General features: G+C 39.9%; 1 protein-coding gene across 1 annotated transcript; it reads left to right on the top strand.

Moving 5' to 3' along the window:
- The first annotated feature begins 1,563 nt into the window (after positions 1-1,563).
- On the top strand, positions 1,564-106,850 carry LOC138742136 (transcription factor AP-2-beta-like). Its single transcript, XM_069896318.1, has 7 exons — positions 1,564-1,671; positions 5,357-5,818; positions 12,828-12,888; positions 74,342-74,567; positions 76,369-76,487; positions 92,970-93,111; positions 105,918-106,850. The coding sequence occupies exons 1-7, from the start codon at positions 1,564-1,566 to the stop codon at positions 106,207-106,209; spliced, it is 1,410 nt and encodes a 469-aa protein (XP_069752419.1). The 3' UTR covers positions 106,210-106,850.
- The last annotated feature ends 15,046 nt before the right edge of the window (positions 106,851-121,896 follow it).

The raw sequence follows: 121,896 nt of genomic DNA, 5'->3' as shown, positions 1-121,896 counted from the left end.
TCTTTGAACAGAAGATGACTTTTATAAGTGCCTTAAATCTGATTTTCGAAATTTTAATTTTACAGATTATTTTGAATTCATTTCGAATGCCCGTTTTACTTAACCGAGTGCTGATTTTCTCTCCACATTTATATGTGTCCTGACGTGTGCGCACGTTGGAGGCGGAGGGGAGCGGACGGGTTAGTTGGAATGAGTGTTGTTATCGGAGACATACCTGACCAGAAAAATAATTCATGTTTGGTAAGAGGCTAATGAATGCAACAGCACCAATTCGATACTTAGCGCAGAAATATCCAAGAATATTGGTGAACGTGTGACAGTGAAAATGGAGTTGATAACCAAAATCATTTAATGTTAATGTTAAAAGAATGAATTCTAGCTTTCCAAAGGCGATAAGATTCTTCCACAACCTATTCTCCCCTCCTTCTGTCCAACAACAAAACAAAAAGCAGGGGATTGCTGCAGGCGACAACGGGAGAATTCAATTGATTTTAATATGAGATCTTCAATCTGTGAATGTCCCTCAAAGCTGCCACTGAGAACCGAGGGCTCCATTTAATACGTATTATGCAAAGACAGGCAGGGTGGAAATCAAATCACGTACACATCATAAAACACAACAACAATCGGCGCTGAAAGTTAGTTAAAGAAGCCAGTAATATTTTAAACAGATAATAGGAATAACAAACAAATCGTTGTACGAGAAGAAAAATAAACTAACGTTAACAGCACCGAAACAGTAAGGAGAGCAAAAAATTAAAATAACTGATAGCAAATATCAAAAATTGAAATCTGTTTACAGATCTCTCTTCAGGTGATTAGTAATCAATTTTAAAAAATCATTTGTAAGGATGCAATGATTTCAAAACTACAGAACCCCATTGTATTCGAAGAATACAGAAATATTGAGAATAAACATTATTTTGAATGTATTATTTCCTGGGGTTCGTCTCAAGAAGACCTTGCAAATGTTACTACTTTTGAGTAACTCAAGTCTTAACAGTTTGCGAAACTACGTAAGTATTCAGCGGACTAGTGACTGGAAAGCGGCGCGTTTCGTCAATTGATGAATTGGGTTAAATCTAATAAAAGACATCCGAATCTATTCTAATTTTAAAACCTTATACATGACAATGTTTTTTTTTGACAAAAATATTTTAAATGTTTGATTTAAAACAAAGAGAATCACTGCTTTAATTGTATAAACAATCCATAATTCTTCAACTCCCTCACCAAACCTCCCCTAACTCCCCCACCCATCATCCAAATAGTAGAACTAGGAATGGAGGAAGTGGGAATTGTGTCCTTATTTTTCTAAATTGGAGTTTCCTTTGGTCTCACCCGGGTGCTGCAATGTGAAAACACTGTTATATTCTGCTTTTTAAATAGCCGCTGACTTACTTTTGTAGACCACAGCCTTTTGTTGTGGAGACATTTCTATTCTCCCTTCGCATAGTGTTTATATACTATTACTGAAAAATTCTGACCATTCCCCCTTCCCCTTATTTATTAATACCAGTTTTATATCTGCTGTCAAAACCTGTTACTTTCAATTAAAATGGAATGACGAGTTACATGGAGGTTACAATTAAACTAAATATTATTTCTCAATCCAAGTACATGCTTGTGTTTGTACACTCTTTAACATCTCTTGGACGCATTGATGTGGATGTGAACATTCAAATTTGATACAGTATCTGCTGATAAACGTTTTCCTCAGGAGTTTTCCAGGATTGTCTATTCTTAAGTAGGAGAGGGGAGAGAGATGTGATTTGGGAAGGGCAAGTTCTCGTTATCCAATGTAATGTTCTGAAACAATGATTTTGGAAACTACTTATTTCAGACTAATAGCTTAAAAATCAAGGAGTAAGCTCTTTGCTGAATCCCAACCATGATCAAATTGTGCAGCTGTAAGGAAGACATTGAAACATGTATAGACACCAATATATAAGACAGTGGTAAACGTTCCCAGTACCATTTCTTCATAAACATATTCTGATTGCTTGCACCTGACAAATTCTAAACATATATTCTTCGTGCAATTTATTTTCAACGCTCTGATCACCTGACTTTCATCGTGAAGCTGTTTTAAAGATCAGAAAGTTTTGTTTTTAAAGATGCAGTCCTTGGCTAAGAGGACAATGTTGAGCACTCGAGCAGACGGTAGAAAGCCTGCAGTATTCTTATCATTATTTGGCATATGGTCACAATGGGTGATTTTCGCAACCCCAATTGCAAAGTGGTGTTTTTTTTTCCTCTTGCATCATCCAAAATGTGATTTATATCCTTACAGCAGTGAGATGCGCTAATATCTGTACAATTCATTATTATGGACCACCTTTTCATCCCACCGCTTTCACACACTGTATTTTAAAGATGTATATTGTTTTTAAAAATTAGGACTCACAAATATTAATCTGTCATAAACCAGGACACGCCTACATACAAGTGTATGATTACACTGCCCGATTAAGTCCCTCCTCCACACAGAACCATTTCTGATACAGATGTTAAAATGGACAATTAATTCTGATAGGAGTCAAGGAAATAGCTCTTGTCAATAGCAAAAGATTGAAACAGCATTCTCTTTAAATCGTGGGAGTGTAAATTGCGATATTCGCAGATGCGCTTGACAAGACGAGCCCAGTTTCTAGTATCTAAAATTTGTATTGCCCTGTACCTGATTTATATCCTTGATGCCATAAAGGCCGTGTTCTTTTATCCCATTTAATACTTATCGTACACAGCTCAAAACGTTCAGGTAATTTGTTTCAGAAAGTTTTCTAATATTATTCGAGCTTTAACATCTCAACTTTAAAACACTCTAGAACATCACATTGGGGATTTGAAATGTAAATGAGCTACCCCTTGTGGCAATACCGTTACGAAATGGTCACTTCGACTGACCCAAACTTTATTATTAACATTGCGGCTAACCATACGTTAGGGTGAAGATGAGATATTTTGAACACCGCCGAGAATACAGGTAATGCTGACGTTTAATTACTGTCCCGAGATGATTGTTTATTGTTTCGATCCACATCCCTGTTAATTAAACCGGAGACAGTATCAACTCCCCAGCACACCTCACCGCCTGTTTCACCTGCACTGAGTCCGTGTAAACGGCTATTTATAAAAGTTCTAAAAGCTTTCCCTAGTACACTGTAAAAGAACGCAGACAAAATTCTCACAAATGAATATTTCTACAATATACAACTAATTATCGAGCAAGAAAGAAAACAAAAATTGCTCCGTAGCTAAAAAGTAACGCAGTATCTTATTAGTTCCACCTGTTAATTTACAATTTAATGTTACTGTCATGTACTTTGAAATGTAAGTAACATTTTGTAATTCCGCATTTAATGGTCAGAATGGGATTTACAAATTTACAGATACTGTTGGAATTTAAACATTTTCTTGTTGCAGATCACTTGGTTTGGAGAGCATTTCTACCTGTAGAAGTTAAATGAGACGATGGACAGAGAAAAATACAAAGGAGCCGGTTCCAGAAAGGACGCTAGCCTTTCATAGTACCTTGAACGGAGTACCGTCGAAGATTCAAATAAGTAGACCAAGAGAAGGAACCCTCTTTACTGTTGAAGTAATTTGTTAAATATCTCCGCTTTACAGTTACCCGTTGCTAAATTACTGATGTGCCGACGATAGCGCAGAATCTTAAGTTTACTGTCACCGGTACCATCACATATTCTCCAGAAGTAAGTGCCTCCGAATATTTTTTTAAAATTCATTCATTTTTCTCTATGTCATCTGAACAACAATTAACTGCAACATTTTGTTTCGTTGGGGGAGTCGACGAGTTTCATTAGGGCTTGGACAGACCTGGAGACTCGGGCAAGCAGTCCGCCTTTTAAGCTGGCATCATTTTTTCCGAATAGTTTTCATGCAAAGGAGCCGCAAGCAAACGCCAACTGCTCAAATGCATTCAGATTTAAAACAGGCCCTCCGGCAACATCCCGCTCGGTAGAAAAAGGTAGATAAACGCCTATTGCCGCCGCGATTGCCCACTTCCATTGTCCCGGCCACTTACAAACTTTAAACGACTTGTCTCCATTCAGGGTTTGAACAGATCCCCCAAAAGAAGTATGTGTCTTTTAGGTTTTTTTTAAAATATCTAGAATGTATTTTTAAAATGTGTTCGTTTTCTGTGAAATGCTAACGATTAATCTGCTAAATGAAAGAGTTGCCTCGCACACTATTCTTGGGCTTTGGATCATTTGTTCACTGGGCGGCAGTTGCGTGCAAAGCGCACACACAGACAAGGCTTAATAGATAAAATAGCCAAATGGCATGACATCGTCTCTTGGTTTTCTATGAAATGTTTCATTCGATTCCACTAGTTCCCTGACCCATCTCTCCCCGACCAGGAGTTGTTCATTTTGATACAGGAAGTGCGCGTCCCCGGAGCCGAGCGTCGGGGACGCGCGGCGCTCGTTCACGCCTGGCTGATTAAAGATTTGCTGATATTTAATAGAAGAGAAAGCCCGGACTCAGTGGGAGAGACACACAGCAAGAGAGAGAGAGAGAAAGAAACTCTGATGCGATCTTAGGTCTCTTGGTTTCTCTTCCAAATAAACCCACAGCACGCGGATCTTTATATGGATTTTGGGCTAATTTTCTCCTAATTTCTTTGGAGTTGTTCCGATTGAAACAAAATACACATATACATAAAAAGACTGGGATTGTTTGGGATTTGGTGTCCTCAGATCGCACAGATGTTGGTGCACACATATGCTGCAATGGTGAGTACGGAAGAGGGGGAAAAAAACGGCGCTGTTTATATCGAATCAAAGCTATAAACACGTTTATTTTCTGATCAAGTAAAATACAACAGATGGTTTAGACGCCGCACGTTGTTTTTATTCGCCGTTTTCGTTATTTTGGCGAACTTTTTGAGTCTCACAATGGAGAAATGAACGAGTCCAAACTCCAACTTCCACAAAGGACAACTTTACCCACAGCGTTAAAGAAAAACAGATCTGTCTGCGGGGCAGAGGGGTGTGTGGGGAGTGGTAGTAGTGTGGAGGGAGGGGGTCTTTTCTCCTGAGGGCTAGCGGTGGGGGTGGTTGATTTTATTTCCGGATTTGCGCCCGATATATTTCCGCACAGTAATTTGTCGGGGAAAATGTCCAATTTTACCTACCGGCAGAAAATTACATTTAAAATAGTCCTACGGAGAGTTGGAAATTAAAAACTAAAACTCCAAGGATCAGCTCGTTAAATCTTCGAGGGGGGGGGGTGAATGGAGCGGGGAGGGTTGTGTTCTTTCGCCTTGCCCGGTGCTACGTGCATGCAACGAGTTTGGCTCCAGTAATCGCAACTCTTTTTCCTCTCGCAGGATCGGCACGATGGAATGAACGGCAGTCATAGCGCCCGCCTCGCCCAGCTCGGCTCGATGAGCCAAGCGCCTTACTCCACTGCCCCGCCGCTTTCTCATACCCCTTCTTCGGATTTCCAGCCGCCGTATTTCCCGCCGCCCTACCAGCCCCTGCCCTATCCTCAGAGCCAGGAACCCTACGCTCACGTCAACGATCCTTACTCCCTGACTAGCCCCCTGCATCAGCCACAGCAGCACCCGTGGCAACAGAGGCAACGCCAGGAGGTGGCGGCCGAGCAGGGTATTCTGCATCAACCCCGGGGTCTGTCTCAGTTGTCAAGTCTTGACCACCGTCGGGATTACCATGGGATCCGGCGGCCTGACGTGCTTCTCCACTCCGGCCACGGTCTTGACTCCAACCATGGGCTGGTTGACACGCTCGCTCTCCACGCTCTCAATCACCACGGGCTCGACGATGTACAGGTACGGGATTCTCTCTGACACAGAGATGAAGCGCGCGCGACCGGACCGACTCGTTCCAGGAAAATCGTGGTAGTTTTTTGAATGAAAGAAACCGACTTTAAGGAATAGAAATAGAAAATTAACGTAATTTCCAACGTTTCTAGGGTCTATTTTACGCTCAGAAATAACGGCAGCTCACTTATGTGAGAAGTTTTCAATGAACTGATTAGTTTCGTACTCGCTGTCGGTCTCCCTGTGGCAACCTCACATTGGACATGGGAAGAGACGGCGACGCGGTATTTAAGACCAACTCGCCAATCGGAAAAGATGTCATGTTTCTCCCACAGCGAATCCTTTCAATTATTATGAAATGGGAAACAGTGCATTCGGTTTAAATTTGTGTTTTAACTCAACCTACTGGAACCTGAATATTTTGTCAATTGATTTTGAAATCGACCATTTTGGTGGAGGATTAAATACATTTGTATTATTAAATGATACATATTTGCAAATAAAGTCTGCATAACCGAGATGCTATTTGAAGGATAAGGTCAGAGTGGTGTATTGTACGATGATGGGAATCCTACCCTGCTGACCAAATTTAGTTTGGTCAGAAATAAAACTTAGTTAACTTAAACCAAGCGATTTATTAACAGTGCCGGTTTATCATTTTCACACGCTGTTTGGTCCACTCCCCACGTCCTTTGTTCTTATCTGTTCAGTATAAAGGATTTGTACGAGTTATTGATTCCTATTTTAACTATGGCTGGGCGATCTTGGCAGAAGGTGATAAGTTTCACTAAATAGCGTTGGGCTTGGATGCCGCAAACGGACAAATGCAGCTCCTATACCTGAGACTACGGGCAAGCAGTCCGTATTCACTTGGCCGGGTGAATGGAAAATCCATGCTGTGCAGTTGCAGATCCGTTTATTTATTGTATTGGCTGCTTCTTTCGATAAATCAAAATGAAAGCGACAACCTTCACGGCGCGTCATACAGTATATGCTTTAAACATTGGATATATACACAATAGTGCACTCCTGGTCATTACAACCTTATGGAATTTTTCAGTTTCAATTTCACTGATAAAAAACAAAAAACTCAGAATTAAAAATAAATCCATTATTCGGTTTCCGCCTTTACTCGAGTTAACCATGAGCACTACATTATTTTATTAATATAACACATTAAAGGTTTAAAGGCAGAGCTCGCCGTTTGAATTCGTTCCGCGCGGATGAGTTTCCTCAAATAAAATCAAGAACGATTTAAGCTGAACGTATCACCGAGTACTCCCTGGGCTCCAAGACCGAAGAGATCTGTTCTGCTTGGTCTCGGCGGATTGTTCCACTGAAAGCTTTTTAAAAAAATTATAGGCTTTGTAAACACAACTCCGCGCGTTGGAAGTTTGTGTAGTGTTTGAAGAAGAAAAAAAATTCAGAATAGTAAACAAAAAATCGAGAGGAATCGTTTGCCGCATATTCGGGCATTCGGCGAAATGAAAGTATTGGTCTCAAAAGTGGTCGCTTAACGTGGATTGTGTTGAGATGGAGGTGGGGGGGAGGGGGAACTTATTAGGACAACCTCTCTCTATTATTTACGCTACTTTTCGATAATATGCAATTCCTATTTTTCTTTGGTTGAATCTGTTCAATTTCCCTTTCTAGTTGCATACAGTGCGCCGAACTAGGTGGATTTTGTAACGCGATCTTCATTGTCAGTGCCAAAATTATTTTATTTCAACCAATCTAATGAAGTGAGCAAATGAACGAAATTATTTTAAAGTTTCAAACAATTGACATATAAATTTATGATCTCGAAATCTAACTTGTTGGTAATATTTTACATTTTGAAAAATATTCCTCCCCACCCCACCCCACTGTCACCGTTCCAACCAAATTTAAGTCAATTTTATTACAGGTGGGTGGCCAGGTGTCAGGCAAGTGGATTTCTAGGAAGGTATAAAATTAATAACCTTCCAAAACATAACGTGATGCTTTGCGCGATTGAGCACGTTTCTTGCAGATGTCAGTTTTAAATGTTTCCAGTATGTGTGCCATTTAGGGGAAAAAAAATCTATTTAACTAAATACAAATAAATTGTATCTGGATTCAACGAGGACGTTCCCAGGCTTTTACATTCGTAAATAGACAGAACGTTGGCAAAACGGCCAGTGAAGATATTATGATCTTACAAAAAGTTTTTCATTGAAAGGCGCAATTCTGCCGACAAGGCAACATGATAGCTTCATATAACAATCGGTCTTTTATACAAGATGAGTTTCACCGCTAACCTAGTTTAAGGGTGTTTGCTACCAGGCGTGTTCGTGCTGTCTCCGCAGGGTATTTGATGTGTAATCCATATTGCACGAGTTTCGATGCAAGTTAAGGCCAGGTGCACGAATCTTAACACGAAAGGAGATTTTAGCATCGTGCTTCCAATCCAGGTGTCAGTTTAATGAGAAACGGGCTGTCACTTGTGTGAAGTTTCTGCCCTAGTAAATAATTATTTCCAGAACAACACTTTTCTCATTTTCAGATACTGAAATTCCCATTGAAAGAATGCGTTTTAATTATAAAATTACCAGCTGCCGTTTTTCCATTTAACCATCACGCTGATCGCGACAGGTTACATTAGTAAGAATTTCCATCCATTTTAACATTAATATTAATGATGGTGGTTAAGTATTGTATCATCTGTGTTGAAATAACTTCCTCAATAAGCTTCAAATAATTTCCCAGAGCAAACATCAACTTCCATTTCACCTTCTTGGCGAATAAAATAAAGCCAAGAAGAACCGAAGTGAAAATACCAAGTAATCTGGTTATATTATGGGGGAGGTTTAATGACTTATTGCCTTCAGACATAAATTCTTGAAAGACAAGAGCATCCGGGACACATTGTAAATTCTCAGAACAGATAAAGAACACCTGAAAAATAGGTAATTGCAAAGAATCCGCGGAATGTTCGATTTAGCTTTGTTTTTCCTACTTTTATAGAAAGGCGTATATAGTACAAGTTGAAATTCCGTTGAAATATTTGTAGAAGACAAGGGACGAAATGTTCCCTTTGCTAAATTTTAATTTATCATCACCCAACCCTTTCCCCGCCCATGTGCCACTTGCCTACCAATGTCACTCTCCGCCAAAGTCACATGATCCTCAAATCTCAGATTTTCTTTCCATCGCGTTATTTAACCCTTGTCGCATCTAATCCTACTGGCAAATTTCTCGTCCTCAAATTTCCTAGTATAATGGCACCTCTCCCGAATGTATTCGATATCGCATATCCTCGATATCACGTTTCTCAATCCCCCAAAATCGCGTGCACTGACAGAAAAGGGGCATTCTTTGAAAATTCCGGGAAGGAGTTAGCTGTTCAGATGATGCTTGAAAACTGGGTGATCCTGGAGTTTTTATTTCGTCACTGTTTTGAAATATTGAAATTATTGTACAAGAGAGAGTAAAATCTTAAAAAGACGTGTCACAGGATTTAAATCAGCAAGCAAAGAAACCGCGAAAGACTAGTCCAATTGTAGCAATTTTCTAAACGGAGAGATTTAATCTGACTTGTATCATTGCGCTTTTCGGACCACGTACATTGCACCTGTTTAAAAAAAAACATTTATTATAATATGCAAAATTGGGAGGGCAAATAGGGTTTACATGGTCGGATAATTCGGTTATTTCCAGGTTTATTGGTAGTCCTTCCGTTCGAAGAAGACACGTTGTTGTGCAATTCATCAGCGTTTAAGGTTTAAATAGAGAGAGAAAACTAGCATAACTAGCATAAGTCTCCGAGTCCGAAGATAATAATTCCTATCCCTACCCGGTGAGAATTATACGAATATAAAAAGATTAAGTAATCACTGAGGAATGTTTATTGCTAACAATCGGACACAACTCCTTGAGGACATCAGTGATTTCAATTTAGCCAAAACCGTAACTCTCCCCTAATAATAATTTAAAGCGAGAATCCTTCCCAACTTGTACTTGAACGTGGCTTAGAAAGGATGTATTTCACTTGCAGTTATATAATTTTTTTTTCATTTATACTGAGATGAATTCAAATACCCAATCAATACAAATAGAAAAGCTCCGGGGAACAAAAAAAAGGTAAACTAACAAATTATTAATATGTATTTTGGAAAAGTTAAAATTAAATTTGAAATTTCATGTTCCTGATGGATGAGCATAGAGCAAAAAAATTAACAATATTGACAAAAATGTATTCGAGGAACTTTTCTCTTAATGTTGCAAATTCAATTATATTTTATCCCCTAACTTGTATAGTTTTGTCTGTCCCGAGCCTTTTGCTAGCTTGATCGACTGAAAAAAAAAACGATCTGAGCAGGAATTTGATGAACATTTGTGAGGCGTTTTCCTGATAGCGGTCTATCTGTTTAATCCGGTTCCAATCCCCATTTTTGTCTTGTACCATGAAATCCATTATGAAACGGTTATTTTTCGATTGTAAGTGTAAATAGCGAAGTTGACGCATTGAGGGCCCAGATCCATCAAAAGTGTTTCGAAGTAACATGCAAGCTGCAAAAGTAATTTTACCCGGGAGCTTTACCGAGATCTCTCACAGCAGATGAAAGCGGTAGTTGTTTTATATTAAAATGATAACTCAGAAAGTTCGTGTTTACAGCGCTGATCATCGCCCACAGAAAACGAACTTTCATTTCAAACTTATGTCCACGCCTGAAGCGATTAATATTCAAGCTATTTGCAATTCGTGTGCAGAAGATCAACCCTGAATTAGAATTAGTCCTAAAGAATGGATTCACAATGACGATCAATTTATACGACGCTGTAAAGTGGTGTGTTTGGTGTAGATAGCCTTGTCAAAGAACGCTTAAACGCCCCGAATAGTGCTGACTCACTATACCCAGCAAAGCAAACTACAACCAGATAGACTACTTCTGTCAACATATTTAGACGTAAATAGGATTTCCTGTTGATGATGACCATGTCGCATCACAGATGCTATAGCTTAAATCCCAAAGTGACCATAAACAACCAGGACATATGGAGTCAATTCTGGAGCTTTATAAGACAGATATGTTTGCATGATGGGCATTATAGGGAAAAATCTACTTTAACCCTTTAAGACACAGTGTCCTTTGAAGTTACAAATCTTACAATAATAAACAGGAGGATTGGGGATAACTGCTGCCTCGATCAGTCTCAGAATTCTAAAGGAGACGGGAAAAAACATTACATTCATTAGCAACAACAACAAAAAAACTTGCTGGATGAACTCAGGTGGTCAGGCCGTCGAGTGGCGGGAAATGGACAGTCGACGGTTTGGGTCGAAACCCTGCTTGAAGCCATCACATTTCCTGATAAATCACATAAGGTAGCTGCGTATGACACTTCGTCCTATGTATAAATAACAGGTTAGAATTTCGAGAACTACCACAAATATCCAAATTTTAATTCCACATCCATGATGAAAGTTTTCTCTGACATTGTCGGCCAAGGGTTTAACGTTAGGATTTGATAAGAAACATTGTTGTGGGGGAAAATACAGATTAAATAATAATTCGATCAAGTATATTTGATTTGTGGGTCAAATGTACTCTTATCTAATTAGAATGTGTAATTTGAAGCTTAATGGTCCGTTCGATTTCAATATTTAGGCCCTAAATATTTCAACCATATGAAAGTTCGATCCAATCGTTTTGCTAAGAATGAAAGTTGACCAGGTTTAAGGTTAGTCCAAATTCCACTTAAAACGTAAATCTTGCACTACTACTTAAATCTGCAAATTTAAATTTCAAATGCGTTTCATTTTTTTCAATTCGTTTAACAATTACTTGTTGCGTTGCAATTAAAAAGTATCCAATTTTACATTCTTACATCCCTGAAATACAGTTGGAACCAAAATCTATAATAATCAATTCAATCTGATCCAAATACCTGCTCTTTTATTCACAATCAATCATAAATTTTATTGTTTTTTTAAAAATGGGAAACAAATATGGAGAAGAAACCAAGAAACAAATTCCAAGTGGATGAGGGAGACACTACATTAAATAGAAAAGTGCAAATTATTAGAACAACGGTGTTTCCATGAAACAATCATCAGTGAGATCCATTAAAATCAATGAAACAGGACGTTAGACAAGATCCTCGTATGCCGTGACATTTTTTAAAAATTGACTCTCGTGTGTTCTATCTATTTTCAATATTTTGTTGCCACATCACATATCAGGATGTTAAAAACGACGAGTCCTTCATTAGTATCAAGCATTCTGAAACGTATTTAAAGTTGCCATTCAATGCGAATTCTTGTCCTAAGCAAGTATCAGTTTTGGCGCGTGCTCTTATTTAGAGGAGAACAGGAATATGTAGTTGCAAACTTAACCTTTGACCCGCGTCAAAGTATGCGACTGTCAAAATACTTTAATCTGTTTTCATGGCCACACAATAAGGAAGTAAAAACATTGGACGGATGAACAATGAACACAAGAAGAAGAAAAAAACAGGGAAATGCTTGTAGGTTTGTTGGAACATCCCTCTCAGAATATATCCAAAATGCCTTTCGATTTGTAATTACATTGAAATCACGCACAATTTTGGAGAGATTTACCCTGTGACTATGATTTGGGTGGGAGGGAGGTCGGCGAGAAATGACATTGACAGCCCTTGGCGGGAACGGACAAGAACTTTATTTGAAGTTGACGGGTCCGAGCACAGTGAAATTCTGGAAGAGAAAATTGACAAAAAGGAAAGAAGGAGACGCGCCATGATTACATGGATAATCTCTAGAGAGAACACAAAGTTGAGTCAATAAATAGAAAAAAAATGGGCAGTACGTACACCAATGCTCTCGGTGCTATCTTTCTCCTAGGTCTAGAATGGGTTAGTTTTTCATCAGTTCAGATGCAGAGGTGCTAACTGAATCCCATTGTGGATTGTAGTGTTATCAATAGCGAGGGGGAGGGGAGAAGAGAGAGAAAGAGAGGGAGGGGAGATTGTTACTGCATTAAAAAGTTAAATAAACAATTGGCTCTTTTCCCTTCAGGGTGTGGATGATAACGGAAGCCCTGGGATGAATTTATTGGACCAGTCTGTAATCAAAAAAGGTAAAAGACTTCGTCTGCTCTTGTTCAAACTGAAATAAATGGAACTGATTATTCGTGTACCAAACTTGTCTTATGAGGTATATTCTTACACGTGGAAATCTGTTACATTAGAACAGTTTTCCGCCATGTTCAGCAAACAAGAATCAACATAATAATGTTTCTATTTTTCTTGCTGGAAGTTTATGAAAGATGAAGGATACCCATATTAACGTCTTTTTTTAAATTATGTACGTGAGCGAACACCTGAATAGCTAATGTAGTTGAAACTTGTGATAATGCGGGCGAGTCACGTTCCGAGAGCTCCAGATATTTTATATAAAACCTGGTCTGATCAGAAATTATTTGCAATACTGATAATTACTTGGTTTGAATTGGTTTGCTCGTTTGTTATATAAAATACCATATCTTAACTAAAACGATCAGGGAAACAGTATAAAAATGCGTTTTTATGAATAATCTCCGAGGTTTGAGAGCATCATTTGGACTATGCCAATGGTTCGAAAAACAGTTGGAGAGGTTTAACCAAGGATTACATCGAATATGCAGGGCAGGTACAGGAAACTTGTCCTAATCAGATTAAACTGGTCCTTATACCACATACTCACCCCTTTCCCGTCTGTTGGCAATCCATTCTCTTCCTCCTTACTTACTTAGTTCCTCTACTCTTCTCAGTCTCCGAATTCAGAGCAGTTTTTCAAAATCTGGACCACCTTTTGACAACAAATTTAAACGGGCGGCTTTTAGCTTTCCACTCTTCCCGCACCTAGTCCACAGAAACTTTATATGTGTGTTTTAGATCTCTCATAGGCTATCTCTCGGGCCCATTCAAGAAAAAGGAAAACACAACTTTCCATTTGTGGTCCCATGCTTGTGTTTATTTTTTGCATCCTATCTTTTCTTTCTATGTTCATTTATCATCAGCTGTGGAGAATTGAAGGCAGCCTTGGAATGATGGCCTGACAAATGATTGGCACACATCAAGTTATCAATTCTAACACATTTAAAAAGAAATAAGTCCAGGCGCGAGTTCCGTTTCCGTTTATGCTGTGTTACTACCAATAACAATTTATATATTTGTACTTGAGATCCGTGGTTTTTCTATTACATTTAGATTCTTATTTTCTGAGTAATATTTATTACATTTATTCTCTTTATCAAATGAAATGCCTCGCACGCATCTCCTTATTCACCTCCCGATTCTCCATTCCATTATTTGTGTCTAGTAATTTGCTTTCGATCTCCATTCCACTAACTGTCCCCTATATTCAAAGTTGGTTTAATTTTCCAATTTAAAATGTGTTCTTAATTTCAAAGTATAAACATTTCATGGACACTGTGAACGGTAGTGGTCTCTGGTAGAACCAGAATTTTAGCTTTCTCCGACCTCATTCCCCTTTCTTGCCTTATTGACCAATCTATGACGTGCCATCTTGTCAACGGGAATCTAGAAACTCATAACATTTACTACATCGCCCTTTTCGACTCCCTCTGTCATCTGTTAAATCATTCCAGGAGAATGGTCTAGCAATTCTTGGGGAATCTGCTCTATGTTTTACCAAAATATTTTTGGTTTCACACAGGTTTGTTGCTTTCTCCTTCAGTCCATCTTACATTTTCTGCTTCCAATATTATGTGACATTAATAGTTCCCTGAATAATTTTTATCCTCCTATTTAAACATTGGTGTTCTGCTACCTTTTCATAGTCCTGTATAATCGAAACAATGTAATAAATGATTAAATGTTTTATGGTATGCTGGCGTATTCCGGAAAAGATGATATCCTCTGAGTTTCATTAGCTTATTTTACACTATTAAACGTGGTTATAGTCATTGCTAATCTCAGTTGAGCTCCCTGGTAAATATAATACTGACAAAAAGTGATTTCTAAACATTTCTTGTACCTCGGTTTTGCTGCCTGTGAATTTGTCACACCTTACTGATCATATCCAAAGCCCGACTTTTTCTTATTTCACCTGACTATTGGTTTATTCCCTTGATAATTAGTTTTATAGTTGATTTCCGCCTTCCCAATAGTTTTTCTCTTCTCCAATGCCTGTAATCCCTCGCGCCATGCTCACCTTGTCGCCCACCAATCTAGTTACTTTTCACTACTCATTAGAGCTTATTTTGTTTGTGCTTTTGTAGCGAGATGCATTCTTCCTTAACGCGCATGCAATGGTTCCTATAACTTTTTTACATCCTAAATTGCCAATTTTCTATTTTTGGAAGTTGGAAAGTTGGCGTAGACGCCAACTGGTCCGCACAGTTTTAAAACTAAATTCCTTTATAATTTGAATATGCATGTCTGTATTGATGCGCGCGCCCACACACACAGACCCATCGATGAGAGATCACGGATAATTTTTTTTAGGAAATAGGCCGTTATGAGCAGCCGAGAACCTTTGTACCACCAATTTTTTTTTGCTCGCGAAATGTCCTAGTCAAACGAGTGAAACTGGAATTTCTGATTATCTAAGAAACTCCGGGTTCAAAATTGATACTTCACGGGTCAAGTTGCAGGAGAAATGTACATGTCGGCTCAATAAATAGACATTCCTCACCAGAAAATGGTTGTTTTCTTGAAAAGGAGATAAAGTCGTTAAGTATGGTGACCAATATAATCTATTTTCTTCGGCTATGCTTAAAAGACTTACAAAATTGTTTCCAAAGATACAGAGGAGATATAGTGGACAGCTGGCAGTGAAGGGGAAGTGTTCCTCCAATTAATTTCTATCATGTAATCCGGAGTTTCAATACGCATAATTAAATGAGAGGGAACGAGAGAGAGAGAGAGAAACTTGCAGTCGGTATTCGCGCCACTGAATCTGCGTCAAAAGAAACAGGATTCTTTTTAAATGTTGTTGAACAAGCCACTAGTATAGATTCCCTGTAATTCCGAGCGTAACAGTGCTGGACAGAACCAGATAAACGTCTGGAGGAGAAGTTTGATGGGTATCTGGGTATCTTTAATGACTATCTTCATTAAAGTGCCACAACTGAACAGAAGTTAAACTCGAGACAATAACTCCAACACTGACTCGTCAAAGTTTTGGCCGACTTTTAAAAGAACAACTTCAAATTATTTCACATTCTCTGCAAACTGGTTTAAACTCGACGTGTTGCGTCTTATTTTCCTCAAAATAACATTTCGTGACGGCTTCATTGCTTTTTTTTCCACGGAGTTCTTGATAGTTCTGTGAAACTGAAAGTCGGCAAACTCTGTGATCGAGGTTAAAAACACAGAAATGCTGCGTTTCGCCTCATAATTCTTGAAACACATTTGGAACACTTCTAAAATATGGGCGGTAGCTCGAGCAAAGGCATGCAAATAAATATAAAACGAGTATTACCGGCGTCAGTCAGCTTTCAGCTGCCGTTGGACCTCGCCCACCCTTTCCTCCCCTCCCTCTTCAAGCCACCTGAGCGGAGTAGCTGGTTCCATCTCCGCCCATCTCCCTCTGAAATTCCCCTGGGCTTTGTACGGCGCTGGGCTGTCATCAGCTCTTGGGAAACATACGATCTTTGCAAAAATGACAGGAGGACGCGGAAACAGCTGAAACTTAAATAAAAGCCGAACAGAAGTCACCTGGGAGTAAGCGGTCACACAAATGGATGGAATGAATCATAAAATGCATTGAAAATGAAAAATAGAGATACGGGCGCAAAGGCAGCAATGATCAGCGGAAGAGCGGCGGCGGGTGAGAGATGGGTCTTCATTAACCCTCTCCTGGGCTCGTTTAGATCTCATTTCTACTATGAGCCCCTGCTGAGCTATGATTGCCTTCCACCGCCGTCCGCCGCACGAGACGCGAGCTCGCCCAGGACATTAAATCCCTTGAAATACTGGGCAGGGCTCACTCTCGGAGTGCGTTTAGTTTCATTCCTTGTGTCCACGTTTCTATCGTGGACCTCGATTCGCCTCCAGCAGAGCGGCCGAACGGCGGACTGCGTTTAGAGTTTGGCAACACTTTGCATAGTTTTCAAAGCACAGACGGTATTTACCCTCCCTAGTGATTAGGGCAATTTCGACGGTTTATCGCAAAAAGCTACATTTTTATGCCTCGATTTCCCGTTTGATAAAAGGCATGTAAGTTACTGAATTCTCTACTGAGAGACGGGAGCATCCGCCACTAAAACCATTTCAAGGACAATTCCGAACCGTGGCATTATTCAATTTCAAGATCTGCTTTAAAAATCTATTATGAACGAGTCCACGTAAATAGCAATTGTATTAATTTCGATTGGGGGTCTGCAGTGCAAGTAAACGGTTACCTTAAAGCCAACAAGTCATGGGGAACCTGACTCGGCTTAGTCTTTAAAGAAATGAGTTAAATTGTATCAGTGCATAGTTTCAACATTTACATTGACGAAGACAAGGCCGTGTAATTTCATGAATTTCAGTACTAAATCATGGAGGGTCGAGATTTTGACTTCAGGGCCGGCGTGCAATCTGAAATGGTTCTCAGAAGAGAAATGGGGGAGTTGCTTTCATGTTTAAACGGCCGGTTTTCCCTTCTCTTACTGCAAGAGTTCACAACCCTGCATCTGGAGTGGTTGCGAGAGATGAGATCCTTGGGCGTCCTGACCGTGACGGTGCTACAAATCGTACAAGACTCCCTAAATAGCACAATGAAGGTTCCTGATTTTAAGCTCTCGCAGCTCGGCTCCCATTCCTCCCCACGCTGAACGGTGCCGAGGTGGCCACGGTGGGAAGCCGACGTGGGAAAAAGGCCAGTGTTTAGTTCACACTTTTCAAGCAAGCCGATTGCCACTTGAGGAGAGTTGTGCACACGAGTTTTCCTTGCAAAATTGGACATTCTTAGGATTTCATGGGGTATCGAACTTGATCCCCAATAGTTGCTTCTCCGAAAACAAAAATGCATTTCATCGGCGCTAAAATGATTTATCATGACATTTAAAAAAACACATTCAATTCACCAAACTCTGATTCAATCAGCTTATACAATCAGCTGCCACGGATGTGACAAAGATTTCTTGCTCCATGTCTATCTGAACCAGAAGAGAATGGGAAAAAAAGGGGATCAATCTATTGCCCAAATAAACACTGACGCCAATTCTCTAAAGGACCTACAATTTTATGCCAAGGGAGAAGAGATCTGATTCTGTTAGCAAGGATCATTCATACATTCTGCAATTCCAGCTCACTTGTTGCATCTGGAAAGTGACGTTGAAAGGTTAGCAGCTCCAATGCATCACAACAAAAACTTGAAATGAAAATAAAATCTGAATGGGTTATAAAGATACACCAAAAATAGCAGAAAACAAGTCACAACAGTAAGAGAAAAACAATCATACTTGATTAAATTAAAGAAAATGAAGTTCTGCACAAATCATCTTGCCACATTTTCCCTTAATCATTGCAATAGTTTAATGTGAGAAAGTATCTGCTGAGATACTTTTAAAATCAAAATAAAATTGCAGATGCTAGAATTCTCCAATGAACACAGGCAGCATTCTAGGGGGAGAAATGGTTAATGTTTCATATTCATTACCCTTATTTGGAACGGAAAAATAGAAATAGAGTCAATCTCCTTTGCTGACCTCAATATTTTAAGAAATTTCTGTTTATGCAAAAGCTATTGTCAGTTTCCTTCAACTATCAGATAAACTGAACTACATATTTTCCCACCACATGAAGAATGTGGTGCAAGAGTTTCTTTACAAAGATTTTCAGATGGCTTCTTTAATTTGGGGCTCAAGGCATTTTATAGACAATTACAATTAAGTTTAAAAAATTAATTTTTAAGTAGAATCTATTATACATTCGTACAATAGAAAAAGACATGAATTAATATTTTATTGGGTAGATTTTTTTGCATTTATTACAGTGATATTTGCAAAACAAAAACATAGACACAAAATAATTCATACACCCAAGGCATTTCAAATATCAAAATAGTCCTTTTATCAAGCTATCTCCTGAAAATACAGTGAACCAGAGAATATGATTGTTAAAGAAGGAATATTTTCATAAAGCACGTGGTATTGTCAGACAATACGAGGTTAAATTGAAAAAAATTCCAAACTGGCATACAATCTTGATGGAATAAAAATTAAATTCTGCCAAGTGTATAAGGATAAGCACCAACTGTGATGGAATTCAGTTATATATTTCTTAGTAAAGGGATTTTGTGGGACACAGACACCACAGACCCATACACACAGAAACCATTTTGAAAGTCAAAATGTCTGCTATTCCATTGTTGGCTAAAGCTGTGTAAACAGCCATAAAAACTGAAGTCTCCTTCATTGAACCTATTGTTTGCTGAGAGGTGGCATCTGTTCAAACAAACAAGTTCTTGCTTCAATGACCTGTGCAGACAGGCCCAAGTCCTTTGTTCATGATTCATAATTTTGAAGTGGGTTGAAGAAACTCCAAAGGCAGCAATGAGGTCATGCCATGTGATTTTAACACTCCAGAAAAGCTGCATTTTAATATTGCACCAAGAACTATCTGAGGTCAGAAAGGCAGTAGTCTCCAGACAGAGAGTTACTGTATTCTCTTTATCATGGGAGATACACAAAATCAGTAGTAAGGAAAAGCCACTCACTTCAGCTGTCTCTTTGAAAAGTGAACAGTTTCACTGTGCCCATTTTAACTTCATGTAACCCTTGCCGGGGTTTGTGAAACCATTGTGGAAGAAAAGATAAGTTCTAAAAACTCATGAGAGAGAGGTAAATCATTCGTATGAAGAAACAATTCTCAGAAAACAACTCTACAAAAATTTCATGATTTTGAGATCTCACATCTATTCCACAATTACTTTTGAGCAACAATTTAAAGAATCTGAGTTTCAACACAAAACTGACTGAAGCTTAAAAATTGATTCTTTTTATAATTGTGCCCAAACTGTAATGGTTTTGGTTCTCCCCCCCCCCTCTCTCTCTCTCTCTCTCTCTCTCTCACACACACACACACACACACACACACACACACACACACACACACACACACACACACACTAACACACACACACACACACACACACGGTGGGATTAAGTAAGATTTTATATTATTAATGGTTAATAAAAAAATTGTTTTGAAGATGCCATTGTCTCAGTGAATTTCTATTGCTGCTGGTTTAGGCCATAACAACAACTTTTAGTAACAACTTGTTTGTGAAAATTCCTATTTCCCCCAAAAACTTTAAAATCTGTCTGAAAATTTCACATTTAGTTCAACTGTCAGATTGTGAGAAACAAGTTTTAACATGTTGAGAAGTTCTAGCACATTCAGTGCATCAAATAATCATCTCTATTCCCTGCCCAGAACAAAACAATTACTGACATACCAATATTTATTGTCCACTGCCAGGTGACATGGGAACTGGCAATTTTTAAGAGTTAATGACATTCATCAGTCTAAAGATGTGCAGGTCAGACTGGGGAAGGATGCCAATCATCCATGCCTGAAGGACAGCATAAGCAAAATGTTCTTTGCATTAAGCCAGTTTGCTGCTCATCAATACCAAAACTAGCTTTTTATTCCAGTTTTATATATAACTAGAGTTTAAATTGCTGTTATAATTTTATGTTTCTTGATCAATAGTCAACACCCTATATGCTAATATGGCAACTTAACCACTATTCTAATGTGCTCATTAATCAATGTTTTATATACTGTATTACAATAGATACAAACATCTTCAAATTATAATATTTAGGCTGTATTAAATCTTGCAAATGATATAATTCTAATTTTACTATCTGTACTTGTGAACAAATTTTGAGACAAACACAAATGGTTAAAACCTGGATTCAGATTTATCAAGTATAGTCAATCCCATATAATAGTTGATTTCCCCCATTTTTTGGCCCAGAAATTGCGAGTTTTCTAAATGATCCATGTAAAAGTCAATGCCCCTATTTTTGGCTCACGGTGCCCTAGGTACAGACTCTCTCCTAGGCCCTGGCCCCCTGCCCATCCAAGCTCCCATAGCTTTGACCGTGAATCCTGCCTGCCCAGGCCATCCAAGCTCCCTATGACCCGATCATGGATCCTTGGCTCACCCATTCAAGTTCCCACATGCAGACTTAGCACCTCGTTCTGGCCATCTAGACTCCCAACGCCTTGAATAACACAGGTACTTACTGCAGTCAAAAGTATGAGGATGTAAAATTTGACCAAAAATCTCAACTATTATATAAGCATATGCAACACGCACACACACACACACACACACACACACACACACACACACACACACACACACACGCACACGCGCACACACACACACACAGATGCACGCACACACACACGCGCACACGCACACACACACACGCACACACACACACGCACGCACACACACACGCGCACACACACACACACACACACCCTAACCCACATTAACGAAGCAAGTTTTTAAGTAATTAATTTCCTGTTATTCATTTGAAATAAGTGTAAAGAAAAAAAATCTTGAAAGTATTTTCTGAACTCAGTAATTAAAAAGAGAAACACTGTTACTGAATATAAAGGGTGAATGGTATTTGCTTGAACGCTGCGCCCTCAACTAACTTTGTACAGATGTTGGTAGTCCAATCATTCTGTCCATCCCAATTTAGGAGTTGATGGACAAGACATAATGAGGCCTCAATCATGACTTGGCCTTCACCAGTATGTTATTGAACCCCTGCTCATAGCATGGCCTGACAAGAGGCAAGCCAAGAGGTTCACCTCCTATAGATGCCATTGAGATTTTATGTGATTTTAGTTTTGTAAAAGTTTATGTGAGATTTTTGTTGCTTTGAATAATGAAAGAAAATCCCTAGCAAAACACAAGTGACAAATAATCCAAAATGTTAAAAGAAAGTAAAAAAAAACAACCTATCTTTTCCTTCCAAACTGCCAGGAGCTTAATTGCTATGCATTGGGATCTGATTCACAAATCTGGAGTGCTCTGTACCATTAGGCTTCTCCTCTGGACCATATGTGAAGCCCAGAAACAAGATTGAATGACAGAAAGACTGGCATTTGTCATTCATCCCATTCCATGTGGGCCACACAAATCTAGGAGATGCCTAACCCTTGGCTGCAGTCATGCTCATTCACATAACAGTGTGGAATGAGTGTACCCTCATAATAAAATAAAATTCAGATGGACACTTCAGTTCAACCACTCTTTATAAATGTTAAATATTCTTCCTACCTGGTCCTTCAGGAATTATAATGAAACAAAACCAGAAAATAAGAAAGGTGGAGCTGAACAATAATCTCTCAATTTTCATTAATTTTGTATTCATCAAATGAAAATGATACACTTCTAGTCACTGGGAGGAATCATCATTTAAAAGTAATTGTGGAAAATACATCAACGTTCTGTATTTACTTGGTTACACCATTAGATTAATTTTCTTTGAAATACACAAGACAACAGGAGAATGAGGAAGCCATGAAGCCCCTTTGAATTTGCCAAGCTATTCAATATCATCTTAGGTGATCTATGCTGGCCTCAATTCCTCTTCTGTGCCTGTTCCCCAGAACCTTCAATTCCCTGATCTTTCAAATATTTATTCATCTCCACATCAAATATATCTAATGGTCTGGCCTCCACCACCTTTGGGTGCAGAGAACTCCAGAGATTCACTTCAGTAAATGTTATGGAAAATTGCAGAGAAGATTTCTTCAAATAAATAATGTCTCCATTGTAAATAAATTTAAGTTGACAGACATAAATTTATCGGTAATGAAAGCGGTGCTGTTCAATCGGAGAATTGGTTGTCCGGGTATTTTCATATTTGTAAACATGTCATTTACTGAAAAGCAGTGCACTCTGCAAACAATTTATTCAATCAGAATGGAGGTCTGTAAACTTTGGTTCATCTGCCCATGAGATCAGTGATCCAATCTTCTCTTTTCCCTTGTGCTTTGATGCAGGCAGGGCAAAACTGGCCAGATGGGAAATGTAGGCCCCACTTTTAACTGCTCATTAAGTATTTTTGTAATCAAAACTAAATACATATGATTTATGTATGGAAATATACATGTATATGTAGTGTACATGATGCACTTACAAGTAACAGAACAGAAGAACTAGAACAATTTATAAAAAAGGTAATGGCAAGCAATTTTATTCCAAATCTATACAAGACAATACAAGACTGTAATAAGAAGCAGTAAACACAATAGTTCTTTCATGTTTATTATGTATTCGAAATTTCAGATCAGAAATGGTCATCACTTTTTCACATTCAGAAATGCTTTATCTGCTTTTCTTTGGGCAAGTTCATCAATTACACCAGAAAAATCAAGCAATTTTGCCTTGTCACTGTTGATGTTCAAAATTGCTAATCCTTTCAAACATTCTTGCACCATTGCGGACTGAAACTATGACTTAATTTGAATTAGAACATTGAAACTCCTCTCATTAGAGGTCACACTTGCTGGCAATGTCAGAAAAATGTGCAACGCAATGAGGACATTGGGAAAACATTGCTTAATCTCAAGTTCAATATTTGACCGTAAATTTTCTTCGGTAACACAGCAATGAGTTTGAAATTCACATTCAAAATTCTTTTAAGAAGAAGCTCTTCACTCTGAATGTCACTTGAAATATGATGGGTATTGCAGCTGAAATGAATTAACTATTTGTAACAACTCATTCTCATCTAAACTGCTTCAAGCGCCACAAAAAAAATCAAAAAGTTCACGAATGTCCCTGACTGCAGAAAAGCAACGTGAAAGGCCAGCAATAACAAAGTCAATTATGTTGAAGAACATATTGACCCTGAAGTAATTTTAGGCATCTTTTTGAGTTGGGTGCCCCCTTGCAAGCAGCAAAATCATCTGGCACACCAGTTTTGATCGACACACTCCTTGCTTCTTCAAGTATATCATTCCATTTCTCTCTCAGTTTCAGGATATCTGCCAATAGTTGATCAATGTTGTCCCTTTACTCATATAATGTGGCCTCAGGAGATTCTATTACCAAGTTAACTTTATGGATCATTATGAGAACTTTAATCCAAATGGCTGACATCAGTACATATACAAAGGTGTCCAAGTATTTTTTGATACCCTGAAGATCAGACTTAAAGTCCACTATAAAATTAGTAACTTCACTCAGCTCTGCCACTGCATTTCTAACATGATCTAAATGCTGTGCAATTGGTCTTGCACAGTCAATTCTCGCAGACCAACTTGTCTGACATTTTCATGACTTGGAATGCGATCCTTTAATTTTGAGTGATTATCTTTATCCTTGTGAACATCAGTTGGTACTTTAAAGTCCTGAACTTTTAGAAATGATTCAATGTCAATTATTCCTCTTATGAATAAGTCCAATGTTGATTTGTAATTGGAGGCTTTTCCAGCTGTGAACCCTTTTTCATTATTATCAGCATCAGCTTCATTTGGCAATTGTGGTTCCTCTGTTTGCTCTATCAGTTCATCATCAGGTTCTTTGGGAGTATTACCTTCTGTAGCTGGTCCTGGTCCAACAGTCTGGTTATCAAGATCAGCATGGTCATTCTCTGATTCACATTGATAATGATGTCTAGCTAGGAAGTCAGCAATTGATTTGGACTTCTTGACAGCTTCTTCTTGCAATTTGGCATGCTTTCTCTTTGCTGAATGACTTTCATATTTTTTCATTGTGAAAATATTCTCGGTCAGTAATAAAAACTAACAATGAAACAATTAATTTAAAATATAATGATGTATCTTTTATCAACAAACATTGGAAACTACTCACAGCCTGACTAAAAGTAATAGCATTTTTCTGCTGTCAAAGCCAAGTTTCATGAAATTTAATAAAGAGATATGTTGTGTCATGTATGTGTGTGGGTGCTGCACAGGCTCATTGCAGATATCTATTTATAAACCAATTACACAACACAACAAATATTTGAGCATGAAGAAACTGAAGGGGGAAGACAGGATCTACCAAGCTATAGCTTGATGGCAAGGCAGACACGATCACTCGTTCCCACATACGTGTACGGTGAGCATTGTGGCGGTCGTGAGAAGAGTGGGAAAAGATATATTTTTATTTGCATTTGTAGCCACCACAACATAAAATAAATTTGGAACATTGGTTGGTTTCAGTTATCTGCATTTATTTATCTGTATTTTATCTGTATGAATCTTCTTTAAAATATTATTATTTTTTTGCTAAAGGATCCCCCCCCTGACTCTTTACAATATCAATATTCTCTACCAAGGATTCCCCCTTTTGCCTCTACTGGAGGAGGAGGCCCTCTCAAAAATGCTTACTGGCATACAAAAATGGTCCACCTGCCTCTGTTGAGACCCTGGAATGTGGAATTCTTTACCATTCATGATAACATGTGTGTTATTGGAGTTGTTTTCTACACTTTGGAATTCCTTGGGTGATGCACTACTCAGAGCACACTACCAAGGAAAGAAAGAAGAACCAGAATGAAGTGTGTACCTATATTAAACTGATAAATTGCATATTGATATCAACATATCATATAGCAATATTTTACAGAATTGTTTTTGAATTTTGAAAGGAAATAGAGAGAAACGGGGATACATATGCACACAGTTAAAGATAATTTCTGTAGAACAAGTTTCCATTTGTTTGAAAAAATGTTCAGTATTTATTATAAATCTTCGATCACTTGACCTTCCTAATTTGGTATTAGAGTCAAATGGTTTCTTGAGATCTCTTCCAAAGATTTTCAGAATTTTTGTTGTAATACCCAGGTATAAAATTTAGGCAAGTTTTAGTATTTTGGATGCTAAGCTCATGACCAGATCTGACCTGTTCACCAACAGTACAGTCTTGGTAAATGGAACTTAATGGAACTTAAAGTTAAAAGTGATTGGCCCAGAGAAAGATGGTGGTGATTGTTGAATTGCCAATTCCACAGATGTCCACTCTCCTATGGAGCTTGGTATCTCCTGTTCTTACTGTCATTGTGAATCCACTGTGAAGTTTCCTCCATCTACCAATCAGTTGGGAGGGAATGATGAAAATGAGGGATTATAAATAAAGCAGAAAATACTAGAAATATTCAGCAGGTCAGGCATCAACTCTGGTAAAAGGAAGATGTTTAATGGTCAGGTCAAAAATATGGTGTAATATGATATGGTGATATGGTGCAAGAGTAACAACCTGAATCTCTACATGGAGAAGATGAAGGAGATGATAATGGACTTCAGGAGGACTAGGAACAACCACCCTCCACTACCATCAACAACTCTGTTGTGGAGAGAGTGGAGAGCACCAATTTCCCTGGTGGTGACTTATCTAGTGACCTATCATGGACACAAAACATCTCATCAGTTGTCCGGAAGGCGCAACAGTGACTGCACTTCCTGAAAAGACTGAAGCAGGCAAGGCTAGCGGCCACCATCATGTCAACCTTCTACAAGAGCTCTAATGAGAGTGTCCTGACCGGCTGCATCACAATGTACGGTTGCTGCAGATAAATGGATTGGTCTCCCTCCTGCCATTGATGTGATCTACCAGGATTGTTGTCTGAAGAGGGCGCGCAAAGCTCTTGTGGACCTTTACCATCCCACACACAGCATCTTTCAGCTGCTCTCATCGGGAAAGAGATACAGGCTTATTAGAGCCAGCAGCATCAGGTTGAGAGAAACACGAAAGTCTACAGACACGGTTATTATAGTAAAACACACTGAAATGGCTGAAGCAGCTCAGCTGGTCTTTTCAGCTCACTCTGCCAGTTGCTAATTCCTACCCAAGATCCACAAACCCAATTGTCCCAGCACCACTGAATTGGTATCCACTTACCTCGACTCTGTTTTGTCCCCCCTGTTCAGTCCCTCCCCACCTACATCCGGGACACCTCACTTGCCCTCCATCACTTCAACAACTTTCATTTCCCTGAATTCGATCACCTCATATTTACCATGGTTATCCAATCCCTATACACCTCCATTCCCCATTTGAAGGCCTCAAAGCCCTTCATTTCTTTATGGAGAATAGACCCAACTCCACTACCATCCTACACCAGCTGGCAGAACTTGTGTTTACCCTCAATAATTTCTCCTTTGACTCATCCCAATTTCTCCAGGTTAAAGGGGTCGCCATGGATACCTGCATGTATCCCAGATATACCTGCCTTTTTGTTGGCTACATGGAGCAATCCATGGTACAAGCCTACACAGACAGGGCCCCTCAACTCTTCCTCCGCTAAATTTGGTGCTGCCTCATGTACCCATGATGAGCTTATTGATTTCATCCACTTTGCTGCCAACTTCCACCCTGACTTCAAATTCACTTGGTCCATCTCTAGCAACACTCTTCCTTTCCTCAATCTCTTTGTCTCCACCTTGGAAGACAAACTCTAGTCAGAACATCTTCTATAAACCCACCAACTTTCACAGTTATCTCAACAACACATTTTCCCACCATGTCCCCATTCTATTCTTTCAATTCCTCCGTCTTCATCTGCACCCAAGTTGAGGACTTCCATGCCAGATCATCAGAGATGTCCTCCTTCTCCAAACAATGTGACTTTCCCTCTCCCACCATTAACTCGGCACTCACCTAAATATTCTCCATTTCTTGTACATCTTCCCTGGCCTCCTATGCCCCTATGCGCAACAAGGACAGGATTCCTCTTGTCTTTACTTATCACCCCACCAGCTTCTGCATCTAACACATCAATTTCCGCTATTTCTGTGACCTATTATGTGATTCCACCATGAGACACATATTCCCCTCACCTCCCCTCTCCACCTTCCACAGGGACTGCTCCCTCCATGATTCCCTTGTCCATTGCTCCCTCCCTACCATTTATCCCTTTGGGACTTACCCCTGTGACCACAGGAGATGCTCCACTTGTGCCCACACCTCCTCCCTCACTACCATCTGAGGCCCCAATCAGTCCTTCTGAGTGAAGCAACATTTCACTTGTGAATCTGCAGGGGTCATCTACTGGATCTGGTGCTCCTGTTGTGGTCTCCTCTACATCAGATTAAACCCCCTCCCCCCACAATTTCTTCACCCAACTCTTTCTCTCCTTTCCATCTCCTTTTGCACAAACATGATAAATTCTTACCTCATCCCTTATCATATCCAATTAACAGGTTATGTTGGTCTGAATTCTGAGATTTATTCCTTGAAGAAGGGCTCAGGCCTAAAATGTCAGCAATATATCTTTGTCTCCTATGGACACGGAAAAGACCAGCTGAGGTCCTCCAGCATTTTGGTGTGTTTTACCACCAGGGTGAGAAACAGCTTCTTCCCACGTGCAGTGAGAATGCTGAACGGCCAAAGGTACTAATATTCTGAGGCTCTCATATTCACAAAATATATTTATTTATTTGTTCTGCATATGTATTGTTTGTCGGTATGTGAGTTAGGTCTGGCTATGTGCCTGCATGTTTTGCACCGAAGATCGGAGATGACTGCTTCATCACGCAGTACTTGTGCAATCAGATGACAATAAACTTGACTCTTATTGGAACAACATTTGAATGTTGAGGAACAGGTTGCCTGGTGTTTCTTTGAGGCAAAAAGTGACAAAGAAAAGGTAAATGGTTTAGTGGTAGGTTGTTCATATGTCAGTGGCAGCCCTTTAGATCTAGTTTTCTGATGTGAATACAGGTCAGCCTGAATGTAGGTAATTTGCTGGGGCTTCTCCCGTCACTTAACATGCCTGTTATGAGCTGCAGCCTGGCTGGCTCCCTCATCACTTGGAGATATAGAGAGATTCAGAAAAAAACTGTGATTGTAAAACACATTAAAGTGAAATTTTAAGGGGAGGGAGAATAATTAAAATCACAAAATTCTGATAATCCATTAGAAAAACTCAAATCACTTAATCCCGATGCCAAAGCTGAAGGAACTAGTCACTGAAAAGTTGCATGCAAAACGGAAGGCAATTGTCATGTAAGCTGCTGGCATATGTTTGTAGGAGGGTGACAGAATAGGTGAAGACTTGACCCACAGCCATGTAATAGAGGTCATTGTGTCACAGGTGTTTGTGAGAATGTACCATCCCTTATGCATAAGGTGACAGAACTGATTTTCATGCATAGCCTGACCATTATTCTGCATGTGTTCCCTGCCAACTGCTTGATAACAGCATGTTAACAGCTCCCGCCTATGTACTGTTTTGACTCAGACTTTGTGAAGATGGTTTTGCATCTGTCATATCCAAATAGGTGTTTTCATATCATTTGATGGATGTGGTCAAGCAGGTCTTGCTGCAAGCTGATGCACACAAGTATATTTTGTATTATGTATTGTACACAGTGAATGGGGTTTTTTTTACGAGGAAGTATCCTACATTGTAGTTAGTCAAGCATTCATTTATCTTAAAAGTGCCAAGGGACCTGCTGTCCCAGCCCATGACTGAACTGGGAACCTTTCCATATACCAACCATCTGGCAAAGTGAGATCTGTTTCCTCAGCCTGAAGCACAGGGTTCTATGTATAATCACAAATGGAGCTGGTATGGAACAAAAAACTTCCTGTGCATTCCTGTACTTTTTAAACAAATCTAACAGACAGATCCCCATTGGGAACTGGAGGGACAAAATAAAATGAAACGTGCCCTAAAGTTTCAACAACAAAAACAAAAACCATAGTCATGAAAAAATGGTCAATATAGTGCAGCTTTAATTGATCCATGGCTTTTAAAATATGCACCAACAAAGGTAGCTCTATGAAACACTAGATACTTATTAAATTTGGCCATCTTTTTGAAATGATATTCTCAGACATTCGAACAAAAGAAAATAGCAGAAGGAGTAAGCCACTTAAGCCCGTTTCACCATTCAACATGATCATGGCTGATCTGCCCCAGGTCTCATCTATTTTTCTTGTCCAAATGTCAATATCAGTGGCACGGTTAGCGCAACTCCTTTACAGCACCAGCGATTGGGATCAGGGTTCAAATCCCATGCTGACTGTAAGGAATTTGTACATTCTCCCTGTGTATGTATGGGTTTCCCCGGGGGCTCTGGTTTCCTCCTACCATTTGAAAAGTACCAGGGGTGTAGGTAAATTGGGTGACATGGACTCTTGGGCTGAAATGGTCTGTTACCATGCTGTATGTCTAAATTTAAAAAAAATTATATATATATTGTATAAACATCTCCAATGATAGAGCCCCCACAACTTTCCAGGAGAGAGAATTACAGAGATTCATTTCCCCTCGATGAAGAAGTTCTGTGTATCGCAGTTATGCCTGTTCACACCCCTCCCCATGCCACGTCCTGTAACCATATCCCCCTACTCAAGATTCTCCCACTAGTGGAAACACATCAACATCTACCCTATAATGCTCTCTTTGAATCTTACATATTTTTATAAGATCATCCCTATTCTTCTAAACTCCAAAGAATATAGATCTAATTTCTTTAGGTGCTCATGATAGGACAGCCTTCTCATGCCAGGAAAGCTTAGAGAAATTTTATGCTCTGAGCTTTACATCTGCAGATGAGTTTTAAGCCAGAACTTTATGTGTGTTTATTTTCAATCCAAGATACAATGTTGTTATGGAGAATTGGCTGATTTATATGATAACAATGAGCATTAGATTTCTCAGATTTCATTTCCAATCACCCATATTGGTAGATAATATAAAAGAAAAATAAAATGGAAGTTAATTGTTAATTTGAATTATTCAAATTCTCTTTCATTACAAATATGAATTTTCTGTCTGACGTAAATCAATTATTTGTCAAAGATCTGCCCCTTAAATATAGCGCACTGGAGAATAATTGCATTTGATGTTCAAAATACAAATCACATTACTGTTTCTGGGTTCTAATATAATGAACTCAACATTTTTGTTGTCGACTCTATAATATAGTATCAGCTTTCATTTCAGAATTAATTTATCTTGCTTATTTTATTGTTTGAGTACATCTGACTTAAACTACAGACCCTAAACTGCAAGACAAAATTAATATCACACCGTCAGCACCTTGTTACATACCAGATAGCAGCAATAGAAATTAGCCCAGGCCGTGTTATATTTAAAATAATATTTTAAATTATTAATCAACAATGATATAACACTTAATCTAATTTATTTACACTTATCTAAACTTAACTAAACTTATCTACACTTATCTAACTTAACCCTCAATTATGTGTGAATGTACTGGTGTGGAACACCCAAAGCCACTACAGCTCAAGGCCCAATTCTCAAAAGGCAGTTCCAATTTCAGTTTTAGAAAATCCTAATGTTGACACATAGGCTTGAAATTGATGCAGCACACAGGATTCAGATGGATGAGAAACACAGGCTTTAAGTGGATGCGACACGCAGGCTTTAAATGAAATTAGCAGTTCATGTAGTGGGTGGAAGAGATCAGAGGGTGACAGAATATTTATAACACATGAAACTCTTGTCGAGGTGTTTCCAATGAAATATTTTTTTTAGACGAGTGCCAACCAAAACTCCCCCCTTTGGCGAAGGGGACACAAAACAGGTGATGCTCACAAAGCTTCCAGAACCTTTTTCATGAGTCAGCCAAACTCAAGTGACTCTCACTCAGGTCACTATCCAAGCGCGGTATTTCTTCTGTAAGTAGAACCCTTTTCGTTGGTCAGTCGAACAAAAGTGATCTCCACTCTTTGTGGTCATGAAGTGGTATTTCTCATTCCACTATAATAAACAGGAAGAAATCAGACAGATTGTCCATATACTCATTCATTTATAACCAACAGGAGGAAATCAGGCAGATTGTCTGTAACCATATATAAGGCCAATCCAATACAGTATTTCTTCTATGGAGAGCTGTTTGCTCCTGGCTGTCTCCTTAAAAATGCCCCTGAGCATTTAATCAGTTGGTCTTAATCAGTTGGTCACATGGTCTCTGCGCCTTGCCTCTCTTAACTGGACACTCCAAAGCCTGCAAGCTTTGTTAAATCTTAAAGTGGCACACGAATGAAAATTAACTGAAAAATGGGAGCACGTAACACCCTACATCAGGCACAGCATGTTGCTCTATTTCAATAATGGTAACTTTGGCCAGTGGGAGTCTATTCCACAGGACCTAGTGTGCATGGCTGATCCCAGTGGTTTCTCCTCAAGGTGATATACAGCTTACTGGGCAACTGTCATGGTTGCAACCACTCCATCAATGTAGACAAGAGAGACCTGAGTTGCTGAGAACTCTGAAGTATTATTCTGAAAGAGTAGTCACAGGAACAAGCAGAAGGACAAAATCTTTTGTGGTAAATTCCCTCTACATATCGATATAATAAGAGGCTGTAACTGCTTGGAATAACACTTTTCAAGGCAATGTCCATCTGTTACACTCACACAGTTTTGTCAGCTCCACTTAAGGGACCATCCAATTCCTTGCTAAGGCACTGAGGAACAAATATACTTTTGTGTTCCCTTGACAATCATTTCATTAACTCTTGGCAACTTTAACTGAAAGCTCATATTTACTAAACTTGGATGACACATTTTTCAGTTATGCTTACAGCTTGTCTAACACAATCTCTTCCAAAGCAACATCTCAGGTGGTTACTTCAACAAATCGTTCAAATTAAAGTGATACACTTGGTTACTTATAAAATCACAAATAAAAATACAAGTCCAGAACATGGAATTTGGACTCTAAATACATGTGAAACAAATAGCTCTGGTAAGACATAAATAATTTATATATCTGCTTTTGTTTATTGCCTTGTCTTTTTTGATCAGAACATCTTTGATTCATGCAATGGTATGGTCACTTGATTATGCTTATTTACTTTGTGCATTTCCCCAAAAGTGTGTGGACTTGTAAGCATAAATTATGCTCAGTGTAGCTGAAGTTTCCATGATCTTTTGTGCTAGTTAAAAAAAACATTGAGTTTGCTGCAGGCTCTGTTCTCAAAGCTGGCTACACCATCAGAGTGAATTAATTGCCGTTGAGAGTTTCTGCTAATTGCATTTTTTTGCAGGCCCTTTAGAAAACTCTAAAAATTAAGCTGGATCTTTTGGGCTCAAGGACACACTAATAGGTATGTTTCAAATGGTTTGAGTGTAATTTTTTCTTAATTCACTGTGAAGCCAACTATTGTATCTCAATCGAATTTAAATTTAAAAAAATATATTTTGAAAGATAATTTACAGTAATTTCAGACCTGGTTACGCACAATTATTGAATTGACACTGATTAAAATACTGACTTCTTGAGATAAATCCATTTCAGATGCACTAATCAGATTTTAAACAAATTAACATCCTTAAAAATAAATATTTTAAAGCAATAATACTGAAAGAAAATAGTTTTAGATGTTGTTGAATGGCACTCATTAATGACAGACTATGTTGAACAATAAGTGAAGGAATTTGACCAGAAATTCTGGGGAGAACCAAACTTCAAGGTTAGTTTAATTTTTGATGTAATTTTTGCCTGAAGTCTAATTGCAGTCAAGCTGGATGGGCTGGTTCATATGTTCATTACGTATTGACATAAGTATTATATCTTTTCCATGAGGTATCAAACTCAAAAAAAGTTTCATCTCTGGCAAATATTATCCAGGGCTTCCCAACTGCCTGACATCTATTAATTTGTACTGTCAAACAATTTAGGAGACATTCATCATTCTAATTAATCTCACGCTAAATATGCGTTTGTTATGCATTTATGAAAATGACTATTAATCTGTTCCTATGTTTAATTAAAGCACTGCACATGGATTAATTTCCTTAAACTCTCCACAGTGAAATGAACTGCATTACTTAATTATTTATCTTGTAGTCACATTGTTGAGATGTCAAACATGGCCTGTCACAGAACACAGTCAAAACCTGGGTAATAGTTTCTACTCAAGGAATGATGAAAACATAGAAAGAAGGACCTATAAGGCAGTACTTCAACTTTGAAATCACTGGTGTAGCGCAATGATTAATTTAAAGCTCAAATTATGCCAATAAATCTATATTGTAAATGATAATTAATTCCACAAAATAGGTAACATTTACTATCATTTTAATTACTTTTCAAAATATTCAGAAATAAAGAAATAAGCAATAAAACAAAATTATATGTAGCTTTATTCACTTGGACAACATTTGTATCAGAGAAATAGAAGAGAGCTGCTGGATAAATGAACTTCTTAAGACTGTAGAAAGGAGAACTAATTTGTAACTATATAAATGGGATCGAGTTAATTCGTCACTGCATTAATTAGAAAAGCCAATAAAGTTAAGTACAATTTGAAAAAAAGTATGTCATGCATAATCGTGCAAATGGAAATGAGCAAGTTTGGGTTTTATCTTTTTACTGCTGTATTTCAGTCTAAAATGGGCCATTAACATCTAGATTTGCTGTTTTCCTGATGATAGAAAGAGGAATGCAGAAAGGGTGGCTTTCTGACTCCTCAAAATGTTCAGTGATGCATCCAGCAGTTGTTTGTTGAGTACATTTCCATACCCCTAGATTGATTAACCTCGATTAGCCTCATTGGCGACATGGTTAGCGGTCAGCGCCATGCTATTACTGTGCCAGTAACCCGGGTTCGAATCTGGTGCTGTATGTAAAGAGTTTGTATGTTCCCCCCAAGATGTGTGTGGGTTTCCTCTGGGTGCTTGGGTTTCCTCCCACCCTCCAAAAAAATCGTACGGTGTTTGTAGACTAGGTATTTGGGTGGCACGGGCTTGTGGGCTGGAAGGGCTTGTTACTGTGCTGTATCTCTAAATTAAATAAAAAAATCAAAATGTTCCAGAAAAGATTGATTGTTGGGCAAAGGACCTGAAAATAATTTATAAATTCTGTTTTGCTATGAATATTAAAATGCATTTTATATATTGAATGAAATGATATTTTACACTGAATTCTCTTGTTTTAATATTGCAGTGTTTAACATTTTTATGGAAAATGTTTTAATTTAGAGAAAATATTGAACTACTTTTTTTTCATTTTAATGTAAGCAGAGCATTTTAGATTGTGAATATATGGTCTTGAAATGAATGAAAATAGATAAACAATCAAACTAAAACCAAAAGAAGTGTAATAAATATTGAGATCATAACATATCTTTGGTGATGAATGTCTTTCATTAAATCCATCTAACAGTAAAATGACAAAAATCATTATCCAGTTTTTTTCTACAAATATCATAAATGCCATATAGTTGTTAGCAATAGTTTCTGGGGAAGTTACATTAGAATTTGGAAATATTTATTCCAATGCAAATTTTCGGGTTTAGTTCCTGTCCCTATTTAGTTAACATGAATGTACAGCTACAAACATTCAATGAACTGGAAAAAAAACACTAGGTACATCTTTGGATTTTACATTTCAAACTTGAACAAATGGGGTTTGCGTTCAGTCTTCCTTCACTTATTAGTAATGTTGCTTGTAATTTTTCTTTTTAAAAATTGAGTTTTGTAGTCATTTGGACATGTAATTTTTCCTGAACATTGACATTTTACTTGCTGTAAGAAATTTTCATTGATCTAATGAATTATTAGTGTCTGCAAATCAATACAGATTGATAAATTAATTCATAAATTGATATGGATTTAAAATGTTGAAACTCTATGATTCTGATCAGCGTAGTGCCTGCAGTCCTAAGTGGATGTTATGTTGGTATATTGGGGAACCTGTACAGTTTGCAATAATTACTGATTCGTGACAAACAGTAGCAGATGGCTTTTATTCTCATTAAGAAAACAAGCAACATTTTTGTTGGAATTTATTCAAACACTTGCTTTGCTGTGAAACTAACATAGGCATAAATATTATACATAAATTCATTTTGATTTGTGTAAAAAATTATTTGAAAATTAAATAAAGAGCTATTTTTTCAATTCTCCTTGATATTAGTGAAACATTTATTTTAAAAGTGTTAGTGTCTCTGAGGGAGCCACAGCTCCCTTCAGAAAGAACATGCAATTGTTACTATCCAGAGTGGCTTCCTGTTCCTGTGTGCATCTTACATACCCCAGACTCCAGCAAACTCCAATCCAATTCACTGACAAACCTGGTTAATAAGCATTGGCTGTCATGTTACAATTGTAGCCAGGGAATTAGCAGCAAGGAAGGACCAATTTCCAGAGAAGGAAACGCCTTAGATTATGTTGTATGATTTGCTTCTTCTTCCCTGAAGTGATCACAATAATAAGATTTCTGTGACTTATAATTCACTGAGACCATCATTAAACAGCGTACAAGTTGAACTTTTGGAATAATTAGATAACATTTATTCAAATAATACATGCTAAGATAAGGATTATTATTAACTATTTTATGTCATAATGTATTTTCGGCCCCTTTATAAACAAAAGTAGTAAATCATACAAACTGCCAGGGTGAACCTAGTAGAAAATGTCTTCATATTGTGTTTTTAAAAAGATGTCTGAACTTATTGCTTTTAATATTCTTTCAATGCTGATTACCTCACAGGTTTTAAATACAGATTTAATAGATGTCTCATGCTATCAACTATGATGTAATTTTAGAGAAGAGAGATGATTTATCTTACAGCAAATTGTTCAGACATTTTGTTTTTTATTAATAAGATTTTACTGAAGATATTCAAGGCTTTAGACTCAGGAGGTGGATGTCTATGTAAACCAGTTTGACATTTCACATAGGACAGCATGAAGGTGTCATCCTCCATCAGATCACTGTCCTTGGGAGTAGGCTCTTTCTTTAATATAACTGAATTACTTGTGTCAGGGCATAAACACACTTTGAATGCTTGTCCTATTTAAGAGATCAAGACAAATATTCTATATGTTGTTTCATTAAGATAATGGTTAAAGTTTTATAAAATAATAGATCTGGAATAGAACTTCTCGATGCAACCATAAGAAAATTGTCTTTTATTATTGGCAGCCAATTGCATTTTAGATACATTTGGTAGTACAGGGATCAGAATGGGGCTTCCTCCTCATGTGAAATGAAATACTGGTTACTGTGAATTGCATAGCATTGTCATAGCTTATTTCAAGAACCTATGATCTGATCCAAAATAAAATAAAAAATGTGAAATCTTTGATGCTAGGGCCTAAACCTTGGAGAATTCTTGCAGACATCTATAGGCATTTCTTAATTTGTCTAATGGTTTCTAACAAAATACAGATTTGATCAAATAATAATTTAATTTAATGCTAGGTGCTTCACTTGTAATGTTGAATTGAACTCATAAAATTAAACTTAGATATTACAACTTCTTTTAGCCTACTGACTCCATTTAGACACTTCTTGATCAATACCAGGTATTTCAGGTTCAGAGAAGGAATGATTGAAAATAAATTGTGGAGGAGCCATCAATTTCATTTACATTAGATTTCTTTAATTTTAAATGAAAGTAAAGGTACTTACCTTTGTCTAATGTTACTTCATAACATATACATATAGGATAACATATACATATACATATAGGATAACAGATGGCCAGCCGTGATTTACAAAAGCAGTAATTCAATAAAGTGGTTCTGATGATGCCATTAATGGTATGACTGAAGCTTTAGCAGGCTTGGAAACATCAACAGAACGCCAAGCTTAAATTAATGCTTAAAACTCAATGCCAGCTGTTTGCTATCCTTCATAATATGAAACCTATAATTTTAGAATCGCGTTTTGGAATTTTAAGCCTTGATGTGGGAAAGGACATGAATGGTGTAGAAAGTGCATGAAGAGAGTTAAAACAACCTAATAATAATGCCAATGAACTTGAAAGTACATCACACCATATGACTGTCATTGATGTGCAATTTCAAATGTTCTTCAAATTAGTTTATTGGATAATTCTTATAATAGTCTTTATGTTTGACTAACACACTTTTGGCCATTGCACAGTCCTTGTGTTCATTTTCATCTTGTAGTGGGAAAAACCTGATGTTGAAAATCAGATTCTACATTAATGTAGAATGCTTTTTTTTGGCTGAGAGTTTTTTTTAATGAGTATTTACATAGGTGCAGGACATTAAGAAAAGATATCTGCTTATAAAGCAAAATCAATTGCCTGAGACTTGTCTAAAATATGAGGCTGGTTTTATAGTTATGTTTCTATGCATCTATTTTTGCAGAATAAGTGCAAATGAATGTCCCAACAGTCAATGGCTCATCAAATTCAGCATAAAGTTCTTGTAAAAAGGCACAATATAAAAAGTGAACTGCTCCAAGCATTTTCAGAATTTAAAAATGAAGAAATTAAAAAGTAAATGTTTAGAACAGTGGTTCTCAACCTTTTTCTTTCCACTCACTTCCCACTTTATGTATTCCCTATGCCATCGGTGCTCTGTGATTAGTAAGGGATCGCTTAAGGTGGTATGTGGGTGGAAAGAAAAAAACTCTAAACCACTGGTTTAGAGTTCATGCACATCAAGTTTGAACCTTTGATCTCCATTTTAGGGTTGTTGCAATACTGACCATGATCTCAGCCAGTATAGGGGATATTATGAGTAGAGTTTAAAAGATGAATTGTAGATTTTTATCACCAAATCATAGAATATAAAACTGCAGAAGTGTACGCCAGCATGGCCTTTTGGCTCACCTTGTCAACGCTGAATCTGATGCCTTTCTGCACTAATGCCATTTGCTCTCATTAGTCCTGCTTCCCTTTTATCCATCACTTGCCCAAACATGTTTTAAATAATGTAACTGTATCTGCCTCTACTACTTCCAGCATGTTCCAGATATTTACCATTTACTGTTTGAAAAACTTACCCACAGATCTCGTTTATTCCATTTCACCTTAAACTTGCATCTTTTTTTCCTAGGTACCCTTACTCCGAGGAAAAATAATGATTATATGTCCCTCATAATTTTATATTCCTCTAAGGTAACCCCTCAGCTTTCTATGTTGCAGGGAGTATAAATCCAGCCCATCCAATCCTTCTTCTAACTATAGCCTTCCATTCCAAATATGGTCTAATAAATGTTCTGTACAACTGTCTCAACTCTTAAACTCAATGTCTTGGTCCATGACGGCAAGTTTGCCAAATACCCTCCTCACTGCCCTATTAAGCTGGAAGCTATGCACCAGCACCTCTCTGTACACTGATGCTTCCAAGATCCCTGCTATTTACTCTACATATCTATCAGAATTTGACCTCCCAAAATACATTACCTAACACTTGACTGGTATATCTTATTCATAAAATGTGCTAATATGTAATAATATTCATTTGTTATCATTTGCAGTTATGGGGAGCATCATTCTATTTTCCCTACAAAATTCATATTATATCATAATGAATCTGTTCTTCTTCCACATACATCCCATGAACAATGTCCAAATGGTTTTCATACAATAACAGTGTTCCTTGAACATAAATTCCTTGCAGCAGATGTACCAAGATGTAACATATCCCACAGTACGTAGCACTGCCCCTTGAAATGTGCCAGTCTGCAGTATTAATTGGTGGACAGCTCCTTGCACAGGTACTTCAGACAGAACCAAATGTGATTATCGCTGAGCAGATAATCCCCTGCAGCAGTTGATGCTTACTTCAGTGTGCAACCTAAGGGGCATCCAGTAACTTGTACAAGATCAAGCTCGCCAAAGATGATTACATCTTTTTTCCAGTTCCGCTTGTCAAATGAATTCTAGAAGAGGGTCATTCTCAATGCCACTCAGCAACCTCAAAGACAGGATGCAGTGAATCAGAAACATCATTGGTTAAAGTGATAAATTGCAGAATATAAGCAATAGGAATATGACCTGATTCCAGTTCATTAGGCAGATTTCCTGACCTGAATACAAGGTAGTCTGTACTGGCCTGTTAGAGTCCAATGGGTCCACATGTGTGATGTAGGGGGTGGCTGGAAGTGCTGGTAACACTGTGCAAAAACACTGCTCCTATCTCAAGTTAGTAACAGCATTGGATTTTGAATCTTTTGTGAAGAAACTTGGGTATATATTGTGAAGTTCTGGTGACAAACAGAAAATTTGCCCTGATATGTTGATTCACAAGGCACATTTTCCTGCGTTATTCTGATATATAGTTGTATGTAAAAGTTTGGACACCCCGGTCAAAATTTCTGTTATTATGAATAGCTAAGTGAGTAAAAGAGGACCAGATTTCCAAAAGGCATAAAACTAAAGATTTCTTTAATATTTTAAGCAATATTACTTTTTTATTTCTATCTTTTATAGTTTCAAACTAACAAAAGAAAAAAGGGCTAGAAGCACTCTACATGGTCAGTACCTAGCAACACTCCCTTTGGCAAGTATCATAGCTTGTAAATGCTTTCTGTAGCCAGCTATGAATCTTTCAATTCTAGTTCTGTGAGATCTTGGGCCGTCTTGTAAGCAATAGTCTTTTGAGGTCTATCCCCAGATTTTCGATGATGTTTCAGTCAGGAGACCAAGAGGGCCATGGCAAAACCTTCAGCTCGTGCCACTTGAGGTATTCCATTGTGGATTTTGAGGTGTGGTCAGGATCATTATCCTGTTGTAGAAGCCGTCCTCTTTTCATCTTCAGCTTCTTTTTTGTTTCCAGAGAGTGTGATGTTTGCTTCCAGAATTTGCTGATACTTAAATGAATTCATCCCTCCCTTTACCAGTGAAATGTTCTCCATTGCACTGGCTGCAACACAAGGCCAAAGCATTATTGATCCACCCTTGTGCTTAACAGTTGGAGAGGTGTTCTTTCATGAAATTCTGCACCCTTTTTTCTCCAAACATACCTTTGCTCATTGCAGCCAAAAAGTTCTGTTTTAACTTCATCAGACCACAGGACTTGTTTCCAAAATGCATTGGCCTTGTTTCGATGTCCTTTGAATATTTCTGATGCTGAATTTTAAGGTGAGGATGCAGGAAAGGTTTTCTTCTGATGACTCTTCCAGGTATCACTGAACTGTGGAGCGGTGCACCACCACTCCAGATGTTCAATCTTCCTGAAGGTCTTTTGCAGTCAAACAGGGGTTTTGATGTCCTTTCTAGCAAAAGTTTTCTTGGTCTTCCAGGCCTCAACTTGACTTCCACCGTTACTATTAACTGCCATTTCTTAATGATATTACAAACTGAGGAAACTGTCACCTGAAAACCCTTTGCTGTCTTCTAGCCTTCTCCCGGTTTGTGGGCATCGTTTATTTTAATGTTCAGCTGCCTAGAGGAGCCCATGTCTGCTGATTGTTGGGACAAGGTTTGTGGAGTCAGGGTATTTATAAAGTTTTAAAATTTACGTCCCTTGACTTTTCCCAACGATGACTGTGAACAAGCTAACAAGCTAATGAAGGTCTGAGACCTTGGTAAAAGTTACTTGAGTGATGAAATCTCTTGGGGTGCCAAACTTTTGCATGGTGGTCTTTTCCTTTTTTTTCACTCGAAAACTGTACAAAACAAAAATAATGCACTAATCTTGCTTAAGATGTGGAAAAAAATGTGAATCATTGTGTTATTTACATTGCTGATCTCTGCTTGGGTACAAAGAACTTGCTTATTCATTTACATAAAGACAAATTGCCTCCAGTAAGTTATTTTTTAGTTCTGGGATTTATTCCACTACAACACACAAATGAACCAAATTTGTTAATTACTACACAAACTCATAACATTGTATGCTGTCTAATCTGGAAACAACACGAGTACAGGCTTTTCTGGTGTGTGCTGTCACAGTGAGCACCAGCTGCTTATTTTCCAAAACAACACACTGAGCTGATTAGGCACCTCCCACCACTTTTTTGTTTCTCTTAACATCCATATGTCCTACAACTCTATGAACTTCATTTTCTCACCCAGGAAAACATCTTCACCCATTTTAAGGGAAGTTAAATTTCCCCTTGGTAAGAACTTTCATTGACCCTGTGGATAATTTTGACTTGGAGAAGGTTTTTCTTCATTCAGTTTTCAATGTTTTCAACCCTTATCTCTTTAGCTCCCTTATCTCTTTAGCTCCTGAAGTCTAAAGGTTGCATTCATGAGTACATTCAGCAAATTTGGCTACTACATTCTCTTAGATTGTGCCAAGCTTGATTTCTTTCTGTTTTCAATTCAAATACTACAAATATTTTAAGGCCATCCTGGGTTAAAGGATGACACATAAGCTCTTGATACTCCATTCATAAAAGTAGGATCAAGACTTTGTTGCCTGTTTCCTATTTTTTATATGATCATAGGACATCTCTAACTACCATCCTCTGTCACTATGCAAGTATTAACATACCCTTTGCCTGTTCTAATTCATTGGTACATTGCAAGCAGCCTCCTTCTCCATTCTCTGCACACATTTTTTTGTGGCATTGTCCTCCTCTTAGTCACCCACCCATCAGTCAGAAAAGTTAGCCTAACAGCTCCTTGTCACCAATATCACAATCCTGACCAAAATCGTACTTTCCAGTTCAATGGCCATTTATCTTTCAAATCCTGGTCTGTTTCTTTTGAGTCCTGATGGCCTTGTTCACTGCATTATCTCCTGCCCTCTATCAACATCAGAGTTAACTAGCTGCATAACTGTGACAGTAGCGCCTTACTCCATCTTGATATTTTCAACTCCTTGGGGCCTTATCATCATGCCAGATGATTCCAGAGGAATATTGCAACATGGTTCCACTCCTAGAAATTCCAATACGAGTTAGTCACCAAGAATGCTTTCCACCTCTTCATTGGTCAGTCTGGAATTCTCAGTGATTTATTCCTGATATTTTTCCTCTCTTAAGGCTTTGTTCTCTGCTATCAGCGGGGAGTTGACGAAGATGTGGGGAGAATGAAAAAGACAGAATTAATGAAAGATCAGGGTAATGTGATGGTTAGCACAGTACAAGTGGATCTAGAAGCCAAATGCGCTAAATGCACTTGTACCTGCAATCATTAGACTTGCTGAAGTGCCCGTTTCCTTGCTATAACTCCACAATTTTGATGGCATGATTGCTATTTTCAAAGAAGGTGAAAAATGATCTTAATAAATGCTATTCAGAGCTGTAGGAGCTAAAGCAGCAAAATTCAGCGGAAGATTATCTTTGGATTTAAAATCAGTCAACAATTAATTCCTACCAAAGACATAGAAATGGATATTTGAATGACAGAAGAGAATGAAAGAGTTGTTACTGCACTTTTGGCCCATGGAATCTGGCAGAATATTAATGTCAATTCAGTTGCCCCAGTGGTGGGGAAAGGGATGGATCATTGCTTATTAACCACTAAACAGAGCTCACCACATAAATAGAAGAGCACGAGACAAATGGTGTCTTTTTGTTGAAACTCTTCAAACTATCCAAAACATCTCTAAGCAAGTCAGGGGTGTGATGGAATAATGTTAATGAGTGTAAATGAGTGCACTGCAGTTAAGAAGTTGATACCAGTCTGACGATCCACCATCTATTTGATCAGCACTTTATTTAACCAACTCAAATATCAATTCACTCCACCCACTGGCAAACTAGAGCAGCAATTTATAGAATATAAGCAGCAAGATGCTAAAGAATTTTTCTGATTCCACTTTACAAATTCACAAATTCTCTTCAGCTCATGGAATCCATTTTCTCTTCACTGTACGCTATTCTAACAAAAACAGTGGATCAAAATACTGGATCTCCCATTACCAAAACCCTGCTGGATCACCTTCATCAAATGGATTGCAGAATTTCAAGAAAATTGCCCACTGCCAGCTTTCCAAGGGCAACCTAGATTTGGTAGTGAACCCCAATATGAAATACTACATCTATTGGAAATCCGAATTTGTGGTATTTTTCCCCTTTCCTAACTTTTCCAGAGCAAATGCTGGTAATAGCCAGTCCCTTTTACAGGATAGCAGAACTCCAGACAAGGGCTTCCCTCCTCCTACCCTTTTATTCAGACACTTGCTGGCATTTTCTCATACTTTGATGAAAGCCACAAGCCCGAAACATCAGTTGTGTAACTTTGCCTTTGGTACATAAAGGACACCGTTTGACTTGCTGAGGTTCTCCAGCATCTTGTGTTTTTACTTCAGGCAAAGGCAGGTCAGAGGGCGAAGGAGAGCAGCACACAGGTTTTCAGTGATGAAGTCCAAGCTTTTTGAGTTGAGTGTTGATTCGTCTTCTCTACATTCATACCAATAACTTAAAGCCCAAGAGCAGTAGGATAATAAATGGCAGAACCCTGAGGCTATAGAAAACATGCCAAATTATAAATGGATAGATCCTCCTTTTGAAGTACAGTCAATATATACTGTAAAATATTCATTTAATTAATTGGATAAAGATATGGTTTGGTAATATGATAAGTCCTGTAAGTCAATAAAATTAGGCACTGACATAATTGATTTTAGATGAGGAAGTTACAATAAACTTTAATTACTGAGATTTTGTTGAACATTCTTATCTAAAGATGCATTCACTGTTTTTCTGATGAAAAGGGAGAAGAGTAATAATCAAGAAAAATTGTTAAAATTCATCCAAGTTAGAACCATTACACTCACAACAAAATAGCACTTAAATTCATTTTCTAGGCTTCATCTTGTTGGACTTGACCCTTGTCCCAAAGTTCTACACACAGACTCTCGTTTGCCAACACTTACTTGGTCTGGAAAGGCAGGGCTGATCTCTCCAATGCTCTGTGTTGAAAGGGTTGGGCAGCAAGGCATTGGAAGACCGTTGGTGGTGCGAAGGCTTCAAGTAGTGTAGCCTTGAGTTAATGCCCTGGAGCACCCTGACAGCCATTGGTAAGAGGAGAATCTCAGGGCAGTCTCCTTTACTTCCTTGGAAAAATAAAATAAATAGAACATTTAAATTGTTTTCACATTGTCAGAGATTTTTTAAATCTATTAAAATGAATGTAAAATTTATTTATACTTTTGAAAAACAAACCAAAACTAGAAACCTTAAAATAAAACAAGTAATGAATAAATAACTTAGCCTCATTCCCCTTGTCCAAGGCAAGTGTCCAGCTTCAAATGACCAAATTTATGCCAGGTCTGACTTAATGTATGTTACATTCTCAGCAGAATGTGGAATCCAGCAACACAGGGAATGATACATGCACTGGTATGGAGTTCAATATTGCATTTTGAATGCATGTAAACAATACTACTTGGGATTTAAACAGCTGAAAGCTCACCATTCCAACTGGAGCCAGTGACACCATTCAGCACGGTAATCCCACAGATAATTCTTTCCTTCAAAGTCAATGGAAATAAATTTTATGGCATTCCAACCTCAGTGTAAATGCATGGGTTTCTTCGGTCATTGAAAATGGATTGGCATGCATTGGAATCAGTTAGTATATGACTAAAATCTTGCACTTTTCCAGTGCCTTCTAAGTTATGGTGAAGACAGTGTTTTCAAAGCATGTAAACTGGTCTGGTGATGTTTGAGAAATGAACCTGCTTTATCTCTATATCATAAAAATACCTTGCCACATTCTGTCTACCTTTATCCACAACAAACTTTTATTATAACTGAATATCACATGTTCAAGTTGTATAAATTACACAAGGAATAATAAATTTACAACTGCATTATAAAATAAGTGTCTCAAACTGTGAAGTATATGCCTGTTAAAATGAATCCTCAAGGGATGAGCACATTTTGGTTTTGTCTAACCCAGATGTGATCTGGAAAACTGAAATGTTGTTCTTCCGGTTATATCACAAGAGTAGGAATTGCCTGCAGTAAATCATTTTCAGGCCTAGGGACTCTTTCTGTCACAGTGTGCAAATTAGCAAAATTCATTAATCAGTGCAGAAAAATCAACATTGTATGTGCATGGAAATTTGCTAGTGTGCTCTTAAAGAGAGCATCAGGTGTTTTTTCCTTCCACAGCAACAAGAGTGCTTGTTAATCCAACACATTTGCAACTTATGCTGCTAAAGACCTGTTTATATTTTTTCTGACGTGAATTCAATAAAATTACAATGAGAAAAGAAGCTGATGGCATAAGAATGAAACAAACCAAATTAAATTTGATGGGAATGCTTCATGAGAGACACTTTTAAAGCTCTTTAGAGTTACATGTAAATGGAAATGAGCACAATTCAAGAAGATTTGTTATTTAGTTAAATTTACAAAAGAAGAATTGTATCTGGGGAGAGAAACAAATGGAATATTACAAAATGATGACCAAAACCTATTGTAGCCATTTACTTTCCTAACTCTTTACCTTTCAAAAGGATGGTAATTCACATTGGGTTGTGACAAATAATGTTATATTTTATATTGTATATAGATATGTTTTATAGGAGATAAATTGTGGCAGGTTTTTTTTAGTGTAGGTCACAGACAAACACTTCAAAACAGATCTCATTTAAAATGCCAGAGCTCTGCTCAAGCCAGACAGTTCAGGCTCCGAGTGCCTTTGCTCAAACTTTGAAGAACGCCTATAAGAACTTCATAAGTAGGTGTTAATTGGACATGCTGTGGAGTAATGGATTAATGTTTTGGAAAGCAACAGATGAACAAACTCAGAAGACTCAGTTCAGAAACCATAGTCTAAGTGAAGTTGGCTGTTCTAAGAGGGTCATATGGTTTTCTCTGGGTGAGAGAGAGAGAGAGAGAGAGAGAGAGAATTCAGTTATACAGTTTAGCAGCAGCAGCTGGGACTGGAACAGGTCAAGCTGGCAATCTTGTGGAAAAACCCCATTTTGAAGACGGGTTGTGAGTTTATAGTTCAGCCTGCTGAAAGCCCTTGTGATCCATACAAGAGGAGATGGCTGGCTGTATAATGTTGCTCTTGAAATAAGGGAAACTAAAAGGAACTCTGTGGTGAGCTGAAAGAAAGAGATTATCATCCGGAAAACCCTGAGGGGGCAAGTTTCTTCAGCAAGACACTGAAGTTGCTGATCTAAAGGAATCAGTGTGGGTGTCCAACGAGCAACAAATCTCTCTCTGAAAACCGACAAGAACCTTCCAGAGCGGTAACCATTTAGCTTTCAAGCACCAAAGCCTGGTGAAATTCATAAATGTTAAATTCTGTGCACAGTCTAAGAATTGCCTGATTCTGGTGAACTTGGAGGAGTGAGAAGTGAGATTGGACTATGAATCAAATAACTTTTTTTTAGAACTTATATACAACTAAGAATTAGAAAGGGGTTGTTAGGTTAAGTTAAGTTAATAGTAGTAAGTAAAAGTTTGATCCTGTTTTCATGTTTAAAGATAATTAAAAGCAAGTTGATGAATTTTTATTGCTGCTGGGTTTTGGGATCCTCTGGGCTCGTAACAGGTGCAGTTACAGAATTACTGACACCTCTGATACCTCACTGGAGTGGAGATGCTAATTATGTAAACCTAGTTAGTGAAAAGTCTGTAACGAGCCCAGAGGACCCCAAAACCCAGCAGCAATAGATACTGTATTCATCAAGACTTAAACAAAAATTGCTTTGAATTATCTTTAAACATGAAAACAGAATCACACTTTATCTTATCTCTATTAACTTAACTAACCTCACTTAACCCCCTTCTAATTCTAAGTGTACTTGTATTTAATGTGCATGTAAGTTCAGAAGAGCTCTTTGGTTAACAGTCCAATCTCACTTCTCATTCCCCCAAGTTTACTGGTTGCAGGCAATTCTTATACTGTGCACAGAATTTAACATTGCTGGACAACTGATTCCTTTTGATCAGCCACTTCAGTGTCTTGCCAAAGAAACCTGCCCCCTCAGGGTTTTTCAGATGATAACCTCTTTCTTTCAGGTCACCACAGAGTTCCTTTTTGTTTCCCTTATTTCAAGTGAAACATTAGGCAGCCAGTCCTCTCCCCTTGTATGAACCACAAGGACTTTGACCAGGGTGAACTAAGGACTCACAACCTGTCTTCAAAATGGGGTTTTTCCACAAGCTTGCCAGCTTGTCCTGTTCCAGTCCCAGCTGTTGCTGCTAACTGTAAAACTGCAAAATGGATCTTCCCCCCCTCTCTCTCTCTCTCTCAGAGAAAAGTCTGTTTGACTCCCTGTACTACACGACTCTCTTAGAACAGCAAACAGCTCTCCCAGACAGCCTACCGCTTCAAACCTACTCCTCCGAGTTCTTTCATCTGTTGCTTTTCAAAACAACAATCCATTAGTGAAATCTCTTGTGCAGTCTTCAATGTTTTTGCAAAGGCAAACGGAGCCGGACTGTCTAGCTTGAGCAGGGCTCCTGTATTTTAAGTGAGATCTGTATTAAAATGTTTGTATGTGATGCACAGAAAAAACCTGCCCCAATTTATCTCCCAAAATCATATCTATAATTTGTCACAAGTAAAAAATTATCTTCTGGGAACACATAATGGAGGGGAATGATCTCCTGTTGAATACTCAGACTGATCTTCATTTACATTGACATCAACTGAATATTGGCAGCAGGTAAAATGTGCACTTGATTCAATCTACTTGTCTTCTGCTTGTGCCCAAGATGACTCAATACTTTGTTAATGTTAACAGACGACTTGTAGTTTTGGAGCTGGGGAAATCACTGTCAAGTCCTACCTATTTGCACATGAATTTTATAGAACAGAAATAAAAAGCAGGGACTGATTTATTTTAAATCCTTCCTTCCTCATCTGTCATATTATCTTTAAGAATTCTTGCTGCATTTTTTGGAGACATTGGAGCAAGAGTACCAAGAGAAGGATGTTCAGCCTTTTGAGTCATTCATGGCCGATTTGTACCTTCATTTGAATCAACTTATATATTATTAAAATTCTCTTTTTTACCCCAAGATCCATAATAGAAAACACAGAATGAACTTTTCTATTGTCTTTCTATTAGATATATTTTTTAGAGGCTTTCTGTGCCAGCAGGTCATTCCACACAGGGTGTGAAAGCCATTAATACGGACAGAGTTGGAAGAGGAGAAGTTTTAATCAGAACGGTTTCTAGGAAGGTGCATTGTGTAAGCATGTTAAACAGCACAAAGTAATTATGATAACTTTTTTTGATGAATATGTTTCGAGATATTCTATGTACAAGATACTGTATTAACTAGGACTGTTTGATAGTCATACTTCTCTTGGTGAAAAGTAGTACATGCATCTGAAATAGTTTGCCTAAGTTATGATTGAGTGTGCACATCTATTTTGTAAGGGCTCCATTTTATTGCTTCCTCCATTTTGATAAAATACAGCACTCACTTTGCAGTGACATTACAAATCTAACTCTTTGATCATGTTAAAGTGGAGGAAGTAAACTCAAATACACAGGTAGATGTGTAACCAAGTTCTACCTGAAGTTCCATGGAGGATATTGGATAATTAAGACTAGTCCTAACTGGCATTTTGTAATGTAATCTAAATTTTTAAGCAAAGCTGAAATGACATGGCTGATAGCCAGATGATACTGCACAACGTAAGAGATACTGCAAAGGACATCAAATCTTAAAGCAAACTTCAGGGCCGTGCTGCCATGCATAACAGGCACAATCACATTCTGTCTCAATTACCCTGAGTCAGACCTTCCATTTTCCTTGAGTAACAGCTGAAGTAGGCAGCTCAGCTTCTACCACTTTAACATTACATAACATAGAACATGGAACATTACTGCACAGTACAGGCCCTTTGGTCCTCGATGTTGTGCTGACCTCTAACAGCTGTGAATGGTTGCAGTCTGTACTAGAACTTGAAGTGATATTCACATTAAATGAAACAGGAGCTCCTAGCCCCTTCACTTGGACAGATGTCCTCTGGTGTTGGTACTCCTGCCCTGGGAAAAAAGTACTGGCTGCTTGCCTCTAATAATCTTGTAGACCTCTATTAAGTCACCTCTCATCCTTCTTCACTTCAAAGAGAAAAACCCTAGCTCTGCTAACCTTGCCTCTTAAGATATATTTTCCAATCCAGGCAACTTCCTGGTAAATCTCCTCCATAGCTTCCACATCCCTCCTGTAATGAGGTGACCAGAACTGAACACAATATTCCAAGTGTTCACTACTTTGGTGCCCTGAGGTTCATCATTGCTATGAATGGTGAGTCTCTGTCCTCTGTTCTCAGGGGCCATCAAAACTATCAGTGTCTGGAGCAATTCTTTCTGCTGGCACCAGATTTAAACCAGTACAAGCTCAGCAGACGGGGTGGCAATGTAGTTATTTTAGCTGCTTCCCCAGTGTAAGTCGTGAAGAATTGTTGTAGCTTCACACTTTGCTCCTTGAACTTCATGAAACAGAGTGATAAATATCTGCTTGAAAGCTTGGGATTTTCAGATATGTAAGAATTATAAATGCTAACAATTATGCAGGGAAATGCTGGATGTTCCCACAGAATTTGAGCCCAATGTTACTTTGCAATTTACTGCTTTCACCGACACTATGTGCAACAATTCCTTCTTTTCTGAGATGGCTTGCTTCCAATTCTGTGGGATTTGGGCCGCGGAGGCTTTACCCCCAAGTGTGGCAGGAGATGCTTTGTGGGCTAATGTGATTTATTTGTGATGTGTGTTCCTTCCACTGTTTGGTCCCCTCATGGATACTCCAGATGTTTAGTAATTTCTTCTTACTGAGCAGCCATTGGGCCATTAGCCCATGAAGATGTAACATGGATTGTTTGTGAATGCTCTTAAAGAAGTTTTTTTGTTTACCTGGAATTCTCTTGTCATGACAGAGCTTGACATAAAGAATGTGATTTACGAGCATATGTCAAAGCATACAGAGAACATTGCATGCCCTTTGAGTGCTAAATGCATTTGGTGATCAGACTTTTAATTTTTATTTACACTGCAGTAGAAGCCGATTCCAGCCATTTAAACCCATGCCACCCAATTACACCCAAATAAGATTTGGGAGGGTGGGAGGAAACCAGTGCACCCAGAAACAACTCATGCAGATATGGGAAATACAAACTCCTTACAGACAGCACCAGATTCACTGGTGCTGTAATAATGTCGCACTTATCACTAGGCTAATGTCGGGGGTGTTAGCCTGGGTGAGGATGATGACATTTGTTTTCCTATCTTGCCAACGCATTAGGAGGATTTTGAGGAGAAAATATTGATTGTTGCTCTCTGATAATTTGTGGTATATTCTCAATGTCATTTGTGCCTCTGAGATGTACAGGAAAGCAAGAATTACTGGTGTTTGGAAAACAAAGAGTTTGGTCCTGATCTTAAGGGTTTGGTCTTCAGACACACTTTTCTGCTACACTCAGGGAGGTGAATAATGCCATCGCTGTCTGAGAGATTCCAAGGAAAGGAAAAAGATTTGTGTATTCTTGGGTCTCTTCTTGATTATTAGAGCAGGTGTTATCAATTTGTAAGAGGATCGTCATTTAACTCATGTCTAGGGTAAGGCCCATCTTCTCATGGACTTCATGAAGAACTCAACAGAGCCAGAGCTCAATTTCTGGTTATGATAATTTTCTGCATAACTTTGACTTGATGAATAATGTTATGGTTCTGACATGGAAATAATGATGTTGACTAGTTTCCTGTTTATCTTATAGATTAACTCCATTCCACCAAATTAGAGATGGATTCTCCATAATCCCTTTTGCTTGATGTATGCATTTGTTAGTGTGGTGGTACACCACCAGCCTACTGCAGGGGGCAACTTCTGTACCTGCAGGAGTGTAAGGGGACAGGACAACACCTGGCCGGCTGTCAATCAGTCGGCCTGAATGGATCAAGCCCCACCCGGTCGGGTGTCAATCACCCTCCGGGATATAAGCCTGCGCCGGCCTCCCGAGGCCTCACTCAGAGTTGCTGCGGCCACAGCCAGCCTGGCTCTGTGGAAGTCTTTGTGGATTAAAGCCTGTTGTACAGTCTTACCTTGTGGGTGTCTGATTCTGGCTAACAGTGTACCACAGTTAGGTCCAAAAAAGTCTGGGTCAGGTGACTCTACATTTTCCCTGGATGTGTCACATGACTCTGGGAGGACGCGATTGATAATGGTCCTTTCAATTACTTACTTTTTGCTGACACTGAAGAGGATTCTCAACAATCTTGTGGTCAGACTTGTCTCCTTTCTCTGTGATACTCTAGCATGCCAAATGAGGAAGATGATGTCATAAATACACCCCAGAAGTGCCTCTCTACTCTATTTGAGGACTACATCATTTCTGGATCCATTTCTGGATTTCAACAAATGATGCCACAGATGGACTTAAAAGCACTGAGATTTATCCTAATTTGTTTTGGTTAATGACTAGTTGTCAGATCTTATCTGCTCTGGTCATAATATTTTTGTTGGAATTAGGCCTTCAAAACGCCTGTGAATGTGTTTTTCTAATCATGGGATGTGATGGTGTTTCCTTTTGTTTACAATTAAGCTCCTGGATCTCCTGGTCATTTTCCTCAAGCCTATCTCATTGTTTTGGGTAAAGAGGATGAAACATGTTTCATAGGGTCTGTTATCCTGGAGTTCAGGATACTTCAGATATTGGATATGTGTGAAGGTTTTTGCAAGATCCCTAAGTTCTTTGATGATGTTGATTTTTTTTTCTCTCTGTGCTTTAGCTGCTAGGATGTTTAAAATTACAACTTGAATTTAGTGGCAATAGTCCAGATGTCATTGTCACCAATGTTTGTGTATGAGTGGCAAATCATCCTCCGTCCCTCAGATGGATGATAATATAACTCATCAGGCACTGAGACTTGGTCAAGGGTTTTCCACGAGCTCTTGTATTTATTCTTCTGTTAATCATAACAAGACTGTGTTCCAAACATTATCTTAGAAGGAGTTGCCTTTCCCTCATTCATCTTAGCCAATTATACGTCTGCAGAGGTCTGTGGCCTTTTTGACTCTGGCACTGAAGTAGCCAAAGGAAATCCTCAGTAAAGAATTGTTCAAGAATTCCTCTTTGCCCTCATGCATGCTTTCACAGTTGGCATATACACTTGGATTACCATAGCACGTTAATTTTGTGTTCAAGTGATCTGGAGGATTATGAGCCATCTGCTTATCATACTGAGATGCCAGACTAGTTCAACCTTTATAGTCAAGAAGAAGAATATATGAATGGTTTGTTTTTCTTGTTTCTCTTTCTTGTTTCCTGAGTGAGCCTTCTGTGGCCCATTTTCTTTTCAGATAGACCAATGATGTCAGTATGGAAGTGAATGGATTCCTTGGCCATGATAATATTGTTGTTCTTGTTTGTTGCCGTTGGTATTGTCCAGGAACAATCTGATATTCTAGGATATGAATTGCATTTAGGAGGAGCGGAAAATATGTGTGCATTAATTCGCTTAACATGCCTGACCATCACATGCCATCTACCTACATGGAGTTAAACAAGAAAGTCTGCAGATACTAGGTTCGAGTGGAATACACAAATGTGCTGGAGAGACTTAGCAGGTCATGAATCATCCAAAGGAAGTGAAGAGTAACTAATGTTTCGGGCCTTTTCATTGATTATTTGTTGGTTACCCTTTACTTCCTATGGATGCTGTGTGTCCTGTTGAGTTTTTCCAGCATGTTTGTGTATTGCATCATCTACCACATTGTCTTGATGGAATGAAGTCTTGATCCAATGACAAGGAAATCTAACAAGATAAGATGCCAGGCTCAGCTGTATGAACTGCACAGACATAAAGAAAAGCTCTAGGCAGGTACAATTTGAGGACACATGCACAGATGTTTATAATCACTTGCTCTTGCCCACACCATCTTCTTCAATCTTTCCTTTAAACTCTCTCACTGTTCTCCAATTCCCAAACACCCTCCCACCCTCTTCCCAAATCCACTTCTTCTTTCCATTTGTCCCCTTCTCTCGCACATCTTCCCAGTCACCGCAATCCTTTCCCCTTCCTTCTAATCACCTGTTCTGCCTGTCTAATTCCCTATCATCTTCCCTCTCTTGCACACTCTCTGTGACACTTATCTCCTGCCACTGTCAATATCCTACTTCTTGAATCGAAGCAGTACCTTTCCCTCCACTCTGCCCATCAGTCAGCTGTGGCTGCTTTGAGAGCATCAGCCCCAATATCTGTGTTGTCAGAGATCTGTGGACTAGCCCAGGCTTTAGTCATTTCCCAGGCTTCCTTCCAGAAAATCTTCACTGAAGCTTGGGCTGCCTGCCAAAGGTCAGCAGCAATAGCATGCATTATGAGCAGGGTTGACCCTGATCTGTGGGCTTTGCCAAATGATTGGGATGGACCCCTGAGAGCAGGAACACCCCACTTGGCCACCACTATCTCTTTTTTCCCAGGGTCCTTTGAGGGAACCTTTGGGTTTTCCCTAATGTAAAGAATATAAGTGCTTTCAGTCTTCAGGTCATTGGAAAACTTGGATTATTGACCCTCTAGTCAATCACCAGTCATTAATAAATGGAGTACAGAAATCGCAACACATTGTACAACACACTTGTCCCAATTTGCCAATAAGGTTACATGGCTATTGTCCTTTCTCTCTATTCCCAAACATCCAACCAATTTCCTAACTAGGTCAATAATTTGGCTTCAGTTCCATGAGCTTCAGTTTCAGCCAACAAGAAAAACTTTACCAAATGGTTTCTGTAAGTTCATATAAATAAACCCTACTTTCTCAGATTTCCTGTTTCTGGCTTATTCTGCTTATTCCTTGAAGAAGGCATCAGGCCCAAAACATCAGCAATATATCTTTGTCTCTTTTAGATGCTGAAAAGACTGGCTGAGCATTTCGGTGTGTTTTTATGACTGACCATTCAAAACTGGCTCCTCTGACCAGCTGTAAAATCTCAGTGTATTCAATTATTATGTTCTTAACTATAGACTTTTTGACTATTGGTATTCATTTTGGCAAATAATCCATGAGTACAGTGTTTTTGCAATATGCTGGCTCAGACACTGATGGGATGCTGGCAGGTGACCATTTTCATAGGCCCTAATTGCTTCTTGCAAACCTCCTTTTCTTAATATAATTGCTAACATTTTTGCATTGATTTTATATTGCTTGAAAACTTGGTTTCAATCACTTTTTTTTACCCCAATGTGTTAACTTTGGTTATTCTTTGTATCTCCCCTAGCCAACAAAACCTAAGCTGTTTTATTTTCTGAACTTTCTGAGTTTTTTTTCAATTTCAAATTCATGCCTCTTCAGCTATTCGTATTTATATATCATATGTGGCACCTTTTAAGGCAGAGCTGCAAAGGAAAACACTGACTCACATTGTAATCAGCAAAGAACTGTTTTCTCTTTTTAGACCACTTTTTAAGTCACTTCCAGTTTAGGCATTCCAAAAATGGAAGTGACGCTATAACATTCCCAACGCGTCTCTCAGCCTGCAGGCTTCATCCCCAAGGTGGAGGGTGTCCAGCACCATCTCAACCCGGGCCCTCAGGACTTGTGGTCAGCTGGCATTATTGGGACAAATGTGAAACCCTGCCTCCTGGCTGCCGCTACATCACATTTCATTATTTTTTGTGTTTTCTTGCAGCAAACAGGAAGACCATTGGGAGCATCGAGTGATTATGGGATCTCAACGCAATCCCATCAATTCCATTCCCCCATTTACCTATTCTGTCTCATATGCCCACCAATTCCACCCCAATTTCCCTATCATGACCTAAAGTTGGAGTAATTTGCTACATACCAAACCTCCCCTCTGTGGGATGTGGGACACAATTAGAGGATGTGGGGGTGAAACTGCCCTGCTCTTATATTCTTCACCTTGGTTAGTAATGGAAAGCACCCTGCATATCAGTTTAACCAGCTGTTCTGTCATCTTTCAGAATCTGTGGACATTCTTTGTTCACAATCACCTTTCAGTATCCCATCAGTTAATGTATTCCCTTGTTTGCTGAATCCTCCCCAAGTGCAATTTCTCTGCACAGCTCAGTTTTTTTCGGCACCTGCAGCTTTTGCTCTTCACGAGTATTAACAGGTTCTGTAGCACTTTAAATAATTTTTTGAATGCCAACTGCACAGTTTGTTTTACATAGCAATAACTTGCCCAGGTTGTTGTCGCTGTCTTACTCTGTTAAAGGCAACTTTACCTAAACTTAGACCATTAGTAGTTGTTTGTGTTTCTTGCTTTCCAGCTGAATTGAACCCAGTCATGTTATGATTGATATGAGATAGACGTTGATCCTCCCTGAGGCTATTAACAAGATCTTTCACATGACTCATTCCTGCATCTAATGTGGACAACTCCCTGGTTGGATCCATCATAGACTGTGAACACAGTCAAGAAATTCATCCACTTTGTGACATGTGCTAGCTTGTGAAAGTTAAAATCCTACATGAAAGATGCACTGTTTTGCTTCACAGAGGGATTCACCTCTTCCAACTCTTTAAAATTGTTCTCACATGGATAATTCCCAGCTTAACCACAGTCATAAAATCCTTTCCTATTCTTTCTTCACGAGAGCTCTTTTCCCTATCTAATTCAGGGTGACATCCATGTGACAGTACATTTTCTTCCTGTCTCAGCATCTCATGAAATGGAACACCTCTTTCCCACACCACTCCATTGGACACATCATCTGTTTGTCTCTGCACTGGATTGTACCAGCCTGGATTTAAGGGTTCTACAGTATCCATATCTCCTCTGAATACAGTGTTTCCTCATTACGGGCACGAGGGAGAATTGACCTGGATTATGGAGCTCCAGCAGTAAAATATATCCAGTAACAGTACAATACTCCCTTATTACTGCATCTGTGAGTCTTGGCCTGCTTTATGGAACTTCATTCCTTAAGTATATACACATTGTGAGAGTACAACACCATGAGCTAAGGAAGGAGGATTTTTTCCCTGCAAATGAACCATGACAGACAAGATCTTCTGAACATCAAGCAAGCTTTTCAGTCCATTTTGTTCATGGCATGTCTTTGCAGATGCATCGTATTATAATTTACCGTGATGTTTCTGATTGCCTGATGGTGATTTGATAATGAGCTTATTGTCATACACATACAGTAAGTAAAATGTACATAGACACTGAAATTCTTACTTGCTGCCACCAAACAGGCACCTTTGTTAAAAAAAACAATTCTAATAGTATGCATTAAATTACCCCAGTTCAGAAAGAGCTCATAAAGATAAATAATAAAGTTAGATAGATATATTCACAGTTACAAAGTTATGCAGCAGTTATATTGGACATTAATGAAATTATATCTGAAGTTCTGAATATAATATTGCTCTCATTCAAAGAAGGGTGATATATTGAAAGAAGTTCAGAGGTTTACACGATTGATACTGGGAATGGGTGTGTTATCTCATGGAGAAATGTTGAACATGATAATCTTGTATCTGTCAAAGTTTAGAAGACTGCAGGGAGATTTAATTGAAGCATATAAGATCCTATCAGGAGAAGATGTTCTATCTTGTGAGAGAATTTAGAATTTGGGCACATGGTTTAAAAATTGGGGTTGGGCAGGGAGGTCAACTATCTAAGACAGAAATTAAGAACATTTTCTTCTCACAAAGGTCCATGAATCTTTGGAACTCTGTTCCTTAAGGGTGGAGCGGAGACTTTGTTAAGACATGGGTAGATAGATTCTTGATGAGCAAGTGGATAAAAGATTACTTGATAGAAGGTGGAAATGTGAAGTTAGTGCTATAATTAGATTAGCCATGATGGAGAAAGCTTAGAAGATTGAAATGACTCTGATTTGTATGCAAATACAAGCTGTTTTGTGTAACAATCCAGTCCTTATATCAGAGGCCCTGCGTATTTTAACTCCTTGCTCTTGGAACTCTTCAATCAGAACAAATTGCTTCCTTATTCCTCTAAAATATAGCTCGTTGGAAGGAATTACCTCTGTAGTACGGGTTCAAGCCAGTTGGAGATGACTTTCCCTGGGTACCATATAGGCAACATTTTATGTAGGACCCTAAACTCTACCCATCAACCTAATTTTGACCAAACTCTGAAACAAACAGTTCCAATACTTCCACACGATGTTCCCTTTAAGCTGTGTGCGTGTGCACATGCACACACGTTTTCACATTTTGCAACCAGTGCACAAAGGAAATTAATGTACACACAAAAGGTTAGTTATCTAAGATGATGTATTGTAGTAATATATAATTACTAATCTTTACTAAAAATGTTACTTTGTAGAATGCAATCATACTTGTATTGTATTAAAACTTGCCAATACGGTTTTATTAGGCATGAGAAATAGGCTGTGCCAAAATTATCTTGAAACAATTTCAAATTTACATTTGCATAAGCATTCAGTGCATATTTAGCAGCCCGCTACCTGGCAAGCGAACTGGCACTCAAAACAGCAGACTAATGCAGTGAGCGCGAAAAGCCCGCACACACTAATGGCCTTCACTGGCCAGAAGACTGCACGGCAGGAACCACAGCCAATCAAAGGCCAGCTTGCTGGTGACATCACATCCACCTGCAACGGCAGGAATACCGGGCCCAGTGGCAGGAAGCTAGGTCTATAAAAGCTGGGCTGGGGAGATAAATAAATCAGCTTTGCATTTACTTACACCTATGTATGTGTCGTTCTTCTCATGCTCTGCAGTAGTCCCATGCTACATATACATATTTTTGCACAACATAAGATTTTTGCACACACTGAATACTAAAAATTAGAGAGAACATTGTTTCCACACCTGTAATTGGGATGGGTTGTGGCTATCATGTGACAGCATTGGCCCCTACCTAATCGGAGGACACACCAGCTGCCCATCAAGATTTGGTTCTGCCCCACCTATTAGTGCACACCTTGCTGTTGCATCCATGTAAATTACCTGGACTGGACTCTCCAGGCTGCCTGTGCTTGGTCTCGGGCATTTGGGTGTTATAATTGGATTAAACTTCCTGGCACCAATCCATTTGTTCCTGCTAATGATCTGGGCTGGACCCTCCGGCACTATAAAGGTGCCATGCGTTCTTTGTTCTCTCTCTTTGCCAGCTTGGGACCATCCTGCTTCACGCCAGGCCTAGGAATGTGGAAGAATGCTGTAGAAACTGTTGGTAAGATGTGTCCCTTGTAGCATGGAACCATGCTTGCACTGAATCGAGGGGTGGGGGTGGGGCATCATAGTGAATTTTCCTTGGTCATTTTATGTACCAGTTCATTGTATGTGTATTTTGTTCCAATGGTATTTCTTTCCCACAGCTGCTGTAAACTGTGTGTGTGTGTGTGTGTGTGTGTGTGTGTGTGCTGCATCAGTTACCATCTTCCCACACTTGCCTTCTGTAAATAAAATCCTTCCCTACCAAAACGGTGTTTAGAGTCTTTGCCTTTGAGACCTACCAAACCTGTTTACTCACTCACAACAATACTTCATATGTATCAGGATGTCTCCAAAATGGAATCCCATCTCAGAGAGAGAGAGCCAAAGAAATTGACAGTAGGAAATTTGTAGCCACAATCATTTACTTGATACAGGATTGTTGATTAGAAATTCTCACATACAGTTGTCCAGACTTACACCCACTCTACATTATCATGGTTTATAATACTTAAATTGATACACTGTGATTTTATTTTATATTGTAGATGCTGGAACACCTGACAAAAATTTAAATACATATGACTTCAAACTTTCAGGGAATTTAAAGTATTGGAAAGAAAACACAATATCTCCTTCTCGACCTTCATTGAATTCTGAATTTTGATTGTCTGTATTTGTAATAATGGAGACCACAACACCCATGTGCTAATAAATTATTTCAATGATTTTATCGTCAGATCAGCAATAATTATTTATTAAATGACATCATGTTGAAGCCAATATTTTGAATGTGGTGGAACCACTGTTTAGCTGTTAGCACTGTCTGTATGAATGTATTGTATGGGCTGGCCCATCCCTGTACCGTGACTCCTCCCCTCAGAATCCCCATAAAGGTTATTACACCCAAACCCCTCCCTCAGTACCTGCACTGGATTTGGGCCAGAAACGTGAAATGTGCTAATAATTTATGGAGATTAAAGCCTATTAATTAATCACTACTTTCAGTCTAATGTGGTTAATTAATAGTGCATCAATTTAATCATCATAATTTCGTGCTATGGAGAAGGCAATATGGATGGATTAATTGGACACCAACCCTAAAGTTCTCCATCAAATTCGATCAATGTCTGCACTGCCTCAATGCATTGATGAGTGAGGAAGATAAATGAGACCTGCTCTTCTCACAGGTTGGTCACCGCGTTTTTCAAATGATCAGAGACTGCAATATTTACTCAGCTGCTAAGGAGCTCCTGCAGAGACAGTGTCAGACCCCGACAAATGTTATCTATGCCAGGTACCTTCTGGGTAATCGTAGACCTGATGAGTCGGTTGATGAATACACGTGGGTCTTGTGGCAGCTGGGGTGAGCCTACAGCTGCAGAGATGTCTCTGCTGCCGTCCACTTAGAAGAACTGATACAAAACGTGTGTATAGCTAGACTCGAGTCTGATCACATCTGATAGACTCCTGGAAAAGGGAGATTGAAGCCTGCAGGAAGTCACAGACCTGGCCAAATTGCTCAAGACAGTGCAGCTAAATGCAGAGGCCTTCACTTCTGGAAACATGACCACCACATGGGGAGCATGGGCATTGCCTTCTTGGGATGTGGGGTCCCAAGTCACTGCCACAGCCTTCGAGCACCCAAAGTGCAACTTCTGCAGCTACACTAAACATCTTTGTATGAACTGCCTGGCTCAAAAGGCAACATGTTCCACCTGAGGGAAGAATGGACACCTCAGGAAGCTATGTAGGTCCCGACCTTCCTCCAGCTGCACTGCATGTGGCTGGCTGCCACTGTCATCTTTGACCATGTCACTTCCAGCGCCACTTCCAGTCATGGGAAATGGTTCAGTGGGAGCATAGGGACAACAAACTGGGACAGCACCATTTCCGGTGGCGAGGAGCAGCACTCTGCATGGCATGGGGGTAGCCATCTTGGGGGACACTTCCAAACCAGTACTTCAGCAGTGAATCAGACAGTGACCAGACATTGGCCTTGATCACCCTAGACCAGATCAGCCTACATCAGCTAGCCAGGGCCATGATGGATATTGAGGTAAATGGTCATGTCAGAAATTGTCTACTTGATACTGGGAGCACAGGGAACTTCATACACCTGGGCACAGTACAGCGCTACTCCCTTGTGGTGACTCCGGCTAAGTGCAAGGTCACTCTGGCCTCCAAACCCACTCAGAAGAGGTTCACAGCAGCTGGACCATGACATTGACTGTGCATGGCACTAAGTACAAGAACTTTAAACTCCTTATTATGTCACAGCTCTATGCACCAGTCATACTGGGACTGGACTTTCAATGCCAACTCAAGAGCGTCCAAATGGAATATGATAGCCCCACCCCCCACTCAACTATCAATTTTTAAACCACCCGCCCTCCCCTTAGAACACAACTGTGGCCTGTCCATCCTCTGGATCCCACTCCCGCCTCTGTTCGAGAACCTCACCCCCGACTGTCACCACCAAGAGCAGGCGATGCAGCCCATGGATAGACCCTTCATTAAAGCAGAAGTTAAACAACTTCATAGAACCCAGCACCAGCCCCTGGAGGGTGCAGGTGGTGGTGGTAAAGAGCGGAGAGAAACACGCATGGTCATAGACTACAGTCAGACCATAAACCGATTTACATAATTGGATGCCTATCCCCTCCCTACATCGTTGACCTGGTGAACAAGATCGCCCAGTATTGGGTCTTCTCAACCATCGATCTTAAGTTGGCATACAACCAACACCTGGTATGCCCGGAGGACTGCCAATACACTGTGTTTGAGGCAGACGGCTGTCTCTACCACTTCCTCCGGGTCCCCTTCAGGGTCACCAATGGGGTCTCCAGAGGGAGATGGACCAGATAGTGGACAACTATGGGCTAAGGGCCACATTTCCCTCTCTGGACAACATGACCATCTGCGGCCTTGACCAGCAGGACCATGACACTTACCTACAAAAATTTCTCCAGATGGCCAAAAGTATCAGCCTCACATTTAACCAGAGAAATGCATGTGCAGCACTTCACATCTGGCTATCCTTGGATGAGTGGTAGGGAATGGTGTCATTGGGCCTGACCCTGACTTTATGTGCTCCTTGCTGGAACTCCTACTGCCCCACAGCCTCGAGGTAGGAAGGGAGAATGCCCTCGTTTGAAAGGCAATCCTCCTAGCCCTCAGATTGAAAGGCCTGCCCATTTCCCAGTGGCAAGAGATCCTCCCCGAGGTCCTTCCTGCTACCAGATCCCTCCTCTGTACCGCTACAAATGCTATCCTACCTGAAAGGCTGTTTTTCTTTCCCAGGAAGTTGGCGTCGGGAACCACACTATTGCCCTGGCTGATGATCTCTGGGCCCATTCTGCTCTGGAGGCATACCAAGAACCATAAGACTTATCCCCTGGTCTGCCTCCTACATGCAAACCCCCACTAAGCTTACTTAGAAAACATAGAAAACATAGAAGATGGAAATGTGGTTAGTGCTATAGTTAGTTAGATTAGCCTTTCGAGCCTGCTCCGCCATTCAACGAGATCATGGCTGATCTTAAAGTTCAGTACCCCATCCCCGCCTTCTCTCCATAACCTTTAATACCCTTATACTGAAGAAATATATCCAATTCCCTCTTAAATATATTTAATGAACCTGCCTCTACTGCCCTCTGTGGCAATGAATTCCTCAGATTCACCACCCTCTGGGTAAAGAAATTCCTCCTCATCTCGGTCCTAAATGGTTTGCCTATTATCCTCAAACCATGGCCCCGGGTTCTGGATTTTCCCATCATTGGAAACATCCCATCTGCATCCATTCTGTCCAGTCCTGCCAGAATTTTATATGTCTCTATGAGATCCCCTCTCAATCTTCTAAACTCCAGCGAGTACAATCCCAATTTGCGCAATCTTTCCTCATAAGTCATTCCTGCCATTCCAGGTATCAACCTGGTGAATCGCCTCTGCACTCCATCCATTGCAAGAACATCCTTCCTTAGATAAGGTGACCAAAACTGCACACAATACTCCAGGTGGGGTCTCACCAAGGCCCTGTACAGCTGCAGTAAGGTATCCTTATTCCTATACTCAAACCCTCTTGATATGAAGGCCAACATACTATTTGTCTTTTTAACCGCCTGCTGTACCTGCATGCTCGCCTTCAGAGACTGGTGTACAAGAACCCCTAGGTCTCTCTGCACTTCCCCATCTCTTAATCTATTGCCATTCAAATAGTAATCTGCCCTCCGGTTTGTATTACCAAAGTGGATAACCTCACATTTATCCACATTGTAGTGCATTTGCCATGTATCTGCCCAGTCCCTCAATTTATCCAAATCACACTGGAGCTTCCTGATCCCCTCTTCCGTGCACACAACCCCTCTTAGCTTATTGTCATCTGCAAATTTGGAGATATTACATCCAATCCCCTCATCCAGATCATTAATGTAAATTGTGAACAGCTGGGGTCCCAGTACAGATCCCTGTGGCACCCCACTGGTCACCGCCTGCCACTCAGAAAACGAGCCATTTATCCCAACTCTCTGTCTTCTACCTGCCAGCCAGTTCTCAATCTACATCAATACTTTGCCCCCAATCGCATGAGCCTTGATTTTGGAAGCCAGTCGTTTATGCGGGACCTTACTGGGCAGCAAGACACTGATTCCGTCCAGGACCTGGAGCATGCAGGGGACCCCTTAATTAACCAATCAGTATCCCCGTAGGACCACTGGTGATGTAACCGGGCACCTGGCCCCCACCCAGTGTCCTGCCCCAACCACAGACCAAACAACCCCATGGTCCTATTAACCTCTCTTAGCCACTGGAGATCTGGCCTATCGCACAAAACTTCAGGACTGACACTGTGACGGTCACAACAACAGACGAGACCACCAGACAGGCTGAACCTATAATAGACATTGATCCACTTCACTCAATTATCTCACCATCAAACTTAGGCACTCATCTATTCACTTCATCCACATTATAGAAGCTACAGAAGAAGGTTGAGTGTTGAATGATGAGGTGGAAATGCACAATTGTCTTATAAAAGGCCTCCTACAATGTCAATGTAACCATTTACAGAGCAGAAACAGGCCATGTCGGCCTTTCGAGTCCGCACCGATTCACCAGAACGACTCCAGTAGCTCAAACCTCCTGCCCATCGCCAATAACCCTCCAACCCCCCTCACCTCCATGTACACATCCAACCTTCTCTTAAGTGACAGAAGGGACCCTAACGCAATTCTCTCATTCGGAAGTTCATTCCATTCTGCCACCACTCGCTGAGTGAAAAAGATACCTCTAATATTTCTCCTAAAGTGTTGCTCCCTTACCCTTAACTCATGGCATCTTGTTCCAACCTCTCCTGCCCTCAGGGGAAAGAGTCTGTTTATGTCTATCTATTCCTTTCATCATTTTAAATACCTCTATTAAGTCCCCTCTCAGTCATCTACATTCCAATGAATAAAGTCCCAGTCTCCTTAATCTCTCCCTGTAATCCAGATGCTGTAAGCCAGGCAACATCCTTGTAAACCTTCTCTGCACCCTCTCCACCTTATCTATATCCTTTCTATAATTTGGAGACCAGAACTGAGCACAGTACTCCAAACCTGGCCTCACCAATGCCTTAAAACAGCTCCCAGCTCCTATACTCTATACTATGATTTATGAAGGCCAGCATACCATATGCCTTCTTAATCACCCTGTCTACATGGGAATCCACCTTCAGTGAACTCTGTACCATAACCCCCAGGTCCCTTTGCTCCTCTGCGTGCCTCAATGCCCTCCCCTTAACTGTATATGTCCTATTCTGGTTATTTTTACCGAAATGCAACACCTTACATTGAATTCCATCTGCCATCTGCCATCTGCCCACTCTTCCAAACAAACCAAATTCTTCTGTAATCCAAGAAAATCTACCTCACTATCAACCACTCCCCCTATTTTCGTATCATCTGCATATTTGCTTACCCAGTTAACCATACCCTCCTCTAAATCATTAATATAAATGATAAACAACAAGGGACACAGCACCGATCCCTGAGGCACCCCGCTTGTCACAGGCTTCCAACCTGACATACAATTGTCCACCATGACTCTCTGCTGTCTATCTCCCAGCCACCTCTGAACCCATGTCACAATCTCTCTACTAATTCCTAGTGACTGAACCTTCCTTATTAACCTTTCATGCAGAACCTTATCAAAAGCCTTACTAAAATCCAAATAGATCACATCCACCGTTCTACCTTCATCCACCTTTTTTGTCACTTCCTCAAAAAACTGAACAAGGTATATCAAACATGACTTTCCTTTTACAAACCCATGCTGGGTGCCCCTAATCAATCCCTGGCTATATGCATATATACTATCTTGAAGAATACCCTCCATAACCATCCCCACCACTGAAGTCAAACTTACTGGCCGATAATTACTTGGCCAACACCTACTGCCTGTTTTGAACAATGGAACAACATTTCCAACCCTCCAATCCTGTGGTACCACTCCCTTCTCCAGTGATCTTTGAAAAATCTCTGTCAGTGCCCCCGCTATTTGTTCCCTGACCTCCCTTAAAGTCCTGGGAAAATTCCCATCAGGACCAGGAGACTTATCCACCTTAATTGACCCTAGAAGCTCCAAAACTATCGCTTTACTAATTCCTATCCTTTCCATAACTAAGCCCTTTGCCTCTCTTATCTTATATAGCCCAATGTCCCTTTCCCTCGTGAATACAGACGAGAAAAAAATTGTTCAATATTTCTCCCATCTCATATGGTTCCTGACATAGTTCACCGGTCCCATCATCCAGTGGACCTATTCTATCCTTAACCCTCCTTTTACTGTTCACATATCTGTAAAAACCCTTAGGATTCACCTTCGCCTTACTATCTATGGACTCCTCATACCTTCTTTTTGCCTTTCTAATTTCCCTCTTAAGGTTCTTCCTGCAATCTAAGTAATGACTATACATCTCAATCCCTTGTTTTTTATATTTGGTATAGGCCTCCCTGTTGTCCCGAACCAACTTCTTAATTTCACCAGAAAACCAAGGCTCCCTCGAACCTTTAGTCTTCCCCTTCGGCCTGACTGGAATATAAACATCCTGTACTCTCAAAATCTCACCCCTAAATGCCCCCCAAATTTCCTCTACATCCTTTCTGGCAAAAAGATCAGCCCACACAACTGTCTGCAAATCCTTTCTCATTTCTCCAAATCTGGCCTTCCCCCACTCAAAGACCTTCAACCTCAGACCCGACCTATCCCTTTCCATCATTAAGCTAAAGCTAATGGACCCATGATCACTGGACCTGAAGTTCTCTCCAACACTTACCTCCGTCACCTGCCCCATTGCATTCCCAAACAACAGATCTAACACTGCTCCCCTTCTAGTTGGCATCTCAACATATTACTGCAAAAAGCAATCCTGACCACAATGCATAAATACTAAACCATCCTGCCCTTTTACTGACTGTCGAGAAATATAGGCATAATCTGATTGCAACTTGGCACAGGACTTTCCCTGTGGTCTTGAGCTCATCTTTCTAACTCAGTTGGCATAGCAGTTAGCACAACACAGTTACAGCACCAGTGACCGGGGTTTGAATCTGGCGCTCCCTGTAAGGAGTTTGTACATTCTCCCTGTGTTTGTGTGGGTTTCTTCTGGGTGATCCAGTTTCCTTCCACCCCTCAAAATGTACCATGGATGTAGGTCAATTGGGTGTAATTGGGCGGCACCGGCTCATGGTCCAAAAGGGCCTGTTACCGTGCTATATGACTATATATCCATATAACCCCATTGATACACATAATGCACCATCCAAGGCAATGGTTGTAGCTTCTATTGTAGCCAAGTAGCAGCTGTGGAATATTTGTGCTGTAGTGCCAACTTGATTTCGCATTATGGAAGGCCAGCTTGCCACCACCTAAGCTCAGTCTGCACCCATCAAGGCTATGGATCAAAGTGGCCTGCAGCATTTTACAAGAGTCCAGTAATTTGTAGTCAAGCAGAGTAGCTGAGGTCTGAAATAGAGGTCGAGCAGTGGATCCACAGATCCTTGAACTTGCTGCTGTCTCTTGGAGAAGTAACATTCCTCTTCCCACCACTGCTACTCAATAGGTGGCCTTGCTTTTTCCCCCCAAAAAATGCAATTTAAATCTATCTCATGTAGGCTGGAATTACACAAGGTCATTCTCACAAACCATTTGCAGTATCTTCCATCAAAAGCCAGTAGACTCCTACTGGCTTTGCTGCAGCCAAAGTGACAAGCAAAGGTCTTGGAAGCCATTTTTATGGTGCCATTTACCTTTGCGTTTGACCAAGTGTCCATTCTGATAGTGTGTTGTGGAGGCAAGGGAATGAGTAAATATGAAATTACGTATCACGCTTAGATCACCGATGGCCTGGGCAGAAGGGGGTTGTATAGTTTACTTCCTATGCCATTCTTTCTTCTTTTCCTCCAGCTCTTAAACTGCTTGGTAGATAGCTGGTGGTGAGGTTTCTCACCTATTGAAGGTATGGTGCAGCATGCTGCAAAATTCTATGAATCTTAAACCACTTCAGTGACTACTGCAGAACTCCTCTTGACTGGTCCAGCCAGTGAAAGCAATAGGCCCTTTCAAACTGCTGTGTAAAATGGGGTTAACCAGGCAATTTGTCCGGTTAGTGCCCCGGTTACATGCTAGTTAGAAAGGGTCTGACCTAGTCAATTCTGTCGGAACCCAACTGGGTCCCTGACCTACATCAGAGGTAGTCAGGGAACCCAGTTAAATTTACTTACGTCACGTCCACAGGCGATTTTAAAACTAAAATGGCCGACCCACTTATTCTGGTGACTTCAGCGCTTGCATGCATGTGTCATCAGGCAGACAGCATCCGAACATCCAGCGGTACATCCGGTGAGTACATGACGTGTCATTGTGGGGGGCGGAATACCCCTGCAATTTTAAAGGTGCTTCCAGCATCTTTTCCCCAGTAATCACACCTGGGTCCCAGGAGGACTACCCTGGTGCTGCAGTTTAAAAGAGGCAACTGGCAATTGCGTGCTCTATCCAACTTCCTGTGGCTGCATGGCTTTCACAGTAGGGATTATGCATATGACTGGTGAGACTGAGTATATAGATATGCTTTTGGGAGATAAATTGGGAAAGGTTTGTTAGAGTAGGTCATTTACAAACACTTTAAAACAGATCTTTTTTAAAATACTGGAGCTTTTCCCCATGCTAGACATGTCGGGGCCAACAGTCTTTGCATGAGCTTTGGAGAGTGCTCAAGAGACTTCACTAATGGATTGTTGTTTACAAAAAGCAACCGATGAAAGAGCTTGTCGGAGCTGCTTCTGTCTGGAAGAGAACTTGCTGTTCTAAGAGGGTCATGTGGTTTTGCAAGCAGAGAGAGTCAAAGAGGCTTTCTGAGAGAGAAAGACACAGAGATCATTTCTACATTGTTACAGCCAGCAACAGCAGCTGGGACTGGAACAGGACAAGCTGCCAAGCTTGTGGAAAGCCCCATTTGGAAGACGGGTTTGTAAGGGCTTTGTTCAGCCTGGTCAAAACCCTAGTGGTTCATGCAAGAGGAGACGACTGGCTGTCTAATGTTTCACTTGGAATAAGGGAAACAAAAAGGCACTCTGTGGTGACCTGAAAGAAAGAGGTTACCATCTGGAGAACCATGATGGAGCAAGTTTCGTCAGCAAGACACTGGAGTGGCTGATTAAAAAGGAATCAGTTGTGGATGTCCTGGAACAACAAATCTCTCTGAAAACTGACAAGAACCTTCCTGAGCAGTAACCATTTATCTTTCAAGCACCAAAACCTGGTGAACTTTATAAATGTTAAATTCTGTGCACAATATAAGAATTGTTTGCAGCCAGTGAACTTGGAGGAATGAGAAGTGAGATTGGATGGTGAACCAAAGAACTTTTCTGAACTTACACACACACACATTACATACATGTGCGCTTAGAATTAGAAGGGGGTTAAGTTGGGTTAAGTAAGTCAATAGTGATAAGTTAGAGTTTGATTCTATTTTCATGTTTAAAGATAATTAAAAGCAACTGTCTTGGTGAATATCTATTGGTACTGCATTTTGGGGTCCTCTGGGCTCGTAACATGGGAGGTAGTTTGGTAGGTGGTCAGGGTAGTAGACTACTGCAAAATGAATGAACTAATGAGGAGATGATTGTCAGATTCATGAATGCAAAGTAAAAATGCAAGAAAGTCTTACAGCAACCTTTCAGGGTCATAAAACACACTATCAAGAATTTAAATTTAATCAGTATATGAAATTCCAAGAAGAGTTAACAAAAAACTAAATATAAAAGGAAGAGAAAAAGTAAATAAATATTTACAGCTGCAAAACGTTAACAGTGTCAGTAGTTGCAGACAGATCTTTGGTCCTGGAGTAGGATTATGATAAATGTATCTTAGATTTTGTACTTTAAATGGATGGCGGGGGAGGTAGGGAGGGTGGCATGGGAGGAGGGAGGGGGGGGGGGAGAAAATGGCACTGTATATATTTGAAAAGGAAAATGTATGTATCATGGTCAATGTGGTTTATGGTGTGAAAAATAAAAAATTTAAAAAAAGAGTAGGATTATGATTAGGGTAGCATGGGAATGTCCTGGAATTTTATAGCTGTCAGAAAAAAACTGTTCTTAAATCTACAATTGCCAGACTTCAGGAATCTATATCTTCTGTTTGAAGATAGAAACGAGAATGAAACCTGGCCAGGGTAATGGGTCCTTTATGATGTGTGCAGTGCCTCATCCAGATATCTTCAATTTGCATATGAGGCACATATTGCAAAACAATGAGTATTATATGAAAAGGAGATACCAATCATTCAACATACAGAACAAAAAGGCAGATTATCTAACCATTATCAAGTGGCCAAGGCACTTGGAGATCATTACTTCATGAAAGATGGAGAACCTTGCAATGCTCTGAAGTTGTGGAATGTATTTTCCAACAAATCATGGGAATTTAGCAGAAGCTTCTGTGTAGTTTGAATGTTTAACTTAATGTGGCAGGGATTCATTGAAATAAAATTAATTGAAATTCATTAAAGAGGAAACAGGATTTGATTATGAGTGAACCATACATAGAAGGACATGTTTAGGTGCGAGATATCCAACTTGGAGCAAACACTAGCATTGATCTATTGAGATGAATGGCTTGTTTCTCTGATCTTAAATTCAATCTAATTCTGTGTGATATATGCGAGTAGCATTTTTTTTGTGGATAGTTGAAATGATTGAACCAAAAATGGAGATCATACCTAATCAACATGTATTCTGTATATTCCTTAGTTTCGTACCTATTCAAATATTCCATTTCAGATTTTAACTGTATAATCATTTAAAGCACAGAAACAGGCCAGTTTGGCCCTACTAGTTCGTGCCAAACATCTTCTCCCACTAGTCCCACTGACCCACATTTGGCCCATAACCCTCCACACATCTCTCATTCATATATCTATCCAACAGAATCCTGGAATATTTAACTGCCAAACATGCCCTTCCTGCAACTGAGTTTCACTGATGGCCACAATATCGTATTTCCACGTGGCCACCCATGCCTTAAGCTCATCCTCCTTTTTTACAATGCTTCTTGTATTAAAATATATGCACTTGAGAGACCGTCCTCCACATATACTCCTTTTGTAATTAACTACCTTTACCTTCTTTTTATTTATTTTTATGTTCTGTTCCCTCCATTCCTTCCAGTCCAAGTGTCATTCCTCCCTACTCGCTGTACCCTCATTCTGATTCCCATCCCCCCCGCCAAACTATTTTTAAACCCTCCCCGACAGCTCCAGCAAACCTGCTCAGCAGGATATTGGTTCCCCTCTAGTTCAAGAAGTGAAGCCCATTCCTTTTGTACAGGTCAGACTTGCCCCAGAAGAGATACCAATGATATTGTTTGGATATTTTAGATTTTGATATCATGTATCTTATTTCAACATTTCTTTTGCCAAGGCATGTCATACAATTTAATTTTAACTTCTATTCCTCCTCCTACTTTGACTTTTGTGAGTTATTGGCCACATAATATGAATACAAGGCATCTACACCAATGGTATTCTTCTATCAGTCATCATGAGTTATTTGAGAGAGACTGCTAAGGAACACCAGTTAAATTCTCAGTTTATTTGCTTGTCTCAGTAATATTTTGGCAATACACTGAGATAACACAAGGAATTAGAATGGATATCTCATCACACTCTCATAGGGCACATCTTTATTGCCAACACAGTCATTTTCAAATCTACCTGACATATCTGTGAGATAATTCCTCTGTTTCTTGGATAGTTAGATGTACAGTAAAATCTTGTTAATGAATCAGTACCAGTGGTGGATTAACCATTAGGCTGAAGCCTAGGGGCCTGGAAGATAAGTGGGCCCAACACATTATGGACTGATTAAACTGACTTTACAAAAACAGTGAGGTTCATTATTCTTCTTCATCCTTTGTGTTTGTTTGATTTCATTAAAAATTATAGGTAGCCTCCCAGCAGATGAAAAGTTCTGTGTGAGTGTTGAAACTATTTATAAAGTAGCAGAAATGAATCACATTGTTGCAGGTTGGAGAAGAGTGTGCAGGAGCTCTGGAGGAAGGGTGCGCCGTAGCCACAGTGCTGTAGGAACCCAGTGGGAGAACTGTCCCTTCCTCCCCGCATCTGCACCCAGGGCCATGGTAGCCCACTTGGTCTGAGCGGCACGGTGACCTCTCCCTGCCCAGGGGGATGGGGGCCAGCAGACGGCAACCTCTCCCTGCCCAGTGGGAGGCTGGATGGACCCACCGCTTTAACATTTTTTTTGAAATTGACATGGTCACCAAAAAAAGGTTGCACATTAAATTAATTATTGGATTTATTTAACATTATTTTTTTTCAACTAATACAACCAAATGTAATAGTCAATGTTTGAACTTTAATATGTCTACATTTTTAATCATCGTTGTACTGTGATTTTGCATAATCAAGTTTTATTAGTAAATGAAAGCTTAATTCATTCCTTAGCTGCAGGGATATTTGGTCTATTATTATTCGTGTGACAGTTGTAGAAAACGTGTAATGTGTAATGTATAAATTGTTTTGAATGAAATCTCAGCAAAATGAAAGGAACTCAGCAGGTTTCACAGTGTCTGTGTATTACCGATGTTTTGGGCCTGAGCCCTTCTTCAAGGTATCTTTACCTCCTGTGGATGCTACGTGACCGGCTGAGTTCCTCCAGCATTTCTGTGTTTTACCACAGTCACTTCGTCGGACGAACCATGGAGCGGGGGGGGGGGGGGCCAAACAAGGTCAAGAGGGCCTTACTAAAGGTCAGCTTAGGGCCGGGGTGGTACTGACCCGCCACTGATTCAGTACATGAAAAATAATTATTTAAAATCCTGTTGTGTGCAGTTACAAGTGATCAATATTATCTAGCATGCTCAGTAGGTGGTAGATATTTTGCTTGATACATGAACAGAATGTTCATTTTACAACTTACAATTGCAATTTGTTTCCATACAACATTAATTTTTCATGTACCAGTGCAGAAATAAAATGGTTTCTGTTCCGTGAGTGAGCTGAAGAAATCAAAGAAGTAAATTATATTAATCTTGAACAATTTAATCGAAGCGCAAATAATTTTATGTAAATAATAAATAGGATTGTGATTTAAAAGTAATTCTTTGTTAATAGACCTTGATATGCACAACCTACTCAATAACACAATGGTATATCAGTTGGTACATTGACTATAGCAGTTTGGTTTAGTGCTTGAATTTTGTAATGTTCAGTGGCTAAAGTATTTGACTGAAAATCATCCGTTACAATATTACAATGGAAAAGGCCACCATGTCTACATCCGTAATTAATTAAAAAGCTTCAACTTAAAGGAACCACACTATGGTTCAATGAGTATTCCAGTAAATAGAACAGAATCAGAATTTATTGTCATGAACATAATCCAAAATTTGTTGTTTTGTGGCACCTTTACAGGGGAAATATTCATTTTAGGTGCAAATATTAAAGCTTTAAATTACATTTAAAAATAAACATATTAATGCAAAAAGAAGAGAAAGTGAGGTAGTATCTATGGGTCATTGTCCATTCAGAAATCTGATGGCATAGGTAAAGAAGCTGTTTTTGAGCTGCTGGGTGTTCATCTTTAGGCTCCTGTACCTCCTTCCCTGTGGTTGCAGTGTGAAGAAGGCATGGCCTGGGTGGTAAGGGTCCTTGAGTATAGAGGCTGCTTTCTTAAAATACTACCTCTTGTAGATGTCTTTTATGGGGTGAAGACTAATGCCCATGATGGGGCTGGCCGAGTTCACAAGTCTCTGTATTCTTTTACTGTCCTGTGTATTGGCACCTCCACACCAAACTGTGATGCAACTAGTCAGAATGCTCTCTACGATACACCTGTAGAAATTTGCAAGAGTCTTTGGTGACAGACCAAATCTCAAGTATTGCTGCTGACGAGCCTTCTTCGTGATTGCATTGAACTGACCAGGAAATACTAGGTCCAATCTCCAGTAGTTCTGAGTTCATGGACTAGTCATGAAACACTGTGTTGTTCTCATTTGTCACTGGATTGCACAGAGAAAGTTAACTATAACTTCCTCAATAGCTCAAATTTTAACTTAGAAAATCACCAGTTTTAAAACACTTGAAGCCCCACGATGATTGTGAATAAAACACCCAAACATTGGAAAGGCAAATGCAATGCACACAGAAGGTGCACTGGAATTCTAATTTCAAATTCTCTTAGGAGTTAGTTTCTCTCCACTGGTGCTCTTATTTAATACTGTAAGTGAAAATGTTTGATCAAATAGAATTCTGATTCATAGACTAACCATCACATGTGCAAGTGTGTGTGGGGGTTTGCGCACGTGCAGGACAGGTGTTGAAGTGGGTGGAGGATGATGTGGGTTTAGTATTGGTCAGAAAGTTATCAGGAAATATAGTTAAAACAAATTCTTAAGCAATTGATTCTGTATGAATAGGATTTAGATTACAAGCAATGACACGATAAAGAATCTACCAAATTGGACTGGCCTTTCACATTTTCAGCAGGAATCAGGCCAACCAGCCCGTCAGAGCCTTAGTCAGAGCTATTACTCAGTGGTTTTTCACTGAATTAAATATTTATGATTTTTTTGTTCACTCTCTGGAGGTTTTAGGCATGCTTCTTTTAGGACTTAAGGTCTTCAGGTAATAGGTCTTCAGGTCTTAAGGACTTAAGGTAATCAATACACTGGTTACACCTTAAATCAAAAAAAATTGGTTGATGTTTTCAGGAAAGGCTGATGCCATTCTCTGCTGGATTTTGGAAATCAACATCTGTTTCTGGGAAAGTTTCAATTTTTTGAAAGATCATTATATTTTGTATCACGAAACTTTGTTTCGGAATGGAGCAAATTGGCATCATTACATTTATGTACTTTCCTGGAGAGTTCACCGGAATATAAATCCTGGTGTCCTCTGTTCTGACTCTCCCAGAAATACTGAGAGCATGATTAAAATGCCCTGTCTGCTTCAAAACATTTATTCAATGACCTTTGAGCCATATCCTGGTTGATATACAAAATGATGGGTGGCCAGTGACCAATTATTGAGGAATTTGGGGATATGATGACATTTTAGGACTTGATACGAGCTTGTGATTTACCAAAGAAGCAGAAATCTGGACTCAATGTTGATATTCAGTGAGATCCTTGTAGGACCATTGCCCTGCAAATGTAGTCAGTATCTGATCAAAATCTACATACTGATTGATTTTTAACTAACATTTTTCATATTGCTTCATCCATTAAATGTTAACTATTTTTTCTGTGAGGGTGCTTTCAAAGTTGTATGTACTACATTCTATAGTGACATTTTTTGCTTTGTTGCAGTTCCAATGCCGATTAAAGCCAATGGCAGTTCACTTTCTTTGAACTTTCAAAAGGATGGCTCTGTTGGAGGAGTTACAAACCCCAGTGAAGTGTTCTGCTCAGTACCAGGCCGGCTGTCGCTGCTCAGCTCCACTTCCAAGTACAAAGTGACTGTGGGAGAAGTTCAGAGGCGTCTATCACCCCCGGAGTGTCTGAATGCTTCACTGCTTGGAGGAGTGCTGAGGAGGTGAGCGAAGGAGGGTGTTAGTTAGGAAGTTAAAAGCTAAGATTAAATGAAGTCAAAGAAAAGGGTTGAGAATTATGCACTACATCAGAATGATAAATATAACCCGAGAGAGAGAGAGAGAGAGAGAGAGAGAGAGAGAGAGAGAGATTGAGCTTAAAAGTTGAAAGAGAAATAGGGAAGTAATTCAGGAGAGAACATTAAAAGAAAAGAAATAGAAAAAGTAACCAGATATGGAGCTTGAAAAGAAGATGCTCTACTTCCTCAGGAGCTTGTGGATGTTTGGTGTGTGACAGAATATTTAGAGGTCGTTTGGGAAGAATTGTTAGAGCAGGTTGCTCACACACATTTTAAAACACAGAATTTTTGCAGGACATTTGCAAAGTGCTATTTTGCAGAAAGCAACAAAGTAGCAACATATGGCAACAGCGGGCCTGGGAGAGCATGTGATCTTTGCAGGCAGAGGTGGAGAACAGCTTTGCTCTCAGAGAGGGAGGGAGCTGAGAAAGGAGAAACAGAGAAATCGGTTCCAGAGGGACAAGCTGGAAAACTTTGGAAAACTGCCTGGTCAAAGGAGAAGACCAGGTGTCTGAAAGGGTGACCTGAAAGAAAGAGGATCATCTGGAGAACCCTGAAGGGGGCAAGTTTTGTCAACAAGACTGATTGGAAAGGAATCAGGTGCGGATGTCCTGGAACAAAAGGAATCTCTGAAAACCAACAAGAAACCTCTTGAGTGGTAACCATTTGCCTGTTAAGCACCAAAGCCTGGTGAACTTTATTAATGCTAACTTTTGTGCACAGTACAGGAATTGCCTGCAACCAGTGAGATTGGACTGTGATCCAAATAACTTTTCTAAGCCTATATACACATTACACAGACCTGCGCTTAGTATTAGAGGGGGAATTAAGTAGGTTAAGTAAGTTGATAGTGATAATTTAAAGTTTAATTCTGTTTTCTTGTACAAATATAATTAAAAACTACTTTTGTTTAAGTAACCCTGTGTTGTGGTGCATATCTATTACTGCTGTTTTTTGGGGTCCTCTGGACTCCATAACATTGGTATGACATTGGAAACCCTGGCACATTTCTACAGATATGTGGTGGAAAGTGTACTGACTGGCTGAATCATGTTCTGGTATGGGGACACCAATACCCCCGAGGATAAAGCCTTGCAAAAGGTAATGGAAACAGCCCAGGACATCACAGGCAAAACCTTCCCCACCATCAAGAACATCTATGGGGAATGCTGCTGTCGGAGAGCAGCAGCAATCATCAAGGATCCACATAAACCAGAATACGCTCTGTTCTCGCTGCTACCATCAGGAAAGAGGTATAGGTACTAGAAGACCCATACCATCAGGTTCAGGAACAGCTGCTCCCCCTCTGCCTTCAGACTCCTAAACAACAAACTCCGTCAGGGACTCATTTAAGGACCCTTACTTGCGCAATTTATTGATTTTCTTTTTCTCTGTATTGCACAATAAGTTTGTTTACATTTCTTTATTTGTTTATATGTGTACATTGAGTACAGTTTTTTAGCACTACCAATCAGTAGTAATTCTGCCTTGCCTGCACGTAAAAGAATCTCAGGATTATATGTGATGTCATATATGTACTCGGTCAATAAATCTGAAATCTGCAACACTGACACTGGGATTTTTCTTAAGAACAATGAGCTTACTGACCATTTTACCTTCAATAAGATATAATGAACTCACAGAGATATCGAACTAAAAGATAAAAAGTTCATAAAATTGTTACTTTTCCATCTGCACACTGGACTTAAACACATGTCTTTCTTAGGGCAAAGTCAAAAAATGGTGGGAGATCCTTGAGAGAAAAGTTGGAAAAGATTGGACTGAATTTGCCTGCAGGAAGACGCAAAGCAGCCAATGTGACCTTACTCACTTCACTTGTCGAAGGTAGGAGATATTTCCATTGACCCTTGGAGGCAACACTATTCAAAAAGCATGCTTGTATATTTTAGATCAGTGTAGAATTAGAGAATTTTGGACTCCAGGATAGGCCTTTTGGCCCATCATGTGTATGTTAGTGGAAAATGAGCAACCCTGACAAAAAAATGAAAATTCTCAAGCTAAAAATTCCCGTTGGTGGTCTGGGAGGAGCTTGAGCTGCTCTAAATTAACTGGTGGCCCATGTGTTTGTTGTAGATGGTCTATGATAATCAAGGGAATACCAACATTAGTCTTTTGGAATATATACTTAGCTGGAGATTGAACAAGGGCACAAATATATTTAATATTACACTATTTGCAATTAAATAGCTTACAATCATTTAATGTTTAGACTTGTACGCAAACCATAGGCTCTAAATGAATTAGTGCCTCATGTGTTGAAATGCCCATTATTCTGTAGGATATTTGGGAGTATGACATGCAAATAAATGATCATATGAACCAGGAGCACGAGAAAGCCCATCAAACCTGCTCTGCCATTCGACAAGACCATGAGTAATGTGCACTTCCATTTATCTAAATGTGGAAAAGCAATATATAAAGTAGCTTATATATTGCCCTTGGAGGGCATATTAAAGAGTACAGTGATTATCTGATTGTCAACATGTGCTGTGTGCTACTTTGGTAAATTATCTTGTGACAGAGTATTTAGAGGTGGTTTGGGAGAAATTGTTAGAACAGCTTGCAGACACACATTTTAAAACACAGAATATTTGCAGGACTTTTGCAGAATGCTTTTTTGCAGGAGGCAACAAAGTATGGACAGCAGCTTGCCTGGGAGAACATGTGATCTTTGCAGGCAGAGGAGAACAGTTTTGTTCTCAGAGAGGGAGGGTGTGAAACAGAGAGAGGAGTCACAGAAATGATTTACAGAAGGACAAAGTTGGCAAACTTTGGAAGGCTGTCTGGTCAAAGGAGAAGACTGGCGATCTGAAAGGTGACCTGAAAGAAAGAAGATCATCTGGAGAACCCTGAAGGGGGCAAGTTTCGTCAGCAAGACTGATTGAGAAAGAATCAGTTGCGGATGTCCTGGAAAAGGAATCACTCTCTGAAAACCTCCTGAGTGGTAACCATTTGCCTGTTAAGCACCAAAGACTGGTGAACTTTGTTAATGCTAACTTCTGTGCACAGTACAAGAATTGCCTGCAACCAGTGAGATTGGACTGTGATCCAAATAATCTTAAATATACATTTCTAATCTTAAATATACATTACACACACCTGCGCTTAGTATTAGAGGGGGGGGATTAAGTAGTTAGGTAGGTTAAATGAGTAGGTTAAGTAATAAGTTAAAGTTTAATTCTGTTTTCTTGTTCAATTATAATTAAAAACTACTTTTGTTTAAGTAACCCTGTGTTGTGGTGCATATCTATTACTGCTAGTTTTTGATGTCCTCTGGACTCTGTAACAATCTTAAAACAGATTCCTGTTTTCGTGCTTAAATCCAGAATAGATAATGGATTAAATCAACCTATCCATTTGTAGGTTAATTCATTTAATTCAATAAATATATAAATTAAAGCTAAGATAGACTCAAATGGAGAGGTTCTTCAGTAATTGGATTTAATTATCGTAGTTTTTTACATGAGTTTGGTATCTTGGTGTCAACCATCTTTCCCAGTTGCACATAGTGAGATTTTAAAGTGTAGTAAACTAGGGGGTCCGGACCAAGTGATTAAAAGGGCCAGTGGTAGGGTGTGCCCTAAAGGGTGGGTACAATCTTGAGTGACAAGTGATGCAACTTCTGACTTGGTTCAAGATGGAGAGGTCATGTGACCCTCCACAATCCACATGGTTTCAGATTACTTCAAAATGGAAATTTCAAAAGCTGACAATGGCTCCTTATATTGCTGTAACTACAACAGTTTAACTACAGAGAAACACAAAAGCTGCAAATGCTGGTATCTTGTGCAAACCGAGAATTGTTGGAGGAACTCAGCAGTTCAGACAGCACCCATGAGTCGAAATAGTCAGTAAAAACACAATGCTTGAGAAACTCAACAGGTCAAACAATGTACTTTATAAATTAAAGATAAAGATACATAACCAATGTTTTGGGCTTAAGCCCTTCATCAAGGTCTAAGCAAAATGTAGGCAGGTGCCCAAAAAAATTGGTGGGGGGGGGGGGGAAGCACAGTCCCACAGGTAGAAGATAATAAGTGGTGGATAAGGGAGGGACACACCAGCAAACAGTGGGGGGGGGGGGGGGGAAGGTTCTGTGAATGGAGAGGGAAGGGGGAGGAGAACTGGATGAAAGAAGACAGAGGGATAGGGAAGGGATGGAGAATGGGGAGTAGGCCAGCAGAAATGGGAAATAGAAAGAGAAACAGTAGAAAATTGCTGTGAATGTTTGTGGCCTGATGCAAATGATTTCATGGTTAATGGTGAGTACCAGGATGATGGGAGAAATGGTAAGACTTTCTTTGGTTGGAGATGGTATTTCCTGGGACTTTAGTGGTGTGGTGATGCAGTGCATTGATTGAATCTGCACACAGTAATTTTAATGTTACATTACTTAGCAGACCCTGATAGCATGTTGTCTCTGTCAGTGGTTTTCATCCAATTTTTTCCCCTCTCCCATACCACATTAAGTAATCCCTATACTTTGCTGCCTCTAGGAATGGTCTGCTTAATTTTCTAAGGAGCTGTAAATAGATTTGAACATGGTGCAAGTATTGGCTCTTTGCCTTGATGTCCCCTCTGGAATTCAGCTCTTTTGTCCATATTTGCACCAATGCTATGATGAAATTTGGAGCCAAATGGTTCTGCTGAGATTAAGTTTTTGCTTTCGTGAGCAGGTTATTGGCAAGTAAGTGCCACTTGATGGGACTTGTTAGAAAACCCTCACAATTCAGAGTATACCGAATGGGCAGTAATTAGCTGGATTGCGTTTGACTGGATTTTTGTAGAAAGGACAAAGGGCAACTCCCACAGTTTTGTCGTCATGCTGGGGCAGTCTGGCCAAAGGTGTAGCTGGCTCTGAATGCAAGCCTTTGGCACAACTGTTGAGATGTTATCTGGCTCTGCTGCTTTTGCTGCTTCCAAGGTTCTCAGCGGTACCATGGTTTCATATAAAATGAATTGTGTGATGACAGGCTTTTCTAATGGTGGGGATCTCAGGAGGAAACTGAAGTGAATCATTCACTTGGCATTTCTACTTCAATATGATTGTAAAACATTTCAGCCTTGGATTCAGTGCTACATATTGAGTCGCATCAGCACAGAGTGTGGGAATGCTTCTATTTACTCGATATGACAGGACTGCAGAAGATTGACGTCTTTTGCACATTGTAGTTTGTCTTGGATCTTTTTTATGCTGTTTTGATGCCAAGCATGCATGTTGCCCTGTGCTGCATCTTTGACAGATTGGCCCTTCGTTTTAGGATATGTCTGCACTCTGCAGGCTCTTCTATGCTCCTCATTGAACGAGGTCTGATCCCGCAGTTTGATTTTTGCCAGAGCATAAGGCTAAAGGTTGTGTTGGTGTGCCCTGATGGTCCATTGCACTTCTAAGTTATTCTATTCAATATGATGGAATTATCTTGGTTTGAAGACTTGACTTTGTCTCGAAAGCCAATTTCACACTTGTACCCCAGTAAATCTGCCACTCAGTGTCCTGATATAGGAATGGGGGCTTGGCCTTTCACACCTGACCACTCCCAACTGGGACACTGAACGGTTTCACACTTGCAAGGATTTATTCCTGATGTTTGGTCTGTGCTACCTTTAATAGGGAGTGCCTGCAATGCAATTGCGTGATCTCAACGTGGGTTTCTGCAGACGCCAGGGATTGTATTAGAGGTTGAGGCCGCCAATCCCCGGCGTGAGATGACATCATCTGATGCTGGCGATGAGGAGATTTTGCTTTCACACTTGGCTTTCACAAAGACCGATTTGGTGTTCGATTCCTGGGATCACTGGCAAATGTGAAAGAGGCTTATGATGACTGTGTAAAAGTCATTTTGACCAATGTTGTTGTCATCATTTATACCTTCAACTGATGGCTTCAAGAGAATCAGGTCATGTAGGTTTATTCATTGTGTTTGTCTGCTCACTACCTGTGCAGATCTAGGTAGTGAGGAGCAAATTCACTCTGCCAGTGAAGTTCCACAACAAGGACTGTCACCAAATTACTGTCGGCAGATTCAATCAATGCACTGTGTCAGTTGAGTTTGTTCAGTTTGACTTGCTGAGCCTCTCGTGTATATGCTCCAGAGAGGTGCTTGTCTGGGTGTTGTGGCCCATAATTCCGGTTTATCAATCCTTGACAGATTTACTTCATGCTGTGGAAGGTTATCTAACCATGGTTTAGAAATGCTCATCCTGAGTGTATTCCTCCAATCTTTCTTTATGCCTTAAGCCAGTCTTTCCTAATCAAGTTGGCCTGTTCATAAGAATTGGTAACTTTGTCTTGACTCTTACATCATATCTGACCTTGCATTTTCAGTGCCTCACCAAAATATGAATTTAGCTTTCTTTAAAAGGCAATTGATTGTAGCTTTTTATGTATACATTCCTGTACAATATTGAGCAGTCAATAGCTATTGATGTTCATTTCAAAGTTTTGGCCATTAACTTCTACTTTAAAGAAAAAAAAATTAAAATAATCATTAACAATCACGGCATATGAACTTTAAGTCACTGTTCACTACCACAGCCTTCATGACTTTTTGTTATCAGTTATTTTCTCTCTTTCATTGAGAAGCTCATTGGTTGACGTTATTCTTCCTTCTTATGTTACATGTTACATTACATACTGAGGTTATGTGCTCTTTCTTTTTGTAGTTAAAGGATTTGCTGCTCCAAACTGAAGGGTGATCTGAATGACATCAATATATCAGTACAAGCTTTTCCCACCTGTCTTACCTTTCTCACTAAAGCCAAGTTCCCAACTTTGTTTCAGCTATACATGACCACACACTTCATTAACACTGCCAAAAAAATTCCTTGGGATATTTGAAAATAATATCCATTGTTGTTGCTATTTTACATGCCTGCTCAAACATCATGTATTCAAAATCATAACTTTAATTTGTCGCTCTGTTGAAAGGCGCATATATGAATTGCAACATTTGATTCAGGAAAGTGCCAAATTAGTCAGAACTAAATGCTTTAATAACTCACTGGAAAAGCTTGGGAGAGGACCAATCAGAGAAGCAGACCACAGTAGCTGACCAGCAAGGGGCTCAGAGGCCAAAGTACACACACCAGGCTGCGGCCTGCTGGAGACTGTCTTGTGAGAACCAGGTATTGGGATCATGTCTCGTGGGAGTGCCAATGGTGGGTACAGGAGATGAATCCATGGACACTCGGTACTTAGTACATAAGGGGAATCCACGGACACTCAGTGTAGGAGGGGAATTCATGGACACTCAGTACAGGAGGCAAATTCACAGACACTTGATACAGGAGGCAAATCTACAGACACTCAATACAGGATGCAAATCCACGGACACTCGGTGCAGGAGGCAAGTCCACGGATATTCAATACAGGAGGCAAATCCACAGTCACTTGGTACAGGAGACAAATCCACAGACACTCAGTACAGGAGGCAAATCCACAGACACTCAGTACAGGAGGTGAATCCACAGACACTCAGCACAGGAGGGGAACTGCAGATACTTGGTACAGGAAGTGAATCCACGGAGATGGCATTTCTGAAATGTTTCTCTTTCACTTCTCTTTCTCTTATTGGTGGGGGAGCCAAGCTAGTGGCTCCTCTTGTTCTGCCATTACGACAGCAAAAGTTGATAAATGTTGTGTAATATGTACATGCCATTAAAGGATTCTTGATATCTGGAACGTGCTGCCAGACGCACTGGTAGAAGCATATACAAATATAATGTTTAAAATGTACGACAATGCGATGGGAAAGATTTAGAGAGGTTTGAAGTGAACACAGGGAACTGGGACTAGTTTTGGGTAGATAATTTGGTCGATGTAGACAAGTTGGGCCGTAGGTCCTGTTTCTGTGCTGTACAACCTATGATTCTATGACTGAATATAGCACTTGATGCCCCTCTGGCAAGTTACTGGAGCAGGAGATTATGGCCCATTTGGTGGTCTGCTACCAATTTTATATTGGAAAACCGAATTAAATATTTCTCTTTCTTAAATGCAGCATTGTTCAATATGCTAGAACAGCATATGAAGTAAGTTTTATTTTATTCGTAAGGACATTTAATATGTACCAGAGTAACATTAGACTTGAAAAATGCTATGGTTTTTATGGTGAGTTGTAATATAGAGGAAAGCAGTGTCTATAGTTTTGGTAGGAAGAACACATCAATTTTGTGACTGAATCTAATTATTAGGCTGATTAGGAAATGAAGTTCTGTTTCTAAGAGGAAATTGCAAACATTTGACATATAATAAAAAGTTTCTATTGTATGATCTGTTTTTATCACAGTCAGGGTTATTGTAGAAAACTAGTTTACTGGTCTTTCGATATTGCACAGAGATTCTCCACTGCAAGCCAAATGATTCTAAAGAAGAATTGCTAAAGAATTGTTTGCTGTTTAAAAGCATCATATAAATACATCCTATTGATTTTCTTCTCAATTAAAAAAAATATAATGTTCATCTTTCATTGTTCTCTTTAGCCTTTCCTAATTTCCTGCCCATGATCATTTTCTCTGAACTGACCTTTCGATCATCTTCCCCATTACCCCCATACTACACTTTCTGTCTTTTATTTGTTTAGTTTCTGTCTTTCAAACCCACCCAATGGCCCAACAAAATCTTGAATTGAGATCCTCTTAACAATTGATTTTCTCTAGTATATCAATTTGAAATTATTTTCTCATGTTGGGAAAAAAACTTATAAGATTTTAATCTATTTATACTCATTCCCCTTCCATTAAAATACGTGTAGTTATGACAGGCTGTTTATTTTGATCCACCTAATTTTCAAACCAATCTGTTCAACTGGTCCTGCTTTTGGGAGTTTCCATCAAAAGGTTTTTCTTTTGTTCCTTTTGTATGCGAATAGCTAACAAATGGTGTCATCTTCTGGTTATTCATACAAAGTACATTCAGTTCTAGTTTATCCTTTTCCTAGACAGTGAATTTCACTTGCTGAATACTTGTTGGTGATCATTTATTACACACATCAGGAAAATGGGGAAATGCAACCAGCTATTTTATTACTAAGGGGTGATATAGCTATGTAATGATCGGCAGAGACCTTTGGGAATGACAATGTATTTTTGTATTTACTTTTCAGTGACTGTTTTCCAAAATTGATTTTCTAGACCCCAATTGAAAATTGTTGCAAAGGGTCAATTACTGGATATTTTGAGTTGCCATAAGCGGCAAACATTCTGATCCAAAAAAAATAACAAGAAGCATACCATGAAACACGTTTCTTTTGCTGATTGATGGCTTTGGTAAATGTGCAGTTAAATGTCAAACACATTGGTCAGGCCAGTGCTGATAAGAACAGGAAGATAAAAATAAGATCTTACCCTGAATGAGTTAATCAGATAGATTTTTATAACAGTCTGTAGACTGTGCTCAAAACTCTTGATCCCAGTGTGGATGGGTTTGATTACATTTTGTCATGTGTAAAAAAAAAAATGACCTTTCCTGGTTGACCCTGCTCTCAGTGTCTGGTTTGTGACTCTTCCCCTTTCTCCCCATAAAGGCTGTCATGCCACAAGCCTGCCCCCAGTTCGAGACCAGGTCAGTGTGAGCGACCAACACAGGGATGCTGTCCATCTCTTCCCAATAAAAGCCTTCAGTTTCGGCAACTTTCAGTCTTTGTGCATCACTCAGCTTTTATGCACCAAGTTTATTTCATTACATGCTTAAATTTGCCAGTTGCCCAGGTGGAATTTGAACTCGTGTTTATCAATTGTTTAGGCCTCTAGATAATGGCATTTGAACCACTTACTCAGCTTGTGCAGTGATTGAGCGATTTTTTTTTTTGTTTTGATGAAGAGTCTTGGGCCTGAAATGATGACAGTTACACTTTTCACAGATGCAGCCTAATCTGCCAAAGCCTTTCCAAAATTTTTTGTTCTTATTTCAGATTTCCAGCATCTGTTGATTTTTGAGCTATGTTTAGTGTTTTCTATTGGCATTTATTTTCAGTTCACTATTAAATATCTATTGCAACCTTTTTGTAAAAGCTGGGATAAATATTTCCAAGAGGATATAAAGAGAAACCTGTGATAGAGGGAGGGAAGGAAGGAGGGAGGGTGGGGTAGGGAGAAAGACCATGTGAGAGAGAAAGAAAGAAGTAGCAGTGAAAAATAGAAAACAAAATAGTAATGTAAGCAGATAATAAACTTCCACTGGAGATAAATTTATAGTTGTCTTTCGTAGATAAACATCCTGCTTATTACAAAGCCAATTCCTAATGAGAGCTTCCTAAGTAGTGACTCAAAGGTATTAAAAACTCTTAATATGTTTGAATATTCCAAGAATCCAGAAACAGCCAAAACATTTTTAAAAAGCATTTAAACATTCAAATAAACTCACTCACATTAACATATAACTTAGCTTAATAAAGATGATCTCTCCTAATCATTCCTCTCCACTGAAAAGAATGGACTTATTGCTTCTGCACTTGGTCTAACCTGAGAAGTCCAAAGTTGGGGAGAACTCAGGGAAAGCTGCTGAAGGGTAGCCAGTTAATTCAGGACTTCCACTACCACAGAGGAATCCGGCGCCTAACAGAGACAACAGCTAGTAATTCTCTGAGGACAGCCAGCACTTCCCAGGCATTCTGAATGTGTATTTATTCTCTATTGTCTTTAGCTGTTTTTGATGTCTTGTTTTCATACGGTTTTTGCAGTGAGTTTTTATTCCATAAGCATCAATATTTTCAGTTCTCTCGACTTGAAGCTAAACATGAAAACGTCCCATAGAGTGCGTGGAGAATCTTAATTCCAACTTTATTACCCGTGCTCAAATAATCTATCTTGACTTGAACAGATGGCAGAATATGGTGATAAGTCTTTGACTTAGATTTTAACTGCAAACATATTGCTTTACCAGTAAACCAAAAAGCAGATAATGCCAGTAACATGAGACATATTTTTATAGCATTGTTAAACTTAACTACTGGTTTGAGCAGCTGGATTTATGAATAGTTTACATACTGTAGCGTATGTAAATAATAGCTCTCATGACTGGAGGGAGAACAAATGCTTTTATTCACTTATAGTCTTCAGAAGGGTTCTGGGTTTAGGCGGGAAACCAGGGTTAGATGTGAGCAGATGGGGGCGGAGCCAGGTGACAGAGCCAGCCATCAACACAACACACTACCAGTGAATCCCAGTACATTTCATTCACCCCTTCCTGCAGAATTTGGGGTCTGAATGAAGACAGAGAACATGGATTCAGAAAAGAAAAAAAGTCATAAAATATACAGTTACTTACAGATTTAAGCAGTCCGGGAGGTCTGGAGATCCTGGTGGAGCACCTTAGCTCTGGGGGGCCTTGGACTCCTTGGGTCTCCTGGTCCCCTTTTGAGGGAGAAGAGGTGGGCTGGGAGGGGAGAGGGGTGCACTTTCCTCCTGAACTAGATTCCCTGAGGCCTGACTGGGGGTGGTAAGAATGAGCTCTGTGTCTCGCAGAGCACTTGAGACAACGGACTCTCTGTTCTGGCAGGTGCCAGGTCCCTGATGGGGACGGTGTCTTCTCTGCCATCTGGGTACTCCACATAGGTGTATGTGGGGTTGGCGCGGAGCAGTTTCACCCTTTCCACCAGGGGGTTGGTCTTGCTTCTCCTCATGTGCTTTCTGAGAGGGACTGGACCAGGAGTGGTGAGCCAGGTTGGGAGTGTAGCTCCCGATGCCGACCTTCTCTCAAAATTGAATAGGAGATCATGAGGAATAGCGTTGGGTCGCAGTACATAGTAGCGACCGGATGGAATGGAACACCATAGGAGGATTTCCTGCCAGTGTAAGTCTGGAAGGCCTTTTGATTTTAGGGCCAGTTTTATAGCCTTCCAGACAATGGTGTTCTCCTTTTCAACCTACCTGTTCCCCCAGGGGTTGTAGCTAGTAGTCCTGCTGGATGCGATGCCCTTCACTAGCAGATACTGACGTCGACCTCGTGGCGCAGTAAGATGGCCGCCTCCTTCCTCCTTCTCTGATCGTGGTGCCAAGTTTGAATTTGGGTCATGGCAAGATGGCTGCTGAGCCTTTTTACTCTGTTTCCTCACTGCCACCCTCTGTTGGCTTGTAGTGCAGCAAGTGGGTTCTGGTGAATTCTGGGCAGATGGCTTGGCCTCCAGGAGCTGTGCAGGCTGTGGACTTCCCCAAGCTTCCCCTCGCACGGCAAACTCTTACCCAATGCCCTTTCTTGTCACAGTTGGAACACACTGAGTCTTTAGCCTGGCAATGAGATTGGGGATCCTGACTCTTGCTGCAGAAAAAGCATTCCCTAGCACAGGATTGTTCCCTAGCATGGGAAGAGGCAGCCGTTAGGGCTGGGGTAGTGGGAGTAGCCGGTCCTTGGAGGGGTCACCTGGGTGAGCGAGCTCGCTGGCTTTGTCATTTTCGAGCTTGGCCTGTTCGAACGATTTGGCCAGTTCAAGGTGACTAACCAGGTCCTACTTACCTGACTCGAGTAGTCGCTGCCTCATGTACCTGGAGTGGACCCCTGCGACTAAAGTGTCCCGGATCTGTTCTTCCTCATGAATGCGGCCCGTAGCCACTTCATACCTGCACTTCTTGGGAAGCGTCCACAGATCCAGCAGGTAGTCATCGATGGTCTCTCCTGGTCGTTGGCAATCTAGAGCGAGTCGATGCCTCTCTAGGACTTGTTTTGCGACTTCAAGTACTGAGCTTTCAATGCCTCGACATCAGCATCATATGCAGTGCAGTCCCTGATGACTGCATACCCTTTCATTCCTACCTTCAAAACTAGTGTGGACCTCCTAAGTTAATCGGTGTGGAAGACAACTCTGGTTGCGTTTAGGTAGGCCTGGAAGCAGTCTAGCCAGTATGTGAACTCCTCAGCTGTGTTGGAGGACAGAGGGTCTATCAGCTGTATACCTGGCTTGAGTAGCGCTTCCATCATTTCAGGAATAAGCTAATAAAATTGTAGCATGAATAAAAGCTCTCATGACTGGAGGGAGATCAAAAGCTTTTATTAGGTTATAACTAAGGGTAGGGTCTCACAGTAGTCTTCAGAAGGGTTCTGGGTTTAGGCGGGAAACCAGGGTTATATGTGAGCAGATGGGGGCGGAGCTGGGTGGCGGGGCCAGCCAGCAGCACAACACACTATCAGTGAATCCCAGTTCACCCCACATACATTGTCTAAAGTAAGAACACACAAAATTTCTGTTACTACATTGTTTTCCTTTTATTACCATAGTGAAACTAAGGCCTTACCTGAAAAAGGATGGAGCTGGATTTGAATGGAAAGACTGTGTAGTGTACTTCCAAGTATGACTGAGACAGGAGATTAAATTATTTGGTTATTTTCTTAGCTACCTGACTCACACAAATTAACCATACAAATCATGCGAGATTACGGTAAGTCAGAGGATTATTTTCTTTCTGAATCATTAGTTTTAGGCCTTTTAACTGAATAATGGAAGAGTCTTGAGGCTGACTCCTGCTTCTGTCATATTTTCATAGATGGGTCAAAGTGATGTGAAAGTATCTCAAATCAAATTGTATAATTTAGAAAATGTATGGTTCATTTGCCATCCCAATGTTCAGAAAATGCTATTTTATGCTTTACACCATCAATCAAGGAATGTGAATTTTCCAGCATTTTTTTTAGACATTTAGACATAAGGTAACAGGCCATTTTAGCCCACGAGTCTGTGCCACCCAATTTACACCAAATAAACCTACATATTCCATCTGTTTTGAACGGTGGGAGGAAACTGAAGCTCATTGGAAAAACCCATGCAGTCATGGGAGAGCATAAAACTCCTTCCAGACAGCGTGGGATTCAAACCCCAGTCCTGATTGCTGGCGCTGTGAAACATTGCGCTAACTGTTATGCCAACCTCTGTTTTACCTTTGTTGGTTCTCTGTACATGCATATTTACTATGGTTTGTTTGAGTGAACTTATTTAACAAAACTATCTGCTTGCTCTCTCTCTTCTCAGTAATGTTTAGTTTGAAGTGTATTTGTTATAAAATACTTAGTACACTGAAAGGGTTCTTTTGCGAACAGTTATCTCTAACATTACATGCAACTGCATAGAGATCACAATTTACAGATTATGGGATTACAATAAAGAGGAAGATCCATTAGCACCAGCAAGTCCATATGATAACACTGTTAAGGGATTCATTCAGGAGCATGATGGCTGTAGACAAGAAACTATCTCTTAGCCTGTTGGTGCATAGTTTCACATTCTAAAGCCTACTCTCCAATGGGAGATGGGAGAAGAGACTATGTTTGGTATGTGGTGGGTATTTCACTATGTTGGCTGCCTTTCTTGGTCAGTAGACGAAGTAGATGTAATCCATAGAGGGGAGAGGTTTTCATTACGTTTTGGGCTGAGTTCTGTAATTTCTTCCGATCTTGTAGTTCCCATACCACTGAAATTATATCATACAGTCTTTTTGTTCAGGATACATGTGATGCATCCAGAATGCTTTTGTTGGTTCATCTGTTGTTGAGGAAGTTGTTGAGGATCACAGGGGACAGACTGAACTTCCTCAGTTTTCAAGGAACGTAAAGGCATTGTGAGGTTTCTTGACCATTGGTTCACTGTGATTGTCCTAGGCCAGGTCATTGCAGACATTTATTCCTAAGAACATGAAGCTATCTACTCCTTTGACTTCCATGCCATTAATCTGAACAGGGGTTTGAACTCTACCCATTCTCCTGAAGACAATGATCATATCCTTCACCTTATTGATGTTGAGTGAGAGGTTGTTATCTTGGCACTTTTCCACCAGACTTTCAATCTCTTTCCTGGATTCTGTCTCATCGTTTGATACCCAGTCCACTACTGTGGTGTCATCAGCAAATTTGAAGATGGAGTTGGAATGGTATTTAGCTGTACAGTCATGGGTGCAGAGAGAGTACTGAAGTGGACTGAATATATATCTTTGAGGAGCATCAGTGTTGAGTGTGATGGTGTAGGTGATGATGAAACCCATCTTCACTGATTATGGTTTGTCAGTTGCAAGGATGGGGGCACTGAAGCCTGAATATTTACAATGGGTTTTCTAGGGACTACAGCACTGATGGAAGAGCTGCAGTGCATGAACAGTAATCTAACATAGTTGTCCTTGGTGACCAGACCTTCTATGACAGAGTGGAGAGTCAGGAGGTGGATCTGTTTAGAGGATAGGCAAATTGAAGTGGGTCAAGGCTGGATGGTAAATTAAGAGTTGATGTGATGCATGATCACCATTTCAAAGCACTTCACAATGTCCAATTATATTAACTCCAGAAGCTTTGCTAAGTGCTTCCTTCCTTGTCTGCAAGATTTCCAGTTTTCTTATTTTTGGTTTCCTTGTCATTAACGCAAAGTCTCGAAAATGAAGGTGATGAATGTCAAGGCAAGTGATCAGAATGACATATGCCACTCTGTGTCAAGACTCCATTGGGGGCTCCTAATTACTTCCAAGAACTGAAGTTCCTTTGGTTGATGCAAGAGGAGAGTATGCAATAGATTTTGTATTAGAAAATATGTAACAATAGTACGTTTAAATCTCTCGTTTATTACTAAATTTGTAATTTTGTTTAAATGTGGTGATGAAACTTCCAATGAAGACAGATTTTGCTGAAGCCCTTTTCATTTTGTGAATTTGCTGAGAATAAATTGCTTTGAGAATTAATTAGTCAATAACTTTTATTAAAGTCTAATGGAGGAGGATGCATAATTAATGCTAAGCATCCAGTTCTTAAGGTTTAATTTGAGTGTAAAATTTTATGCACCCTTAGTTCTGGGGCACTCAGATTTCAAACAAGATTGTTCCAAATTCCAAAATTTACAAATGAGTTTTAGTCTGAGTGATTAAAGAAAAACCTCAGGTTGTAGAACACAAGTCTGAACTGATACACACATTTTAAACTGATAAAGAAAATATCATTGCCTCTTTCTGAAAATAAATTAACTTGTTTTTTATTGTTTTCTGCTCATAACTTAAGTCTTTGAGATTTTGCTGCAATCCCAGGATTGCCCTTGATTGCAGACACATTTCAGAGCAAGTCACCAAGTGACTAATGCTTATCTGAGAGAACATGGGGCTGCCATCAAATGCATTTGTCAGGGTAAATTCAGTAGTTAGAATGGAATGGGGTGTGAAGGTTCTACAGGCTGCATTGCTTCTAAGGTTAGCATGAATCTTCATGTTAATAAGAAGAGCAAAATGACAAGTTTATAAAACATTTCAAAAGGAACAAGGGAAAGAGGAATAATCAACAATTAGGATTGAGTTGAAGCATGAGAGAAGATTCATGAAGACAATGAAGAAGAGAAGAGGCATCAAAATTTATTGTCATGAACATATCTCAAAATTCTTTGTTTTGCGGCAGCATTACAGTGCAAATATTGATATAAATTTTTTTTTTCTTTGGCTTGGCTTCGCGGATGAAGATTTATGGAGGGGGTAAAAAGTCCACGTCAGCTGCAGGCTCGTTTGTGGCTGACAAGTCCGATGCGGGACAGGCAGACACGGTTGCAGCGGTTGCAGGGGAAAATTGGTTGGTTGGGGTTGGGTGTTGGGTTTTTCCTCCTTTGCCTTTTGTCAGTGAGGTGGGCTCTGCGGTCTTCTTCAAAGGAGGTTGCTGCCCGCCAAACTGTGAGGCGCCAAGATGCACGGTTTGAGGCGTTATCAGCCCACTGGCGGTGGTCAATGTGGCAGGCACCAAGAGATTTCTTTAGGCAGTCCTTGTACCTTTTCTTTGGTGCACCTCTGTCACGGTGGCCAGTGGAGAGCTCGCCATAGAACACGATCTTGGGAAGGCGATGGTCCTCCATTCTGGAGACGTGACCCATCCAGCGCAGCTGGATCTTCAGCAGCGTGGACTCGATGCTGTTGACCTCTGCCATCTCGAGTACTTCAACGTTAGGGATGAAAGCGCTCCAATGGATGTTGACGATGGAGCGGAGACAACGCTGGTGGAAGCGTTCTAGGAGCCGTAGGTGGTGCCGATAGAGGACCCATGATTCGGAGCCGAACAGGAGTGTGGGTATGACAACGGCTCTGTATACGCTTATCTTTGTGAGGTTTTTCAGTTGGTTGTTTTTCCAGACTCTTTTGTGTAGTCTTCCAAAGGCGCTATTTGCCTTGGCGAGTCTGTTGTCTATCTCATTGTCGATCCTTGCATCTGATGAAATGGTGCAGCCGAGATAGGTAAACTGGTTGACCGTTTTGAGTTTTGTGTGCCCGATGGAGATGTGGGGGGGGGGCTGGTAGTCATGGTGGGGAGCTGGCTGATGGAGGACCAAAAAATAAATAAACAGTGCAAGAAATAGGAGAAAGTGAGGTAGTGGTTCATTGCCAATTCAGAAATCTGACGGTGGAGGAGAAGAAACTGTCTTTGTGCTGCTGGGTGTTTGTCTTCAGGCTCCTGTATCCTTTTCCTGATGATAGCAGTGTGAAGAGGGCATGACCTGGGTGGTGTGGATCCTTGAGGATAGAAGCTGCTTTCTTAAGATAAGGATTATGATATAGAATTTGAAGAGGTACTTAAAAATGAGGAAAATATCTCAATGTCTGGGAAGTGATCGAGGAGAAGGTATGAACAATGACACCAAAACTGGAAATGTGGACTGAGCGAAGATAAACAAATAGAGATGAAGAGAAAGGATGTTTGGGAGAGGCGAAAGAACATGTCAACATGCCTAAGAACATTGAAATTAATATGTTAGGGCATCGGTGTCCAGAGAAGATTAATAACGGCAGGGTTACAAGTGAATGGGACATGGCAAAATGTAGACCTGGAGTATTAAGTGGAGTTCTAGACACTGGGTAAGAAAAGGTTGATGATGTTGAAGTTTATTCTCATGCACATAAGTACAGATGCACTGAAATTCTTACTTGCTGCAGTTACATAGGTATGTAATCCATGCTAACAAACAATAAGTTTCCACACAAAAAAGGAAAAAGATAATTCTGTATACATATATATATAAATATAATGAAACACTCCCAGTTACAGTTAATGCAAAAAATGTAATCTTACAAGACTACAGACAGATCTTTGGTGGCGAAGTAGTGCTGTGAGTTATAAGGTTGTTGTAAATTCTGTAGCTGGAAATGTCAAAGATTTTTACAGCAGTACTATTGAGGTGAAGTGAGATGCATTGTCTTAGTACTGGACAGGGTGATTGCCTTGAAACTCAAATCAATATCTTGCCTGATTGTGTGAATCATTGGGGAGGGCAATTAGTTACTGTATTTATTTGAATTCATGCTTATTACCTTTGGTTGCTCTCCTCTGATGCTAAACAACCTCACTCACTCTAGTTTCTGTTTTGCTTTCTGTAGGAGAGGCTGTGCACTTGGCCAGGGATTTTGGGTATGTTTGTGAGACTGAGTTCCCTGCGAAGGCAGCGGCAGAATTTTTGACCCGACAGCATTCAGACCCCGCTGAACTCCATGCCAGAAAAAATATGCTTCTTGCTACAAAGTGAGTACAACATATCAATTATCATATTTCTCCATTCAACCACTTAAAGTCGACTCCAGTTGTTCAGAAAGGACTATTTTGACGATAAATATCAATTATAATTGCAGAAATTCAGCAAGAATAATGGAATTCAAGAAATAAGTGCTGGAGTAGACATTCAGCCCCTCAATTTGCTAAACCATTCAATAAACATCACCTCCAATCCATTTTCACAACCTATCTCTTGATTCACTTCAATCTTTCTCTCTACCAGGAATAATGTGACAATAAACTTAAAGTTGAACCAATAGTCTCTGAACATCTAAAGCTGACTTTCGCCAACACTGATTCATAGAAAAGAAAGGAATATCAAAGCATTTCTTCATGGTTCGTTCACTGGATCTTATTTTTTCTCAATATTAAATTCAGGATGCAATACTATTTCAGGATTCAACACTATTTGACTCAGAACTGTATCCAAAAGTTCTGCCGTCAGAATTGAAGTCTCTGATATGATCTTACTGTTGCGACCTATAGTTTTTACTTTCATGAGCAATAATTTTGTGGAGTCTACGAGTATCTTTACAATGGAGTAAATATTGCTCTTAACATTGAAAACATTTGTTCAGAATTTATTGTCATTAAAAAGTCACAAAATTTGGTGTTTTGCGGCAGCGTCGTAGAGCAAACATTCATGTTATAACCATCTTACAACATTACTATAAAAATAATCGTGCACGAAAAGTAAGGCAGTGTCTTTGGTTCATTGAGTATTCTGATGGCAGTAGGGAAAAAGCTGTCCTTGTGCTGTTGAGTCCTCGTCTTTAGGCTCCTGTACCCTTATTCCCGGTGGTAGCAGAGTGAAGAGGGCATGGCCTGGGTGGCGGTGGGGGTGGTCTTTGAATATCTCTTATTCTGATGCACACTTAATCAAGGCATTCAAGGCAGGCACTGTGCTGTGATGCAAGAGATGCTCCATTTGTGGTCACACATCCTTCCTCACCACCAAGGGAAGAAATATTTCACTTGGAAATCTGCAGGGGTCAGGTAATGCATCCGGTGCTCCCATTGAGGTCTCCTCTACGTTGGACAGACTGGGAGCTTTGTTAAGTACCTCGACTCTGTCTACTGCAATAGCGTGGAACTCTTACTGGCCATCTATTTCAATTCCCCACCCCATTTCTTTGCCAACGTGTCTGTCCATGGTCTCATGCATTGCCAGACTGAGACCACCTGCAAATTGGAGGAACAACACCTCATCCTCCAACTGAATGGCATTAACATCGACTTCTCCATTAAACCCCTCCCCCTTCTTCCCCATTGCCTTTCTTTCAGCTCTGTTTCTCACTCCCCCCTCCTCTTTTCCCTCTGTCTCCTTTCTCAGAGCCAAAAAACAGCATTTCTGTCTGCAGCCATTGCATTCACAGTGGTTCACTGTGCTGATAAAAGTTATGTAGCAATCTAGAAGTTCAGTTTTATTGGACAAAATAGAGATTATTTGTAATGTTCCAAAAATGTGAAGTGAAAATCTCTCCTTGAAATTCCTAACTAGCAGTTATACAGTAAAACCCCTGTTATCTGGAATTCAAGCAACTGGCAGCCTCAAGCAACCGGCAGGCTCAAGCAACTGGAAAAAAAAATCACAGAAAATAAATAAGTAAAACATATAGAAGTTTCAGATCAGTACACCTCACCATTAGTTTACCAATCACACGACACACAATCTCAAGCAACCAGAAAATTGACATCTGGCATTTATCAATCTCCATTATTGATGGATACCAAGGGTTTTACTGTATACAGTATTCATGAAATAACACAGAACTATAATATGCTGGTCTTTCATAACTTTTTGATTTAATTAAGTTAAAAAAGGATTAGAAAAGAATTGGTGGAAAATTACTTCTTGATTAGAATTAACATTGCTTCTAAATAATATTTAGATTACAATACAGAAGATACAAGTTATCATACTTTTGAGGGATGCATCATTGTGTGTTCCATCTTCTAAGTTCTCTGTGCTTTTAATGTACTAATGATCAGAGAACTTTAATGTGAGCACTGATGTCCAGTGGTATGCAATTTCATTCACAGGCACAGCCCTCAGTATGGCTGCCTCGGCATACCCAGAATGGGAACAACCCTAACCAGCTTTTGTTAGGACCCGCCACAGACAACACACAGAATTGTTTGTGTAAACCATATGTTAACATGAGAAATAAAAATTTCCACTCCTTTCAATATTCAACTGCACTTGTTGTCTTTAGCAGTGAACCCCTGATATCCTGTGGTCATGCTCTCCTCATTTGTGCTAGTCTGCAGTACTTAAAGCATTTGAAGCTCCATAGCAAACCAATGTTTGGATATTGGGTGATAAGTCACTTCTGCTGTTGTGCAGGCTCATTAGGCTTGTACATGTACACAGCGGCAGCTTTGCACCATATCATGAATACAGCAAAGCTGGACCAAATGTGATGGAATAGACCAGGGGCAATTTGCTCTGTGGTGCTCTAAAGGAACTCTGCAGCAGTAGGGCAGGTGTCATAGATGTTGATGGCTTTAAAAAATGATCATCCTCTGTGTACTTGGTCAGCCATGGCATTTGAAATGAATGCAGTGTATTTGACCACTCATTTAAGGGCATTGAATTTCTTGCATACAGACCTGCTGGATTCATGGCAATGACCTCCAGAGCTATCAGCTCCATTGCCTTTCAGTCAATCATCTGGTGGGCTTCCTGTCCCTTTACACATGTAGGTTATTTCTCTTCCTTTCCCTCTCCTCCACCAAGCCTCTACCCATTATTGAATTATTTTTCACTGTCTTGCAGCTCAGTTTCAGTTGTTGAACCTTTGCCAGCACTTGCTGTAGCCACAACGTGTCCATGCATAAGGAGCTACTGGTCTGTAAGACTCAGCATGTGTGGGTTCAAAAGGTCATCAGGGGTCAACTATGATGCCAAAATACTGCATAATTTGAATCAGAGTCATTCTGAAAGCTATTATGAAAGATGAAATGATAGGCTTAGGAATGGAGCTTGTGATTGTTTCAGGCCTCTCAGTTTTTAAACGGAGGAAGTTTTGTTCATTGAGCGTAAATAATGGGTAGTTTAGATACAATGAAGGGGTTCAGGGGGCAACGAGGGACATGTCATCATTGTTCACATAGGAATTGATTCCGTTTCCAGAAAATATTGCTGAAGGGCAGCATTTAATACAATTCTGGTGCATTGCCTGCATTACACTGATTGAGGAACAGCGGATTGCGCATTTCAATTCCCTTGTGGATTTTCAAGGGCTATTGCATTTTGCCCCTGGTGTGTTTTTATTGGTCTACAGGATTGGCTCCAGGTTAGTGACATGTTGTCCTGGAGATACGTCAGAGCAGTATCTGAGGTGCATGTGTTTATGGGAAATAACTGGCAAATTTCCCTGTCTGGTGTTAATTAATAGTTCATGATGTAATGTTTTTCAAGCATTGCCATCAGGGTATATTTTGTTTAAACTGGAATTTGCACACCTGCCAACAACCTTGAACCCACAGGGCTTAACACTGCAATATCATTAAATTTTCTTGGAAGAATAACCTTTGTAATATTTCATACAATTGGTCTTGCACTGAATCCTTGTTAATGTCACCATCAATTTGATAGATCTGCTAGTAAGAGGCACTCGGCAAGAAATGACAGTATTAGGGTTTCACTGGAGTATGATATTTTCCCCTGTGAAGCTTTCTAGGTTGTTTAACACAAGCATTGAAAATGAAGCCGCCACCTCAGGCAATGGTGAGAACTGCAATTTTGCCCAAGGATCCATTTTTGGTTTTGACAGAGCCAAGAGCATTTAGGCTCCATCTGACATGCTGTGTATCTGTGTAATGGAGTTGGATTTTGAAAGAATGACTGAAAGTGGGAATCAAGAATGACTTCCCTTGTGATATTTTCAGATAAGTGAACGATGTATCTACAGGAAGCAATAACGGTGTCAGTAAGAAAAATAACAATGTGTAAGACAAGTAGAATCTGCTTCTTTATAAATTCATCTGCATTTGGTGTCGTTGAATATACTATGTAATCTGGTCCCTGTGCTGTACTCTGCACCTGAAATTCATTCCCTTTTTTTGAATTTTGACTGTTGCGTGAATTTCTGGGCAGATCCCCACCCCCCCCCCCCCCCAATCCTTTCTGTGCAGTAGAAACTTGATTGTGATTTGATAAAGTTTGGAGGCTTATATATTTGGGGGAATTCAGGATAGAGCAATACCCTCCCCCCCACTCCTGTCAATCCATGACGCAGAATTCTGAACATCGAAACACTATCCAGTACTTGGCAGACAGTCAAGCAACATTTAAACTAATCTTGATTAAGCAATACAGTGATATACATATAGAAGGGTGGCATGGTTGGCACAGCGGTTAGCGTAACACCTTTAAAGTGCCAGCGATCGGGCCCAGGGTTTGAATTGCACGCTGTTCTGTAAGGAATTGGTACGTTCTCCCCAGGTCTGCATCGGCTTACCCCATGTGCTCCAGGTTCAACCCACCATTCAAAATGTACCAGGGTTGTAGGTTAATTGGGTGTAAATTGAACGGCACAATTCGTGGGCTGAAATGGCCTGTTACCCTGCTGTATGTTTAAATTTTTTTTAAAAATTAAAAATTTAAATGTGATGAAACCAACCATGTTTAAATAGTAAGTCATAAGAGTAAAAATACTAATAGTTTAATACTCGGAATATGAACAAGCAATTCTTTATACCATCATTTGTTAACTTTCTTAGACAATCAGATTGTGACATTAACATTTCTGGCACTTTAAAACAGTTTAAAAATTGGATATTTCCCACTGTTATACTAAAGCTCACCTATAAAAATTGTCTTCCATGCTTTAATTTAAGGGCTTCAGATTCTGTCAAATGTTAGGGCTTTGCTACTGCTATTTTTCCCTGAGCTCTCACACTATTAGCCATACAGAATTAACCAACTACTGTACATCTGTGTCTGCAATTCCCATGATACTCATGATGCTACAATCCGAGCACAGTGTGAAGAATTTCCTAACATAATATGGTTTTCTTGGTGCTCGTGGAAGTGTGTCTTTCCTCATTTTGCAAATGGTTTTCTTTGTTTTCCTGAACGTTGAGGGCAAAGAAGCTGGAGAATGAATTTTAACAGCTTCATTTTTAATTCAGGGTGTGAAATGTGGTGAACACACCACCTGTGCTTCATTTGGTTTCTGCTCAGAAATAGTGAATCATCATTGTTCAAAGAAATAGTTTATTTTAGCAGTGCAAATGTTAAATTGGATTTCTCAGACTATTTTTTCAGATACTTTTGACAAAATTTAAGGAGCTTTGTGTTAAATTATATTCAGGATTTTGTTCTGATTTGAGGAAATATCAGAGATCGATCGATGAAAGACGATGATGATTTGTACTGGAGATCCGACACTTCATTTTCATTCTGAATTGCTGACCAAATAGCAATTAACTCTGTGAGTGGCCTGAGGCTTTGTTTACTTAACAATTAGATCACGTAACCTTAAAGTAAACAATGAGCTGCTGGAGTAAATTGTTGGGTCAGGCAGCATCCATGGGTGGAAATGATCAGTCAATGAGACTATAGAGGGAAGGGGAGATGTTAGCTATATCAAGGGATGGACGAAACTGGGGAACCACAGAGGTGATAGAACAGAAGATGGAGATCGCTGGGAAGGGGAAGGGAGTAGTTAAGTGAGAGAAAAAAATGGTGGAACTTGATAGAGGGTTAACTAAAATAAGAAAAAAATGATATTCATGCTATTGGCTTTAATATTCAGGAGGAATATGATGCGTTCTTCCTCAAGTTTAAAGTTAGCCTCTCCCTAGCAATGTATATGGCAAAAGGACAAACATATGTGTCAGTGGTGAGGGGAATTGAAAGGCTTGGCCACTATAAGTTCAAACTTAGACCCGCAGGTGTTTGTTGAAACGATGACCCAATTTACATTTAGTCTCACTGATGTAGAGGCAATATCTGGTCCGTTGAATGCAGTAGATCAGGTTGGATGATGTGCATCAATGCTCTGCCTCACCTGAAAGGCCTGTTTGAGGCCTTGGCTGGAAATGAGGGCAGATTCTATATTGGTTGTTTTAGTTCTCCTGCTACAACCAAGGTTTGCAAATGAAGAAGAAGGGCAGCACAGTGAGCACAGCGGTTAGCGGAACGCCAGTGACCCAGATTCGAATCCGGCACTGTCTGCATGGGTCTACTCCGAGTACTCTGGTTTCCTCCCACTCTTCAAAATTTAGGGGGCTGTTGGTTAATTGGTGTATTTTGGTGGCTGGAAGAGCTAGTTACTGAGCTGTATGTCTAAAAAATAATTCCCACTGAGTTCCAGATTTTGATAATCTAGACTCCCTCCTAGAGTTGAAGCCACTAATTTAGAAGTAGTTGCTTTTACTCTGGAGAACCTTTTCCAGTATTTAGTTTCCGATGACTTCAGGGTGTGCCTTTTTGAAGTTCCCTCCCAATATATGAACAGAAGTCTTAAGGAAATGGAGGTGCTGGAAATCTAAAGTGAAAATAGAGAGTACTGAAAATACTCAGCCAGTCAGATGTATGCCTGGAGAGCAAAACATAGCTGATGTTTCAAATTGATAACTTTCCATTAGACAAGTCATTTCTGCATGGCCTGCTGCACATTTCCAGCATCCTGATTTTAATTTTTTTGGTTTATGGACAGATTTGTCTCACCAGATAAGAGTTGCTTTGGATCTTGTTTACCCGTGAGCTCCACATGACCTCAATGACGAAATATGCCATGTGTTGTAAATCGCAATAAACGAATACATTACGATATGTAATATAACATGATCTGTATTCACTACAATCTGATGCTATGAAGTCAAACAGTGCAGTGCCACATCTCCACAAGACCTCAGGCCTTCCCACCTTCATATTCTGCATTTATTGTGCTTAGTGAGAGTGTGATAGAGTTATAAAATCAAACGTGAAATAATCTTAGATTGCATTCCAGTTGCTTGATCCATTCTTATATAAACCAGCTGTTGAATCTTGTGTCACTTCTGAGGTTCATGAGTCATGCTTACATGGTGATATCTGAACTTCTTAATTAAATCATTGCTTGGTACTCTCTGCCAGATATTTGTATCTGTTAAGCCTATAATCATTTCATAATTTGTTTCTGCATTCTATGGGTATTGCGAACAGGGTAAAAGATTTTAAAATGAGGTTGTTCTCAAGATTCCCTGCACTTGACATAGAGGAGAACTGCTTCTATTCCAAATTATCTGAAGCTGGACCATACTTTTTAACTGGGGGTTGTTTTGATTTGCTTCCCAAAATTTCTAGTGCTTTTTCTGTGTGACACAAGAGCACAGTACCTTCGGGGCACTGAACTGGCAGCTGTTTCCAGGCACCGAGCCCTGTTCAGCTGTCTGATCGAGCAGCCCAACCCATCCCCCTCTGATTTGTTCCCTTGATGAGCAGTAGCTACTATTGTTTGCTTCGTGCATGGTCCAGTGTTGGGTACCCAGGCAGTGTGCCTCGTGTGCTTGTCCATATGAACTGATGGGTGACACCACATAGAGGAGGATAACAAGTTAAATAGTAATTTCCTTATTGGACTAAAGGACTACATTATTTAAAAATTGTAAACTGGAACAAAACAGTTGATAGAGCTGGTGTCCATACAAGGATTAGGGAAAATAATTTGAATAGAAGGTCTTACTACGGGGAGAGGGCGGGCATATGTGTACAAACTGATTGTTAGTACAGTGACTGCAAATGTAGACAAATCTCCAAATTTACTCTTTCTACAAGTGGTTGCTTCTTATGGTAAACTGAGCATGACATTGCTAGAAATACAAATGGAATTCTAGAAAGACTTTTTTTAAAAATGGAACATCAGTTCAATTTTCCCATATGTCATTACAAATCTAAAAGCAGAAGAACTTTGAAGGTGTATAAGCAGCTAAAATAATCATTGTCCTGCAACACATAACAGGTATTTTGGCCCACCATGTCAATGTTAACTATCAAATATCTACCTATACCATTTATTGGCACTTGTTCTATAGTCTACATTCAGGGTTGCAGTGCTAATATTTTAGGTGCTGGAGGCCACTAAATCGGCAACAAGGAGATGCCTGGAGCGGCCCCCTGAGGAGCCGGAGCAGCACTCCGGTGAGCTCCGGCAGTACTGCACCCCTGTTTATAATGCCTTCCGGATGCATTCCTGTCCAGTTACATTTCAAATGTTCTGAGAGCACCTTCCTCGTCATCATCTCAGGCCATATGTACAGATTTTAGTTGTCCTGTGTGAAAGGTATTCTTCCTCAAATCTCCTCAAAATCTATTATTCACCACCTGAAACCTATCCCTCTGGTCTTAAACACCTCTGTGCTGGGGAAAGGTTTACGATCTACCCTATCTACACAGCTTATATACTGGTATCAGGCTTCCCCTCTGCTTCATTTGCTTTAAGGAATACAAATCCAATCTCTCCAATATCTCCTCATAATTGAAACAATACATACTGATCAATCTCCTCTCTATTCTCTTCAATTAACTGTGGTTAACAGAACTACATACACACACACACACACACAATACTCCAGCTGTGGCCTAACGAGACCTCCCTGCGTATTTTCTGTGCTCCTGCTAAATTGGGATGGCACAGTTGGTGTAGTGGTTAGCGCAACGCCTTTACAGCGCCAGCGATCGGGACTAGACCGGGGTTGACTCCTGCACTGTCTGTAAGGAATTTGTATGTTCTCCCCGTGTTTGCATGGGTTTTCTCCATGGGCTCTGGTTTCCTCCCACTATTCAAAATGTACTGGGGGTGGGGGATGGGGGTGTAGGTTAATGGGGTGTTACCGGGGCTGTATGGCTAAAGTTAAAAATAAAATAAAAATAAAAATTTAATGAAAGCAAGCATCCTGCATGTCCTCTTCACTCTACTGCTACCTTCAGGGATCTTGGAACTTATACAAGATCTTTTTGTTCCTTCACATGGAATGTCCCACCTTTCTGGGATCCCTAAAATACATGACCTCACATCAGGATAAAGTTCCACATACCATTTCTCAGCCCAACTGATGAGCTCTGCCCAAATTCCCAGACCAATGACTTTCCTCATTATCAACACCACCACTAAATTTGTGCCATCTGCCAATTAAATCTCTTCATTTTTGAAAAATTCAGAAAATTAAAATAAAATGAGTGCTTACTTTGGCCTATTACTAAAAAGTCACTGAGCTGATGTTTATATTACAGCTGTAAGTCAATTGATGTGCTTTCTACAAATGTCTGTTTCAGTGGTAGCTAATATTTCTGAGATCAACTCCTTTAAATAGCCTGGATGGTGAGAGATTGAAAATTACTGTTCTAAACTGATGAAAAAGACGTTATATTCTCGGCCTTAAAGACACTCAGCCTGAACCTCCTGCATCTGTTTTTGATTTGATGACAGCTGTGGGGAACAGCAACCAAATGGTCTCGAAACCTTCAGCCCAGCCCTAGGCATAAAAAGTGACCCAGAAGGATGTTGACTGTTTGTGTGAAATCTAGGGCAGATGCCCAGAGCTGCTTCATGAAATTTGCAGAGAGTGACGAGAGAAGTACTATGCCACAGCTTTATCCTCATTTACAAATTTTTATGCTGGGAGCTGGGAGTTTCTCCAGGAAATGTATGGAAGTGATAAAAGGCTAGAGATACAGACATGTAAGTTATGTTTTTCCTCATCAATCCCCCAGGAATTGGCACACGATGCAACTTCAAGAAGAGGAAAATTGGCCTCACTCAATCCATTGGTGAAAGTAGAACAATCCACACACTAGTGTTGAATTAATATTGATAGATAATGGATTTACAGGCTGTTGTTTATCAAGTTCCCTCACAAGATATTTCTCCTTCAGCATGAACATATTTTGCATCTTAACCAAACTCTTTTTAAAAACTGAATGCCAATGTTATTCACAGTTAAGTGTAACAATTTAAAGGGTGAAGCACTTTCTACAATAAAAGTGGAGTAAATAAAGGCGTAGGATTTCAACTTCAAGTTTGAGTTTATTATAATCTAATTGTACCTAATTAACCCAACTAAACAGCATTTCTCCAGACCACGGAGCACACACACATGATACACAGCACATAATAATCACATATGTAAAGATATTGTGACAGATTATATTATATTTTATATTGTATATAGATATGTTTTAAAGGAGATAAATTGTGGCAGTTTTTTCAGTTTAGGTCACATACAGATACAAACACTTCAAAACAGATCTCATTTAAAATACCAGACAGTCCAGGCTCCGAGTGCCTTTGCACAAACTTTGAAGAGTGCTTCACAAGTAGGTGTTAATTGGACATGCTGTGGAGTAATGGGTTATTGTTTTGGAAAGCAACAAATGAACGAACTCAGAAGATTAGGTCCGGAGCCGCAATCTGTTCGAGTGTAGTTGGTTGTTCTAAGAGGGTCATGTGGTTTTCCCTGAGTGAGAGAGAGAAATCAGTTCCACAGTTCAGCAGCAGCAGCTGGGACTGGAACAGGACAAGCTGACAAGCTTGTGGAAAAACCCCATTTTGAAGATGGGTTGTGAGTTTTTAGTTCAGCCTGGTCAAAGCCCTTGTGGTCCATACAAGAGGAGATTGCTGGCTGTATAATGTTGCTCTTGAAATAAGGGAAACAAAAAGGAACTCCGTGGTGACCTGAATGAAAGAAGTTTTCATCTGGAAAACCCTGATGGGGCAAGTTTCTTCTCAAGACACTGAAGTGGCTGATCTAAAGGAATCAGTGTGGGCGTCCAACGAGCAACAAATCTCTCTCTGAAAACCGACAAGAACCTTCCTGAGCGGTAACCATTTAGCTTCCAAGCACCAAAGCCTGGTGAAATTCATAAATGTTAAATTCTGTGCATAGTATAAGAATTGACTGATACCAGTGAACTTGGAGGAGTGAGAAGTGAGATTGGACTGTGAATCAAATAACTTTTTTTGAACTTATATACACATTACATACACGTGCACTGAGAATTAGAAAGGGGTTAAGTGAGGTTCAGTTAAGAGTAATAAGTTAGAGTTTGATCCTGTTTTCATGTTTAAAGATAATTAAAAGCAACTTTTGTTTAAGTGACCATTTGTCTTGCTGAATTTTTAATGCTGCTAGGTTTTGGGGTCGTCTGGGCTCATAACAATACAACTTAAAATAAATATAAATAAATATTTTGAGATGATTTACTTGGTCACAGGATACCGTTCATCAGTCTCACAACCTACAGGAAAATGTTATTTGCCAGCCTGACAATCCTGATTTTGATGCTCCTGTATCTCCTTCTTGATGGTAGTGTATAAGTTACTGTGTGTCGGATGGAAAGGGTCTTCTATAGCGCTCGCAGAAAATGTCATCAATAGAGGTAGTAGAGATCCTAGTGATCCTCTTGGCATTTTAATAAGTAGACCAGGCCTGATGCATTGCAGCTACCATGCCATGCCATGATGCAGCCAGACAGGACACTCTCAATCGTTCTACTGTAGAAAGTTGTCAAGATGGGAGCCAGTAGCCTTGCCTTCTCCATCCTCCTTAGGTGTCTCTGAACCTTCCTGACAAATGAGGACGTGTTTTGGGTCCAGCATAGGTTATCTTTTTATGCACACCAGGGAACTTTGTGCTCTTCGCTCTCTCCACGATGGAACCATTCATGCATAATGGAGAATGGTTGGCCTTCTTCCTCCTGAAGTCCATAATCATCTCCTTTGTCTTATCCACATTGAGACCCAGGTAGTTGCTTATGCACTGTCCAACTTCCTCTCTGCAAGCCAACTCATCACTGCTGCCAAAGAGGCCAACTACTTACTGATGTATCATCCGGAAGCTTGATGTGTCTGTTGAACTGAATCTGGTAGTGCAGTCATGTGTCAGCAGCATGAACAATAGCAGTTCTAACAACTTCAAATAGTTCTAACAAGAGGAAGCCTACAATATTTAATGAATCTAAAAACGAAAACTGTGCCTGTTTTCTTTTGTTCATTCAAAAGATTTGGCTATTACTAGCAAAGTCTGCATTCAATGTTCAGTCCTAACTTGCTTCTTGATCTGTAGTTGGTTGACTCTTCGAGTTAATTCTATTCGCCAGTGGGCCTCGAGCCAGCTTATAGGCCAGATTGGAAAAGGCTGTCTGATTTTTTTTCGCCTGAGGAATATCAGTAAATCAAATGGGTTTTTATGAAGATCCCACAGTTTCAAGGTCAGTATTACTCATACAAGTTTCAAACTAAATTTATTTAACTACCTGAATTTGAATTCCCCAGCTGGCAGGCACCATTTGAATTCATGTTTCAGAGTCTTTAGTCCAGACTTCTGGATGCTAGTTCTGTAAGTTAACAGCAGAGGTAATGAATACATACGATTTGTTATGGTGGCGGTATGTCTAGCTATTTCAGCGCCAGTGACCCAGGTTCAAATCTGGTGCTATTTATAAGGAGTTTGTACATTTTCCCTGTGCTACGTGTGTTTCCTTTTGGTGTTACAGTTTCCTCCCTTCCTTCAAAAATGTATGAGATTTGTAAGTTATTTGGGGTATGAGCTTGTGGGCCAGAAAGGCTTGTTACCATGCTGCGTCTCAATTAAAAAAAAACTCTAGTATGTATATTTACATTCAATTTATCTATTATTTAATTGTGTTTATTTATTTATGATTATGCAGTTTATTTTAAAATAGCCAAAGAATTAGTAGAAATTTTCTTCTTACAACTGCATGAATTGTTTAATCCAACTATTACCAGCTGCCAAGATTTACTGTTCCTCTTTCCTTTTTTCAGGCAGATCTGCAAGGAGTTCACAGATTTATTAGTTCAGGACCGGTCTCCATTAGGAAACAGCCGTCCTACAGCAATCCTTGAAGCTGGAGTCCAGAGCTGCCTGACTCACTTTAGCCTGATTACACATGGCTTCGGGAGTCCTGCCATCATCGCTGCGTTAACTGCCTTCCAGAATTACCTGGTGGAGGCTATAAAGGGGCTGGATAAGATGTTCCTGAGCTCATCCAACAGCCATCCCTCAGGAGAATCCGGGACTAAAAGCACAGACAAAGAGGCCAAACATCGGAAATAACCAGGACAGATGGCACGGACCAAACTGTTCTAATTATCAAAGAGATTAAACAGTCATTCAACGTGCAATTAATAACAAAGGACAAATAAAATAATCATCGGGAGGACTGTGTTGAGGTGGCTCTACAGTGACAACTTTCTAATTGAGGCGAGAAAGGAGGAAAGAGTTAGCCTGGTTGTATTTGGACCGAATATGGCGTGAACCGTGGCTTGTTTTAGTCAATGCCGCACACATTGAATTATTTTGAGACAATTGATCCAGAATTTGGGAACATTAATATGGAAAGACATTAATAAAGCACAAGATCCTCGGCAGAGCAAGCAAATAGTGTTCCACATGTATATATTTATTTATGTGTAATTAAATGGGAACTTTAAATAAGACCGTGCAAGCTATTTATCTGCTGACCTGGTTTTTCTGCTGTGAGTGATAGGAGATGAAGATTTTGCTTTTAGATTTTTTTTAAACTTGAGGTTTCAGGGACAGGATAAGGGCAGGTTGGCAGTATCTGTGTAAAGGTCATTGTATTTTCTTGTGGAAGTGATGCACAGAGGAATATTTGTGAATGTGTTCCTGAACCACATTTTGAAATGGTGGCGTGTGAGGTATGAGGTTATAAATCTCTTAATTTGTTTGTCTAGAGTGTTTCATAAATTGTTGAATAAATTGTGCTGCTATACAGAACAATTCTATATAATGTTTCTTTCATGTAATGAAAACTTGGTTATCAGGACTTTGTAAGATTTTGTAACCCATTTTCTCCTACTCCAGGCACCCTGCAAAAAAGATTTAAATTGAACCATCTTTGTGTTTTAAATTTCCTCAATCTGTCTTAATAAAGGAAAATAATTTAAACAGTACTTAAATTAAAATGCTCACTTTGATTGAATAATATTGATTTTTTGAAAAGAAATGGCATATCATAATTTTGCAGGTTTTTTTAAGTGGTCTCTACAGTTGACTATGAGCCATGGAGTAAACACAACCTTTATGAATAGAGGGACCTTGGGTTCAAATTCATACATCCCTAAAGGTCGCTGCACAGTTTGATAGGATAGTTAAGAAGGTCGATGGGATGCTGGGCTTCATTAATGGGAAGATTGAGTTCAGGAGTAGCAACGTCATGTTGCAATTCTACAAATCTCTGGTGAGCCCACTCTTGGAATATTGTGTTCATTTCTGGTCACCTCATTATAGGAAAAATGTGGAAGCCATGGAGAGGATGCAGAGGAGATTTACCAGGATGTTGCCTAGATTGGAAAACAAGTTTTATGATGTAAGGTTAGCAAAGCTGGGAGCTTTCACTTTGGAGCATAGAAGGATGAGGATAATAGAGGTCTACAAGATTATGAGATTATGAGAGGCATAGATAGGGTGGACAGCCAGTACCTGTTTCCCAGGGCAGGAATGGAAAACACCAGAGGACATATGCACAGAGATAGGGGAAGTAAGTTTAGAGGAGACATCAGGGGTAATTTTTTTTTTTTACACAGAGTTGTGGGTGCCTGGAATGCCTTGCCTGGGATGGTTATAGAGGCTGAAAAATTAAGGGCATTTACAAGACTCTTAGACAGGCACATTGATGAAAGAAAAATAGAGGGTTACGGGGTAGATTTGGTTTAGTACTAGAGATATATGGTTCGGCACAACATCGAGGGCCAAAGAGCCTGTACTGGGCTAAGGTGTTCTTTGTTTAAACATACAACACCATGAAGTTAACATGTCATTGAAAATTTATTTATTGCATTCGCACTTCTTCCTTGCTGATCTTGGTGCAGTCAGCGACGAACATGGTTAAAGGTTTCACCAGGACATTGCAACCATGAAAAAGTGGTATCAGGGCAACTGGAACCTATCAATGCTGGCTGATTATTGATGAACACTGACTCAAGAAGCACCAGATGATGAGTACAAATGAAAATCAACGACAAAACATTTTTAGGTCATTTGAACTAATGCAGTTTGTCAGCATTATGTAATTAATCATGTTAAATTCAATAAAAGTTTATTTAATGTTTCTCCAACTTCCTACATGATACAGCAAATCTGAAATTATCTTTATGTTCATCTTGACGTTGCACATCACCTTCCCCAATTTATTTTCAGGAAAAAAATTGTTGTCCCCTGTAATTACAAGTGAGCTCTCCTTCCTCCAGCTGTGAAAGTAATTCAAGCTGGAACGTTTTCTCTTAAAAATGCTAATTATATTGATAATGAATATATTCCTTTTGGAAATCTCCTGCTGCTTTGGTGTGCGACAACATGTATATCAAAACTATCTCCACAAAATCCTCCAAAACTGATTTCAGTATCCTCTTCCAGACCAAGATTCTACCTCCGAGGCTCTAATTACTCTCAGCTGTTTTCTCTGAGCTGGCCGCATTGTTTGTACATCTGATACCAGGTAACATATTGAGATGGTCTTAAAACTTCCTTAGAAATGTGTGGGAATCCTTAGCCCTCAAAGTGGAGAAGGAATATTAGGAAAGGTGCAGAAGCAGTTCAAGCCTCCACATTGAGAACAAGCCAAAGAATCTCCCTCCCATATGAATCACTCAAGTATTTCCTGTGCCATCAGTGGCGTAATCAACAAAGAGCAGAAAATCATCACTGATGCTGGGGACCATCTAAGAAGATGTACAATTTATACTTGCTCAAAGCATTATGGAATTGTGGAGCCAAGTTACATTGCTAATTGTACATTATTACCCAGTCCAAGAACATATGAAGGAAGATCATTCAGTTTTCTGCTCACGCAAAAAAGGTTAAAAGAATTTAAAAGTATCCAGAATCAACTAAATTCAACCTTGATGACATATTGCATCAATGTTAAGGGGAAAATATTTAATGTCAACATAAAATTAGAAAAAATAACCTGCAAGATACTTCTGCTGCCATGTGCATTTGTTTACTTTTTGAGCCAATCAATTTTCATATCCCTGGCTCCTGGACACAACAACAGAAGGACATGGTTTTTCAAGGAGATGCTCAAGCAAAATTGCTGGCAACTTGACATCTCAAATTTGCATGTACCTCCCATTCTCTTTAAGATATTTAAACAGTAAACTTCCAGTTGTTGGCTGCAGAATATTTAAGAACATTGCTGTCAGTGTCACTCCCTTTTGATTTTCTGTTGATTGTGGCTAGAAATATCATATGGGAGGAGTGGGGGAGGGCGGGGGGGAGATATGGGTGGACTGCCACTGCCAAAATGGCCGACCTGCGCTCTGGTATCTCACAGTATGGTTTTGGGGAAGAAGGAGAACCTGTAATACTAAACAAAGAAAGAAAAAAGGTAAAATTTCTACAGCTGTTTCTGGTTTTTAGGCATGACAAGATAAACAATTGGTCGAGAGTTCTGTGATCTGAATGCCAGAAAATCCTGAAAGGCATGGATGGGAAGTGGTTAAAAGCAAGGGAATGAGGAAATAACCTGAATTGATATAATGCCCTTCAGAACCTCAGGCCATCAGATGAAATGCTCTTGAAGTGGAGTTACTGTTATATTGTAGGGAATTGCAGTAACCAACATACACATGGTAAAGCCTCCTAAATAAAATTGCAGCTGGTTCTTTTATTCCGAATACAATTAGAACATATAGTTGTAGAAGTAGCACACTCATAGAAAAAAGACTGCTGTTGCATGGAAGATGAAACAACTAATTTTGTAACAATTATTCCTGCACCTTTGTGTTTAAGATACACTTGTGGTCCAGAAAGTAAAGGCCTCTTCAGCAAGTGATTCGTCTTGCCCATGAGACATTTCTGACTCCATAGCAATAATAGTCTGCTCCAATGTGAATGTCACTGGGAAAATTATTCTCCTCGATGATTGTCAGATATGTTGATAAAGGTGAGAATGAAGAATTAGCCTTCAATGTCAATTCCAGCATTGCATTTAAAAAAATTTGAGTCAAACAACATTTGGCAATACCACAGAGATTAGCTGTAATGTTAATTTGGACTCTAAAGGAAAAATTCTGAATGCAGGATTTTAAATTGGTTAACTGTTCTCATCTAAATGTGCTAAAATTTGTCTTTAACATTTTAATCAAATAACAGTATGAATCCAAATGTTAAAGCATATCAGTTCCTGTCTGAGCAGTGACAGGTCTACAGCAGATGCCATCTACTACACAAAGCTCTGGAACACCTGAACAGCAAAGATTGATAGATTAGGATGCTCTTTATCAACTACAGTTCAGCATTTAACACCATCACCCCCTCAAAATTGATCGAAAACTCCAAGTCTTGGGTCTCAACACCCCACTGTGTAATTGGATCCTGGATTTCCTCACTGCCAGACCACAATCAGTAAGGATTGGTAAGAAAATCTCCTCCACAATCTCCATTAGTACTGGAGCACCAGAGGGCTGCGTTCTTGGCTGCCTTCTCTTTACACCTATGACTGTGTGGTTTGGTATGAGAAAAACACCATCTACAAATTCACTGACAATATTACAGTATTGGGTTGTATAAAAAGGTGCAATGAGTCAGCAGACAGGAAGGAGATTGAAAAGTTGGCTGAATAACCTTGCACCCTACGTCACCAAAACCAAGGTGCTGATTGTTGACTTCAGGAAGGAAAAACTAGAGGTGTTTGATCCAAAGACTATTGGGCGATGAGATGTAGAGAGGGTGAGCAAATTTAAGTGTTTGGGAGTCACTATCTCGGAGGATCTTTCCTGGACCCAACACAATAATGGCATTGTGAAGAAAGCACATCAGTGCCTCTACTTTCTCAGGAGTTTGCAGAGGTTTGGTATGGCACTGGATATCCTCACAAATTTCTACAGATGTGTGGTGGAAAGTGTGCTGACAGTTGCATCACGGTCTGGTATGGTGACACCAATACCTCGAGCAGAAGGACCTACAAAAGGTAGTGGACATACCCAGGACGTCACAAACAAAACCCTCCAAACATCGAGAACATCTACAGCGAACCCTGCCGTCAGAGGGCAGCAGCAATCTTCAATGATTCTCACTCGGTTCTCACTGCTGCCATCAGGAAAGAGATATAGGTCCCACAAGCCTCTCACCACAAAGTTCAGGAACAGCTGCTACCCCTCCATCATCCATTATCAGACTCAATGGCAAACTCAATCAGGGACTCATTTAAGGACTCTTATACTTTATTGATTTTTTTCCCCCTCTTTGTATTGTACAGCTTGTTTACATCTTTATTTGTTTACATGTGCATTTGTACAGTTTTTTTTTGGTATTACCAATTCGTGGTAATTCTGCTTTGCTGCAGGAAAAAGAATCGCAGGTTTTGTACGTACTCTGACAATAAATCTGAAGTCTATGAGGTCAATTTGTTTGAAAATGACAGTAACAATGAAGCAAGTGTGAATTGGTAATTGAACAACTGAACTAGAAGCAGAGACTATAGAACAATTACAGCACAGAAAAAGGCCACCTTGGTCCCTCTAGTCTGTACTAAACTATTTTATTTTCTGGTCCCACTCACCTGAATTCAGCCCTTAGCCCTCTTTACCTCTCCCATCCATGTACCTATCCAAATTCCTTTTAAATGTTAAAAATAAGCCCATATTTATTACTTCATCTGGAAGCCCATTCCACATTTCCAGCACTCTCTGTGTGAAGATGTTCCCCCTCATGTTTTCCCTAAATTTTTCCCCTTTCACCCTTAACCCATGTCATCTGGTTTGTATCTCACCTACCCTCAGTGGAAAAAGCCTATCTACATTTACCCTGCCTACCCCCTCATAATTTTAGATACCTCTATCAAATCACCTCTCATTCTTCTACACTCCAGGGAATAAAGTCATAACCTGTTTAACCTTTCCCTGAAACTTAATTCCCCAAGTTTGGGCAACATCCTAGTGAATCTTCTCTGCACTCTTTCCATCTTATTGGTATCTTTCCTGTAGTTAGGTGACCAAAATTCACACAATACTCCAGATTTGGCCCCACCAATGTTTTGTACACCTTTAACATAACTTCCCAACTCCTGTACTCAATATTTTGATTTATGAAGGCCAACATTCCAAAAGCTTTCTTTACAACCATGTCTACCTATGATGCCACTTCCAGGGAATTATGTGTCTGTTGTCCCAGATCCCTTTGTTCCTCGACACTCTTCAGTGCTCTACCATTTACTGTGCATATCTGTGTATATACTTTGTCCTTCGAAATGCAACAACCTCACACTTGTCTGCATTAAATTCCATCTGCCATTTTTCCAGGTGGTCTAGATACTTCTGCAAGCTTTGAAAACCTGCTTCACTGTCCACAAGACCTCTAATCTTAGAGCATTCTGAAAACCTGCTGATCCAATTTATCACATTATCATCTAGATCACTGATATAGATGACAAACGACAATAGTCCCAGTACTGATCCCTGAGGCACACCACAAGTCACAGGCCTCCAATCTGAGAAGCAAACATCCACCACTACTCTCTGACTTCTCCTGTCTAGTCATTGTCAAATCCATTTCTCTACTTCACCATGAACACCTAGTGCCTGAATCTTACTGACTAACCTCCCATGTGGGACCTTGTCAAAGACCTTACTAAAGTCCATGTAGACAACATCCTCAGCCTTTCCTTCATCAACTTTCCTGGTAACTTCCTTGAAAAACTCTCTAAAATTCTATGTCCTTCCACCCAGAAGCCATGTTGACTATCCCTAATCAGTCCCTGATATCTGATCTCTTGGAACACCTCCAAAAATTTAGCTACCACTGATGTCAGGCTCACCAGCCTATAATTTTCAGGATTACTTTTGGAGCCTTTTTTAAACAATGGAACATGAGCTACCCTCCAATCCTTTGGCACCACTCCTGTGGCTAAGGACATTTTAAATATTTCTACTAGAGCCCTTACAATTTCTGCACTAATCTTCCTCAAGGGTCAAGGGAATATCTTGTCAGGCCCTGGGGATTTATCCACCCTTATTTGCTTTAAGACAGCTAACACTTCCTCCTCTTTAATCTGTATATGTCCATAACCTCACTGCTTGTTTTCCTTACTTTCCATGTCTCTGTGCCCATTTCTCAAGTGAATAACTGATGGAAAAAACCATCTAAGATCTCCATCACTTCTTTTGGCTCCATACAAAGCAGACCACTCTGATCTTCAAGGGGACCAAATTTATCCCTTTCTATCATTTTGCTCAATATACCTGTAGAAACCCTTAGGATCTTACTTCACACTGTCTGCCAAAGCAACCTCATTCTTCTTTTAGCCTTCCTGATTTCTTCTTTGAGGGTTTTCCTGCATTTTTTAATACTCCTTAAATACCTAATTTGCTCCACATTGCCTATATTTGTTAAGCACCTTCCTGTTCTTCCAAACCAGATCCCCAATATCTCTCAAAAACCAAGGTTCCCTAAACCTTCTAACCTTGCCTTTGATACTGACAGAAACATACAAACTCTGTACTCTCAGAATTTCACCTTTGAAGGTCCTCAATTTTCCTCACATATCCTTGCCGGTAAACAACCTATCCCAATCCATGCATTCTAGATCCTTTCTCATTTCCTCAAAATTGGCCTTTCTCCAATTTAGGATCTCAACCCGAGGCCCAGACCTATCCTTCTCCATAAATGACTTGAAACTAATGGCATTATGATCTCTAAACCCAAAATGCTCCCCTTCACATACTTCTGTCACATATCCTGTCTCGTTCCCTATTAGGAGATCCAGTATTGCAGTCTCTCTCATTAGTATCTCTATATATTGACATAAAACTTTCCTGAACATATTTGATAAACTCCAAGTCATCCAGCCCTTTTACAGTATGGGAGTCAATATGTGGAAAGTTCAATTGTCCTACCATCACAACTTTATGTTTTCTGCAGCTGTGTATTTCTCTGCAGATTTGCTTCTCCAATTCTCGTCAACTATCGTGCGGTCAATAATACAATGTCACGAGTGTGGTCATAGCATTTCTGTTCCTTAGCTCCACCCATATATCCTCAGTAGATGAGCCCTCTGGTCTTTCCAGCCTGAGAATAGCCTAATGAGCAATGCCACTCACCCCCCACCCCGCTCTAAAACAACAGAAGCCCAGAACATTGAGTTGCCAGTTCTGAAACCAAGGTTTATTGATGGCCACAATGTCATAGTTCCATGTGCCAATCCACACTCTAAGCTTGTCTGAGTTTCCTACAATACTCCTTGCATTGAAATAGATGCATCTGAGAACATTTCTCCTATGTTGAACCATGAAGTTCTAACAGTGCATGCAATTTTAACATAATCTTTTCCTTCCTCCACTCCTCTATCTGCTGTGGCACTCTGGTTTCCCTCCCCCTGCAAATCTAAACCCACCAGAGGAGCACTAACAAACCTGCCCTTCCAGTTCAAACCTCCTGTCGGAACATGCCCCACCTTCCCTGGAAGAGAGCCCAATGATTCAGAAACCTGAAACCGTCCTTCCTGCACCATGTTTTCCGCCACGTTAAGCTGCATTATCCTCCTATTTCTAACCTCACCAGCACATGGCAGGGATAGCAATCCTGAGATCACCACCCTGGAGGTCCTCTCCTTCAACTGTGTGTTGAACTCCATGAACTCTGTTTGAAGGACCTCCTCATTCTTTCTACCCACATTATTGGTCCCTACATGGACCACAACATCTGGCTCTCACCCTCCCTCCTGAGGATGCCATGAACTCAATCTGAGATCTCAACTAGGGAGGTAACATACCATCCGGGACACTCGATCTCCTCCACAGAACCTCTGATCTGTCACCCTAACTATGGAATCCCCTATCACTACAACTTGCCTCTTCTCCTCCCTTCCCTTCTTAGCCACATGACCATGCCAGAGACCTGATCGCCGTGCCTTATGCATGGTAGGTCGATCCCCTCAACAGTATCCAAAATTATATACTTATTATTCAGGGGGATGCCCACAGGGGTGCCCTTCACTGCCTGCTTGTTCCCTTTTCCTCTCCAGTCTGTTACCCATCTACCCTCCTCCTGCTTCCTTGCTGTGATAGTGTCCCTGTATCTCCTGTCCATCACCCCCTCTGCCTCCCGAATGATTCAGAGTTCATCCAACTCCAGCTGAAAGTAAGAAAGTGCCCTGTTTATACAGTAGCTTTCATACCTCATATATTTCACAGGCATTAATCATTGTGGTAGTATTGTGTTCAATAGATGAGTGAAGCTTCCCAGTTGTGTATGTTACCACACTCATAATTGACATACAAGTTGAATGACTGGTCAAAATCTGAATGTTAATCTCTGGAAAAATTTAATGAATGATTTGAAATTCTCTTTGACACAAGACAAAGCGCCATATGTATGTCTATGCCCAACTTGCCCAGTGTGGTTGCTTCAAACCATAGAACATTACAGTATAGAAATGGCCCTTCAACCCATCTAATCTGTGTTAAACGATTATTCCTCCTTATTCATCAACCTGCACGTGTATCTAGCCCTCCATCTACGTATCTATCAAAGTTTCTCTTAAATGTCGTAATTGATCTTGAATCCCCCATCTCTGCAAGGAGTTTGTTTCACCCTCTGAGTGAAGAAGCTCTCCTTAAAATATTTCACCTTCAACGCATGGTCTCTAGTTCTTGTCTCACCCAACCTCAGTGGAAAAAGCCTGTTTGCATTTACCCTATCTATACCCATTACAAGTTTGTGTACCTCCATCAAATCTCCCCTTGTTTTCTATAGCAGGGGATAAAGTCCAAATCTATTCATCTTTTGCCTGTAGCTCAGCTCTCCAAGTCTTGGCAACGTATTTGTAAATTCTCTCTGCACTCCTTTTAATCTCATTGATAACAGAGTGGATGTGGATAGACTATTTCCGTTAAGAGTAGGAGAGATTGAAACAAGAGGACATGAGTTGAGAGTTAAGGGGCAGAGGTTTAGAGGTAACATGAGGGGCAACTTCTTTACTCAGAGAGTGGTAGCGGTGTGGAACGAGCTTCTGGGAGAAATAGTGGCGGCAGAGTCAATTATATATATGTTATAGTAATTCTTACATTCAGCAAATGAGACAAATAAGCAGCCAATCAGCTTTGGTGATTGGATTTTAAGAATAGCTTTGGATCCACTGGCAAAGGCAGAAGAAGGTTTAATTTTATGCTTCTTCTGGAGCATAACCTACAAAATGATTAACTGACTTTTGGAGTCATGAAATAAAGTAGTAAGTACATTCACAAAAAAAAATGAATCAATTTCACATTTGTCAGAATGCAGAGGGATTATATACTTCGAGTAGCCATAGTAATGAACACATTCAGATTGAGTCTGAAGTCATTTATATGTTGGGTGAACTTGAGGGGAACTAAGGTAGGAATATATCTCCTTTTTGCTCATAACTGTACATGTTCAAAGCTAATTCATAGCAAGTGCAGTAAAGGTCTGGGAATTAAGCAATGTTTAATGAAAATGGAAATCTTTAAAGTTAAAATCTTTAATTATAAAATATATTTTTTAGTAAAGTAAGTTATAGAGTTAAATATATTTCTAATGAGGTAATTTTGGGCTGGATACAGGGTCATACACAGGCCACAGCACATTTGGAGAAACACCATTGCAATAGAAAAAGAGTTCAGTTGGAGTCGCAGCGTCTGGAAAAATAAGGCCATAAAGTTGAAGAAGTGATCTTAATTGAAACTCAAGCATCATGAGTGGTTGCTTAAAAGCATTTTTGTGTACAATCAGCATTATGCTAACAGCTGTTTAAATATCACAAATACATGTACTAGACTTTCTGGCATCGTAAACTGCTTAAACCTCTTAGAACAGAGATGAAGTCAAAGGATGATATGCTTATCAAGTGGTTTTGAAGAAAGGCAGGAGGTTTTTCAGAAATGAAAGTAAAACTGTGGTGATGTCACATCACATGATGCCAGAGAACCATAAAATGAAGGCAGAGAAACATTTTGAAATCACTGAAGAAGAGTGACCTTCCTGTGAAAGGAGGATTGAAATGATAGTCTCTGGAAAGAGCGGGAGGTGCTGTTATTTATTGTATCATCCTTATCATAGGAGATTCCCAACATAAGTGGCTTTTAAATAAGTAAGACCACTTTTGACTGTTCTTTTAAGAGAGGCAGCCTCATTTATGTCCAGAAGTGGTCACTCTTATTTGAAGAATCTCTCTCTGAAAGACGGCTCATCAAAAGACTTGAGTTTAAAGAGATCTGAAGATATAATGTTTAAAAGTGCTTCATAATCCCTTCTGAACTGATTTTAAAAGATTCTCAAGTTCAACAAGATGTTTGAAACTGGACTTTAAAAATGACTTTTCAGACTCAGGCTTAAAATATAATGGTTTGGACTTTAACACACACACATTTGCACATAGTGGAAATTAAGTTAGAATTTAGAGATAAGTGAGAACTGTTGTTTCATTAAAACTATTATTTTGAATTTACCATTGTCTGGTGAATCTTCCATTGCTGTTCCTGTGTTAGTACTAGCACGATTTTGTTAGTTCATAGCAAAGTTCACATTAGACTGAGAGGAACAGTGAAGACTGCAGAGTTATAATAAGACGAGAAAATGCTGACATATACATTAGGGGAAACAGAACTGGAGAAAACAAAGGGAGATTATTTCTCTGATTTAATCAGTTAAGAACAAAATGTCTATTGAAAAAGATTAACAATGTAATCCTAAGAACCAGTACGGACTTGAAGGGCCGACATGGCCTGTTTCCGTGCTGTAAACCAGCGTTGTCTCCGCTCCATCCTCAACATCCATTGGAGCGCTCACACCCCTAACGTCGAGGTACTCGAGATGGCAGAGGTCGACAGCATCGAGTCCACGCTGCTAAAGATCCAGCTGCGCTGGATGGGTCACGTCTCCAGAATGGAGGACCATCGCCTTCCCAAGATCGTATTATATGGCGAGCTCTCCACTGGCCACCGTGACAGAGGTGCACCAAAGAAAAGGTACAAGGACTGCCTAAAGAAATCTCTTGGTGCCTGCCACATTGACCACCGCCAGTGGGCTGATAACGCCTCAAACCGTGCATCTTGGCGCCTCACAGTTTGGCGGGCAGCAGCCTCCTTTGAAGAAGACCGCAGAGCCCACCTCACTGACAAAAGGCAAAGGAGGAAAAACCCAACACCCAACCCCAACCAACCAATTTTCCCTTGCAACCGCTGCAATCGTGTCTGCCTGTCCCGCATCGGACTGGTCAGCCACAAACGAGCCTGCAGCTGACGTGGACTTTTTACCCCCTCCATAAATCTTCGTCCGCGAAGCCAAGCCAAAGAAAGAAACGGTTATATGGTTAGGGTTAATGTAGTTTACACAATGAGCTTTTATTATAGAATGACTTCTTACATCATATTACTTTTTCTGCTATGCAACAGTGCTTTTACCTAATTTATTCTGAACAGATTAACATCTTGGTCATTGTAACTGACTGAGGAATTTTGTGCATTCAGGATGAAAATTTCTTTAACATTTGCAAGCAAACATGATAGAGACTGCGTTAAACTGGTTTAAAAAAAGACATGAAAGAACAATCACAAGCATTGCACAAGGAGATTACTTCTGAAATGTAGTTAAGGTAGATGAAATCTTCCTCTGGTGGGTTAATTTACAGAGGTAGAATTGGAGTCTCATAAAGAACATATCAGGCATTTAACAATCATTATGATCTGGGAGGGAGCATATTGAGTAAAGAATCAACATTGAAATAAATTTTTATTACAGGAATCCAGCAACGTCACAAAGAAACTCCCGGAAATGGCCTAATGCAAGTAATTTTCTTCCAAATCCCATGTTTTCTCCCCATGTGGTCAGACTGGTGTCCTGGTTTAAATGGTGTCTTGTGTTAGTGCAAGGAATCATGTTCCAAGACCCAAATAGCATTTACCTGGCATTGGCATGGTGAGATGGAGAAAGGGAAAATCTGAAACTAATCCTCCCTGCAATCATTTTAGAAAATAAAAACCCTTAGAGAAGGATCTCTGTTAAAATCATTCTGGCTTGTTCCTTATATTCAATTGCTCAAATTGGAGAAGTAACTATATGAGAAAATTAAAGCACAGAATAAATTAACAATCAAAAGAGGATCATATGAAAAATATTCATCTATAGGAGGCTTGCTGTTAGAGAGATTTCAGTCCTTAGAAATTAATTGATAGTACATATTTTACATAATACATTCTGTGGCATCAAATGTTCTTTACGAACACTGTGGTAATATATTGTAAATATATTATTCCTCTGGATATCAGTGTGATTTATTTGATTTCAGGTAATTCTAAATACTTTAAAAAAATCTTTGCACCAAATGTGTGTAAAAATCAGACCAGTGGAATAGTTCTTTTCTTCCTACAATAATTTCATTGAACTTCCATTAGCAACATGATTCTGCTACATGTTTAGGAACCTATGCTCTCAAGCATGTTACTGGGCAAATTCTTCATGGATCCAAAAAGGTATTTTGCTGCAGTGGCGAGGTTCTTGAATTACATAAGAATGACTTTTCCATTTGCTTTTAATACAGTAATTGAGAGGTTTTCCTATCCTCCTTCCAAATCCCCAATATGTTTACTTCCCACTATTCTTGGCTGGAAAACTGCAGCCTGTAAAATGTCTTTTCTCAGTCTGCACTTTGGTTGCTTGATAGTTTTTCAGACATTCTCCCCATCTGCCTGAGGTAACCAAGCCAAAACTGCTATTGCACACAAACAACTGGCGAATGACATTCAAGACTAGAATATGGATGGGATCTCACTGAGAATCTGAAATTGTAGTGTAAAAAATTACAAAGTGCTCAATAATTTTTGGATCTTTTCACTCATCTCTGAAATTTGTAGTTGTACCCTTTGTTCTTTAACATCAATTATACTGAAGCTGCTGAGTTCATATCCTCTTACACTGTAAGAGAATGCTTCAAAGGAAGGTGGCTTCAGACATTCGAGCACAGATGTCATTCTTTTAAAAGTGGTGAATAGTCTGTATCTGAGGTCCACATGTGCATCATAAACACTTTTCAAATGAATATTCAACCTCAAGTTGACTACTTTCAGCTTCAGTCTGAGTTTGGTTCTTCAAGTTTATTGTTTGTTCCAACATGTATCAAGATGCAGTGATCGATTTTGTTTTGTGAGCAGACCACTAGACATCTCATACATAGTATAGCAAGTACAGAGTATAGAATTAAGGAGAGCTATCAGATGGTACAAACCAAAATCTGCATAATTTTCATACTTTGTGGTTCATTCCAAAGTCTGGTAATGACAGGAAAGCATCTATCCTTGAATCTGGTGGTGCATGATCTTATATTTAGGAATCTCCTGAGGAGGGTGGGGTGAATACAACGTGGCTGCCTTTCCAAGGCTGCAGGAGTAATAGAAAGATTGGGGGGGGCGGAGGGGGGGGGGAGGGAGGATATGTGTGATGGCCTGAGCTGCATTCACAATCATCTGCAGTGTCATGTGAACCTTTAAAAGGCAAACAAAGGAAATCGTGACAATAAAGGAATCTTGAAATGTTTGCTAGTAGTCCTTTCCCAAGGACCGAGATCCACTGCCACAGGAACTCACTTCAGTGGACTCTCATTTCAGGTCATGATCCTTGAAATATCACATATTACCAGTGTAAGCACAAATGTCAGCCATTGTCCAGTTTGCCATATGCCTATCACTCATCGTCAACCTTTATCAATGAAGGTTCAGGCCTAAAGTTCACAAGCATCCTCTACTTGGCAATATTGGAGACTTCATGTCTACATCACCCTTTGAAAACTGCTAATTATTCAAAAATTATAGATCAAGAATTGTAGAGCTCGTCGAAAGAACCAAAGACTTGTTGATCCAAACCAAGGCTTTTATTAGCAAAAGACCGGAGCTCTTCACAGGTGGCCGACCAGTCCGGAATGATCCGACCTGGCTAGGGACACAACCCTTTAAGGCCCAGACAATAGGTGTGGCTTAGCTCTCAGTCAATCGCTGTAAGCACAGTCTAGATACAGTAACTATATACACTATGTACATTGGTGATAGATCTGTACTATCACAAGAATCAGTGATGGATTTTTCTCTGGCCTTAACCAAAAGAGAATACTTCTCAAGAACTCAGAGGCAAAGCAAACCTGCTTGATTGGCAGCCAATCAACCACCCTAAATAGGTTCTCTCAAACCCACAATCTCTGCCACTAAGAAATACAAATGCAGTGAATGCATGGGAGCAGACATGTCATACACAGTCCGGTTTTGGAAATATATTGATGACTCTTTATCATCTCTGGTTCTATAACAGGAAGCACCCTCACTGGAAGGACTACAGTGGTTAAAGGCAATGGGGGATGGGCAATAAATACTGGCTTTTTAAGAGTCACTCAGAAACAGAATCTGGGCAATGGCCTGAAGGAAGATGATGATAGGATCATTCAAAATACAAGACAGTGAACACTGGATCACAGCTAGAACAACTATTTAGAACTGTTATGCAGGCATGATCAGTCTGGATAGGGCATTACCTGCAGAATTGAGGAACCCTCTTGATAGAAAAGCAAAATATTGTAAATATTGTAATATGAGGCAATCCTTTCATTAATTCTGCCTGACCTACTGAATTATCTGCTTTATTTTAGCTCAGATGATGCCCTGAAATCAAAAAGAACAGCACCTAATTCTTTACGACTGCATTCAAAAAGGGCTTCCATCGATCTGTGTCACAAAGTCCCCCATGCAACCAGGAATAAAAAATAAAATGGGTGGTGACTGT

Source organism: Narcine bancroftii, chromosome 8 (genome assembly GCF_036971445.1).
Source record: "Narcine bancroftii isolate sNarBan1 chromosome 8, sNarBan1.hap1, whole genome shotgun sequence".
NCBI lineage: Eukaryota > Metazoa > Chordata > Chondrichthyes > Torpediniformes > Narcinidae > Narcine > Narcine bancroftii.
The sequence above is the reverse complement of the archived record's forward strand: the minus strand, read 5'-3'. Positions and strand labels throughout refer to the sequence as shown.

Excerpts from the sequence above, each read along its gene's own strand:
- LOC138742136 (XM_069896318.1), top strand. The coding sequence starts at position 1,564 with ATGACGAGTTACATGGAGGTTACAATTAAACTAAATATTATTTCTCAA. Across the intron at positions 1,672-5,356 it reads TTGGACGCATTGATGTGGAT|GATCGGCACGATGGAATGAA; the intron begins GTGAACATTCAA and ends TTCCTCTCGCAG. Across the intron at positions 5,819-12,827 it reads ACGGGCTCGACGATGTACAG|GGTGTGGATGATAACGGAAG; the intron begins GTACGGGATTCT and ends TTTTCCCTTCAG.